At 42.4% G+C, this 121,896-nt stretch overlaps 5 protein-coding genes across 5 annotated transcripts in view; 3 read left to right on the top strand and 2 right to left on the bottom strand.

The window, feature by feature from the left end:
* Positions 1 to 678: 678 nt before the first annotated feature.
* LOC120913972 (endonuclease domain-containing 1 protein-like) lies at positions 679 to 10,111 on the bottom strand. Its single transcript, XM_040324356.1, has 2 exons — positions 9,720 to 10,111; positions 679 to 1,272 (listed from the first exon to the last, which is right to left on the bottom strand). Exons 1-2 carry the CDS (start codon positions 10,011 to 10,013, stop codon positions 712 to 714), a joined length of 855 nt encoding a protein of 284 aa, XP_040180290.1. The 5' UTR covers positions 10,014 to 10,111; the 3' UTR covers positions 679 to 711.
* Positions 10,112 to 21,339: 11,228 nt separating this feature from the next.
* On the bottom strand, positions 21,340 to 39,511 carry LOC120913971 (immunoglobulin lambda-1 light chain-like). Its single transcript, XM_040324355.1, has 4 exons — positions 39,409 to 39,511; positions 35,533 to 35,641; positions 33,239 to 33,592; positions 21,340 to 21,856 (listed from the first exon to the last, which is right to left on the bottom strand). Exons 2-4 carry the CDS (start codon positions 35,579 to 35,581, stop codon positions 21,531 to 21,533), a joined length of 729 nt encoding a protein of 242 aa, XP_040180289.1. The 5' UTR covers positions 35,582 to 35,641; positions 39,409 to 39,511; the 3' UTR covers positions 21,340 to 21,530.
* A 5,280-nt stretch (positions 39,512 to 44,791) lies between these two features.
* LOC120913970 (lysozyme C-1-like) lies at positions 44,792 to 55,843 on the top strand. Its single transcript, XM_040324354.1, has 4 exons — positions 44,792 to 45,047; positions 47,444 to 47,602; positions 51,209 to 51,287; positions 55,663 to 55,843. The coding sequence occupies exons 1-4, from the start codon at positions 44,807 to 44,809 to the stop codon at positions 55,727 to 55,729; spliced, it is 546 nt and encodes a 181-aa protein (XP_040180288.1). The 5' UTR covers positions 44,792 to 44,806; the 3' UTR covers positions 55,730 to 55,843.
* A 9,298-nt stretch (positions 55,844 to 65,141) lies between these two features.
* On the top strand, positions 65,142 to 90,662 carry LOC120914586 (extracellular calcium-sensing receptor-like). Its single transcript, XM_040325266.1, has 6 exons — positions 65,142 to 65,600; positions 71,135 to 71,423; positions 76,817 to 77,647; positions 79,983 to 80,207; positions 85,649 to 85,772; positions 89,704 to 90,662. Exons 1-6 carry the CDS (start codon positions 65,392 to 65,394, stop codon positions 90,603 to 90,605), a joined length of 2,580 nt encoding a protein of 859 aa, XP_040181200.1. The 5' UTR covers positions 65,142 to 65,391; the 3' UTR covers positions 90,606 to 90,662.
* A 29,370-nt stretch (positions 90,663 to 120,032) lies between these two features.
* LOC120914585 (extracellular calcium-sensing receptor-like) overlaps positions 120,033 to 121,896 on the top strand; it is a gene marked incomplete at its 5' end in the record, with an annotated part of 12,828 nt that continues 10,964 nt past the window's right edge. The window contains one exon of the mRNA XM_040325265.1: positions 120,033 to 120,408. Within this exon, the coding sequence (XP_040181199.1) occupies positions 120,033 to 120,408 (376 nt within the window). The remainder of the gene's footprint in view (positions 120,409 to 121,896) is intronic.

The raw sequence follows: 121,896 nt of genomic DNA, 5'->3' as shown, positions 1-121,896 counted from the left end.
ACACTTAAATGCAATAAAAGTAAATAAATGTATTTTTTCCCCTTTAGGACAATTGGGCGGAAGTGATGTCTGACGTTGCTTCTGTCATCCAATGTTATGGAGCCGAGTGGGGGCCATCTTTCCCTCACTCGGCTCCATGCTACTGAGAAGCTTTTGGAAGTGGCGAAGACGACCGGAGCGTGGCAGGAGGGGGCACCTCTCCTGCCGCCGATAAAAGTGATCTTGCGGTTAATCCGCCGTGGAGACCACTTTTATCTAAAAGAGGATTGCCCGCCGTTGAAGAAAATACCGTGGTTATGGGAGCTATCTGCTGCCATAACCCCAGTATTATACGTCAAAATACAGACTTATAACGGTGACGGCTGGTCTGTAATTGGTTAAAGGGGTTAAAGTGGTACACGTAATGTCAGAACCTAGAGTGTCAGAAGGGCTGGCAGGTTGCCAGGGTCAGCGCAGCATTAGAGGAAAATCAGTATCTAGCGGCCCTTTCGGGGGTTGCACTACATACAATAATATTTCAAGTAATGATTGTGCTTTGTGTATATATGATCTACGGTGGACTAGGGTTGTCCTTGTTTTTATTTGAAACCAATAAAGTTGATTTATTGCTCTGGTCTATTACTGAATTATGCTTGTTGCCTTTTTGGTAAACTTAGAAGTAACTAAACAGTCACATAATGGAAGTTTAGAATATTTATTATTGTGCACTGATTAACTGCAGTTGTTCTGGAACAGGGTGACAGTGACACCAAGCAGTGATTTCAGCTGGCTTTGCAGGCTTGCAATGCTAATCACCTGCACTGAGTTGGCGTTGTTTGGCGCCAGGGCACCCTCAGCTCTTATGGGCTGGTTGTTGTTGTTCAGGCAGCAATAGCCACTCCATACGTGGCTGGGAATGTTGATCCTGTTCACACCATTGACAGAGATCCAGTTGTTTCCGGGCACCACGCCAGTCACCACGTACATCTTACCACAAGTAGCTGCAATATCCCGTACTCTGTTTTCATTGTTTCTCCAGGCACCGCTGTTAAGGGACCCAAACATGGGAGCCACATTGGTCAGAGTGTAGGTGGCTTTCTGGTTAGGCCCATCAGGATGGTCGGCATTGGGGTTCAGGTGTCCTTTGTGGTAGTTGCTTCCCGTGTAATCAGAGTTGATGGCCTGATTTGTTTTGATGAGGTCTGTGGCAACACCAGAGAGGCCGAGGTTGCGAATTGCAGTTTCGGTTGCAGGCTGGAGCATTATTTCTTTGGGAAGCCTGGTGTCCACCAGCTGAAAGAAAAATGGAAAAGTATGTAGGAAACTGGAGTAGTTAGTCTTAAATCTTAATTCCACCCTGTTTTTTTTTTGTTTTTTTTTGGTACTGTGGAGTAAGGTTAACATTTCATTCAGGTTTATATTTATTTATGTCATCTTTTCTCTCATTGCCTATCCCTTTATACCTATAGGTAGATTCAGGTAGGGGCGCGCTAATTTGCGGCGGCGTAGCCTAGCGTGTTTACACTACGCCGCCTTAAGTAAGAGAGGCAAGTACATGATTCTCAAAGCACTTACCTCCTTACTTAGGGCGGCGTAGTGTAAACGCGGCGGGCGTAAGGGCGCCTAATTCAAATGGGTTGGAGGGGGGCGTGTTTAATGGCAATGAGGCTTGACCTCACGTTTTTGACGTTTTTTGGCTACTGCGCATGTGCCGGGCGCCCACATTTCCAAGTGCGCATTGCGGCTAAGTACGCCGTACGGGCCTATTGATTTTGACGTGGACGTAAACGACGTAAATCCCGATTCGCGGACGACTCACGCAAACGACGTAAAAATTTCTAATTTCGCGGCGGGAACTGCGGCCATACTTGACATTACTATTCCACTAGGGCCTAGCTCTAACTTTACGAGGCCTATCTCTTACGTAAACGGCGTAAAAGTACTGCGTCGGCCTGGCGTACGTTCGTGAATCGGCGTATCCCCTCATTTACCTATTCTATGCCGACCGCAATGGAAGCGCCACCTAGCGGCCATCCAAAATATTGCAATCTAAGATAGGACGGCGCAAGCCGTCGTATCTTAGATATGTTTAAGCGTATCTCTGTTTGAGCATACGCTTAAACATAGGTCGGCTTAGATTCTGAGTTAGGTCGGCTTATCTACTGATAAGCCGGCCTAACTCTACCTGAATCTACCTACTAGTTCCTACAGTGGGAGAGAAATAAATATAGGGTGGTTTCTAGATTCCCCCTATTTAAATTATAATAATGTTTTTTCTGTTTCTATAGTTAGCTAGTCTATTGAAGCTCTGTGGGCGTTCCTGCGGGGGCATGCCCGCGGGTCCTACAGACTCGATGTCCGCCGGCGACCCACGATTGCAGTACACAGAGGCAGAACTGGCATCTGCCAGTGTAAACAAAGCGGATCCCCGTTCTAACAGGAGACATCATGGAGAGCTGCTGTTCCCAGTGTTTGGGAACAGCGATCTCTGTGGTGTTCCTGTGAGCCCAGCCCCCACACAGTTAGAACACACCCAGGGAACACAGTTAACCCCTTGATCGCCCCCTAGTGTCAACCCCTTCCCTGCCAAGTGTTATTTATACATTGATCCGTGCATTTATTTTAGCACTGATCAATGTAATAATGTCACTGGTCCCCAAAAAGTGTCACTCAAGGTCAGATTTGTCCACTGCAATGTCCCAGTTCCGCTAAAAATTGCAGATGGCCGCCATTACGAGTAAAAACGTAAAAAAAATAATAAAAGACCATAAATCTTTCCCATAGTTTGCAGGCGATAACTTTTGCCAATCAATATACACTTATTGTGATTTTTTTTTTTTTTTTTACCAAAAATATGTAGAAGAATATATATTGGCCTGAACTGATGAATAAATTATATGTATATATAAATTATATACATAGTGGGCTAGATTCAGATAGGTGAGCAGATCTTTAGATCCGCGTAACCTATCTGATTTACGTAACGCCGCTGCAAGTTTTTCAGGCAAGTGCTTTATTCACAAAGCACTTGCCTGTAAAGTTGCGGCGGCGTATCGTAAATCCCCCAGGGGAATTCAAATTCGGCGGGTAGGGGACGTGTATCATTTAAATGAAGCGCACCCCGCGCCGACCGAACTGCGCATGCGCAGGTCCCAAAAAACCCCCAGAGTGCATTGCTCTAAATGACGTCGCAAGGACGTCATTGGTATCGACGGGAACGTAAATTACGTCCATCCGTATTCGCGAATGACTTACGCAAACAACGTAAAATTTCAAAACTCAGAGCGGGAACGACAGTCATACTTAACATTAGCTACGCCTCATATAGCAGGGGTAAATATAAGCCGGAAAAAGCCAAACGCAAACGACGTAAAAAAAAAGTGCCGGGCGGTCGTTCGTTTCTGAATCGGCGGAACTCCTCATTTGCATATTCCTCGCGTAATAATACGTAAGCGCCCCCTAGCGGCCGGCCTGGAATTGCAGCCTAAGATCTGACAGTGTAAGTCACTTACACCTGTCGGATCTTAGGGGTATCTATGCGTAACCTGATTCTATGAATCAGGCGCATAGATACGACGGCCGGACTCAGAGATACGCCGTCGAATCTTCTTTCTGAATCCGGGCCATTATATACATATATATATATATATATATATATATATATATATATATATATATATATATATTATATGTATTATAGCAGAAAGTAAAAAATATTGTTTTTTTTTTCAATTTTTTTTGTTTATAGAGCAAAAAATAAATACTGCAGAGGTGATCAAATACCACCAAAAGAAAGCTCTATTTGTTGAAAAAAAAAGGACATACATTTTGTCTGGGTACAGCATTGCACGCCTGCGCAACTGTCAGTTAAATCGACGCAGTGACCTATTGCAAAAAATGGCCTGATCATTAAGGGGGTGTGCGCCCACAAGGTAACCCCCCGGGAGAGTGATTCTCTTAGGGGGTTATACGATGCGGGGAGGAGCCACGAGAGCCGCAGAGAAACCCCAGAATTCGAGGATCGGGGCCCCTCAATGCAAAACGAACTGCACAGTGGAGGTAATTATGATATGTTTTTTTATTTAAAAAAACTTAGCTTTACAATCACTTTAAACGCAGGTGTACCAATTTTCAAACATAAAACATGTAAACACATGAATATTGTTATTAGATTAAAAAAAGACAGTTATTCCATCGAACAGGTAGTAATCCATGATAGATGAGTGAGTATACAGCAGGGCAAAAGTATCCAATAGAGTGAACCTTCACCAATGGAAAGAATGCAAACTTGCCGAATAAAGCAGCTGCCTTTACAGCAGCACGAAAGCCTTAAACGCACATAGAGGTACCTCTGGATGTCACGCAGTGGATCGCTTCCCCCAATAGATCACGTCGGGATCCCACTGGGAAAAAAATAAGCTCACCAAGAGCCCAGAAGAGTTCTCATAGTATAGTGAGGTGTATTCCAAATGTAAAATACACAGTAAGCACAAATAAGTTAAACAATAAAAACTCACATAGATTGCAGCTGGCGACCTGGAATCGCACAGCAGCGAAATATCAGCAAGACGTCAGTGCCAAATGCCGCACCCAGCTGCTGTGCGATTCTGGGTCACCAGCAGCAATCTATGTGAGTTTTTAGACCCCTTTCACACTGGAGCATTTTTACAGTGTTTTAGCGTTAAAAATAGCGCTAATTTAAACGCTCATAAAACGCTCTCCATGCATCTCAATGGACCCTTTCACACTGAGGCGTTGTGCTGGTGGGTCGTTGAGAAAAGTCCTGCAAGCAGCATCTTTGGAGCAGCTTTTGGGCGCTGAAAAAAATGCTCCAAAAACTCTTCTGGGCTCTTGGTGAGCTTATTTTATTCCCAGTGGGATCCCGATATGATCTATTTGCGGAAGCAATCCACTAGGTGGCATCCAGAGGGACCTCTATGTGCGTTTAAGGCTTTCGTGCTGCTGTAATGGCAGCTACTTTATTTGGCGAGTTTGCATTCTTTCCATTGGTGGTGATTCACTCTATTGGACACTTTCGCCCTGCTGTATACTCACTTGTTTGGTGGCTCTATCATGAACTACTACCTATTTAATGAAATTATTAAACATGGATTGTCTTTTTTAGCCCAAGTTCACACTGGGTACGATTTGGTACAATTTGAGATGCGATTTCACATATCAAATCGCATCTCAAATCTGCGGCATTTGCCGGCAATTGTCGGCAATGACACCGTCCTAATCAGTGCGACGCCGCATCTGCGGCGCTGCACTGATTTCATAAAGTAGTTTCTGTACTACTTTTTGCGATTTCGGGCCGCGATTTACATTGACATCTGTGCAGAAACCTCCACAGATGTCTCTTAAATCGCGGCAGAAATCGGGACTGCCAGCGGGAGTGAAATCGTGCGAGTTCAGCTGAACTCGCACGGCTTCACTCCCGCAACCCAGTGTGAACCTGGGCTTAATCTAACAACATTACTCATGTGTTTACATGTTTTAACTTTTGGTACACCTGTGTTTAAAGGTGCTGCACTTCTACTATTATTTATGCTGTGAGATTTTAGACATTGTTTTACCACATTTTATTAATGAATTTAAAGCTGACTAGCTGGATTAAGTTCAGGTTATTTTTTGTGTTTCTCATTAGATACTCCAGCATGGTTTTCAATCTGATTATCGTTGATTCAACTTGTGTGAAATGTTTATTTATTATATAAAAAAATTTACTTCAGAAATAAAATAAAAAAAATAAAGCTGAAAAATTATATTCTGGTTTCCTGCCCTGATATATGACCTACAGTATATGATCTGCAAGAGCAGGGACAGTAATAATAATGGGGGATTTTAACTACCTGGAAATTGACTGAAGTGTTGGCACTGCTAGGACAGTTAAAGGGCAAAAATTTATAAACCTAGTATAAGACAATTTTATAATCCAGTTTAATGAGGCCCCGACTAGGAATGGCACTCTGCTGGACCTGGTAATCTTAAACCATGTAAAGCTTATTACTAATGTTCATATAAAAGAACATCTGGGTAGCAGTGACCATAACATGATTTCATTTAATGTTAGCTGTAAGCAACAAACACATACGGGTAAGATAAAAACACTTAACTTTAAGAGAGCAAATTTTCCAAGGATGAGGGCTGCTCTCCAGGACTTAGATTGGGGGGAATTATTGGCATCAATGGACACAGAACAGAAATGGTAATTCTTCAAAGTGATATTCCCATGGGCAATAAGTTTAAACGGCTAAAAATAAAACCTATGTGGCTCACAACTAAAGTTAAAATGGCTATAAATAATGAAAAAATACATTAAAAAATGTATAAAAATTAAGAAATGCTATCATCGTTTAAATGTTACAAAGAATATAAGAGAATATGTAAAAAATAAATCAAGGACGCAAAAATTCAAAACGAATGACAGATTGCAAAAGTTTGGGACTGGGATTGGTACAGATTGGGGCAAACCCCAAATAATTATTCAAATATATTAATAGTAAAAAGGTCAGGTCTGAGCATGTAGGCCCTTTGCAAAATAATCTAGCGTGGGTGACTGGGGACAAAAGAAAAACCAAATGTATAAAATGTTTTCGAAGCTCTGTCTGGGGGAGCTCATGTCCATAATGGGGGTGGTGGTGACACAGCCCCAAATGATCCACAATGGCTCAAAAGTGATATAGTCCAGAAATATTTAGACAGAATAAAGGTGGATAAAGCACCTGGACCAGATGGCATCCACCCACAGATCCTAAAAGAATTGAGCTCTGTCATTTCAAGGCCATTGTTTCTAATATTTAGGGACTCGTTAATGACTGGCATGGTACCACTGGATTGGCGCAGGGCCAATATGGTGCCCATATTTAAAAAGGGATCAAAGTCTTTATCAAGTAACTATAGACCTATTAGTTTAACTTCTATAGTTGGGAAGATACTGTAGAGATTATTAAAAGACCACATAGACGGGTTCTGGCTGGAGACAGAAGTTGTCAAACAAATCTGATTACTTTTTATGAGTCGATCAAAGATTGTATGGCTCAGAACAGTGGAAAACAAAGTCTTACTTTGGAAGTTTGCAGTCAGGGTGTCCTAGCCGAGGTGCCCTCCCACACACCAATATACAAACGGTCATCAAGAAAAAGAAGCAGCCGGCAACACCATAACATCAAGCGTATTTATTGTAGAGCCTTCACAGTGAGTACAGTCAGCAACAGACTAGTTTGGTGATAAGCCTTGTTCACAGCACACATATACTGTATGTTGAAAAGCATTACCATATATACATGAGAGACTATCACATGACTACTGTTCCTCTCCAATCAACAATTTGTTCAATTGAATTCAGGTGATTGGTTACAAATTGTCAACAGATGTGAAGATGACAAGTGAGAAGCAAAGAGTCTAGCTATAATACAACACATACAATACAAAACATACAGAAACTATCTTGACATGTGAGAAAAAACTATTTAATGAAAAAATATATAAATACATTTTTTTTGTAAGATGGGAAATATAAAGACTATACATAAAAGATAGTACACATTCAATGTGTATCACAAGCGATGGGCATAATACAATGCCCATATCTCCAGGACATTTTAAACTTATTTCATAAAAAGGTTTACATCATAGCGGTGGTTCGTTCGCGCAGGTACCCTTGTCTGGAGGTAGGAAAATCCACCAGAGTTCACGTGAAAGAAGTGCACAGTGGATGCCCCCCCCCCCTCCTCCCACATGAGGATAATTTAACTCTCTCCAAGCCTGAGTACGAGAAGGATGCCATATTGCCGTTATGTTCATACTTAAAGTGCTTAGACACATTGGATACTTTTTACGAGGAGGTAAGTAAAGCCTTGGACAGAGTGGTGACTGTGGACGTGATATACTTGGATTTTGCAAAAGCATTTGACACAGTTCCCCACACACGGCTCCTCATGTGCAAGGTAAAGTCTACAGGCATGGAAAGATCAATTTGTAAATGGATAGAAAACTGGCTAAAAGACAGAATTCAGAGAGCAGTGGCTAATGATTCTTACTCTGAATGGTCTAAGGTTATCAGTGGTGTACCCCAAGGTTTAGTGTTGGGACCCTTGCTATTTAATATCTTTATAAATGATATTGGGTCTGGAATTAAAAGTTACATTTTTGCAGATGACACTCGACCGTTTTTCGGGTTCTAAAAAATGAAGTTTTTTTTTTTATGTCATTAAAAACTATCATGTGTGGGTTTCAGAGCATTTTTTGAGTTCTAAAAAATGGCCAATTTTTTTTTTCGAACATGCTCTAATATTTTCACAACGTTTTTAACGTTGTCGTTTATCAGGTTGTAAAAAATGGTTGTGTGTGGGCTTTAACGACGTGAAAAATCTGCGCATGCTCAGAAGCAAGTTATGAGACGGAGCGCTCGTTCTGGTAAAACTACCGTTCGTAATGGAGTAAGCACATTCATCACGCTGTAACAGACAGAAAAGCGTGAATCGTCTTTTACTAACACAAAATCAGCTAAAGCAGCGCAAAGGGTGGCATCACCCAAATGGAACTTCCCCTTTATAGTGCCGTTGTACGTGTTATACGTCACCGAGCTTTGCTAGAGCATTTTTTTTCCATGATCGTGTGTAGGCAAGGCCGTTTTAATGATCGGGTTGAAAAAAACGTTTTTTCTAGACCCTTAAAAACGTCATTTTTTAGAACCCCAAAAAACGGTTGTGTGTACGCGGCAGTGGAATAACATCCTTAAAGGATGTCTCCAATTTAAAAGCCGCCCTAAACGTCTAATTGGGCAACTAAGTGCTAAATGAGGTTTAATGTTGATAAATGTAAAGTTATGCACTTGGGGGCTAAGACTATGCACGCACCATTCATACTAGAGAGAGTACATCTGGGGGAATCAATGGGAGAAGGATCTGGGGTTTTTTGTAGATCATAAGCTCAATAATAGCATGCAATGCCAAGCTGCAGTTTCCAAAGCGAGCAAAGTCCTTTCTTGTATTAAGAGAGGTATGGACTCCAGAGAGAGAGATATAATTTTGCCCCTGAACAAATCATTAGTAAGACCTCATCTGGAATATGGAGTTCAGTTTTGGGCACCAGAACTCAAAAAGGATATCAGGGAACTGGAGAAAGTACAGAGAAGGGCAACCAAACTAATAAGAGGCATTGAGGAGCTCAGCTATGAGGAAAGATTAGAGGAACTGAATCTATTCCATCTTGAGCAGAGGAGATTAAGAGGGATATGATCAACATGTACAAATACATAAGTGGTCCATATAGTGAACTTGGTGTTGAGTTATTCACTTTAAGGTCATCACAGAGGACAAGGGGGCACTCTTTAAGTCTAGAGGAAGAAAGATTTAATCTCCAAACACTGAAAGGTTTCTTCACAGTAAAAGCTTTGAAAATGTGTAATAGACTCCCTCCAGAGGTGGTTCTGGCAAGCTAAGTAGATTGCTTTAATAAGACATGGATTCTACCCCAAATGCACATAATATAACTGGGTACTAACATTTATAGGCAAAGTTAATCCAGGGAAAATCTGATGGCCTGTCTGGGATCAGGAAGGAATTTTTTCCCCTGTTGTATCAAATTGGATCGTGCTTTGCTGTTTTTTTTCCCTTCCTCTGGATCAACTGTGGGTGAAGAATTGTGTATATGGGATTGTATATATTTTTTTGGTTAAACTAAATGGACTTGTGTCTTTTTTCAACCCGACTAACTATGTAAATAAACTATCTCACCTGTGGCTCCAGTCGGAAAGTCTGGTCACCTCCTGTGACATCTCCAGGTCTTCTGTCCAAGATATAAGCAGAATACAGACCATACCGGTTTCCCTTGTGATACAGGGAGGCGAAGAAGGGATTGTTGTAGGTCTCATACATCTGGCAGATGGGGGTCATGGTACCTGAGAGACTGGTAAACCCAACAGGAGGTTTGCTGGCATAGAACTGGCCCAGACAGTCACTAAAGTTTGGGCTTACTTTGGCCAAGCCTGCATGAGCCAGAGCCAAAACCACAAAGAGTTGGAACACCATGGTAGGACCTTCAGAAATTCTCAACTGTCCACAAACCTGGTGTGTACTCCCTCAACTACAAAACTGTGTTGTGATCCACACAACTAGACTCCCAATGTTTATAGGTCCCATATGACTTTGTGAACCTATTGGCATTTCCATTTGATTACAATCAACTGAGTAAAGTTGGCCTTCTGAGGGTCAGGCTTCTACCAACATCTGGAGAGTTCTCAGCATATAAAGTGGAATCAAAACAACTACCAATTCAGAGATGGAAAACAAATGTTTATTTTCTCATAGCACCTTTTCAGGCATTTAAAACAAAGTGTTGTAAATTATCGAGCTATTGTTGTGTTACTTTTAGCATGCATTTAAATCTGAGCACAGCGATTTAATTTTTTTTTTATTTGAGAATTTTGCAAGCTTTTCCAAGCATTTTAGAAGTATATTATGTGCGTTGCACATGTGTATTCAAGCTTTAGATGTTTTGGTTTTAACCAATAGAAAGCGCTAGGGCAGAGAGCTGCAGTTTGACCGGAAAATGTGTGACAAACTGCTAGTAAAATGTTCATGTCATGTGTTTTTAGGCTTTCCCATTTATGTCTATGCGGCCAAATACACTCCAATCTGCCTAAAAGAAGCTGATGTACTTTTTTGAGTGATAGACCTTTTTCTACAGAGGACAAAATGCTAATGTATACAGGGCCATTGAAATTAATGGGATTTGGCTTGATGAGCATCTTAGAACGTTAAGCTTTAACCACTTGCTTACTGGGCACATATACCCCCCTCCTGCCCAGGTGAAATTTCAGCTTCCGGCACTGCGTTGCTTTAACTGACAATTGCGTGGTCGTGCGATGTGGCTCCCAAACAAAATTGATGTCCTTTTTTCCCCACAAGTTCGCCTACCAAACGGCCACTCCGATTGGCCGTTCACGACGATCTGTGATTGGCTGTGTCCAAGAGACACGGCCAGCACAGAGTTTCCCCGCTGCGCGCTCGGGAGCGCGCGGGGAACGAGGAAAGGGGCGGATGTCAATTGACATCCTGTTGGATTTTCAGGTCCGCGCTGTAGCCGTCATTCGGCTATAGCGCGGGCCTCAGGTGGTTAAACTACAAAACCCTCAGGTGTGAATGGAGCCTTAAAGCTTCAGACATTACCATTAGGAACTGGTCAGCTTCAGCTAAATATTTAGTGAAGTTGTCTTTAAATACTTCCCCCCCGAATAATTCTGACATAGTTATATACCAACCATCATAGTTACATAGTAGGTGAGGTTGAAAAAGACCATCAAATCCAACCTATGTGTGTGATTATATGTCAGTTTTACATTGTATATCCCTGTATGTTGTGATCGTTCAGGTGCTTATCTAATAGTTTTTTGAAACTATCGATGCTCCACTCTGATATCTGCTTCTGAGTTCTTTACTGTGCCTGCCTGACCATTCCCAGCCTGTGCATTCACAATATCCTGGTCAAGCCCTCTGGCTATTGCACACAAAGGCCACAAGTAATTTTTATGGATCGTCAAAACCTTGCTGGATGGCAGAGGCAGGGCCTCCATCAGGGGGGTACAGGCATTACACCCGTAAGGGGTCCGAATGTTTCCAGGGGCCCGGCCGCCCCCCCTTCTCAGCTCGCGGCTGAGAGGAGAAGAGAAAACTCTCAGTTCTGTAGTCCCCCCTCCCCCTCTCATGTCACGGTGAGAGGAGAGACACTTTCACTTTCAGTTTGTGGCTGGAGGAAGAGGTGAGTAAGATGCCAGAGTCAATTTCGGCAACCCAGCCCCCTCCCCCGGGTTCTCAATTTGCGGCAGAACCCCCCTGGTTCTCAATTTGCGCCAGCACCCCAGGTTCTCTGATGGCTGCCCTTGGCAGAGGACACCATGAGTTTGGCCCTCTGCCATCCAGTGAGTATGGACCATCCATAGGAATAAATGGGGCCTGTGGCACACATGCACACTAGGCAGAAGATGTGGGCGGGTGGTATGTAGTCAGCTGGAAAGACACATTTTCTTGGTACTACTGTAGCGCCTGTGTACTTTTCAGTACAGGTGCTATGTCAAATTTAGTTGGGGGATGAGAGAGTTACCTTGCTCTCATCCGTGCTGATCTATTAAATTGGGTTTCTGTCAGCCCTGGGCTGTCCTGTGGTGTCAGAGTGTGTTCCAAAGATACCTTCCCATCTTTGGATAGCAGGTGGCGCCAGAGGGGACCAGGCGGAGCGCTTTTCTCCAGCAGCCAATTAGAGGAGTGTTTCCCTCGCGGGGCATGCTGGGGGAGGGTATTTCTGTGACAGACGCCATTGTGTGGGGTTCTTCGCCCGTTCCTGGTTCCAGGTGCGGCACCCACCTTTAGGGTGTGCGCACATCACGGGCCCCGGCGAGATGGCCTACCAGGCCGGGGGCGCACGTGCTACGCGGAGTTCCTGACTCTGGGCCCTCATGGCCCGGATTTACTGATGCTGTCAAGGGGCCCCAGTGACTTACTGGGTCCCCCATCTCCTATTGAGAAGATCCCAAGCGAGTTGTGCTGTTCGGTGGGGAGTCTGTCTGAGGTAACCCGGAGGCAGGTGATCCAATAGGGCTTAGACAATCCATCGGGGATCTGGGTGACCGGACACTGACAGGTTGTATGCTGCAAACTGTCAGTCAGTGACCGCAAGCTAACAAGTCTACCTGAGGAAGATTCAGGCGAATTGTGTTCACTGGGAAGATCCGCTCTAATATCCATGTTCCTGAGTACTAGGCCTGTGGCAGAGGTCTCATTACTAATCTTAAATTTACTAGAGTCAAGTCGGTGGCAGAGACTTGTTCCTTCCCAGAAGTTCTAAGTGACACTCTGGCTGCCAGGCCTGTGAGAGGGACCTGTCCAGTGGCACTACACCCACTCAGGCTGGAGTGGCGACGAAGCAAGAGCTATTATCCTGAAGCAGGACTGGTTCGCTTATCTAGAGGCCTGAATCTGCAAGTTCTCTCCTTTCACCAATCTATTCTATCTACCTCGAGTTGACTGTTGGTCATGTTGGACCAGTAATAAAAGCACAGAAAACGTCACCCTGTTGTCTGGACATTTCGTCATTTGCTCTCATCATCATCCTATCCATCATCGTCATCCATAGACACATCACAGAGGTAACATAATCATGCCGTCCCAAATCTAACTAGCGGCTCCTCCGGTGGTAGCGCTAAACTACTTTAATCTAGAAAGATAAATATGCAACTATGTGGTTGGCAAACATTGCCTTGCATTAGGTTTATCAAGTTCAGACTTGTCTAAATATGTATTGATAAGATGTGAAAAGCCTTACTGAACTGTGTTAGAGTTTCTTTTTTTTCAATACGTCATTCTTCAAATTGTAGTAATATTATATCTGGAAAAGACAGAGGATTCAGGGATGTATTGTATCATGCAAAATACTTCCTCTATAGCAGTTAGATGATTAAATAATAAAACTGTTAATTCATTCAGAAAGGTCTAAGTAAACCTGGTTAAAATTTGAGCAAATAAAATAAGCATGTGGACGCAGTCACTTAGTCAATGCCTGGGACCAGACGGAGATTGCGGTCATGTTTTTCATGAGTTGCAAGAGTAGGCCTTTGACCACCTGGAACAGAGTAAAACACTGTTGTGATACATTTGCCTATATGTCTCAGTTTAATTCTCCCTGCTTGCCATTGTGATTACCATCCGGTTATTGAAGTGCTAATGTCCCCTCACTATTTCTAAAGGTTAATTGATCTATTGTGTTGTGTGAAGGAGATCTGTGTTTAAGTGGCTTGTGTTAATTATGCTGATTGCTTCATTGTGGTAATTATCTCTCTATATGCGGTGCCGAACCAGCTAGATACTGATTAGTTCAAAGAAATATCTTTATTTCAAAGGAGCTGTATTGAAGACCCCCCACTGTGTAAGAGGGGGGGCGGAGATTTGTCATTGTAACAGTTTTGGAAATGACATATAAGCTGTGTGTGTTATAACATTAAACTCGGTGTTGTTCCAGCAGTAAGCTTGGCATGTGTGGCTTTCTGGGCGACTCCAGGGATATTCCTTCTCGTGGAATATTGGGGTGATTTTCGTTATGGGAAGAAGGGAACGTTGACGGGGATATCATACCAATACCGTCACAATTGGTTGGCAGCAGTGGGATTTTTCCCTTCTATTCCCCTTCACACCCGGATTCCAAGCAGACACTGGAAGAACTACTGGAAGTTCGTGGAAGGATTGCTAGCAACAAAACCAAGCGGGTCATCATAGCAGAATCAATGGAGATAGACCAGGAGGACGGGATTGCAGCAACGCCAGCAGTACAAGAGATGGAGAAGCTCAAAGAGGAGAACCGGCGGCTGCAGAGGGAGCAGGGGGTGGCTGACCTTATGGGGCTCTGAGTCCCCTCCCCCCCCCCCCCGGACTCTGAGCACCAGTGCTACAGCATTTCAACAAATATAACTTTTCCTTTTTATGAATCTCCTGTGACTGTCACTTCAGAGCCATAACCTGCCCCTCCCATAGCGGGACACCTAGATGGCGGCGCACAGACCCATTCACCGTCTTCACACTGACTTCTGGTGACTTTGCAGATCGCACAAAGGCTTGGGGACTGACCGGCGTGTGATCTGACGACCCGGTGGCATACCTGAGTCTGAAGCAGTTGCCAAGGGAGGTCAGTCATGCCAAACGGAGTTAACCTCGGACTAAAAGCTCTAAACCCATCAACCCTACTGGACCAGGGAAGGTCCAACCGGGTTTTCCGGAGCAGGGAGAAAAAGGGGGGCCATTGTGATACATTTGCCTATATGTCTCAGTTTAATTCTCCCTGCTTGCCATTGTGATTACCATCCGGTTATTGAAGTGCTAATGTCCCCTCACTATTTCTAAAGGTTAATTGATCTATTGTGTTGTGTGAAGGAGATCTGTGTTTAAGTGGCTTGTGTTAATTATGCTGATTGCTTCATTGTGGTAATTATCTCTCTATATGTGGTGCCGAACCGGCTAGATACTGATTAGTTCAAAGAAATATCTTTATTTCAAAGGAGCTGTATTGAAGACCCCCCACTGTGTAAGAGGGGGGGCGGAGATTTGTCATTGTAACAGTTTTGGAAATGACATATAAGCTGTGTGTGTTATAACATTAAACTCTGTGTTGTTCCAGCAGTAAGCTTGGCATGTGTGGCTTTCTGGGCGACTCCAGGGATATTCCTTCTCGTGGAATATTGGGGTGATTTTCGTTATGGGAAGAAGGGAACGTTGACGGGGATATCATACCAATACCGTCACAACTGTAATTACAGACGTTGTGTTTCTCAGCCCTGACACTAGGGGAAGCAGAACTTAAACTTAGTTTCAGCCCCAACATTTTAAAATGTCATTGGGCTAGATTCAGGTAGAAGCGCGCATAGTTACGGCGGTGCAGCGTATTGTATTTACGCTACGCCGACGCAACTTACAGGAGCTAGTGCAGTATTCACAAAGCACTTGCTCCATAAGTTGCGGCGGCGTAGCGTAAATGGGGCCGGCGTAAGCGCGCGTAATTCAAATGTGGAAGGGGGGCGTGTTTTATGTAAATCTATGATGACCTGACGTGATTGACGTTTTGTACGCCGTCCATGTACATATCCCAGTGTGCATTGCTCCCAAGTACGGCGCAACGACGTATTGGTTTAGACGTGAACGTAAATTACGTCCAGCCCTATTCGTGAACGACTTACGCAAACGGACGTAAAAAATTCAAATTTCGAAGCGGGAATGACGTCCATACTTAACATTGGCTGCGCCTCCTAATAGCAGGAACAACCTTACGCCGAAAAAGCCTAACGTAAACAACGTAAATAAATTGCGCCTGCCGTACGTACGTTTGTGAATCGGCTTATCTAGGTAATTTGCATATTCTACGCCGACGCCAACGTAATATTGCACACAATTATACGCCGCCGCATTCAAGTTACGTCGGTGGAGGAAGCCTATTTTTGGAGCGTATCTGCCTTTGAGAATCGGCGTAACGATACGCCAGCGCAGATTTGAAATTACGGCGGCGTATCTGGAGATACGCCGCCGTAAATGCTACATGAATCTAGCCCGTTGTATTTGAAGCTGTGGAAGGAAAAGGATAGGGAAAGCTGGCAAACTGCATAGGAAAGGACAAGGGTCAGGTAGGGAACTGTACTGTACTTTAATTCTGACTGTTAGCTCTTTGGGATCAACCCCTTTGCTGCCAGTTTCTGTTTTGAAGTCAGCAGTCTCTTTTAATCGCTGTCCTGTCCCTAGCAACCTTTTTTTTCTTTTTTTTTTTTCAGCAAGGCTTTCCCCCCCAAAAAGTGGCTGGTGCTCAGGCAGTGGACTGTCCCTCGGCGTTCTCACATCCAATGCAGGGCTACTGCTTCAGCTTGGTACCTGATGATGTCAGAGGACCTGTGAATGCCGGAGGAGAGAAGAGAAAGGGCTGTGGGAAACAATTAAGCAGCATGGAGGGAGCTAGCAGGAATGGAGGATCAGATAAACAAGTGCTTTTTCTGCCCCCTAAGAATATTTAAAGGCGTTGTAAAGGCAGAAGTTTTTTTTATCTTAATGCATTCTAACCCTCTGTGTGTAGCAGCCCCCCTTATACTTACCCTGAGCCCCATCTCTATCCAATGATGTCCACAATTTCCTCGGTCATCTGGGACTCTCCTCCTGATTGGCTGGGGCACAGCTGTGGTGCCAGGGCTGTCAATCAAAGTTAGTTAGCCAATCAGGGGAGAGAGAGGGCGGGGCAGAATGGCAGCTGCATGTCTGAATGGACACACAGAGCTGCAGATCGGCTCGGGTGCCCCCATAGGAAGCTGCTGGGCTGTGGGGGCACTAATCAGAGGACAGAAGAGGGACCCGAGAAGAGGAGAATCCAGGCTGCTCTATGCAAATCCACTGCACAAAGGAGGTAAGTATAACATGTTTGTGATTTAACCACTTCCATACAGGGCACTTATACACCTTCCTGCCCAGACCAACTTTCAGCTTTCAGCGCTGTTGCACTTTGAATGACAATTGCGCGGTCGTGCTACACTGAACCCAAACAAACTTATTTATATTTAGAAAGCTGTGACTTTCACCAAACATTCACTGGGGCAGATTCAGGTACCTGCGCGCCTAGTTACGGCGGCGCAGCGTATTGTATTTACGCTACGCCGACGCAACTTACAGGAGCAAGTGCAGTATTCACAAAGCACTTGCTCCGTAAGTTGCGGCGGCGTAGTGTAAATGGGGCCAGCGTAAGCCCTCGTGGAAGGGGGGGCGTGTTTTATGCTAATGTGTGATGACCTGATGTGATTGACGTGTTTTACGAATGGCGCATGCGCCGTCCGTGTACATATCCCAGTGTGCATTGCTTTCAAGTACGCCGCAACAATGTATTGGTTTCGACGTGAAAGTAAATTACGTCCAGCCCTATTCGCGAACAACTTACGCAAACGACGTAAAAAATTCAAATTTCGAAGCGGGAACGATGTCCATACTTAACATTGGCTGCGCCTCCTAATAGCAGGAGCAACGTTACGCCGAAAAAGCCTTACGCAAACGACGTAAAAAACTACCGCCGGGCGCACGTACGTTTGTGAATCGGCGTAACTAGGTAATTTGCATACTCTATGCTGAAAACGACGGGAGCCCCACCTAGCGGCCAGCGTGAGAATGCACCCTAAGATACGACGGCGTAAGAGACTTATGCCAGTCGTATCTTAGACTAATATCGGCGTATCTTGCTTTCTGAATCTGCTCTTTTTTACTGAAAATTTTACTGCATTGCGGCAAATGACGTCGCAAGGACGTCATTTGCTTCAAAGTGAACGTGAATGGCGTCCAGCGCCATTCACGATTCACTTACGCAAACGACGTAAAATTTAAACTTTGCGACGCGGGAACGACGGGTATACATAACATTGGCTGCCCCTGCTATTAGCAGGAGAAGCCTTCCGCGAAACCCGACTTACGCAAACGACGTAAACTGCGTACGCAGGGCTCGCGTAGGGTTGTGAATCGGCGTTAGTATGCAATTTGCATACTATACGCTGACCACAATGGGAACGCCCCCTAGCGGCCAAAGTAAGAATGCAGCCTACGATATGACTGGCATAAGAGCCTTATGCTAGTCATATCTTAGGCTGCCGTCGGCGTAACGAGGTTCCTGAATCAGGAGCATTCGTAACGCCGGCGCAAGTAAGCAATTGCGCTGCTTAACAATGGTTACGCAGGCGCAATTGCTCTTTGAATCTACCCCAGTGATGACATCATGGGGTCTGAAATAAAAAGCCTAATAAAAAAATAAAAATAAATATATTTTTTTTCAATAATTTCCTTAACATGTTGACGAGGAAGGGAAAGAATAAACAGGAAGGCAAAATTAAAAGCAAATTAAACCTCAGCTTTAAAACAATATTTATTGATATCACTGTACAGATCGGTTGTCACAAAGAATATTTAAAAAAAATCCAGGTTTCCTGGCACTTTATACAATTTGTTTGGGCCAGCTTAGACCAAACAAATCATATGCATGCCAGAGGAGATTGGCAACACTTCTCAGGCTGTCATATACTGTAGTAGCTTGTGTTAGGGTAGCTGTACCATCAATGGCCCACCGCTACTGACGAACATAGGGTACATTGCCTGTACTGCATCTCCACTTTGGGTGAAGCCTTGTATTATTATCAATTTATACAACGCTTCCTCTGACTGGCTGAGGTGGATCAATGATGTCACAATCTCCACCTCGGCCAATCAGAGGAAGCCTTTTATTCACTGATCCTAAATGGCAAAGATTCCGTATGAGAGACTCTCTCTAATTCTGGCAGTAGAGGCTGGTTGTGCTGTACACAACACAAGCTACTACACAGTATACAGCTATGGCATGCAAATGATTTGCTTGGCAAAGGCTTAAACTAAAAATCTACAATGCCATGAAACTTGTAATTCTCTTCTGTTCCCCTTTGTTGTCTTTGCTTTTAGCTATATTTTTCCATTAATTTAATGAACAATATTACTATGCAATGCCACAATTTTGAACCTGTAGAAGAACTCAAAGTGTATATACAGTACTGTATATGAAAACCTTTTTTGTTTCGGATAGAGCAGGGAATGATTGAAACCCCTGTCTGGGTCTCATTGCTATCTGTGTCCCTGTTGGGGAGATTACCCTGCAGTGGCGGTTCGTCCATAGAGGACGCTGGAGCACCGCCCCCTCTGGCTCTCGCCCGCCACTGGGTCTAATAACATACATACATTCATGCATTGCATGAATGTATGTTATTGTTGCCAGCTGCCGCTGGTCTATTCAGAGATGGCCGGAACTTGAGCGCCGGCCACCTGAATAACGGCAGCTGGTTGGCTGTGCGGAAGTGCCTATCAGAGCCAGCGGCTCTGATAGGCTTTCCGAGTACAGCCCTCGGCTCCCGGATGTCTTATCCTCGGAACGTACAGGGGGTGCGTTCCTTGGATAAGACTGGCGGCCGTCTCAGCCAATCAGGTTCCCCGATTCTGGTTATCGGTAACCTGATTGGCTGAAGTGTCATCAAGGCGGGAGAAGACATCGAGGGACGTGGAAGGAGTAAGGTAAGTGCATTTTACAGGGCACAGAGGCGACAATGGGCACAGAGGCGACAAAGGGCACAGTGGCATCAATGGGCACAGTGGCATAAATGGGCACAGTGGTGACAAAGGGCACAGTGGTGATAATGGGCACAGTGGTGACAATGTGCACAGTGGCAACAATTAAAGGGCACAGTGACATGCACAGTGGCAACATTGGGCACAGTGGAGACAATTAAAGGGCACAGTGGTGACAATTGGCACAGTGGTGACAATTGGCACAGTGGCGACAATTGAGGGGCACAGTGGCTGCATTTGATGGCATGGCACAGTGACTGCGTTTGATGGCATGGCACAGTGACTGCGTTTGATGGCATGGCACAGTGGTGCGAATTGATGGCATAGTGACTGCATTTGATGGCATGGCACAGTGGTGATAATTGATGGCACAGTGGCTGCGTTTGATGGCATGGCACAGTGGTGACAATTGATGGCACAGTGGCTGCGTTTGATGGCATAGCACAGTGGTGACAATTGATGGCACAGTGGCTGCGTTTGGTGGCATGGCACAGTGGCTGCGTTTGATGGCATTGCACAGTGGTGACAATTGATGGCACAGTGGCTGCATTTGATGGGCACAGTGAGGCTGCAATTTTTTTCTTTTCGTTTGCGCCCCCCCAAAAATTTTGAGCACCAGCCGTCACTGTTACCCTGTGTCCCTACTGGGGAGATGAACCCTCTCTCCTCGATCTGGTGATCATTGTTAGAGTGACAGAAAGTGATAGTAAATTCTAAATATTACATTTGTTAATGAAGCAGGAGGTGGGGGAAAATTCCTCAACTGGCGACACCTGTTCCAGTTACAACTTTCTAAGGCAGTGGGTTGAATGAAAAAAACTGATCCGGTTTCCACATCCACACACTCAAAATGGATGGGGAAATCATCCCTGCTGAGCTATTGTAAACATTCCCACTGTCAGAATACACTGTTCAGCCCTGCAGTCTATAGCCTGGGGAGCAGATCAAGTAGGGAAAATCTGAAAGGGTGGTTGTACAGAAGTCGATTGGTAGATCGGCTTCTGTAGGACCACAGTGCCCATACATGGATCAAAATTGTGAATTTCAATCCATGCAGGGCGAGCTTAAAGTGATTGTAAAGGCTTGTTTTAAAAAAAAGAACAAATATGTTATTCTTACCTGCCCTATGCAGTTGTTTTTGCACAGAGTAGCCTCTTCTCAGGTCCCTATTCACTGCTACTGGCTCCTCCCTCTTGTTCAGTGCCCACACAGCAAGCAGCTTGCTATGGGGGCACCTGAGCCGAGTCACAGCTCCGTGTCTCGGCCAATCAGAAAGCAGAACCTTGGATGGCTAAGACATTCGTGGACATTGCTGGACAGACAGGGACCTCAGGTAAATGTGAGGGGGGCTGCTGCACACAGAAGGATTTTTATCTTAATGCATAGAGTTTCCTGGAACTTCCTGTTGTGTCTCTAGGATTAGGAGCTGTAGGATTTGTTTGTAAAAGACAAAAAAAGAAACCAAAAGTTTTTTTTTAACCCATCCCTACTGTATCCCTACTAAGTATAAACTTTAAGTCTGTCTCAAACAAAATAGTCTGTGGGTTTACAAACACTGTGCATCTTCCACACCCAAGGTCTTTTGGACCCATTACAGCACCCAAAGTTCACATTATATTCTTTGATTAGTTGATTCTTTAATCCTAGAGAATATACCTGTACTTTTATTTAAGATCTGGACATGTCATTTACTGGACCCAAAATGTACACACTCTTCTTTTCATATGTAACAGTTTATTCACTGAGATTAGTCTTTAAAATTTAGTTGAGGTGTGGACGTGCCCTTTACTGTACCCACAATATACACAATCTTTTTTTATTTTATTTTGTAATTTACATACTCCGTGTGTGGCAAAATCAGCTTCAGGATAAAAAATTTATCTTCTAGAGTGTTTTCCATGACAGTTTCTATTGATCCTTGTAACAGCCAAGGAAGTCTTTTGTGATCAGAGTTCTTGAGGAATCGTGACGCACCTCACATGAAACTGAGATGTTCTTTCTGTGGTGCATTGGAAGCTCCAGGATGCTAATCAATGCATAAGAATGGTCTTCTTCTGACAGGTAGTGGTCTGAAGTAATTATTCCTGGAGCAGACTGACCATCTAACTTCCATGTAACCTCAATGACTGGTGGATAAAAACCACTTACAGAACATGCAAGATAGAGTGGGTGGGAGCTGGTTGGAGACAATGAACTGGTCATAATGGATACAGAAGGTGCCTGGACATCTTCTCCTGAAAAATATGTAAAATATAAATTATAAACATAACACTACACTATGCCTCTGGTGATGATGACACGAACAAGTAAATAAACATGCAAAAATTTGATATCTGTCGTCTTCAACATTTTCAACAATTGGTCATTTAACATTGTCGGCATGGTGCGAATGTAAAAAATTGTAGCAAGAGTGACAACACTGGTAAAACGCAATCATCTGTCCTGTCAACAAGGGGGTTCACATGGAACATTTGTAGTGCAGAGGTTGGACTTGGACAGTTAACGTGTCTTTTTATGTTAATACAGTTGTGTTAGGTTCAGTCTGTTATGAATTTATCAGCTTTACGTTTGCACCATCCTTTTTAAATCACACTGTATTATATATACAGTATACATGTATATACAGTACATACCAAATCAAAGTGTAACTTTAGGTAAATAAAAAATTACATATACAGTCTGAACAGCATTAACACAGAAGTGTCTATTTGTTTTTTTGAGTCCCTCATAACACAGATTTATTACCTGCCGATCCTGCCATTAGATCCATTATTTTTATTTTACTATTACTGTTACAACGCAAACTGTCCAACAAAACTGGTAAAGTAGTTACAATTACAGAAGGCCTGAGCCTCAGCTTCTAAATGATCAGAGCAGCTGTCAATCGACCAGCAAAAGTGTGCGTATACACATAAAATACCGAACAGAAACAGAGATTTGTGTATAAATATATAGCGGTAGATTCAGATAGAAGTTACGCTGGCATATCTATTGATACGCCGCGTAACTTCTAGGATGCTCCGGCGTTTCTTTTTTCTGTATTCAGAAAACAAGATACACCGGAATTTGGCTAAGATCCGACTGGCGTGAGTCTCTTACGCCGTCAAATCTTAGTCGCATATTTACCCTGGCCGCTAGGTGGCGCTTCCTTCGATTTACGCGAGGAATATGCAAATTAGGTAGATACGCCAATTCAGAAACGTACATCCGCCCGGCGCATTTTTTTACGTCGTTTGGCTTTTTCCGGTCTAAAGTTACCCCTGCTATATGAGGCGTATCCTATGTTAAGTATGGACGTCGGGCCAGCGTCGAATTTTCCGTCGATTACGTCGTTTGCGTTAGTCGTTCGCGAATAGGGCTGTGCGTAATTTACGTTCACGTCAAAAGCATTGGCTTTTTGCGGGTTAGTTTGGAGAATGCGCACTGGGTTACGTTCTCGGACGGCGCATGCGCCGTTAGTCAGAAACTTCATTTACGTGGGGTCATGTTTTATTTACATAAAACACGCCCACCTCTTCACAATTTATATTAGGTGCGCTTACGCCGGCAGATTTACGCTACGCCGCCGTAACTTAGGGCGCAGGTTCTTGGTGAATACAGAACCTGCCTCACAAAGTTACGGCAGCGTAGTGTATCTGAGATACGCTACGCCCGCACAAAGTTACGGTGGGCTATCTGAATCTAGCCCATATTTTTTACTGATCCATACGCAGCGAATGTTTACGTGCCTGTGTAAGGCACTTTGAAAACAATAGTCTGCATTTACAGCAGAACAAAAAAAAACACTGCATTTTTAGATATCAGTTTGCAAAAGGCTTTAACTGAAGCTGACTGGATGAAAGCACAGGGTGACCACCATCCTGCATGATTGGACACACTGCGAGGGGTCTTCAAAAAAGTTTCCACACTTTTATACATATAACTTAGTTAAAAAAAAGTGCAGAAATGTTTTAAGAACCCTTGTATTAAATGAGGGCCTCTGAGAGAGCGAATATTTGCAGAATTAACAGGAATTTATAAAACATTTAAACCAATATGCGAAAACTTCCCACAACTTCATTTAAAATGCAAAAATTTAGCCATTTACATAAATGTAGCATTTAGATACACTTTAAATATTTGACACTTGTATAACGTTGCTGTGCTGCTATTTCTCGCCTATGTTAGCTTCCCGGTTCAGCTACTGGAGGCTTATCAGTGACACCCAGCAGTATCCTTTATGTTTGATAACTGAACAGAAAGCCAGCTGTGAAATAGCTTACTATTCCACCTTCTTTTTTCTTTATTTACATAGTATATAGTATTAAAAACCAGGGATGGAAAGGTTGGTGGGAATTAATTAAATTGATTTGGAGTTCATTAGCTGAACAACCCGGACTGCTTTTTTTTAAATAATTTATTAATTGCAATTAGTTAGACAGAAACATAATAAGGAGTGTACATCAGAAGAAGATTATAACAAGTTTTCCCAACATGTTTCGCCAAGTCGTTGGCTTCTTTAAAATAACAGAAAAAAAACCAGTTCTTCGGCTCCTAAATGATATGCATGCATGGCCCTTTTGCTACGGGCACACTAGTTTGTAAGTTTAGTTCGCTGGGCTGTTATCTGCAGGGAAAATAGGTTCTTGTTAACACCATTTTTAGCTACTATCTATGGCTAACACAATACAGCACTGTACTGTTAAAAACCCTAATACACAAACAATGTGTGAAAAACTGTACGAACAGACGTGAACTCTTCAAACCGGAAATGTAGGAGTAAACAAGTAATAACACTTATTTTATCTTCTATTCTTATGTGTTTTTTTAGTTGTTCTGGACATTCTGTAGAATGTATCATAACAGTTTAAAGCGGTTCTCCACCCTAAAGTGGAGTCCCGCTGATCGGAACCCTCCCCCCTCCGGTGTCACATTTGACACCTTTCAGGGGGGAGGGGGGTGCAGATACCTGTCCAAAGACAGGTATTTGCACCCACTTCCGGCCCGGCATTCACGGGCAAAAGACGGGCATTCCGTCACATCCCGTCGCCCCCCCGTTGTGTGCTGGGAACACTCAGCTCCCAGCACACAGCGGGAGCCAATCGGCGGGCGCGGCGCCGTAGGGAACCGGGCAGTGAAGCCGCAGCGCTTCACTTCCTGGTTCCCTCAGCGTGGATGGCGGGGGGAGCAGCAGAGAGACGAGCAATCGCTCGTCCTCTGCTGCGATCGGCGCTGGACTCCAGGACAGGTAAGTGTCCTAATATTAAAAGTCAGCAGCTGCAGTATTTGTAGCTGCTGGCTTTTAATATTTTTTTCCCATGGCACATCCGCTTTAAGAACCTTACTCCCCTGAAGAAGCCAAAGACTTGGCGAAACATGTCGGGAAAACTTGTTATAATCTTCTTCTAATGTACACTCCTTATTATGTTTCTGTCTAACTACCGTATTTGGCGGTGTATAAGGCGACCGGGCGTATAAGACGACCCCCTAATTTTACAGTTTTTTAAAGATTTTTTGCCTGTACTCACTGTATAAGACAACCCCCCTTCCGAGGCTTCCGACACTTCATATTTCTTCTTTCTGGAGCCATATTCTTCTTCCTTCTTGCTGGAGCTGGAGCCAATCCCGGTGAGCGATGTATTCTATTAATGAATACAAAGCCTGCTTGGATTGGCAGAGGCTGTAACATCATCAGCCCACTCCTCTCCGACTCTCAAAGCCAATCCGAGCAGGCTACTGTATGTAGCCTGCTCGGATTGGCAGAGGTTGTTACTCCAATCCGAGCAGGCTCTGTATTAATTTGAATACATCGCTCACCGGGATTGGCTAAGCGGTATATAATGTATATAGCCAAAGCTGCATACAGTATTACCGCACATCCAGCAGGCATCCAAGCAGTTGACCCGGCGTATAAGACGACCCCTGCCTTTTGGCCATTTTTTTTAAGTGTAAAAGATAGTCTTATACGCCAGCAAATACAGTAATTGCAATTAATAAATTATTGTCTTCTTTTATATTGTTTCTATCGTGTAATTTGCCTGGCACCGTTATAATCCCTCTATAAACCTTCCCTACTTTGTAACTACTGTATGGAATGAGGTGCCGTATCTCCTAGAGGACACACCAAACACTTCCACTATAATTGTTCAAATATATTTTTTTGATTGTAACAGGAAAGGGGCTGTTTTGGGTTAACTCCCCATTCCCTACAATGATTAGTGGAGTTTGCAATGATAAGTAGAACTAGCAACTGCCCATGGTCTCATCATATATTTTGATAATGAGAACCAATCACAACTGGTGCAAGATTATTAATATTCAGTATTAAATCGCTGTGCATTTATTTTTTTAATGAAAGATTTATATTTGACCTGTTTTTAAAGCTTACCTTTAGGGGAAAATATAAAAAAAAATCAGCACAAGGGATGTATGCATTTACCTGCATGTAATCTGAAGTGTACCTTGTGCTGGTGCAGAGTGTAATAGTGGAAATCCAAGTCCTCTTCCCCTCTCCCATATTTGGCAGCTTTATTTGTCTGGTGCTGCCGGGGAGGGGCTTATTACCAGCCAGGTATCCAATTTACGTTACGCCGCCGCAACTTACACGGGCAAGTGCTGTATTCTCAAAGCACTTGCTCCGTAAGTTGCGGCGGCGTAGCGTAAATCGGCCGGCATAAGCCCGCCTAATTCAAATGTGGAAGGGGGGGGCATGTTTTATGTTAAACTACTATGACCCGACGTGATTGACGTTTTTCACGAACGGCACATGCGCCGTCCGTAGAAATCTCCCAGTGTGCATTGCTCCTAATACGCTGCAAGGACGTATTGGTTTTGACGTGGACGTAAATTACGTCCAGCCCCATTCACGGACGAGTTCCGCAAACGACGTAACTTTTTTAAATTTCGACGCGGGAACGACGGCCATACTTAACATTGGCTGCGTCTCATAGACCCAGGGGCAACTTTACGCCGGGAAAAGCCTAACGTAAACGTCATAACTTTACTGCGTCGGACGCGCGTACGTTCGGGAATTTGCGTATCTAGCTAATTTGCATACTCGAAGCGGATTTCGACGGAAGCGCCACCTAGCGGGCCAAAAAAAATGCAGTTAAGATCCGACGGCGTAAGAGACTTACGCCTGTCGGATCTAATGGATATCTATTCGTAACTGATTCTAAGAATCAAGCGCATAGATACGACGGCTCAACTCAGAGATACGACGGCGTATCTGGAGATACGCCGTCGTATCTCTTTTGTGAATCTGGGCCTCAGTGTATTGTCAGTGTTTTTATATTGTGTTTATACTGTTTAAATATTGATTGTCTTCGTTTTTAAAAGGTGTTCTGTCTTTTTTCAGGTTGTCAGTAAAAAAATGTGTCCCGTCAGTATATTTCCCATGTTTTATCAGTATAAATGCCACTAGAGGTTGGCAACACTGTTACCAGTACTGGACCTGTGACAGGCACTCATCGAGAGTGACAACTATACCTGTCCCTTTTGTCCCCTCCTCCATTCATAGAAGCCATACTATAGCTTCCATGAATGAAAAGCGATCTATAAATGGAGGATGGGCAGATGAATGAGAGGTCCGCTTCTCAAATGTGTGCAGCGCTTTTAATTAAAGTTGTTAACCCAAACAAATATATAGATCCTGGTCCCATAAAGCAGATTACACAGCACAGTGCTTGTTCTGTGTAGTCTGCCCCCCACTCTAAACTGTAAAAAAAACTCCCTGAACCTGCCACTTCCTGTATGTCCTCTCTATACTGACCATTAAAATCATGGCTGCTGAGCCCTGACCACCGTGGTCAGAGTGTGTCCCTCCGTCATAAGCTGCCCTGCTCTCAGCTCTCCTCCTTCCCCCCTTACCTCCGCCTTCCTGCCAGTCATCTCCCTCTCTGTTTCTGTCTTCTGCCCACCCTCGCCCCCCACGCTATTGTAAAAGAAAAAACTAAAATTGTAACTGCCAGCCCCTCTATGAGAGGCTGGCATAGCACACTATGTAAATCGTTTTAAAAAACGAGTGTTCTAAATAACGATTTTGAGCTGTCTTCAGGCCGGTCACATGACTCGCAGCTTCTTTACAGCTCTGATGGATGGTTTCTGTGGGGGGAGACGAGCGGCCACATGATCAGAGGGAGATCACGGCTCCTCCCGCAGAAACCATCCATCAGAGATCAGTAAGCAGGACCCAGGTCCCCAAACACTTTTTAGGACAATAACTTGCATATACAGTAAGCCTTTAAAATGAGCACTTTAGATTTCTCCCATAGACTTTTAAAGGGTGTTCAATGCAAAAAAAGTTTTAAAAACTGCAATTTTTTCGGGAACAGTGATTTTAATAATGCTTAAAGTGAAACAATAAAAGTGAAATATTCCTTTAATTTTTTTACCTGGGGGGTGTGTATAGTATGCCTGTAAAGTAGCGCATGTTTCCCGTGTTTATAACAGTCTCTGCACAAAATTACATCTCTAAAGGAAAAAAAGTAATTTAAAACTACTGGCGCGTGTGAAGCCCCATACACACTATCAGTTTTCCTGCAGGTTTTCTCTTCAGGTTTACCAAAACCATGTAGTTCAGGGGCGTAGCGTATATGGGCCGGCGTAAGCCCGCCTAATTTAAAATAGGCTGGTAGGGGGCGTTTTGTATGCAAAATAGTCGTGACCCCACGTAATCGACGCTTTTAACGAACGGTGCATGCGCCGTCCGTGAAAGTATCCCAGTGCGCATGCTCGAAATCACGCCGCAAATAGTCAATGTTTTTGACGTGAACGTAACTTACGCACAGCCCTATTCGCGTACGACTTACACAAACAACGTAAACGACGCAAAATTTTTACGCTGTCCTGACGTCCATACTTAACATTGGCTACGCCTCATATAGCAGGGGTAACTTTACGCTGGAAAAAGCCTTACGTAAACGACTTAAAAAAATGCGCCGGGCGCACGTACGTTTCTGAATCGGCGTATCTAGCTCATTTGCATATTCTACGTGGAAATCAATGGAAGCGCCACCTAGCGGCCAGCATAAATATGCACCCTAAGATACGACGGCGTAGGAGACTCGTACGCCGCTCGTATCTAGGCAACATTGAGGCGTATCTGATTCTATGAATCAGGCGCCGAGATGCAACGGCCCGCATTCGGAGTTACGATGGCGTATCTGGAGATACGCTGCCGTAACTCCTTTCTGAATCTAGCCCATAGTTTTTGGTAAAAAAAATAAAAAATGTACTCATAAAAAAATGTACTTCTAAATGTTGCCATTGTATGTACAAACACATTAAGAGAACTCTCTATTGTAAACCATTCTAAATTGTATATACAGTAAACCCTTACCTCTCAAATGTGTAAATTGATATTTTTCTCATTACTGTAATTGTCCTACTGCATTTACTAGAACACTAACCAAGTATAAATGAGCTTGCTTCTTATGCTATTATAAATGTTTTTACAGAGGATTTGCACAACTTTCACCCAGGACTTAAGAAAATGCATAAATCCCGAGTAAAGGTTTGCAAATATGTGAAAATAATTTTAATGAAAGCCCTAACTGTAGATACACTTTCAGTGAACATATTAGAATTGTATCAATTCTGCCTTTGGAAATTCATCAAAAATATTTGGTGCCATCTAGTGGCAAATAATGTGTAGTTTCATTAAGATCATTTATGATGATAAACTAGTAGGATGATGATGAATATAATCCAGTTTTGAGGGAAGAGACAGGGAAGAGAGGGGAGAAAGAGAGAAGGATATATACAGTACTGTATAGCAGTGTGGCGTATAGAACGTATAATGCAGCATACAGCATGGGGCAGTGCTAGCTATAGAATGTGCAGCACAGCATTCAAGGTAGGATGGCACGGATTATGAATTGTACAGCACCAGGGCTGGACTGGGACAGAAATTTGGCCCTGGACTTCATCCAGACTGGCCCACTTTGACAGATCTCTCCCATGGTGGCCGACAACTCCTTCACCCCCCTGGCCACCCGAGCCCCCTCTCCCCCTTTACTAGCCACTAGCCGTTCTACTTTATTAGAGTAGAACGGCTGGTACTGGTACTCTTATAGGCAGTACCAGTGGGGAAGCTAGACATTATTTCACCTGGGCAAAGAATCAGTTCGTGCCCCCCCTTATGGGACAGGATTAGGCAGAAGTGAGAAACTCCCAGGCCATAGCTGTTGAGTCAGCTGTCTGTCCCCTCCCCCATGCTCCTCTGTCGTCCCCCTGCTCCTCTGGTCCTCCCCCTGCTTCTTTGTTCCCCCCAGGTGAGCGCTGTGGGGAGGGAGAGACAGAGGAGCAGAGGAGGGCGGCAGTCCGCTGTCATTGAAGCCAGCCCACTGAGCCATCGGCCCACCGGGAAACTCCCTGTAGTCCCAATGGCCAGTCCATCCCTGTACAGTACCAAGTTCATGGTAGTGCATTATAGGGTATTATAATGATATGCAATGCAGAGTAGGTCAGTGTAGGATATAGTGCAACAACAGTTTGGTGAGGATCACAGACTGTAAACCACTACATATTAGAGTTGGGTGGCATAGAGTATGAAATGTACAGCTCAAAAGAGTGGGAAAGTGTGTCATTTGTACTGTACAGCACAGCATACACTTTGAGATGGCGGAAAAAATGCACAACCCTGCGAAAACAAAGGAGAGGTGTGAAATAAAGATACTATAGTTCAGCATGTTGAGTAGGTTTTTGGGGGATATAGAATGTACAACCTAGAGTGGTGGTTCTCAACCCTATCCTCAATCACCCCAACAGGCCATGTTTGCAGGTTTTCCTTTAACTTGCACAGGTGCTTTAAATCAGAGTCAATGTCTTGGTATTTTGGACAGCTATTTTATCTAAGAGAAATTACCAAAACATGGACTGTTGGGGGTACTTGAGGACAGGGTTGAGAAGCACTGGCCTAGAGTACAGAATGGGACAGCACAGAGGCGTAACTAGAAACTTCAGGGCCCCGGTGCAAGAAATCACGAAGGCCCCCTCCACCCCCAAAAAGATTTTGATATATATTTTTTTAGGGAAGCTGGAACAGCGGTAGTTGAGGGGGGTGGCAGTAGTGATGTTGAGGGGGTGGCAGTGGTGATAATTGAGGGGGGGTGGTAGCGGTGGTACTTGAGGGGGTGGCAACAGTGATGTTGAGGTGGTGGCAGTGGTGGTACTTGGGGGGTGGCAGCGGTGGTACTTGGGGGGTGGCAGCGGTGGTACTTAGGGGGTGGCAGCGGTGGTATGTGGGGGGGGTGACAGCGGTGGTATGTGGGGGGTGACAGCGGTGGTACGTGGGGGGGTGGCAGCGGTAGTACTTGGGGGGGTGGCAGCGGTGGTACTTGGGGGGTCGGCAGCTGTGGTACATGGGGGGTGGCAGCGGTGGTATGTGGGGGGTGACAACTGTGGTGCCATCCTCTCCCACCACCACCTTTACCTCTTACTGATCCCATCCCCCTCCACTGATCTCATCCCTAACCCCCCCACTGATCTCATCCCTATCCCCCCATCACCTCTGTTGTAGAAGTGATGGGGGTAGGGATGGGATCAGTAAGAAGAAGAGGTGGTGGAGGTTTGGATGGATCGATTGCACTGCAATCCATCACTTACTTCCGTCATCGTGCCTTTCCTCATGGGTAGAGTACCTCCCCTCCACTCGATTGGTGTCAGCTGACTTAATTTTTCAGTGTCCGCCCTGCCTCCCTACAGTCTCTCTCTCTGGATAGGCGGGCGGGACGGTGCAGAGTCTCTCACAACCAGTGTTCTCTCCGCTAAGCAGGCGAAAGCCACCCTTCCCGTGGCGGAATGAACGGGCAGGCGGCGCGGCTGCGGCGGGCCTCCCAGTAGTCAGCAAAGCCACATTAACGGCCCCTCGCACTGGCACACGGGTGGGCCCCCCTGAAGTGGCCGATCTGCAGGGCCCAGTCGCAGGTGCGACTGTGGCGACCCCAATAATTCCGCCACTGGGACAGCATCAAGTGAAGAAAGTACAGCAAAGAATCAGAGCGCGGTGGAATTAAGTGGACCAAGTTCACAAAATGGGATAATGTCAAGTAGCACGCCCACAGCATTTTTTACATTTTTTTTTTTTTACATGCCCACAGCATAGCCATATAGAGAAACAACAGCACAGATAAATAAATAGGACAATGTGGAGCAGAGAACACGTAGCACACAACGCAGGGCAAAGCAGAACATGGCCAGCAGGCACGCAGGAAAACCTTTCAAGCTGTAAAGACTGTTTGCACAATCCCATACCTCCCAACTTTCTGAGATGGGAATGAGGGACACCTATCAGCAAAAGTATGCAGGCATAGAACACACCCCTTTCCACGCACCCTTAAAGGAGAATTGTACAAAAAAACAAGATTTGTTAAACCCACGAGTGCTTTTTTTTACCACTACTATTCCTTTATATTGGCTTTTGGAATTTACAGATGCAGCAATTTAGAAATCGGATGAAGGGTTTAGCGCTGGAAAACACTTTTGGATAGATAACGTTTTATATACAGCTATATAGATCAGACCAAAATGAGGGACAAATGAGGAGGAATGAGGGACAGAGGGACATTGCTCCAAATCCGGGACAGTCCCTCAAAATCAGGGAGCTATGCAATCCAGCAAATCCTCTATGACAGTCCCCATCCAGCCTTGAAAGACACCACCACTCTTTATGGGACTGTTCCTGATTTGGAATAAAGTCCCTCTTTCCTCCTCATTTGTCCCTGTTTTTTGCTCTGATCTATATAGTTGTATAAAAAATGTACTACTTCTCTATCAAAAAGTGTGTAATGGTAAAATTAAAAGCACTCGTGGCTTTAAGGGGGCGTGGCACGGGGTGTGTCCCATGCCTACATACTTTAGCTAATAGGTTTGCCTCCTTCCCATCTCAAAAAGTTGGAAGGTATGTAGTAGGGGTATCTCCTCCTGTGGATTTTGGTCACCATTTTTAGGGGACCAAAATGAAAGACTTTGGTCCCCCTATTAGTAGGGCCGGTGCTACTACTAGGCAAACTAGGGCGCACTGCTGCCTAAGGGCACCCGACCACTGGTGTTCCTACTCTCTTCTCTCTGCAGCAAGCAACTAAGTCTCAGCATCAGCAGGCAGCCGCTGCTCCTTTTGCACATAGTGTCAGAGGCGCAGCGGCGGCGGAGAACTGTGTCTTTGTCCCGACTCCCAAATGAATGGAAGCAAGCAAACATTCATTGATGGCCACTGGTAGGCTTTATTGATGGGCGCTGGTGAAGCGGCATTTGATGGGCACTTCATTAAAAAAGGTGGGGTATACATGGGCAGGGCAAATGAGGTGGAGTTAGGGGTGGAGCCAAGGGGGGGAGGTGGCAAAATAAGTTTTCGCCTAGGGTGTAAAAAATTCTTGCACCAGCTCTGCCCATCAGTGCTGCATGTGTCTGCCTATCATGAGATATTGCCTCATACACACTACTACCATTACTTTTTCTTGCATGTTCTTTTGTTTAAACCACTTCACTTGAATGTGCTGCCCTTAGTGCTCTCTGCACGACAAACACCCCCAAAAACGACGAAACCTTTTTTGGAGTGAAGTGTGATGCGTGGTCCACTAAATTGTTTTTAGTAAGCCTGGCTTGCAAAACCATTTCAACAATTTTATTTCACTTACCACCATAAACGCTGAGGTGGGTCCCATCTCCCCAGATGTGAAGAGAGGGACTCTTAGTCATCAAGCACCAGTACAGAGCGCTGTCATTTGTGGTGACGTTAGCGATGTGCAGAAAGTGAGTATTGCTGTTGTTTCTGATTGGCCGGTAGCGCTCCAGGGAGGTGTCACCCCAGTGGATGGTGGTGTCATTGGCATGGTGGAGGATATAAGTGGGTGGACTCCCAGGCAGCTGTTTAAACCACTGAACGCTTAAATGCCGAATCTCCTCGCCTTCCACAAAGCAGCCCAGAATAGCTGAATTTCCTTTGGCGACTGAAATGTGTTTATACTGGTTGACTGTCAACTGGGAGGTGCCTTTAATGCAAAAAAAATTACATTTATTATATAAAGAATGCTAATTAAAGAGGAAATGCAGTCTGCTCACATAATTTGTAATAAAAACATCTTGAAGCTTCCATCCAACCACTTTGCATATTATTTTATATACAGTAAAACCTTGGATTGCGAGCATAATTCGTTCGGGAAGCATGCTTGTAATCCAAAGCACTTGTATATAAAAGCAAATTTTCCAATAATAAATAATGGAAACTCAAATGATTCGTTCCACAACCATTTATTCAGTCCTTCAGTTTATAGTTCATATAAAAAGATTATAGCAATGTGACAGGTTGTGTAACCATAAAATGTCCATCCACAAATGGACAAATTAGAAAATCCAGCAGGAGCTACAGAGTATAAAAGAGAGATACATCTAAAGGTAGCAATATGGTTACATTTAATGAGGAGAGTCAATTCTAGGCATGTGCAATTTTTTAAGTTACGAATACGTTTTCCGTCAATTTTCGTTATTTTAGTTGATTCGTTAACATACGAATGAACGAATGGTTTAGCGCAATTGATAACGAATAACGATATTTTCAAAATAACGAATATGAAAAACAACGAAGATACGAAAGATGAAACAACGAAAATACCGAACCCAAAAAAAAAAAAAAAATTACGAAAAACAAAATGAACGAAAATGCAAACTTACTAATATTCGAAGACCGAAAAGAAAACGAAATGCCGAACAAAGACTAAAAAACGAAAATCAAAACTAACGAAAAATGAATTACGAATCTTCGGAAAACTTAAATGAAAACAACGAAAATACAAAATAATGTAAATTAGCTTTCGTTAGTACTGAAATATTTCTGGACATTGACCAATAGCCACTGAGCGCTGTCCCTTTCCTCTGAAGAGGTTTGTTCCTTCCCCCAATGAGCTTCTTTCTCATTACCTCCTGGCTCATTGTGTCTTTTTCTGTGTTAGACTGCAGTGCATCTAATTTCTAGATTTGTATTTGTAATATCTGACATATTTTAGTTTTCTTCTACGTCAGACTTCATTCTAGACAGGGTGTGTGTGCTAACTAAGACAGTCAAGTCAATCACAGTAAAATCCGAATTACAAAATTACGACGAGTAGTGTGTCGAATAAACGTAAAATGTATTCTAACAGAATTACGAATGCAATAAAATCTACAAAAGTACGTTTTTACAATCAAAGGAAATTAGACATGAAAATACGAATGATCATAAAGCAACGAAAATATATTTCTTTACGAAAATACGAATGCGGCATGATGGAAAATATAATGTAAATACGAATAACAAAACAACGAAAATTAAACTAACGTAAAAACGAAGGAACGAATAAAATCATTTTAAAAATACGAACGCGGCAGAATACAAAATATAACGAAAATACGAATCTCGATTCAACGAAAAATAAACTAACAGAAAAAAACGGAAACGGAAAAAAGAGTGTTACGAAAATACTAAAGAGTACGAATACGATAACTAACGTCTTACGAAATTACGACTCGTTACGAATCACGATAAACGAACAGAAACGAAACAGAAATAAACGAAATTTTTTGCTGTGCACATGTCTAGTCAATTCACTAGCACAGCCTTCTCCCTCCTTGTATGTCTGTCATAGCCCTCTCCTCTTTTAGGAGTGTCTAATTACTGTCTGTGCTGGCCCAACTCCCCTGCCCCTCCTCTCTCATATTCCTACATCTTGGGTATATTTTAGTTGAAATTAATTGCCTGATGACAGGTTCTCTTTAAAAAAAAAGGGAGCAGGAATTTGGATGATAAAGAACAATCAGGGGATCAAAGCTTTCCCCACCCCAAAAACAAAACAAAACCTGTTTTAGGTAGTGCTCCACTTTAAAACATACAGATATTTCAAGCCTCATAAAATGCATTTGTACCATGAATTCTGAATATACATTTGAGTCTACTTACTAGAAATAGATATGATCAGCAGGAAACAAGTGACAGATGGGATCGCCATGGCTGGAGGATGTCTTGGAAATGACAGCTGTGCTCGTCGGCCCTGAAATATTCTGGTTTCCTGTAAATAACTACCAGTTACTACAAATAAAATCAGGACTTTACCATAGCTGAATGCACTATAGGTTCTGTTGATCAATGTTTTCACCCATGATTCACACAGCCCTCATCACCCAAGATTCACCCAACTCACATACGTTTTAGGTAAAAAATAAGTGACATTTGTGTACATTTTAGGTGAAAACATTGATAAAAAGACCCCAATGTTTACATATTCATTTTTTACAGTTAATCAGCTGTTCTTATTTTCTCCCTTTGGACCATTTAAAGTCTTTTGTTATATCTGTTTAGTAAATACCAAAAAATACCTGTGGATCCTGCCAGAAATCCAGTGCTGTGCACTGTCGTTTTATCTCTAGCAGCCTTATCAGGAAGTATCCTAGGACTACAGAACACTTCTCACTATGGTATTAAAGAGTTTGAGAACCATCACCTTTAAAAACAACCCATTCAGTTTAAAATAGAAATAAAAGGCATAACGTTTATGTATACAAATCAAAAAACCTTATAAATACCTTTTTCCCCTTTGATTCTCTCTTTCTCAGCAGCACAAGGAGCTAAAATGCTCGGAGAAGTGGGGGAGGAAAAACAGCAGCACAGTGGTTTTCCCAGTGAATGATTGTGCATGGGGGGGGGGGGGTGTCAGCACAAGTCTGATCATTGGGTAGAGCAAGCTGAGTTTCCTAGGGAACTTACCAGGAAAGCAGGGGGACTGGCAGGATCACCGAGTACCTCACTCAAAGGAAGCAATACAAAGAGAGCAGGATACTTTTATATACAATTACATGATACAGCAGGCACAAAATAAGAAATATGAAATATTGGGTTAACATCAGTGGAGGCTGGTGGTTTGGGGGGGGGGGGTAGCTAACAAACCGCAAACACCCCCCCTCGCTGTCTGCCGGTCCACTGACACTTTCCCCATCGGGGGTGGGGATCGGCGGGCACATCAGGGATCGGCGGGCACACAGAGGCGGGGATCGGCGGGCATGTCGGGGATTGGCGGGCACACATCGGAGGGGATCGGCGGGCAGCTGGCAGCGTCACCTGTGTCCTCTCCTCTTTTGCGATAACAGCGGCTTCCGCCATTCGTCTCCTTCCCTCCTCCTAGGCATCCAATAGGATAGCCTGTCCTTTCGGCCTATCGAGTGACGGGTATCAGCCCCCCTCCTGATTGGCTGGGAGGAGGATCAGTGTTGAAACAGTGAATATTCAGTCGCTGTTGCAACACAACCAGGTGGGCTCTGGACGCAATGCTCTGCTCCCTGTGCCCACCCTATTTTGAAGCCTATTAGAGCCTCAATCATATGTTCATAGTCAAGAAGAACCCCCCCCCCCCCCATCCCTGTCATAGGAATTAATGCACCCGGCATCCTGAAATGGGGCCAGGCGCATGGATAGGGAGGGCGGCGGTGGGGTTTAGGAGAAGCGACTCCCATGCACCCACAATGAAAGGGGCCGCCATTGGTTAACATATTCTTAAGGAAGGGAAGGTGTTCTGTAACCCTAACCTATTCCTGTCTCAGAAAGGGGAAGCTGCTCCTCCATAGATACTGAAGAGTGAGCTTTTTCAGCCTACAACAGAAAGGGCCAGTTCACACCACATGCAGTCCACTGTGGTTTTTTTCTGCATAAAAAAAAAAAAAACGCATGGAAATTAGGTTATATGGTTTCCAATGGCATAGTTTACAATGCAGTCAGTTCCAGTAGAAACATTTTTCCTGCACTGTGCTGTACTGGAACGCTGTAGAATGCATAAAAACTGCACTAGAATGCACTGGAATGCATAAAAACCCTCCAGACCCCAATGTTTCTTTATTCTTTTATCAAGATGTGTCATTATAATGCCTTTGGTGCCACTGTTTGAATGTTTTTTTTTTTGCTTGCATTACTTGTGTATTACAGTATTAATACCTGCTATTTGTTGAATATGATTAGTACTGTGAAACTCTGTATTTTCTTTTGTTGGCACAATAAACAATTTTTTCTGATTTAAAAAAGAAATGCATCAAAAACGCTCCTGAGCATGTCAAAAATGTGCATGCAGAAACGCATCCGAAACGGATCTGGAGTGCGTTAAAGTGGTGTGAACCAGGCCTTTAGATAGAAGCTGAATCTATTTAATTGTTGTTCCACTAAAAGAAAAAAAACATGGAAATATAGGGGCTGCTATTAGCTGCTTCCTTCTAAGTTTGGCTGTCTTTGGCTTTGCTAGGTTAATGGCTAGAAACATGGTGGCTACTCCTCTATGGGCACTCCTAATTTGGCCAAACACGTGGCAACTTTCCAGCAATTTGTATCACTTTTTATTGTACTGGACTCTAAACAAAAACCCAGGTGAGCTAATGTGGAAATGATTTTGTTCCACCTAAAGGAGATGGCTAATTGAACCCGGGAAAAAATCAGATCACTTTCCAAGAAAATGCAGTAGTTTTTTGGTTCGAATTGATTTTAATAACTGGGATGGAAGTTGTCAATTTGTCCAGTTTGATCAATCAAATCCCAGTGGTCAGTTTTATGGGTGGTAGATTGCTGGTTTTGGCGCCCAATTTAAGGCTAGGTTCATATTACTACAGGTCCAGAACGCATAAATAATCACACGCATTCCTGACCCGCAGGCAAATGTGCTGCTCTATAGCAGATGTGCAGGAGTGCCATTATTTTGCCATTATTTTGTAATGGCACCCCCACGAATCAGCAAAAGCAGCTTTCGCACATGCCAATCCATGTGGCACATTGTGGCGTAATAAAAAAAAGGGGGGTCAGGGACTTCTTTCCCTATGTTTCTGTGTGAAGGGCAGGCCATTGAAATGAATGGGCTACCTACATGCAGAACGCAGGTCGCAATAGTGTCAATCTAGCCTCAATCGTATGTTCATAGTCAATCAAAGTGGTAAAATTGCCTTAAAATTTGAATGATAAACTTCTGTCGACTAGGGGTGGCCACACATGGGTTGAAATTCAGCCGGCCACCTCTGTAACATTTCCAAAATATGCCCCTTTTTAACCATCCACAACTCCTTCCATCTTTGCTTACCTTTCCACAGTCTATCCCCTCTTTAGTCTACCATAAATGCTCCTGCGAGACCCATCCACCTCACCAACCACTCACTGTATGCCACTCTTCTCTGCCAATCTCTCTATTGGCCCAGCTTGCCCTACATATAACATTCTAAATACTAACAACATACAGAGTCATCCACAACTCAGCTCCCAGATAAATCACCAACCTCATCTGCAGATATCACCCAAATTGTCCTCTCCACTCCACCCAAAACCTCCTGCTCTCTAGCTCCCTTCTTTTCCCCTCCCATACTCCTCCAGAGCCCCTCCCATTCTCTGGAACTCCTTACCCCAATCTATCTCCCACTCAGTCTGCCTTTAGGTGATCCCCTAAATTTCATCTCTTCAGAAAGAGAAATAAAATGTAGCTTTCTGCTAAAGAACTGAATATTCACAAAGAGCACAAAGGGATGTTTTTCTACTGCTGATTAGACATCAAAGGCAGCATGATTTTTAAAATGAAAAATTAATTAAAATAAAAATTAAAAAAATTGGATACATTTTTTTTTTTACTAACACTGTGCAAAAACTAAACTTTAACCCTGAAGCAGATATGCTTTTTCCAAAACGTTTCAAAAAATTCCTTTTTTAAAAAAAAAAAAATGGTAAAAGCTATTTCATTCTTTGTCAGTCATTTAATAGCAGCAAGGCAGGGGTTAAGCTTACGCCACAAATAGTAGGGTGCATCGATTTGTCACGACTCACCTGATAGTTGCGTCAATCGTCACCTTGCCCAGTAATAGAAACAGTCAAGGCTGTCCTTGGCAGACAAATGCCAGATTCTCATGCTGCTCTAACGGTAGGAAAGGAGGGGGGCGGGACGCACCCAGCTGCACTGAGATGACAGTTACTTGTTTTTGTTCCTTGTTTTTGTAATGGGAGATTTAGTCCCAAAATAACAAACAATATCAAAAACATGATGGTTGAGAACAACCTATGCAAGCCGGGTTATTATTATCTGTGATGGCAATTTTTGTGCAACTGAAAATATGTTTTTTATTCTTGTTCTATTCGAAATAAAGAGCGAGTGCAGACAGTGATTAAAATGCAGACCTGGAAACAAAAGTGACATTTTAATTATAGGTGGAGTGCACTACTGGCTTCTTATAAGTTCAATAAGTCATTAAATAAATAGAAAAAATCTCTTGCGCTACTAGTGAGTATATAAAAAATACGAGGGAACCAAAAAAACAAAAGCTGCTAAATCTAGTGGTGTTCACTAAACACATAAAACAAGAATGAATAAATAATTGATTTTGCGCTAAAGTAAATAAATGAATACAAACAATCCTGTCAGACCCGGTTCACACTGGGGTGACACGTCAGGCGGCTCAGCCTGACGAGTCGGGTCCCATTGAATGCAATGGAACCGTTCTAATAGGAGCGACACAAGTCGCTCCGACTTAGAAAAAGGTTTCTGTACGACTTCGGGGGCGGCTCGGGGCGACCTGCATTGACTTCTATACAGGAGTCATTTTGCAAATCACCTCTGAAGTCGTCCTCAGGACGCCTTGCCGAGTCGCCCCCGAAGTCGTGCTGCTGCAGTGTGAACCGACTCTCACCGTGCAATGTAGTGATACAGTGTTGTATGATAAATAACAAACAGTTACTATATAGTACACACGTGTAAAAAGTCAAATCTAAACAAGTGATCTAAAAAATATATATATTATATAAAGTGCTACTGTGCAAATAAAATGACTCTGAGTGATATAAGTGAACTGCATTTGGTACAAAACTGCATAAAAAATGCTGGTGGTTCCCACAAAGTTGCACCAATATCCACAATAATAGATGGTTCAATAATGCAATGATAATATAAGCAGAAGATGAGTAAAGTGTCCCATGTGTTTGATGAGATGGTAGATCCTCCAATGTTTCAAAATTCCTGATGAAAAAAGTTCTATTTGTAGTATTGAACCATGGTGATTCTCCTCCACCAGTCTCCCAGAACTCTCACCTTACAAATGAATAATATGGGCACATCAATGTAGTATCTTCCACCATATAGGCGTAAAGTACCCAGATAGATAATGCACTGTAATCCACGATCGTTCAACCTACGACTGATCAAGTTCTGAAGGCAGCATCTCGTTCCTCTCTCCAGTAATCATGTAGTCATTAAATATCCACTTGCTGACCAAGCTTTTTCTGACACTTTTTGTTTACAAGTTTAAAATAGTAAGCAGCAAAATTACTTAGAACCCTCAAACATTAAATACATTTTTAGCGAAGACCCTATAGAATAAAATGGCAATCGTTGCAATTTTTTTATGTCACACGATATTTGCGCAGCGGTTTTCAAAACAATTTTGAAATAAAATACAATACATAACCCATTTTTTTTTTTAAATATCAAAAAGATGAAGAAGATAGATACGATTTAAAAGATCGAAACGCGTTGGAGATTCGTATGTGGCAGCCAGACGGTTAACTACATATGGTCATTGTGAGATATAGATATGTACATGTGAATATCATATAATATAATTTGTATATCAGAGCTCTTAATGTTGTCCTTGTATGTAATTGGATTCATCCTTTCATAATTTATATGTATAATTATTTTTGATACCTATTAATAAATAAATCATAAATATTTCTTTCAAGAGTTTACAACAATTTTTTTCAGCTGCATACAAGCCCCTGAGAGCTTCTGTCCTCCTTTTTTCCAATATTATTGGGCTAGCAGCAACAGTTTAGACACTAGGGGCAGCGTAACGTATCCCATTTACATTACACCGCCGCAAGTTTTCAGCGCAAGTGCTTGATTCACAAAGCACTTGCCTGTAAACTTGCGGCGGCGTAACGAAAATCCGTCCGGCGCAAGCCCGCCTAATTCAGATGGGGCGTGTATCATTTAAATTAGGCGCGTTCCCGCGCCGAACGTACTGCGCATGCTCCGTTTTGTAATTTCCCGCCGTGCTTTGCGCAAAATGACGTCGCACCGACGTAATTTTTTGAACGGCGACGTCCTTTCCTATTCCCGTACGACTTACGCAAAAAAAAAATTCAAAATTCGACGCGGGAACGACGGCCATACTTTAACATGGCTAGTCTAAATATAAGCCATTGAAATAGCATGCGTAACTTTACGACGGGAAAATCCGACGTAAGAGAATGCGACGAGCGCGCGTAGCTTCGTGGATCGCCGTAAACAGCTAATTAGCATACCCGACGCTGAAAACGACGAACTCCACCCAGCGGGCGCCGAAGTATTGCATCCTAAGATCCGAAGGCATACGAAGCCGTACGACTGTCGGATCTTAGACAAATGCCGTCGTATCTTTGTTTGAGAATTCAAAATAAAGATACGACGCGGCAAATTTGAAAGTACGCCGGCGTATCAGTAGATACGCTGGCGTACTCTCACTGTGAATCTGGCCCCAGAAGTTGGGTACCCCACTTTAGTTACTTACTACATTGGTTTCCGTGTTTGTAAAATGTCTGCATTTTGCGATCGAGGCCTTAACATGGAGCTCGCGAGAGACTGTTTATGGACCACTTTCTGTCTATGAATATCTGACAACAATGTATATGGTTGCTTGGTCTGAGTTTTTTTTACTTTGTGATCCTAGCTTTATTAGGGTTCCTCTAATGTACACTTTATGAGCCTCCCAGAGGATCATAAGGTCACAGTCTGGGGAATCATTCGTAGTGAAAAAGGTGCATAGGTCCTGTAAGACTTCTGCCTGCACTTGCAAGTCTTGCAGGAAAATTTCATTAAGCCTCCAGTTCCAGGGCCCTCTCAGTGTGGTGGTCATAGTCAGAGACCGTGATGATTCCTTTGGACTCGTGCCTGACCCAAGGGAGAGAGGCATGGGAAATTAGGAAGAAATCAATACTTAAAGTTATGAGGCTGAGAGTAAAATGTGTCTTTTTGTTCTGGATAAAAGATACGCCATATCAACCATCTGAAAATTGTGAAGGTCTTTCAAAATATGAAGGCCATGCACAATAGGGGAGGTATCCATGATTAGGTATCCATGATTTCAACGCAAAGTTGATAACTCATTCCATGATGATAGTGCCCTTCGAAAATTACTGCAGTTTGCCCATAGTGTAATCCAGTTGGACTGGAGAGCCGATTGAGTCTTTTAGGAATAGAGCCTGGACTTCTCTGTCCCACCAAGTATCATTTATTTCCCATTGAGTTGTACATAAGAATACTGGGGAGCTGCTATGGAAGATTTTATAATTTGAGGATTCTATCGGCCCTAAAGTGGGTTTCCTGTAGAAAGCATTTCTGGGCCTTCATATGCTTCCGGTCTGTTAGGATTTTGGAGTATTTTTAAGGCATGTTGATGCCCTTTACATTCAGGAATATATCTGTTTTGATGTAGAGAGCTTGTATTAGATTCGACAGGTCCTCATCTTCACTGCCTGATTGCCAGTTCAATGCAGCAGGCCTGGAGGGGTGAGCAAGGAGTCAGGTAGGGAGGCATGAAGGTGAAGCCAGCAGTCCTGTAACCTGTCATGTGTGTCTGCCATTGCTGGTCTGGAGTCGATGGTCTGAGGATGAGCAGAGCTGCCAAAGAAACATTTGATTTTATCTCTATGGTAGGGCTTCTGTGTGTCTTAAGCCTTTCCCCTTCTTGTGGCTTGGTATTTAGCTGAAGGGAAGTGTAAGACTCAGCAGGTGAGGGTCGGGAGCTCAAGCTACAGAGGTCTTCACTCTGCCATGTCCAAACCATGCCCCCCCCCCCAAGCAGTTTTCTTTTTATTATATGTGAAATGTTTTGTATCTTTTGTATTAATAAATCACGCTTTTTTTTAACTTTGCTTGGTTTCATTAACATATTGCTGCAGCTACAGGCATCATTCAGATATCATTGTTTGCTGACGGCTATCCTGCGCACCATAAGAATGATCATAGCGGCGGTTCTGCCGATTGATCGTTCTTATAAGTGGCGGGAGGGGACATCCCCCCCTCACGCCGTCATCCATGCTTCTCCGGGAGCCCGGAGAAAGAATCTTCCAGCTCCGGATGGGAAGCATAGAGATGACTGGTGACCAGATGGTCACCGGTTATCTCTATGACTGTCGGAGGCCCGCGCGTGATGACGTCACGCCCGGGTACCCGGAAGTAAACAAAGCCGCGATTGCGGCCAGTAAGCATGAGATCGGTAAAAAAAAATTACGATCTCATGCTTTCCAGCCTGAAGGAGAGATGAGGGGTCTTATTGACCGCGCATCTTTATATAAAGAGGACCTGTCACACACTATTCCTATTACAAGGGATGTTTACATTCCTTGTAATAGGAATAAAAGTAAACAAAAAAAAAATAAATGTAAAAAATAAATAAATAAGTAAAAAAAAATATTATAATAATTAGTTTTTTTTAAAACGCCCCTGTCCCCGGTAGCTCACGTTTAGAAGCGAACTGACACGTAAGCTCCGCTCACGTATATAAACGCCATTAAAACCACATATGTGAGGTATCGCCGCATGCGTTAGAGTGTGTGCAACAATTCTAGCACTAGACCTTCTCTGTAACTCTAAACTGGTAACCTGTAAACATTGTCAAAGCGTCACCTATGGAGATTTTTAGGTAACAAAGTTTGGAGCCATTCCATGAGTGTGCGCAATTTTAAAACGTGGCATGTTAGGTATCTATTTACTCGGCGTAACATCATTTTCATATTTTACAAAAATTGGGCTAACTTTACTGTTTTGTTATTTTTTAATTCATGAAGCCATTTTTTTCCCCAAAAAAGGCATTAAAAAAATTATTGTGCAAATATTGTGCAAGATACAAAGTTGCAATGACCACCATTTTATTTCCTAGGGTGTCTGCTAAAAAAAAATATATAATGTTTGGGGGTTCTGAGTAATTTTCTAGCAAAAGAATGATGATTTGTACATGTAGGAGAGAAGTGCCAGAATAGGCCTGGTATGGAGGTGGGTATAAAAGCCTTGTATTAAAGGGGTTAAAGATGGCCCTGAGTGCTGAAGCCAAGAGGCTGGCTGAATGAAAAAATAAATAAAAAATTGCAACATGTATAGCCTACATTTTATTCTGACCCAAGGCCAAGCTTACATAACCAGCAAATCCAATCAGTCTCCACAATGTGTTTATATAATGTTGGTTAATGGTTAATTATGTCTGATGATTATATCTGTATGCCTGCAGACATATATAGCTTGGCTGTGCCAGTCAACGTTGCTCCTGTTCAGACTAAAAACACGAGTCCAGAAACCATCAGAATGAAGACTGTCTTCTGTCTCCTCTTAATTGCTCTCTTCGCTGCCAGTGAGGCCAAAGTGTTCACAAAATGTGAGCTGGCGCAGGTCCTGAAGAATGGTGGTTTGGATGGATACTATGGCTACAGCTTGGCTAACTGTACGTATGGACCAGCTACTATTTATCTTCACCATCCTCAACCTTCCATATGAATAGTTTTGGCTTTCCCCCATTTAATGCAGTCATTAGATTTACAATTACAGCAAATTTGAAATCCATTTGGAGGCTTCATTATTGCATGCATGTAGTTTAGGAATGGTTCCGTTTTTGTCAGGCTTGGAGCATGCATCCAGGCGGCTCCAGCTGATTAAAAACAAGGCACTCATTCACACTGTATGGATCTTATATTCTAGTTACATGCAAACCTTCTCCTACCTTTTTATCATATGGTGTGCCTGCTCTGTCTACCTGGAAGACCTGAAATTAAAGAGAACCAGCTACAGATGAATCTGAATATACAGCCACAATTACTGTATTCTAAGGCCTCATGCACATTAGGCGTTTTAAATGCCGCTTCTAGCAGTGTCCTGTTTTTTTCTGCTTGTAAACACATGTTATGGGGTAAACACCCCTCAATGAAAGGTGGTCATGCACACAGAGGGGCTGATTTACCAAGCCTTTGCGCCATGATTCATGGAGCAAAGGCAGGAGTTAAAGCCTTTTTGACATTTACTAAAGAAATACGCTGGCAGAGCAGCGTATTTCTTTATTTACTATAATTCCTAGTGCGCCCAGGAGAGGGCGCATGGTGCGCCTCTATAGACCTGGCGCACGGCATTTAGAAATGTAAATAGAAGGTGTGTGGGTGGGAGTTTATTAGGGGGGGATGTGGGGTGATGTGGGGGAAGTACATGTGTTTGTTTAAGTTTTACGGGCCGAATTGAAAGTGAACGTGATTTTTCTGAAAACGAGCGCCGTACGCCGCAAGTACGCCTAAACCTCCGGGAGGTTTATTTGTGTACTGCGCTGGCGTGCACGGCAATTTCGGAGTTTCATGCACGCCGTCTTACTACGCCGGCAAAATCTTGATGAATATCAAGCGGCGTAGCAGCCTTTGCGCGGCTTGAGGCGGCGCACGTGAAAGCCCAAACCGTTTTCAGCTTGCGCTCACCAAAAAAAAGTGTAAAAAATGTAAAAAATGACAATAGCCGGTTTTTGACAATTCCTTTATTAATGTCTTCTTTCCGCGCTTCTTCTTCTTCCATCTTCTTCTTTTCTGCTTTCATTCGGGTTTCTTCCTCCATCTTCTTCTTCCTCTGCTTCTTTCTTGGGTCTTCTTGTCCGCATCTTGACCGGCTTCTTCTTCCATCTTCTTCTCCTTCTGTCGGCCTTCTCATCCGCATCTTGCTTCTTCTTCCCCGGACGCTGCGCTTGAAATTGAAGTCCCCGCCGTGTGACGCTCCTGTGACCCCGCCAACCTCTGATCTGATTTTGACACGGTTACTGTATAGCCTCTGTGGAGTTTGCAGACAATGTGTCAGGCAGTGTCAGACCGGGGCACCTAGGGCACCTAGGGCCCACCAAAGGTAGCTCATCACATCAATGTATGGCAGTCAATAGTGGATGTGGCTTGCTGTTAAGCCCTGTACACACGATCGGTTCGTCTGATGAAAACAGACCGATGGACCATTTTCATCGGACGAACCGATCGTGTGTGGGTCCCATCGTTTTTTTATTCTTCGGTGAAAAAAAATAGAACCTGTTTTAAATTTTTCCTATGGATAAAAAAACGATTGAAAAAAACGATCGTCACGTGACCACGTCCTCTTTGCGACAAAACTTTGGGCAGGCGACGTTCTGACGTCACAGCGTTACCAGCTGAACCCGGAAGATGGGCAGGCATATCGAGGAGCCGGTCGGCTCGATTATTACATGCTTCACACTTTCATCTGCATTGTAAGTGTGTTTTTTTTATACCTTCATTAACCACTTAAGACCCGGACCAAAATGCAGCTAAAGGACCTTGCCCCTTTTTGCAATTTGGCACTGCGTCGCTTTAACTGACAATTGCGCGGTCGTGCGACGTGGCTCCCAAACAAAATTGGCGTCCTTTTTTCCCCACAAATAGAGCTTTCTTTTGGTGGTATTTGGTGGTATTTGATCACCTCTGCGGTTTTTATTTTTTGCTCTATAAACAAAAATAGAGCGTCAAAAAACCAAAGTTCAATGCTTCCAAGCATGCGTCGACTTGATTCTGAGCAAGCGCAGGTTTTTAACAGATGGTTTTGCATGCTAACGATCGGTTTTGACCTATCGGTTACCAATCCATAGGTTAAATTTTAAAGCAAGTTTTCATTTTTTTAACCTAAGGTTAAATAACCTATGGGGCCTACACACGATCGGTTTGGACTGATGAAAACGGTCCTTCAGACCTATCGTGTCTACGTGGCCTTATGATTATACTTGTCACCGATCTTTACTTTATTCACTTGGGGTTAGATTTACTTATCTTTGTTCACTTAGTTTGATTCAGTTTTTTTCCTTTTTTCTCCTAGGGATGTGCTTGGCTTACTATGAGAGCCGCTACACCACCAACGCTGTGAACGACAATGGCTGGAGCACTGACTATGGAATCTTCCAGATCAACAGCTACTGGTGGTGCAATGACGGCAACACTTCTGGAGCCATAGGCGGTTGTAACATCAGCTGCAATAGTGAGTAACTCCTTGAGAAATTTTGCATAACTAGTGTTTATTTGTCCCTTTTGCCAAGGTAAAAAAACTGACTTTATATACAGTACTGTATGAGAAAGCGAACCTACTAATATTTACAGCAATGCACCATATGTAAAAGTACATTGTATCTGTTACAAACAAAACGGTTGATTGGTAGAGATGGTGTGAGTGGAGGAATAACCCTTACTTACTCCACTATACTACACTGTCCACTACACTACACTGTCCACTACACTATACTGTCCACTATACTACACTGTCCACTACACTACACTGTCACATTTTTGGTTGGCGGCGGTGGAGGAGGAGGCAGCGGTGGAGGAGGAGGCGGCTCACATTTTTGGTTGTCTCCTGCAGTGGAGGAGGCGAAGTCGGCGGCGGAGGCAGCAGCGCTGGCAGCAGCAGCGGAGGCGGCTCACATTTTTGCTTGTCTCCTCGCCTTGTTTAGTGTCCGGCGCACTGTAAATGGGCGTATGGGGGTCATGTCCGGAGGCGGGACTTCAGCAGCAACCGCTGTTGCAGACAGGCCAGCCCTACACATGACCGCCATACGCCCAATCACAGGGTGCCAGGGTGCGGAGGCAGCAGCGGTGGCAGCAGCAGCGGAGGCGGCTCACATTTTTGCTTGTCTCCTCACCTTGTTTAGTGTCCGGCGCACTCTAAATGGGCGTATGGGGGTCATGTCCGGAGGCGGGACTTCAGCAGCAACCGCTGTTGCAGACAGGCCAGCCCTACACATGACCGCCATACGCCCAATCACAGGGTGCCGGACACTCAACATGGCGGCCGGAGTGCTGGGGACACACGGAACCTAAAATTAGGTTCCCCCCACGCTACGCCACTGCCCACTGGTGGCAGGGGGGCAGGGCTGGCATCAAATCTAAGTGCCACTGCCCATGCTGGCATCCTAACTATGAAGAACTATAGTAGGCATCTACACTGCCCATCAATCCAAGTGGTCTTGGGCCTAACCCATTCTACCTGCTCTGGTGTTATCTAGTAGCCAGAAGGGGGGACTATATTAGACACATTGATGCTCTTATCCTACAGCATGTTAGTTCTCCCAAAACTTGTATTGTCTGGGTTTTGGTCTGGGCCTTTGACTTCTTGGAACCTTGCCAGATTCCCACTGCTGACCAACTATCTAATAACAAGCCTAGGCAGCCAATAGGATAGTGGAGTGTACCTAAGTTAAAGCCCCTATTGAAATTACAGCCTGGACTACACAGAACAATTTTGAAAGCCAAAGGCACAGGACCCATGCAATGCCTGCATTTTAGCCATGCTGTTCTATTTATGTTCTTCTTTCTAGACATAAATTCAGCTTTGTGCTAAAACTGCCTCAATTTTTTACATGACCAGTGAAAATAATCTCCTACATCACCTTTATGTAGCGGTACCCCTCGTAGGGGCTGCTGAATGTAGTAGTTCGTCTGTGTCCCTGCCCAGCCAGGCACACACTTTTCACTCGCTCAGAGTCAGGAAAGCAGTCCTTGCACTTGTTTTTACATTTTATTGAGGTGAATTAAACTTGGATAGGTATGGGGAACTTATGAGATGTCCAGGTGATTAAAGTCAAAGTTGGGACTACTATATATGTCACAGTATATACACTCCTCTTCTCCTCCTGCAAATTGCTTCCTTTCAGATCATCACTCCTCTCTCCTCCTGCACTTTGCTTCCTTTCGTTTTCCAGACTAGCTAGCACTGTAGGCCTGACACTGGCTCAGCCAGGCCTAAAGCAGATGCCCTTTACAGGTAGGGACCACAGGCCCCTATGGTGTTGGAAAAATTGTAGAACAGTCCCAGTGCTAGTTGTCCCTGTTGCTCCTGCTCCCAGTACCACCTCTTCAGGCACTATTAGCCCACCTGGCTGCAGCAGCCCCTTTAAAATGCCTGTGCCACCACCATCCTCCAGACTGGCTTTGCACCCATCCCAGACTGCTGCATCTCAGTCCTCTCATGCATGCCTCCCACTCCTCCCAATGGTGTGAACACTCACCAGCCCTCTTGGCTGCCTCTGTGGAACTCCTGAAGACTTGCCCGGCAGTGTCCTCCTGCTGTCCTCTCTTGCTCTTCCTGTGCCTCCTGTGCATGACACCTCTGTGGGTTGTAAGAGGGTCCCGTCTGCACCTGAGCCCAGGCCCAAGGTCACCCCCTCAGACTGGGGAGCTCCCTCAATGGCCCAGACAGCCTAACACTCCATCTCCATCTTCCACCCGATCAACTCCTCCCCAGCTGTGCTGACACTGGGTATTTAAGGAGGCCTGCCCCCTGCCAATCCAGATTGGGAATTGGTCAGGGCTCCTTAGTGCACCTAATGTGGTTCCACCGCCAAAGTACCAGAATATACTGGAAAGAAGTAGGAGGTCCAGGTAAAACCAACAAAAAAAACACAAAACAACAGCGCTCAATGGAACTAGTGTAAAACTTTATAGTAATGTAATAAATAAAAATTTATTAATATTGCACTGAAAACAATGTGGCTAAATGAACAATAAAATACAATCCATTGTAATGCATACAATCATAAAGCATCCGGCTGGATAATAAAGTATAAACGTTTTTGAACGATACTACTGCAGAGTCCAAGAAGAGAAGGGTTAAAGTCAGACCCTCGGCAGACATAAATCACTTAGAAGAACTGTCACGAATCCAAATAACTTGGATGGATCAGAAAAAGTGCAGTGTGATAAATCAAGGGTACCTCTGTTGTAAGAAGTCCTCTAGTCGCTGAGTGTCTGAGCACGTATGTATATTCCCAAAGATGGATACAGCAATGCAGCACTGATAGAAGACCGCTAAGGGACCCAAGCTGTGTGGGAGGCAATGGAAGTAACTGCGCTGGGCAGAAGCCTCTGCGATGGATGTGCTGCAATTGCCGGGACAAGCCGACAGAGAGCCGGGCGCACTCTTGCTACTTCAGCCCGGAGAGTGGGTGTTGCTGTGGTGACAGAAAAGGGCGGAAGGAGACAGGTACAGTAGTAATCGCTGGCTTGCGGGATGGCCGTAACTTACATGTTTCGTACTGCGGCGCTTTTTCAAAGTTTTACACTAGTTCCATTGAGCGCTGTTGTTTTGTGTTTTTTTGTTGAGTTATCCATTTTCCAGTGGTTGGCGGCTGCACTGGTCATTTGTTTTTTGTATTTTCCAAGTCACATATATCACGCTCAAGACTGGTAGTTTGTAGCGCTAACAGGAATTTTGTGTAGATGTGGTCCTGGTAAAACCACCTGTGAGTCACCCAGCACTAAACCTACACTATTCTTTTAGCACTCTGAAAATTTAAAATGTTATTGCAAAAAAATCCACTGTTTTCATCCAAGCATTGGAGACCTAATGAAAACCTGCTAACATTTTAGACTTTGTTGGATGCAGCATACTGTATGTGGAAGGTAAATATCACTATCAAGGTGCTTCTGCAAGGCAGGTCTACCTCCAATCTATGGGAATGCAAGCAGTGAGACATTTACAGTAATGACCAAACTGAGTGTATATCTAGCCTTCCATACTATTCCTGTACTATATTTTTGGAATTACTCTTTAACTAACTTTATAACACATTTTCATGATATTATTTTCAAGGTTTGATGAATGATGACATTACTGATGACATTACCTGTGCCAAGAGAGTTGTTCGGGACCCCAATGGCATGGGAGCCTGGTACGTACCTTGCTAAATATACTTTTATACTGATAATAAGCAATATCATAGATGTATTCACCTAATACATATACATATTTTCTTGTGGATTTTGTTGGGGGTGTATTTAATAGATGGTGGGATTTTTTTCTTTGCTTGCCTATAAACTGTAAAATTTAGTAAGCAGCTCATGCCATTTGTATTTTCACGTAATATGCTCCACTAATTTAGGATTGTCTATGTAGGTTTAATGATGCGTCCTGTGTCCTTATCCATACATTGTAATGTACACCTTCCAGACTGCTATGACTATAAACCTTAAAAGCCCTATAGTTTTAGGGATGTTCAATTCTTCCTTTCTAGTAACCACCCTGTTTTCAAAGTCTGCCTGGTCATGTTTGAAGCTTATTCCCAGTCATTGGTGTACCAAAAAGTCAAATGTAAAAATGGAGTTCCTGTTAGATACTGTGGGGTAGATTCAGATAGAAGATATCGTATCTATGCGCCTGATTCATAGAATCAGTTACGCATAGATTTCCCTAAGATCCGGCCGGCGTAAGTGTTTTACACCTTCGTATCTTAGGCTGCTTATTTACGCTGCCCGCTAGGTAGCGCTTCCATAGATTTATGCAAGGAATATGCAAATGAGCAAGATACGCCGATTCAGAAACGTACGTCCGGCCGGCGCATTTTTTTACGTTGTTTACGTTAGGCTTTTTTCGGCGTATAGTTACCCCTGCTATAGGAGGCGTATCCTATGTTAAGTATGGCCGTCGTTCCCGTGTCGAGTTTTGAAAATGTTACATCGTTTGCGTAAGTCGTTCTCGAATAGGGCTGGACGTAATTTCCGTTCACGTCGAAAGCAATGACGATTTGCGGCGGAATTTCGAGCATGCGCACTGGGATTTTTTTCACGAACGGCGCATGCGCCGTTCGTAAAAACCGGCAAATACGCGGGGTCACAGTTAACCACTTCCCGACGGCCGTACGAATATGTGCGGCCGCAGGGTGGTTCTAAATCTCTAACAGGACGCATATATGCGTCCTCCGCTCTTCCAGGCCGCTAGAGGGCGCGCGAGCGCCGCCGGCGGCGCGCGCGTGCCCGCCGCATTCCTGAGATGCCGATGCGCGTGCCTGGCGGCCGCGATGTCCGCCAGGCACTCGCGATCGGCGGCTACAGGGACAAGACGTGGAGCTCTGTGTGTAAACACAGAGCTCCACGTCCTGTCAGGGAGAGAGGAGACCGATCTGTGTCTCTTGTACAGAGGGACACAGCATCGGTCACCTCCCCCAGTCACCCCCCTCCCCCCACAGTTAGAACACACCCAGGGAATACATTTAACCCCTTCCATGCCCCCTAGTGTTAACCCCTTCACTGCCAGTCACATTTATACAGTAATCGGTGCATTTTTATAGCACTGATCACAGTATAAATGTGAATGGCGCCAAAAATGTGTCAAAAGTGTCCGATGTGTCCGCCATAACGTCGCAGTCCCAATAAAAAAATCGCAGATCGCCGCCATTACTAGTAAAAAAAAATTATAATAAAAATGAATAATAATTCTGTCCCCTATTTTGTAAGCGCTATAACTTTTGCGCAAACCAGTCGCTTATTGCGATTTTTTTTTTTTACCAAAAATATGTAGAAGAATTCGTATCGGCCTAAACTGAGAAAAAAATATATTTTTTTTTTTAAAAAATGGGATATTTATTATAGTAACAAGTAAAAAATATTGACTTTTTTTAAAAATTGTCGCTCTTTTTTTGTTTATGGCGCAAAAAATAAAAACCGCAGAGGTGATCAAATACTACCAAAAGAAAGCTCTATTTGTGGGGAAAAAAGGACGCCAATTTTGTTTGGGAGCCACGTCGCACGACCCCGCAATTGTCAGTTAAAGCGACGCAGTGCCAGAAGCTGAAATTTCACCTGGTCAGGAAGGGGTATACGTGCCCAGTAAGGAAGTGGTTAATATACATAAAACACGCCCACAACATCCACATTTGAATTAGGCGGGCTTACGCCGACACAGATACGTTACGCCGCCGTAACTAAGGGCGCAAGTTGTTTCTGAATACAGAACTTGCGCCCTAAATTACGGTGGCGTAACATATCTGAGATACGTTACGCCGGGCGGACAGATAGACGATTCTATCTGAATCTACCCCTGTATGTGCAGAATGGAAAAAAAAAAGTTGTTTCCTTTTAGATTCGTTATGTTACTAATGTTACTAATTTCATTTTGTTGATTCGTTTCGGAATTCGATTAGTAATTTTCTAACAAATTCCAAATTTTTGGAGCAAATCAAGTTCTGTGTGAAGAATAGCTGGTTGTTAAAGAGCGGGCCAGCTGACGCATTCTTAACAGCCGATGACTCATTAGCTGTCAGCGGGCTTCCCCCTGACAGTTGAGTGTAAACAAAAGAATGCCATACCAGGCTCTTATCTGGACATGAAGCCTGGCAGGCCAGGAAAGAGGGGGGGGGGGGGACAGGTAAGTACATTTTTTGACTGATGCAAATTCAAATGGCTCAGAAAATTTGGCATTAGTTAGAAAACAAACAAATCTAACTTAAATGAAATTTGTTACTATTCGTTACATCCGAATCTCTGAATAACCCAAAGATTGTCTGAATTTACATTTAAACCGAAACAATTTGAACATGTCTAGTTCCTGTCTTGTGTGTCTGTTTATGTAGATTCCTATATGTATTGGTGAACCTACAGTATCTCACAAAAGTGAGTACACCCCTCACATTTTCGTAAATTGTTTATTATATCTTTTCATGTGACAACACTGAAGAAATTACATTTTACTACAATGTAAAGTGAGTGTACAGCTTGTATAACAGTGTAAAATTTCTGTCCCCTCAAAATAACTCAACACACAGGACAGGTTCCACTCAGAACAGGCCACGCCATGGTCGACCAAAAAAGTTGAGTGCACGTGCTCAGCGTCATATCCAGAGGTTGTCTTTGGGAAATAGACATATGAGTGCTGCCAGCATTGCTGCAGAAGTTGAAGGGGGCGGGAGGTCAGCCTGTCAGTGCTCAGACCATACGCCGCACACTGCATGAACTTGGTCTGCATGGCTATCATCCCAGAAGGAAGCCTCTTCTAAAGATAATGCACAAGAAAGTCTGCAAACAGTTTTCTTAAGAAAGGCAGACTAAGGACATGGATTACTGGAACCATGTCCTGTGGTCTGATGAGACCAAGATAAACTTATTTGGTTCAGGTGGTGTCAAACGTGTGTGGCGGCAACCAGGTGAGGAATGCAAAGACAAGTGTGTCTTACCTACAGTCAAGCATGGTGGTGGGAGTGGTATGGTCTGGTTCTGCATAAGTGCTGCCGGCACTGGGGAGCTACAGTTCATTGAGGGAACCATGAATGCCAATATGTACTGTGACATACTGAAGCAGAGCATGATCCCCTCCCTTCGGAGACTGGGCTGCAGGGCAGTATTTTTAACATGATAACCCCAAACACCTCCAAGACAACCACTGCCTTGCTAAAGAAGCTGAGGGTAAAGGTTATGTACTGGCCAAGCATGTCTCCAGACCTAAACCCTATTGAGCATCTGTGGGGCATCCTCAAATGGAAGATGGAGGAGTGCAAGATCTCTAACATCCACCAATTCTATGATGTTGTCATGGAGGAGTGGAAGAGGACTCCAGAGGCAACCTGTGAAGCTCTGGTGAACTCCATGTCCAAGAGGGTTAAGGCAGTGCTGGAAAATAATGGTGGCCACACAAAATATTGACACTTTGTGCCCAATTTGAACATTTTCACTTAGGGGTGTACTCACTTTTGTTGCCAGCGGTTTAGACATTAATGGCTATGAGTTATTTTGAGGGGGCAGCAAATATACACTGTTATACAAGCTGTACACTCACTACTTTACATTGTAGCAAAGTGTCATTTCTTCAGTGTTGTCACATATATAATAAAATATTTTCAAAAATGTGAGGGGTGCACTCACTTTTGTGAGATACTGTACAACATGGGCAGAGCTACTTTGTTTGCAACCACTAAGTGCATTACTTTTAGTCTGTGGTTGTATGGTCCCAGAAACTTTTGTATGTACATTTTCTTTATTCGAGAAGTGACTGTAAACAGCGTGTTCAGTTTTAATCTATGAATAAAAGTTTCTACAAAAAATTACACAATTAATGAATGTACATATAAAATGTGAAATTAAAAAATGGAAAGTCTTCTGTTTATGACATTGCATTTCAAAGAAATATATTTTAGAGAAATCAAAATGTTGTCCAAAGTTTTTATTGTGTCACAATTATGGCTGAAAAAACAATTATCAGAGCAGTTTTCCAATTTCTGATTTGTGTAGCAGTATCACAAAATAATTGTACATTATCTTACTTATTAATCTTCAAAGGGTGGCCTGGAACAATTACTGTAAGAACAAGGATTTAAGCAGCTTCGTCAGCGGATGTGCTTTGTGAGAAGATGATGTAGAATCAATCCTTCGTCTTCCACTCCCAGTGCCAGAAGTACATCAGATGGCTCTTGAATGTGTGTAGAAAATGACTGGATGGAATAAATTATGTTCAAAATAATTCATGTATTGTCTATTTTCTGTACATAATAATGTGATCAGCCCCATGCCTAGGTCAGGAACTATAGTGGGCTTATGGAAGAAAGGTATGGAAAGGATCAGCAAAGGTATTATTTAAATGAGTATGGCACTAATATCCCTATAGTGCTAGAGGCGTAGAAATGGGTTGGAGATGTGGGACTTTATGAGGTGCATCACAGCCATGTTTATATATATATATATATATATATATATATATATATATATATATATATATATATATATATATATACAGTGCCTTGCGAAAGTATTCGGCCCCCTTGAACTTTGCGACCTTTTGTCACATTTCAGGCTTCAAACATAAAGATATAAAACTGTAATTTTTTTGAAGAATCAACAACAAGTGGGACAATGAATACCAGTACAGTGCCCTGTGCCAAACTATAACATATGAATTCCTCAATCCATCAAAAAAAATGTGAAATAAATCCAAAAAGATCCACAGCTTGAATGTGCCCCAGGATAGCAATAAAAAATATATATATATGTATATGTGCTATGAAAGTCCTTAATAGATGATTTCTTGCAGTGATGCCCAGCTATGTTTCCACCTTCACCGCAAATAGTGCCTACACCGTCACCGGATAAAATGGCCACTCACCAGATGGACCCAGAAATCTGCCTTTGGTTCATATGGATAACTACTCCCTCTCTCAGGTTTATCAGCAATCACTCCCAATGCTTTGGCTGTAGTCTTGTTCTATATCCACTCATGTAATATAAAAGACTATCATGGTGTAGTATATCAAAGAATTTATTATGATTAAAACATATAGTTATTCCACTCACATGTAAAAGTGCCTGAGAGCCGGCACTGAGCTAATCCAGCCGTAAATAGGAGTATTTGGTGTACGAGTGTGTCCTGGTCCGCACGTGTGATGCCTCACTTTGTCGCCTGCGTTCCCAGCCTCGTTATACTCAGACTGGACATGACAAACTGGCAATGGTCCCGCAGCCTCATTTTTTATTGCTATCCTGGGGCACATTCAAGCTGTGGATCTTTTTGGATTTATTTCACATTTTTTTGATGGATTGAGGAATTCATATGTTATAGTTTGGCACAGGGCACTGTACTGGTATTCATTGCACATTATTTGTTAATTGTTTGCACATTAACTAATAATCATAGACACATGCACACACTTTTTGTTTTTTGAGTAACAAGTTCACAGGATCAGTTGTGGTAAAATGTTTATATAAGTTAGCGCAATACACTTCACAAATACACAAATATAAATCCAACCTTTTGAGGTTGCACTTTTTATTGCAGCAAGACTTAATTAGAATATTGATATTATCTTGGCGCCGGTAACACAAATTTTTTCTAACAAGTGGGACACAATCATGAAGTGGAACGAAATTTATTGGATATTTCAAACTTTTTTAACAAATAAAAAACTGAAAAATTGGGGCGTGCAAAATTATTCAGCCCCTTTACTTTCAGTGCAGCAAACTCTCTCCAGAAGTTCAGTCAGGATCTCTGAATGATCCAATGTTGACCTAAATGACTAATGATGATAAATAGAATCCACCTGTGTAATCAAGTCTCCGTATAAATGCACCTGCACTGTGATAGTCTCAGAGGTCCGTTTAAAGCGCAGAGAGCATCATGAATAACAAGGAACACACCAGGCAGGTCCGAGATACTGTTGTGGAGAAGTTTAAAGCCGGATTTGGATACAAAAAGATTTCCCAAGCTTTAAACATCCCAAGGAGCACTGTGCAAGCGATAATATTGAAATGGAAGGAGTATCAGACCACTGTAAATCTACAAAGACCTGGCCGTCCCTCTAAACTTTTAGCTCATACAAGGAGAAGACTGATCAGAGATGCAGCCAAGAGGCCCATGATCACTCTGGATGAACTGCAGAGATCTACAGCTGAGGTGGGAGACTCAGTCCATAGGACAACAATCAGTCGTATATTGCACAAATCTGGCCTTTATGGAAGAGTGGCAAGAAGAAAGCCATTTCTTAAAGATATCCATAAAAAGTGTCGTTTAAAGTTTGCCACAAGTCACCTGGGAGACACACCAAACAAATCGAACTTTTTGGCAACAATGCAAAACGTTATGTTTGGCGTAAAAGCAACACAGCTCATCACCCTGAACACAATATCCCCACTGTGAAACATGGTGGTGGCAGCATCATGGTTTGGGCCTGCTTTTCTTCAGCAGGGACAGGGAAGATGGTTAAAATTGATGGGAAGATGGATGGAGCCAAATACAGGACCATTCTGGAAGAAAACCTGATGGAGTCTGCAAAAGACCTGAGACTGGGACGGAGATTTGTCTTCCAACAAGACAATGATCCAAAACATAAAGCAAAATCTACAATGGAATGCTTCACAAATAAACATATCCAGGTGTTAGAATGGCCAAGTCAAAGTCCAGACCTGAATCCAATCGAGAATCTGTGGAAAGAACTGAAAACTGCTGTTCACAAACGCTCTCCATCCAACCTCACTGAGCTTGAGCTGTTTTGCAAGGAGGAATGGGCAAAAATGTCAGTCTCTCGATGTGCAAAACTGATAGAGACATACCCCAAGCGACTTACAGCTGTAATCACAGCAAAAGGTGACGCTACAAAGTATTAACTTAAGGGGGCTGAATAATTTTGCACGCCCAATTTTTCAGTTTTTTATTTGTTAAAAAAGTTTGAAATATCCAATAAATTTCGTTCCACTTCATGATTATGTCCCACTTGTTGTTGATTCTTCTAAACAAATTACAGTTTTATATCTTTATGTTGGAAGCCTGAAATGTGGCAAAAGGTCGCAAAGTTCAAGGGGGCTGAATACTTTCGCAAGGCACTGTATATATATATATATATATATGTAGGTATATTGGATTGTACGATATATATATATTTTTTTATGGTTGAACTGGATGGACTTGTGTCTTTTTTCAACCTGACTAACTATGTAACTATGTAACTATGTACAACACTACGACGACCCATGAAAAATTAAGTTCCATGCTTCTGAGCATGCGTCGACTTGATTCCGAGCATGCGTGGTTTTTAGTGCGTCGGAATTCCATACAGACGAACAGATTTTCCGAAAAATAGAGAACCTGCTCTCTATCCAAGTCCGTTGGAAATTCCGACGGAAATAAAATATCCGATGAAAAGCTCCCATCGGACTTTTTCCATCAGAAATTCCGACCGTGTATAAATAGCTAATAGATGACCTGTGTATGAGGGACATTGAAAAAGTCTCACACATGTAGTATCCCCAGCATCGGGAGAAGTATCATAATGTATTTTGGGGTATAACTCTAATGGGCCGTACACACGACCGAACATGTCTGCTGAAACTGGTCCGCGGACCAGTTTCAGCAGACATGTTCGGTCGTGTGTAGGTCCCAGCGGGCAGGATACCAGCAAACATTTGCCCGCCGGGCCTTTTCCCAGCGGGCAAATATTTCTGGACTTGTTTTAAAACAGCCCGCTGAAATCCTGCCCGCTCGGACATGTTCGGTCGTCTGTACAGACCTACTGTACATGTCCGAGCGCCCGCCATCCCTCGCATGCGTCGAATGACTTTGACGCATGCGTGGAAGCATTTAACTGGCAGGGCCGCCCACGTCGTTGCGTCATCGTCGCGGCGACGGCGCGGACACGCCCCGCGTATTGTTTACGCGCGGATTTCTGTATGATGGTGAGTACAGCCACCATACAGAAATCCCCGGGCAGACATGTACGGTGAAAACGGTCCGGCACCAAGATCCTAAATTCTTACAGGATGATTTGTTTGGCAAGCCCAATTATTCCTAAAATAGCCATTGCCCAGTAGGCCGCACCTAGATTTAGGCTATAAGTAGAAGTGTGAATGCAGCCCAAAAGACAACCTTACACATACATGTGATGATACGTAAAGGAAAATAACTTTATTTAATGTTTACTGATCTGTTAACTGTCCTTGATCAAGATAAGATAATATGCAATTCTGACTTGATAAAGTGATGAATTGCTCTTTTGCTGTAAATAAATTTCCTATGGAACATATTAGTAATATCAGTATTTTGTTCTGCACCTGATGTCGGCCACTGGGATAAAGATTTTAATACCTTTCGTTATTGCATGTGTGCCATCCGGCCCTAGTGTATTTATAATAATTAAAATTTTACCTCGTAGTCAGGGGCTCTGGGAATAATAACTCTGTATGAAATAATTATAGGTCAGTAATTATAATGATTACCTTTAAATGCATGTTTGAAGAACATAGCTGTTGATAATGGAAGTGTTGAATCATCCCAAGAGGTATTGCAGAAAATCTCAATGGAGCTGAGCCATAAATATCCTAGGTGACCATCCAAAATATAAATGTAACTCTGAACAGGGCCCTGGATAGCTCACACTTACTATACTGGGGGGGTTGTGCTTCCCATGGGCACGTGTTCCACAAGGCAAGTACTTTGTGTTCATTGTTTTTTAAATTTCGTTTCTAATGTCCAGCAATTGTATAATAGATAACAGCAGCAAAAGGCATTTCTTATAAGGAATTTCAATTTTTACAACCTGTTTTGTTTTCCTAATTAATGTCTCTTCTAATAAGCTCTGTCCAGACTGCAAGTATGCTCTAAGTTTCACTCCTAACTTTTTTTTTTCCTCCACAAACTGAAAATACAAGCCTATGCTTTTGCCAGATCATTGACTATTAACATTTTTGTAAGAACTGAAAACAATTTATGGTCAAGCTTAGCCATTGTCCTCTACAGAAACTTCTACAACTATATGTTCATTGGTGTGCTGTGCATACTTTACAGAAATCGTAAAGAGAGGTATCTGTTTAGGTTGTCTTTATTCCTCTGACAAGTCCTAGTTGTTTGTCTCTCATGCTGATCCAGTGCCTTTAGCCCCTTCTAAAAACTCTCAATTGGAACACATATGCAGATCCAGATAATGACTACACTGAGAGTTTACTTTTTTTAAACCAGGAACAGTTAGAAAACTAGAAAGGGGTCAGCAAGGACAGTACCCCATATTTCTAAAGAAAACAATATTGGGACAATGGGAATTCTTTAACTTAAAATTCAAGCTTTTTTTTTTATAGCTATAATGGGAAAGAGTTACAAGCTACGCCAGGCTTTTGGTGCAATGTCCCTATTGGGGAGATCTACTTAAGGTAGTAATAAATTCTAAATGAAGGTCATTTTTTTGTGAAAGCCCTAAGTTGTTTTAAAAATGTATTTTTGCTGTAAATGCAATACTTGTTTTTAGAGCACAGTAGGCAGAAAGTAATAGGGGGGTGCAAATAGAATTTGCATGAACAAGGACCTTCGTGACAGGATCAGCAAGTATAATTTTAATGGAAGCTGTAGAATTCAAAATATAAAAAATTCTATGTCAAACTACTTTAACATGATAAAGCCTATATGTTTTTTTGTGTGTTTGAGTTTACAAGTAAAGGCAGTCCCCGGGTTACAAACAAGATCGGGTATGTAGGTTTGTTCTTAAGTTGAATCTGTTTGTAAGTCAGGACAGGTACATTATTTAAGTGTAGCTCTAGTCCAAAAAACGATTTTAAGCTTTTTGGATAGCATAGGGAAGGGTTATCACACCTGTAACATTTGTTTTGTTGTCTCTTGTCTCTGTTCAGAAGATTTCACCTCACTTTCTGTCGCAATGACAAATGAATTTTGAAAATTTTGGGATGTTGTGGAAACAAACCTTAGTGATAAAGCATCAGTGGAGGTACCTTTTTCCCCATATTAACTTTTACAGGAGTGAATCTCCCCTCCTAGGGGTAGGTTTTCTCTTACTTCCTGTTGTCTCCCTTTATTTGTAAGTAGGAGTCGTTTGTAAGTCGGGTGTTTGTAAGTAGGGGACCTCCTGTACTTTAATTTTGGTTATTTCACCGGGACAGGAAGTGAGGGTGACCTCACCAGTTCTCGAAACAGCACTCTATCCAGAGCTATACAAATTATTAGTTAGGAGCTAGACTTCAACTGTGGAGCTGTCTAGAGTAGAGCACATAAAACTAACAAACAAAGCTGGTGATAAATAATTTAGCCATAGATTAGGGGGGTTTAAACTTTAGTAAAGGTACAGCAATTCTGAACCACATAGTATATAAATAACGAGCAGTAAATTGTACATATCCAATGTACATATTCAGGTTTAGTGATGACTTTGTGTGTAGTTTTATGTTGACTAGGTTGACAAATTAATAAATTCTAATATGTGGAATATACAGAATTGTAGCACACCTCCATGCAAGATCTTACTTGCTGTTATTTACTAATTATAGGCACAGACTAGTATACTTGCTGACAGTGCATGCACTAATTACTTGAAGTATATAATGCCAGCACACAGATGGATCATCAAGATGAAAATATTTATTTGAAAAGATCACATGCATGACAAAGGGGTTCTGCGTGGCCCTGAAACGTTGCACCCTTTTGCTGTGACATGATCATTCAAAAAAAAAAGTTTGGACGTTAAATTTGATGATCCAGAGTGTGCTTTGATCTATGGTGTCACCAGTTTTGAGCTGGTCTCTGTTTCAGCAATTGCTTACTCTACAGCCTTTTCCAGGAATGTGTGCCATTGGAACATTGCATGTTGACTGTACTGTTATAAAAAAATCTATTGCTTCCATGGCCCTCCAACAAAAAATGCCAAAGATGAGTGCAGTAAATCTATGGATGTTGCTAGGAATTCTTTAAATTTTAGCTCAAGCTCTGGGCAGACTCCTGGGAAAATAATGAGCCAATCTCAAGAGCATAAGGAAGGGAAATCTGGGAAGTTCTTTTTATGAACAGAGCAACCTTGACATGTTTATAGGTAAGATACTGCTGTTTATTTTTACAGCTTTAGAAAGTCACTCTGTGTCTCTAGCCCATTTTTTTTCTAGTCAAGGTACCCTTTAAAAATGATGGACAATTTTTAGGCCCCCTTTTAAAAACATGGACCCTCACTAGGAACCCTTTAAAAATGATGGACAATCTTGAGGCACCCCATTCTGAAATGTAAAAATTATTTTAATTGTTTTACATGATACAGCAACATCCACATAAATAGGACACCCATCATTGGAGGTGATTTATTCTTCCAACTCAAATACACTTTTTCAAACTGGTACCGACTAGTATTGCAATGTTTTGCTTCTCCCTCAGTTTTTATCACTCAGCTAATTTGACACCAACAGTGATGGAGAGGGGCAGGGGAGGGTCAAACAAGGATGTTGTGCGGGCAACTGACATCCTCCACATCAACTGATAATGCTATTGGTCGTTAGGATGCCGGCAGCTAGAAGGTTGTAATGGTGTACAATGAAAACCTGTGGCTTTGCGTAACTAAAAGGCAGCCTTCATCCACACGCCAGCTTGTATACAATTTTGGGGATTTTTTGGGGCATTTTGCCAAAGCGCCCCTGAAGAAGCCTCAAGGTATCCTGTTTGAAAAGGGCTGCTCTAACACACTCTGTTTCTGAACACTCAACCTTGAGGGTTCCCTGCATCCAATTTGCAATAGCAGGAGATTTTGACCGGCTCTCTATGGAGCCGGTTCACATATCTCCGCTGTGGCTCCGATGCGAATTTGTACAGGAGTCCTATGTGTCTTTTGGTCCGATTCAGGTCCAAATTCATCCAAAAATTCTGTCTGAAATCAGACCTAAAATGGTGAACTGGGATGCACCAGACCCTTGCTGTGGGCCGCATGCGAAGATAGTGTGAAGCCACCCTTAAAATAATGCCTAAGAAATACAGGATATGGTGTGAAGCCCAACACGGATGACCCATTTTATAATTATGATATGCATTGATGACAGGTAGACTACCCAGAAAGTGTTCTTCTCCCTCTTCTGAGGGGGAAGTGGTTTCTCTGTGATTGCAATGTATGCCTCTCTGCTTATTGACACCAGTTACTGTTAAAGTCAGTGCCATGGTCCTTACTTTGTAATGTGAAAAACTTGAATAAAAACCATTGAAAATTAAAATAATGCCTAAGCTCTTATTCTTCCTTGGCACCCAACACTTGAACTCGTAATGTAAACCTTAACCTTAAAATTAAAGTTAAACCTTAAAATCGTAACCCCCAACATTTAACTTTCACAATAACCCTGATGCCACGTACACACGATAATTTTTAGGCTTGTAAAAAATTAATTTTTTTTAAAATGTCATTTAAAATGATCGTGTGTGGGCTTCACAGCATTTTTTGGGTTCTGAAAACGACAAAAAAAAAATTTGAACATGCTCTATTTTTTAACAACGTTTTAAACTATGTCATTTTTCGGGTTGTAAAAAATGATCATGTGTGGGCTTTAACAACGTGAAAAACCTGCGCATGCTCAGCCTGATCTGGCTGTTATGCTGAACCATAGGATTCAGTTGAAAATGTTATTTCTCCATGTCACAAGACAGTTGGAGTGAACTCTGAAGTACACCATTACATATATTTTTCAACCTATTATTTTAGGACAATGTGAGGGGAAGACATTGCCACTTTTTTTTCTACAAGATCGACAAGGATAGAAAAATAATTTTGCCATTGTAACCTGAAAGATAGAACACATTGAAGGGTAACTAGTCATTTTAAAACTTTTAATATATTTATTTAAAGGAAATCTGCTTAATGTAACATGTATCCATGAGTGTTAATATTTTAAAATCCATGTTTTTATGTAAAATTTGTATTTATATACAGAAATACAGGTACAATTTTGAATAAACCTCAGCTATTTAATAAGCAATGGGACAGAATAAAACCTTTTATAATTATACATCTGCTAAGAGGCCCATCTTCAGTGATAAACCTACCTATATGTTTAGGAATCTGTCCCATTTGACTGTCCAGTACGACAGGCACAGGAATTTCAATACTTTTAAATACTTTGTTGAACAATTTCAACAAATTGTTGTAGAGGCTTTGCCGAAGGAGATGCAATTTGATTTGTGTCTAATTGTGTTGCTTGTTTTCTTAAAAAAAATGCTTCCCTGTGGTCTATTCCCTGGTGGAACTCAGTTTATGTTTTTTTTAAATGTATTTCAAGAGAAAGGTACAAAATAATTTTGTGATTTGACGTGTGCTCAGGTAAATTTATTTTTTACTTTTTTTTTATAAATACTTTGGGAAAATTATGAAATCCCATTGTGGTTTCTGCCCAAAACGATAGTAACCTATTAGTAATCTATATCAATCAATTTTAATCTTATTTGTGAACACACTGTATTTTTTGAAAGTTGTAATGTAAATGTATGAAATATTATATTTTACTCCTCTGTTAGAGCTCTGGGGGGAAAAGAGTGATAGCTATTTGTCAGCCAGCATACCAATAGACTTCATCTGAAGCTGGCTGCACACTTAAAACTGCCAGAAAAATATTTATGTCAGTTCAGCCTCAAGACAAAAGATTTATGCTTCTGAGCACAGACACAAAGTGTGAGAGGGTGTCACTCACTTAGCTGCAGAACAGCTTCTCTCTATAATAAGGAAAGGGGGTGGAATTTTTTTTTTTTTATTATTTTATTTTATCTTGTTTGTTTCTGACAGGTTTATAATGGGACTATGGCTTGGGATGGTAACAATGGCTGCTCTTTTGTGTCGTGTGGGGGTCCGGTCTTCTGGCTGTCTCTTGTCTTCCTCTTCCATGTTAAATTATACTGAAGAAGGTCACATCTTATTAGGAATGATTGGCCCTGTAAATTCAGTTTCCACTAAGTCTGTCATTACCTTCACTGCTGAGCCGCCTCCTTATACCTGTGACTCGTGAGTACCGATAATACTTTTTCTTTCGTTTCCATTATGTGTGAGTGGACAAATGGCTGGCCCCCTACCGAAGGCTAGCCATTAGGGATGGACTGACATTTTGTTGCAAATGTACTGATATTGTACAATGAGCTTTTTTGGCTGAAGATTCTTTTTTGCCTTTATTTAAAGTGTATTTTTTCAGTAGCTTGGTTTACATTATTTGGTGTTCTTTGTATTTGTGTTTTTTTTTTCGTGTGGAGATCTAAAGGCTCATGTATCACTGTCTAAACATGTTCCAAATGCTGTTACTATGTGCAATCCTCAAAAAGTAATACAAAAAAACTTTGCTACCTGACCTTTCTGAGCCAAATCCTCCTTCATTTGTGTCTCACATGCTCTCCCTCCCAGACACTGCAGATCACAGTGGGAGGGTTTCAACAACAGAGGCAGTGATGTTGATCCAGAAAGCAGTGGGAAGGATGAGGAGTGGCCAGATGTTGACAAGCTACAATGTTGTGTTTTAGCAGTGACAATGTTTTATTAATTTTATTATTTTTCATCTGTTTTCAGACGGTCTGACCACCTCAATTTTTTCTAGATAATTCTATCACTTTTCTTACTCTCTATCTCATTTTATAATGTTTCACTTTTTATTCATTTAGTTTTAATCACTACACTCTTTTTCACACATACTTTTGAATAGAACACTTCGCACAGACCTGTCAGCCCTCTTCACACCTGCTGAGTGACTGCTGATTTTGCCTAAATACCACTCCCCATGCACCTGGGATCTTCATCCCCATGACTAAGCTCTGAGGGGCAGAGCGAAACACATTGGGTGCATGGCCTGGCTGGAGTCCAGGCTGAGGTTGCCACTCTTATATCGATCCTAGGGACTACATGGATGTGCGGCTATAGGGATCCTTTAGTTTTGTACAAGCCATAGCAGGAGCTGGGACAAGTGCCAGCACTCCTAGGGGTGGTTGCTTAAGAATCCACACACACCCTGCTTCAACAGAACCTGAGCGGCACACCAAGATGCATTGGGTCGCAGTGACAATGGTAATAGCCAGGCCCTCTGCAACATCTACATATCCCATTATAATGCAAGCAAGCCTGTGTAAGAGAGGCAACTATGTATGAATTCTGGAGCAGTGCAGCATTGTTGTCACACCATCACAGATTGCTGTATTAGGTGGTCAGTATCAACAGATACAGTATCTGTGAAACTACATAGGGGGACTGGAGCAGAACGTAAATTTGCTCACCGTGTTCAGATGCAAGCATGAGCCCCTTTAACTCCTTATCCTGCAACTCTTGGTTCTTGAACATGCACAGGGGAGGTAAGTTTCTTTGCCTACCTTCTCCAGCAGCTCAAAGAAACCACACCTGTTGAGGAAGAGGTAGCTGGGCAAGTGATTGGCAGCCATGTGAAAGGCCCTCAACTGTCAGAACCTGTGTGTCAGCAGCTATACCAGAGCCTAATATAACAGCTACTAAGGGGAGCCCCTCCCCAATTGTTACCAGTGTACTGTAGTTCCAGTGGGGTGGTAATTCTTCCTTGTGCCTTGGATCCTGCCAGTTGTTCATCTTTGTTACCAGAGCTGCCCTGGACTGTAATCTAAGGGATGCTTTTTATGAGGATAAGCACAAGTAAATGTGTTCTGAACCATTTAATTCAGGGGGTGGGCATTTAAGGAGCCACATGAAAAACTGGGACTGTTGTGTATTTCTGAACCTAATTCTGTTCAATATTAATTTTGGACCTGGAAAGGTCCATAACTACATAAACATAAAGAAAACAAACACCTGTCACTAAGAATAATAACTACAACTGCTCTCTTTCAGACAGGTGGTAAGGAGGTGGTATATATAGGTGGCTGAGCTAGGGTTTTACCTCCTCTGGCTGCCCACCCACACTGTAAATTAACAGCCGGATGGGGCTGTTTACACGTCACAGAAGCGATGCTTTGCAGCCATGGAATTTTTAACTAGGGGTGCAGAGTTTGACAAGTGGCAGCAGTGTTTTCATAGACAGGAGGGGGGACATTGCACTGCTAGAGCTGGCTGATGATGTAAGCGGGAACCGCTGCAGAAATTACGGGAGACCTGAGTTGTCAGATGTGAGGACTGTCACTGTGTATGTACAGCACACATGGAGGGGTTATGATAGAGGGGGGGAGAGGATTTGTGCTGGGGGGGTGGGGGATTTTAGGTCCCTTACCTCCCAAAGCACCCCCCAGCACAAATCCTCTTACCCCTCCAAATCAAAGAAATACCGCCTGCCACAGAGGACTTGTGTCCTCCCCCCACGGTGTCCCCCTGTGTCCTCCCCCCATGGCACCCCCTGTGTTCACTCCTCATGGTATCCCCCTGTGTCATCCCTCCCCAAGGCATCCCCCCTGTGTCATCCCTCTCCCCCACGGCTTCCATCTGTGTCCTCCCCTCATGGCGTGCCCCTGTGTCCTCCCCCCACAGCATCACTCTGTGTCAGTCACCACCCCACAGTGTCCCCCTGTGCCATCCCTCCCCCCCCACGGCGTCCCCCTGTGTCCCTCTGTGTCCTACTGTGTGTCCTGTGCCCCGTGATAAGCCCTGCTGTGTGCTCTGTGATGCACCATTCTGTGTTCAATAATGCGCCCTGCTTTGTACACCACAATAAGCCCTGCTGTGTGCTCTGTAATATGCTTTGCTGTGCCCCATAATGTGCACACCTCCCCCCATGTGCCCTGTTGTTTCCTTCAATGTGCACTCCTATGTGTCCCTTACTGTGTCCTACACTGTGCCCTATGATCTGCCCTGCTGTGTGTCCCATAAGATGACAATTCCCCCCCCCCATGTAATATGCCCTGCTGTGCCCCATAATTTGCCCTGTCCCCCCTTACCTGTAATGTGTTCTGCTGTCCCCATAATGTGCCCTCATGCCCCCTTATAATATGCATTGATGTGCCCCATAATGTGCCCTCCTGCCCCATGTAATGTTTCCTGCTGTGTCCTATAATGTGCCCTACTAGCCCCCTGTAATGTGCCCTGCTGCCCCCTCATGTAATGTGTCCTACTGTGCCCCATAAAGTGCCCTGCTTCCCCCACATATAATGTGCCCTGGTGTTTCCCATGATGTGACCTGCTTTGCCGCCCCCCTGTAATGTGCCCTGGCATGTCCCATAATTTGCCCTGTTCACCCTCCCCTGTAATGTGTTCTGCTGTGCCCCATAATGTGCTCTCATGCCCCTTGTAATATGCCTTGCTGTGTCCCATAATGTGACCCATGTAATGTTCCCCACTGTGCTCCATAATGTGCAATACTACCCCCCTGTAATGTGCTCTGCTGTGCCCCATAACGTGCTCTGCTGCCCCCTCATGTAATGTGTCCTATTGTGCCCCATAAAGTGCCCTGCTTCCCCCTCTCCCCCATATAATGTGCCCTGTCCTCAGGCTCTCTCCTTCCAGTTCTTACCTCTTACCTCTCTCCACATAGACATCTGTCAGCATGTCTTCCTGAGCCTTTCCGTTTCCTCAGTGAGGAAACTGGCAGGCTCAGAGAGGTATGCTAACCGCGCAGGCATTACGGGTGTGAGAGGGACAGCCAAAGGCCCAGACGTGGCCCTGGGGCGCAATTTGCCCAGGTCTGGTTTAATTGAATTAAAAATGTATATCTAAACTCTCTGTTGTTATAGAGTCTTATGGAGACTATGCTTTGCAGTGACATATTACCCTAACTGAGCCACAGAGACATCGATTTGAAGAGTCTATGTAACTCTGCAGTGTATGCATACTATTTGCCATTTTGACCCTGTTTTGCATTATTGGTTCTACTTTGCACCTGTTTAGTAAACTGCAAGTTATAGTTATTCCCTATCTTAGCATTTGGACCATTACACATCAACATTCTTTGATGGGAGACTAAGAGAAATCAAGGGAGGGTGCTTGTAAAAGGAAGTTGGTGTCTGATGGGAAGGAGCCATACCGGTACAGACATTGCAAATGGGGGGTGATGCTGCATCTATTGCATTCCTTATCAATGTCAGTGGAGGGCATTGCTGCTCCCACAGCTGCTAACTTGTCTCAGGCCCATTCTGCCTTAATCTGTCTCTGGAAAAGTGATTGTCACCGGCGCAAAAATAAGTTCTAAATAATACTATATTGACCTGCTGCAGTGCTGTATAAACCTTCTATGAGGTTTAGGTGAAAAAATTAAAAAGGTGTTGGTACTGCGCTGGTATAATAATGTGATATCAAAAAAAATTTTTTTTTAGAAAAAAATTTTTTTAGTTTACCCCAATTTTTTTTTTTCTATTTGACCCCTATAGTGATATAGTGCTAGATCCAGTACAGTGATGTACGTGATGGGTCACTATAGAAACAGCTCTTGTGAACATATGTACTAGCGTGATGCTATGTGCATATGCTGTGCCATCAAAAATAAATAAATGAATAAATAAATAAATAAATATGGCTACCCCAAATGATGTGCTTGTGAAACAATATTCCAAAGTGCTATAAGTGAGTCTATAAACTATTATGAATATACATGCACAAGTGTGCGAACATATAAATAATGAATAATATTATTAATATATAAAAATAATAATGAGGTGCGTTGGTGCCAAAAATTAGTTTTTCACAATTCATGTGCATTCATGCTGCAACACGTCCCCAATTATGGGTAAGCGCCAGTTCACAAATTCCAATCCAAACAGAAAGTGTTGCTGAGTTTAAATCCTGGTGCTATATTTCATGCATACAGGGTGCTGTCACTTCTTCCACCCGACAAAGATAAGTGCTACCACCACCAACTGCTGAAATGCAAACTCACCAGGCCCCAGCTGGTAATGTGCCTCAAAAACTTATTCCGTTAAAGTTGGTGAGTCCTCTCAGGATGTTCCTCAATGCCTCAAAGAAACCAAGGGGCTCATCATGGTGAAATACGTTTAAAAATATATTTATTTAAAATTCATAATAAAAAACTACTCACAAGAGAGGTGCTTTAAAACCAGCACCTGGTGTCTTTGGCAGTGTCAGTCTTTTAGACAGCCGCTGACCAGCTTATCGTATGGGTGCGTTCCTGGCTCCTGCTGTACCTGTGGTCTCACTGGTTAAAATTACACTCCCCCTTGCGCTGTCCACATAGCTTCTGCATAGCTTCTGTCTCTGAGCTATTTAACATTCACTATACCCTTAAAACCACCAAAACCCACAATGGAAAGGCAATACAGTACCAAACCTCTTCAAACTGAAAAAAAAGGTTCTTGTTTGTAGAAGGGAGCCAACAATTATACAGCACTTTACCAATTTAAAAGGGACAGTTTTTGGACAGAAGATGGTGGATAGAAGATTTTGATTGGGTGATGAAACCAATATGCCTAGTTTAGGGCCATGTAAACAAGGGGATTACATGCAAATTCAGATAGTGTCTTTTGTGGGAACTGAGCTCAGAAATCCATTGTTTCCAGACAACCATGCTATACATTGCATCTCAGTGTTATTGGCAATGAGTAGTTTTTGTTGCATTGTACCTATTTCATTTCCCTGACACATTTAATTTTCTGCAGGTTCAAGAGAGACCAGTACAAGTCCATTCTTGCTTTGCTTTTTGCAACAAAGGAGATTAATCAAAATAATTTCCTGCCGAATATTACCCTGGGATTCTACATGTATGATTCCTGTTTCTCTGAGGCAACTTCTCTTAAGTCAACACTGCAAGTTGTGACAGGAGGTGGGAATCCTGTACCTAACTACAAGTGTGGCCTCCTACGTAGGGTGCCTGCTATCATTGGGGATCCCTTATCTAGCTCTATTGTGTCCATGTCAAGGGTGCTTGGACTGTGGAGGATACCACAGGTGAGCTTGTTTTCTCTGTCTAATGCATTAGACAATACAAAAGAAAGTAATGAACATAACACAAACACTTACCTAAAAGATACAATGTTACAAATAAATTGATTGCTACACCTAGACACATGGATGAAACAGATAAAAGATGGTTGAAGATTTCCTTTCAATCTCTACTATAATTTTTCAGTATATACATTGTTCCACAAAGACCTTTTGTGTCTGTGCCTTCAACGTTGCTTCATGGTGGTGCTGGCTGGTTAATGGTAGGGTCTGCATTAGGGTTGCCACCTCATCCCTTTAAACCCGAACACATATGAATTCCACAGGTTCTGAGGCTAATTTATTGCAGGTAAGGCACCAAGTGAGTTTAATTACCACCTTAATCAGCCACAGAACCTGTGTAATTAGTATGTGTTCGGGTTTAAAGGGATGATGTGGCAACCCTAGTCTGCATTCATCGGTACCATCTGAATCTTAAAGTGGTGCAATGGTTTTGCACAGAGCAGCCTCGACTATCCTCCTCTGGGGTCCCTTGTCAGTGGTCTTGTCTCCTCCCTTTCTCAGAGTGCCATGGGTTCACCCGTGTGGGCTTGAGCCATGCTGTATGTGTTTATCGACACACACACATGGTGTGGCTCAGCCCCCGCTCTCTGCTCATGGGGTTTGATTGAAAGCAGCAGGAGTCAATGGCTCAGACTGCTGCCAAGCCTCCTGTGAGAGAGGGGCTGCTGAACGTGTGCACCGCACTGGATCATGATAGGGCTCACATAATTATCTGGGGGGGGGGGGGTCTGGGGGGAGCTGGCATTGAAAGATTGTTACCTTAATGCAGAGAACCTTTGCAACCACTTTAATTAAGGATAAAGAATAAAAAAGGTGAAGTATGGGATTTAATTAATTTTTTTAATCATACTTACCTATGTGGAAGCAGCATCAGAGAACCGAGTGATCAAGCACTGCCGATCGCCCGTGTCATGGACCTTGAGATATTAAAATGTTTCTACTTGACATCTGTTACACAGGAGAGGGACATTCAATGCAAGGACATCGGTTATTGAAATGCTAAGTGGAACCAGCTAGAGAAATACCTTTTATTGTGTTCTGCAGGTTAAGAGCGGGTGTCGGAGACGCTCCGTCTGGCTAAAAACTATGGATTGAAGGTTAATTGAATCTAGATGTATGTGTTTATTGTTCTAAAGGTCAGAAGCCTCCTGTCAGCTGTATTGAATTAGCATTCTATTGTCTAAAGCAATGTAACCTCTCAGAGGTAGTAATTAAGTAGACCGGGTTATTGTGTATATTGATTACCCCCTGGGGCTTCTGTCTCAATACACAAGTCTTTCTATCCAAGCTATTGGACCAATCCCTGTTGACAATTTCAAGTCCTCATTTGCATGGTCAAGGGGGACCTGAGTGAAGACTGCATATACTTTACAATTGACCAATAGGAAAGCGGTTGTTGGGAGTGGGATGTTCCAAATTCTGTATAAAAGTGTGCTGTGTAATTGAAAATAGAGGGTCCTGTTGGAACTTACATACAGCCTGCCTGGTGTTTGTTCTTAATGGGTCCGAATGGCACATAGCTGTAATTCGGATCCCGGAACCTTGGATGACTGGACCATCAGACGTTGCAATCTGCAAGCTGACTCACTGGTAGCAGAGGAGTGTCGGGAGAGCAGGACCTGGGCGAGGAAGGATCTCGTCACATTGGTTGGCAGCGGTGGGATTTGCTCTCCAGTTACTGGGACAACTCCAAACCACCACCATGAATGACCAGCTATGCAGCCTGGAGGAGAACCATGCTAAAAGACTTGCTTGAGAGCCGTGGAGGGACCGGTGGGAAGAACAAGGCCACCCTGATCATTGCGCCAGCCGAGATGGATCAGAGGGATGGTGATGCAGGACCCCGGTCAGTTGAAGACTTGTTCCAGCAGCGAGTTCAACAGCGGTTGGCATTATATGGTGCGAACCCATCAGAGACCGCCATACAGAATACCATTAGAGACCTCCAGTGGCAGGATGAGAGAGAACGAGAGCGACAACAGAGAGAACGAGAGCGGCAACAGGAGCTGAGAATTGCAGAAATACGGCGATCGGTAACAACGCCTAAAGAAGCAGCACCAAATGAAAGAAGAGGAGAGGTACAGATATCAGTAACCATGGAAGAGGAATTCAGAAGGAGGTTGCGAGAGAAGCAGATACAGCGCAGAGGACCAGTATCAGAGGAGGTCCTGCTTGGATGGTCTGATTCGATCCGCTGCGAACTCTGGAAAGAAGCGTTAGCCCGCGAGCAGCGACACCAGGGAAAAGCTCTCCCCTCCATCCATGTAAGGTACTGGTCACAGTATGAAGTACGGATGCTGTTATTGGGGGAACAACCAAAGCAGGAGTGGACAGCAGAGTTAAGCAGGCTGATCCGGGAAGAGATGCGGTTGGACGAGAGCTACAGAGCCCTCCGGTGGTATGTAGTCCAAGAGTGCCCGTGGTCAGCGGATGACAGCCCCACGGAAGGCTTTGACTATGATGGCCTGGGATTGTTGTATTGGAGGATGTCCAGGGATCCCAACTTTGGGAGCGATCGGGAGTGGCGTTGGGAGGAAATAATGGAGCACAGAGAGCGAAGACTGAATGTTCCGGAAGTGCACTGGTTACAGGAAGATTTGGAATTCCTGGCCGCTCAGGAATGGGAACTGGAAATCGCCTACAAACAGCTGCTAGACTCCGCTCAGCAGCAGGGTGAGGTTCCCTTTACCTGGGACTATGAGGAAATATCAGCTGACAGTGATGAAATCCTGGCTGATGAATCAGCAGTGGAAAATCGGGAGCTTGCCATTCCCAAAGCTGAAGTGCTGACCGCAGGGCCGAGCTCTGCTAACCTCTGCTCAGTACCCATAGCATCTTCTGGGTTCCATGGACAGGAGATGGTGAACCTCTATCCCCAGACACCAGTTGTAGAGACAGGGGATTTGATAGACTTTTCTGCTGAGGAAGAACAACCTGGGGAGCCTCCAACAGAAGAGCTGGTATCAGGGCCAAACTTCACTGTGCTCTGCCCAGCACCAAGGACAGTATTTGTGGAGTTACAAGGAACTTCCCCAGCTGAAGCGCTGGTCACCGGACAGAGGGATCAAGACCTCTGCCCCACCCCTGTGGCAGTTCCGGAGGCTCAGGGTGAGAAGATGGCGATCACTCCCCAGCCACAGATTACAGAGTGTATGGACTGTTCAGAGGATGTTATGGATTATGCACCCCCAGCAGAAGTGCTGGCAACAGGGCAGAATGCTAGCCATCTCTGCCCAGCACTGGGACCAACTGTGGAGTTCCAGGGAGCCGGGGCGGTTGGCCCCCCTCCCCAGCAACAAGCTGAGGTGGTAAAGCTCGTACTCCCAGCTGAATCACTGGCAGCAGGACAGGATGCTACTGGCGGCTGCACCCCACTACAGCTTGAGCGGATATCGGTGGATGGGACTGTGGTCTCCACTCACAGCAACCCAGCGGAAGAGCTGGCAACAGAGCAGAGTGCCCCAGGCCTCTGCTCTCAACTAACAGGAGAGGGGGTTCCTGTGGTAGTGGATGGGACTGCGATCTCCACGGACACAACCCCAGAACATGGTGCGGCACTGAGACAGGAGGATGTCGGCTTTGCTTTGCAAGCACCGGGGGATTTTTACCTAGCATCAGTGGATGGGACTGCAGTCTCCACTGGTATACCCCAGGAATGGTGGCCAGTTGGCCCAGATTCCCAACGGCATGATGAACTGAGCCCAGCCACCCTGTCTTCTCTCCAGCGGCTGAAAGGACTCCAGGGAGAAGGGCCAGTCCAGGCCTCTCCCCAGCGGCAGGCGTGTTCTCTGAGAGAGGCAGAGATTGGCTGGGTGAGTAATGCTCTGTTTGGGACAAGTTATCTGGGGTACTGGGTGGGTACCGGAATTGGGGTCTCTCCCAGTGTTAGTCTCCTGCCAAAGGGGGAGATGTGTGACAGACCTAGCCGGGACAGGGGCTTTTGGAGAGGACTGAATGTGAGCCTCTTGCCGTCCGATTATGGGCCAGGACCTCAAAACAGGAAGGCAGATGGGTCATCCCAGCAGACAGTCCTGGAACTTTAAGACTATTTTTCCAACATCCTCGAGTTGACCCGTTTGGGTCCCACTGCGGCTGTTGGACTGTTTCCCAGGGGAAGTAATGTCATGGACCTTGAGATATTAAAATGTTTCTACTTGACATCTGTTACACAGGAGAGGGACATTCAATGCAAGGACATCGGTTATTGAAATGCTAAGTGGAACCAGCTAGAGAAATACCTTTTATTGTGTTCTGCAGGTTAAGAGCGGGTGTCGGAGACGCTCCGTCTGGCTAAAAACTATGGATTGAAGGTTAATTGAATCTAGATGTATGTGTTTATTGTTCTAAAGGTCAGAAGCCTCCTGTCAGCTGTATTGAATTAGCATTCTATTGTCTAAAGCAATGTAACCTCTCAGAGGTAGTAATTAAGTAGACCGGGTTATTGTGTATATTGATTACCCCCTGGGGCTTCTGTCTCAATACACAAGTCTTTCTATCCAAGCTATTGGACCAATCCCTGTTGACAATTTCAAGTCCTCATTTGCATGGTCAAGGGGGACCTGAGTGAAGACTGCATATACTTTACAATTGACCAATAGGAAAGCGGTTGTTGGGAGTGGGATGTTCCAAATTCTGTATAAAAGTGTGCTGTGTAATTGAAAATAGAGGGTCCTGTTGGAACTTACATACAGCCTGCCTGGTGTTTGTTCTTAATGGGTCCGAATGGCACATAGCTGTAATTCGGATCCCGGAACCTTGGATGACTGGACCATCAGACGTTGCAATCTGCAAGCTGACTCACTGGTAGCAGAGGAGTGTCGGGAGAGCAGGACCTGGGCGAGGAAGGATCTCGTCACAGCCCGGTTCTCACAGCTCCCTGAAAAGAGAGTTGGTGACTGTTAGTCACCAGCTCTCTGTTCTGCCCCCCTGCGCTCACTGGATTTCTGGGCTGTGGATGGGGCAGGAGCTGTTGGCTCAGCCTCTCTGAGCCAGGTGCTGGTATAGGCATCTGGGCTGATCCCGACCATATGGTCACAATTTTTCCTGAGCCTAGACTGGCTCAGTGACGTCAGCCGACAGTGGGCTTCAGCCCGCTATCTACTGAAAACCAGGCACAGGAGTGCAAAACCATCTGCACTCCTGTGATCCACAGAAGTACAGCCAAACAAGCTTTGGTTGTACTTCTCCTTTAAGTTATCAAGTTTAGATTATACAGGGGCAGATTTACTGTAGGCACAACATTAGGCTAAATATAATACATTCATTCCACCATGCTAGACACAAATCACCAAAGAAAATTTATGAGGAGTGCTATCAACCCTGGTATTTTTCTGCAGGTGAGCTATGCTGCGACTCTTCCAAATCTGAGCAACAAACAAGAGTTTCCATCTTTCTTGAGGACAACAGTCAGTGTAAACAGTCAACCACAGGCCCTCATTGACTTGTGTCATACATTTGGGTGGACTTGGATAGGTATACTTATTTCTTCAACAGACTATGGTACACAAGGTGGGGTCTCCCTTAAAAAAGAGGCTGCTAAGAATGAGGTTTGTATCGCCTTTTATGAAACCATTGCCTTGGATTCCAGCACAAAAAGGATGCCAAAAATTATAGAGAATGTTCGAAAGTCAACAGCCTCAGCAGTATTTCTATTTGTCTCTCCTCCAGAGGCCAATGCTATATTTATCGAGGTTCTTCTTCAAAACGTTACTGGAAAAGTGTGGGTTGGCATCGAAGCCTGGTTCACATCCCCTGTATTTTTGCAGACTGATTTTTGGAACATACTAAACAATACTATCGGGATAGCAAAAAGCAGAAAGATTCTACCACAATTTTCAGACTTTCTCCAAAACCTTAATCCATCTGTTTATCCTAGAATGTTGTCTATCCAACAGTTCTGGGAGAGGACTTTTAACTGTAAATGGCCCCTGTATAACAGCAGTTTATCTAATGCAGGCTCCAGCACAGGAGCTTGTACTGGTTTTGAGAAGATAGTAACTGATGACATCACAGAACTCAATGACCCAACCTCCCAGGTTGTGTACATGGCCCACAGTGCCCTCTATGTGGTTGCACATGCTCTCCAAACATTGCTATCCTGTAAGCCTGGAGAAGGTCCTTTCAGTGGAAAATCTTGTGCTGACAAGCAAGCTATCCAGCCTTGGCAGGTAAGAGACCAAACCTGAAGCCCAGACCTTAACTGTAAATGTAGTTAGATTGTGAATTGTTTATGGTAAGCTTGGATAAGTGACTGGAGAGTGATTTATGTAAGTATAGTAATGCACACACGGTCAGAATTTCCGACAAAAAATGTTCGATGTGAGCTGTTGTCGGAAAATCCGACCGTATGTATGCTCCATCGGACATTTGCTGTCGGAATTTCCGACAGCAAATGTTTGAGAGCTGGTTCTCAATTTTTCCGACAACAAAAGTTCTTGTCAGAAATTTGGATCGTCTGTAGCCAATTCCGATGCACAAAAATCCTACGCATGCTCTGAATCATTGAACTTCATTTTTCTTGGCTCGTCGTAGTGTTGTACGTGACCGCATTCTTGACGTTTGGAATTTCCGACAACATTTGTGTTACCGTGCAAGACAAGTTTGAGTGAACAATATGTCGTAAAAAAATCCATGGTTTTGATGTCAGAATGTCCGATCGTGTGTACGCGGCATTAGAGTATTCTTTTCTATGACTCTGTCCTGTAGAAATGTAGTCAGAGCAGAAATTGTGTACCAACTGAGTTGTCAAACTGCGGACTACTTTCCCAAAACAAACAGCCAGACTGTAAGTTCCTGGGATGATGTGGACTAATGCCACGTACACACGACCGTTTTTAATGTCATGGAAAAACAACGTTTTTCTCAACGTGATTCTTGTCAAGCCTGCCTTGCATACACACGATCGTGAAAAAAAAATGCTCGAGCAAAGCGGGGTGACGTACAACACGTACGACGGCACTATAAAGGGGAAGTTCCATTCGGATGGTGCCACCATTCGGGCTTCTTTTGCTGATTTTGTGTTAGTAAAAGTTTGGTGAGAGACGATTCGCTCTTTTCAGTCTTCGTGCTTTTCAGTCTGTTACAGCGTGACGAATGTGTTATATCCATTACAAACGCTAGTTTCACCAGAATGAGTGCTCCCGTCTCATAACTTGCTTCTGAGGATGCACGTTTTTTTCCTGTCGTTAAAGCCTACACACAACCGTTTTTCACGACGTGAAAAACTACGAGAAAAATTAGAACAAAATTTTTAATGCCCATTTTTCACGTCAAGAAAAATGCTCTGAGAAAAAGGAAGAGGTGCTCACTGACTCATATGCAGCATTTGTATTGGCCATATCCCTCAATCGTTAGACAAAAAGAGAGTGTCTCCCCCTGGGTGGGATTTTAGAGGCCAAACAAAGTATCAAGGTAAAAAATAGGTCTTTTATTGGGAATTAGTACATATACTGGCACTTGAAGATAATGCACGCAGCAAGCACCCAAGGTGCATGTAAAAACAACAAATATACAAGTACAAAACAATAGCAATAAAACAGTACGTGTGCCACAAATAAATGGCAAATAGACAGAAAACTCTCCTAGTAGATGATGTGTGTATGCCCGAAGCGTTTCTGGTTGTAGACTGTCATCAGGGGTCACGAGTGAAGAGTAGTACAAATCGTAGTTCTATTTACACGAACCAAGTAATATTCTGGATCTGGACCACTACTGGTTATGGGATTATATGGGAATAGGGTTGCGTCTGAGCGCTCCTCAAGCCCAGAGGGATGGGAAGTGAATGGGCCCAGGGTCTTCCGGTGCGGTAACAACAGGGTCACATCCTGCCCAAATCTGAATCCCGATTATATACCTGAATCCCCGTTGGAGTCTTAATAGACCCACTGGCTCTGTACTTTTTGTAAAAATTGTAGAGATGGCGTTTCCCCAAGTGTGTAGGTGCCTGAACACTTGGGGAAACGCCATCTCTTTCCCCATATAATCCCATAACCAGAAGTGGTCCAGATCCAGAAAATTACGTGGTTCGTGTAAATAGAACTACGATTTGTACTACTCTTCACTCGTGGCCCCTGATGACAGTCTACAACCAGAAACGCGTCGGGCATACACATATCATCTACTAGGAGAGTTTTCTGTCTATTTGCCATTTATTTGTGGCACACGTACTGTTTTATTGCTATTGTATGGACTTGTACATTTGCTGTTTTTACATGCACCATGGGTGCTTGCTGCGTGCATTATCTTCAAGTGAAAGTATATGTACTAATTCTCAATAAAAGACCTATTTTTTACCTTGATACTTTGTTTGGCCTCTAAAATCCCACCCAGGGGGAGACACTCTCTTTTTGTCAGAAAAATGCTCTGGAGCCTACACCATTCGTTTTTAATGACCAATTAAATTTGCGTCATGAAAAACAGTTGTGTGTACGCGGCATAAGAGTTATTTACTGTAAAACATAACGAGAAATGAAAATAATATATATTTTTTCTTTACCCTGCTAGCTTTTGCATTACATGAAGAAAGTTCATTTTGTTAACACTGCAGGAGAGGAGGTGTCATTTGATGCTAAAGGAGATATCCACGGGTACTTTGACATCTTGAACTGGAAACTGATTGGAAACAAAGCTCAATATATACAAGTTGGAACCTACAATGAGTACGTTAGCAGCGGCCCAAAACTTTTCATTAACACCACTGCCATCCGGTGGCCAGGTGGACTAAGAAAGGTAAATATTTTTTATTGTGAGAGCATCCCATAATTTAGAACATAATATTACATTAAATGACAAAACACTACAGTCCCATTAAGAATCTCTGATCTTCAATGTGGAATTTCAATCTCTCAATCAACATTGACTATTTTTAAAACAAATGTTTTCTGCATCTGAGCCCAGAAACCAAAAACACCCCCTGGTTCGGTTTGCAGCAGAACATGCGAACAGGCAAAAAATGTGTGCGAACACAATTAAAGTCTATGGGACACAAACATGAAAAATCTAAAGTGCTAATTTTAAAGGCTTATATGCAAGTTATTGCCATAAAAAGTGTATGGGGGCCCAGGTAGTGCCCCAGGGGACAGGTATCAATGCAAAAATATTGATACACTTCCTGCACTGACTGAAAATAGAGTATACACTGAATATATAGTCTATGCTAAATGTAGAGTATATATATATATATATATATATATATATATATACTGCTCAAAAAAATTAAAGGAACACTTTGAAAACATATCAGATCTCAACGGGCAAAAATCTCATGCTGGATATCTATACTGATATGGACTGGGTAATGTGTTAGGAATCAAAGGATGGCAAATCCTTTGATGGAAATGAAAACCAATCACAGGAGTGCAAAACGATCTGCACAGAGAGGCTGAATTCAAAGATACCCCGAAAATCAAAGTGAAAAAATTATGCAGCAAGCTAGTCCATTTTGCTGAAATTTCATTGCAACAACAAGTGAGAAGGAATTGGAGAAACCAGGAAGGAACCAAAAAGTGGTAAGAATCTTGAAACTTGTGCATGGATAAACAATAAACAAGATGATGGAAATTAATTATAAATGCATATCTAGGTGGTATAGAACTCTTAATACTCTAGGGAAGTACCAAATAGGACAAACAACGGAGTGTTGGCGGAGGTGTGGACAGGTGGGAACTTTGGCCCACATATGGTGGGGATGCCCCAAGATAGCGATCTATTGGAAGGAAGTACTAAGCTATATCAAAGAGCTCACCAAGACAGACCTGCCTGAGGAACCTTGAACATGTCTATTTCATGGAGTAGATATTTCCGATAAAGGAATATAAAAACTCAATGATAATACACATGATTAATGCCGCAAAAAGTCTGATACCGAAAAATTGGAAAGAAGTAGAAAGTCCAAAGATAGGCGAATGGTTTGATAAAATAGAAGAGATACGGAACAAGGAATAACTCAGACATTGCTACGAAGACACAAGACAGAGGTTCTCAAAGATGAGAAGAGTGAAAAAAGTTTAAGTGAACAAAGAAATAAGGTGAAATTAAGAGTATGTGGTGAGGTGGAAGGGGGTTTAATGGGGAGGGTAAAATAGAGAGATGGGGGGTGTAGAATGGAGGGGGGTTGGGGGGAGGTGGAGTAGAAATAGTTAGGGGTAAATATGGTAAAGTATATTTTTATTTGCCAATCCGGAAGTGAGCACAGAGCACACTAGAGGATGTCGGGCCCTCAGGGCACCCCATGAAGTCTGTTTCTGATTGTTTGGTCAGAGACATTCACACCAGTGGCCTGCTGGAGGTCATTTTGTAGGGCCCTGGCAGTGCTCATCCTGTTCCTCCTTGCACAAAGGAGCAGATACCGGTCCTGCTGATGGGTAAATGACCTTCTATGGCTCTGTCCAGCTCTCCTAGAGTAACTGCCTGTCTCCTGGAATCTCCTCCATGCTCTTGAGACTGTGCTGGGAGACACGGCAAACCTTCTGGCAAAGACACGTATTGATGTACCATCCTGGAGGAGTTGGACTGCCTGTGCAACCTTTATAGGGTCCAAGTATCGCCTTGTGCTACCAGTAGTGACACTGACCCTAGCCAAATGCAAAACTAGTGAAAAACAGTCAGAAAAGATGAGTAGGGAAAAAAATGGCAGACACCTCCACCTGAAAAAAACATTTCTGTTTTGAAGGTCATCTCATTGTTGCCCATCTAGTGCAACAATTTCCAGCAAAGCAGCTGAAACTGATTAACAACCCCCTCTGTATTCACCCCCCTCCCCCCTCTGCTACTTAACTGACCAGATCAATATCCCAGGAGTTCCGATTCAAAAGTGTTCCTTTAATTTTTTTGAGCAGTGTATATATATATATTTTTTTTTCTTTCTTCTTTTGGTCTAATGAGAACCTCCAAGGCCAAAGATAACTGACATCCTTCAGTATGTGATGGGTTGTGAGGCATAATGGGGCCAAAGATGGTGAAAGTCATTGGGTGCTAGGCACTTCTTGGATGTAAAAGATGTTTTATTTATTTTGACAGTCCTTATATATTTTGGGGGGAAGAGGGTTAGGGCCAGGAAACACCCTTAGATAGTTATAAACTCAATTGGCAGACTCTGAGACTTCAATAGGAGAACACCAATACAGGGAAAGGCCCTACAAGGCGCCACTTCTGCACGTGCAGGAATCCTGTCTCCTATGGTCCTTTAACATTTCCTAACTCAAACGTATCAGTTCTTTAAGCTTCACTACAACTGCTCCGTGTAGTTCTTCAATACTGAGCTCCTACAGTGCCCTGTAGGAAAGTGGTTAAATAACCCAATTTTCCATATTGTGATGAAAGTCCATAAAACGTTTTACTATATCACCAATGTAAAAAAATCTAGCCCTAAAGTAATGTGTCCAAATGTGTGTTTAAACAGTTATGTAAATCCACACCGTCATGCAAGTGTATCCCGCAACCTTCACTTCAATGTGTTCACCTTGTGGCATAGACCTAAGAACGTACATTGTTAGGTCTAATGCGATTTTACCCTCTTAGGATATGACTATGGTGGTCTCTCTCTTACTAGATGTCCTTAAGGGATAATAGCTTCCTCTGTGGTGATACTTGGTTGGTGTCTCTTTAAGAGGCTGTCTCCTCTGCTCCCAGTAAACTCAAAAGAACACAGGGTGGTCTCTCATTGTGTAGTACATCACAAGTTTATTTTTATTTTATTTTAAAAAAAAATTGTGGTTGGACTGGATTGACTTGTGTCTTTTTTCAACCTGACTAACTATGTAAGTTGCAAATTTATAAAAAGAATTGCACTTACAGAAAAACTAAGTAAATGTGCCTTTAAAACTCAATGTGCATGCTCATTCCAACACTCAGTGGCTTCTGCCTCACCCAGCTCCTTCCACGTGTTATGTCACTGCCCTATTTATTCAATTAATTATTTAAAATATCACAATATATTTTTTTCAGTGGTTTAGAGGTAGTGTGGAAGTTCTCACGATTGTTGCCAAATTAAAGCGGTATTAAACTCAAAACCAAAAATTTTTTATTTTGCAGCTTTCTAATCATTAAATGCGGTGGCTGTATCAGTTTTCTTTTCTTTTCCTTTTTTCCCCTCTGTTTTCCCCTGGTGATCTAGCCAATAACACAGCTCCTGCATTAGTGAGACACAACTCAGGATGAATGAGGCCCCGTACACACGAGTTTCTCGTCAGAATTCAGCCAGAAACTCAATCGGAGCCGTATTCTGCCGAGAAACCCGGTCATGTGTACACTTTTGGCCGAGGAAACCGTCAAGGATTTTGTCGGGCCAAATAGAGAACATGTTCTCTATTTCCTCGTTAGTCAATGAGGAAACTTGGCTCGCCGAGATCCTCGGCAGCTTCACAAGGAACTCGATGAGCAAAACGATGTGTTTTGCTCGTCGAGTTTCTCAGACGTGTGTACGGAGCCTGAGAATAGGAGGCACAACAGATAGCAGCATTGTCAGTCTGGAGGTGGGGGTAGTGTTAAATGTATTAGCAGATTTAGATACACACACAAACGGAAGCCAAACTCCAGCTCACACTTTATAATATTTTTGAGATAAAGGTTTTGCATGAATACATAAAAGCTGATCAATATAATCACGCGTGCCAGTGTTACTTGATTTTTCATATTTATTTATCTGATTCATTCTGCTGGAGAGCTTGTGCTTTTGAAAAACAACAGAACTGCTGGCTGGATCACCAGATGAAAATAGAAGAAAGAACGCCTAGAAAGGAAACACATGCAGCCATTACATCTGATGCCTCGTACACATGTGCGGGATTTCTGACGGGAAAAGTTCCCGTCGGAAATCCCGAGGGGAAAGCCGAGAACCTGCTCGGGCAGTCTTTCCCCCTACACATGGATGGTTTTCCCGACAGGAATCCTGGCCGTGTGTATGCTCCATCGCAGTTTTTTCCATAGGAAAACTGGCAAAAAACGCTGGGCAAAAGTCCACTGGTTTTCCGCTTCGGAAAAAAAGAGAGCTGATTCTCTTTTTTTGTCCGGTGTTTTTTGGGCGAGGAGTATACCCACGACCGGGATTCCCGCCAAAAGCTCTCCTCACAGTTTTCCTGTTAGGAAAACCGGTCGTGTGTACGAGGCATAAGAATTGGTAAGCTGCAATATAAAAAATGTTTGCTATTTTCAGATAGTCCACTAGCAAATAAACAATATGTTCACTGGATGTTCTTGTCTGTGACTTGAATGAAAAGAGAATTGAAATTCTAGTACTTTAGTAGCACTGAAGATCAAAGCATTGTCACTGCCTCAAAACTAGAAATTAACAGATCACCAGGCATTTTTTTCTCAGAGTATAGGTGCAGGAACTCCCCCTTTCTGAGTCGCCCCATTTTTCCTCCCCTACCCACCTCCAAAGGACCGTTACTTGGCTCCACCCCCTGCCCACCTTCCAGTAGGGCCCTTTATAGAGAATACAGAACCAAGTATAATTTTTTGGTGCCAAGTAATTTTTATGGAATTAGTTAATAATAACAAGAAAAGCAGTAAAATAGATCCCTTGCAGCCAGCAACACCAATAGAACCTCCAGCAACAATGGATCTTCCTACAACAATAATGCCAAATATCCCCCAGGCAAAAATAGACCCCCAGTAACAATAGACTCCCCAGCAACTAGCGACCCCCTGGCAACAACAACAGATATCCCCACAGCCAGCATCAAGAGACCCTCCAGCAGCCAGCAACTATAGACCCCTCCCTCAACAGTGCATCCCTTCCAGCGACAACTAACCCCCCCCCCTAGCAACATAAGACCCACCCCCACCAGTAACAGACTTCCTCAGCAACAACTGACCCTCCCATGCTGAAATAGACCCCCCCCAGGCTACAATAGATCCCCCAGCAGCCAGCATCAGCAGACAATTCAGCACACCCCAGCACCCCTTGCACACATTCAGTCCTGGAGGTGCCGGAACTGCGTTCCCCCCCGTTCCTGCAGAAAAAAAGCCCTGCAGATCACTATTGTAAAAGATGATTTGTTGCTGCAAAGTTTGGATAGATAATTTTTTTCCCCTCCTGAATCTTATCCAAACCTCAGAAGGTATTACATAGATTTTATTGTACGATCACCTTTGGCCTTCTGTCATTGAGCTGCTGCTACCCATTTCATTTTATTCTCTGGTGTTGAGTCTTTTATGTAACCCCAAAGGTGCCACGTTCTGTGTGCAGTGATGACTGTCCACCTGGCTACAGGAAGGCACCACAGAGAGGACAACCTGTTTGCTGCTTTGACTGCGTGCCATGTCCAGAAGGTATGATTTCCAATGAGACAAGTAAGTTACAGAGATGAAAATGTATGTCAATTCAGCTGAGCTAAAACGAATTACATATATGTAAACTGTCTTATCTGCCAAAAGATTTGTAGTTCTGTCCAGCTACTTTTGTGATTTCCAAATTATTTGTTAGAGTTAATGCATATTGAAACCCAAAAATAAAAATGTTGTAAAAAATAATATATATATATATATATATATATATATATATATATATATATATATATATACACACACACATGTATATACAGTACAGTGCCTTAAAAAAGTATTCATACCCCTTGAAATTTTCCACATTCATATCATGTTACAACGTTAAACCAAGAATATAAATGTATTTTATTGGGATTTTATGTAATAGACCAACACAAAGTGGCACATACTTGTGAGGTGAAAGGAAAAGGATAAATGTTTTTTTTTTTTTTTTCTTACAAATAAATATCTGAAAAGTGTGGCGTGCATTTGTATTCAGCCCCCTTTACTCTGATACCCTCTGATAAATCTAGTGGAACCGATTGCCTTCAGAAGTCACCTGATTAGTAAATAGAGCCCACCTGTGTGCCATTTATTCTCAGTATAAATACAATTGTTTTGTGAAGCACTCAGAGGTGAGCAAACAGCATCATGAAGGCTAAGGAACACAGCAGACAGGTCAGGGATAAAGTTGTGTAGACGTTTAAAGCATGGTTAGGTTATAAAAAAAATATCCCAAGCTTAGAACATCTCACAGAGCACTGTTCAATCCATCATCCCAAATGCTAACCTACCAAGATATGAACGACCACCTAAACTGACAGGCCGGGCAAGTAGAGCATTAATCAGAGAAGCAGCCAAGAGGTCCATGGTAACTCTGGAGGAGCTGAAGAGATCCACAGCTTAGGTGGGAGAATCTGTCAACAGGACAACTATTAGTTATGCACTCCACAAATCTGGCCTTTATGGAAAAGTGGCAAGAAAGCCATTGTTGAAAGAAAGCCATACAATTTGCAGCTTGTGAGAAGCCATATGGGGGACACAGCAAACACGTGAAAGAACATGCTCTGGTCAGATAAGCTGAAAATGTTACTTTTTGGCCTAAAAGCAAAACGCTATTTGTGGAAAAAAACGAACACTGCACATCACCTTAAATACACCATCCTCACTGTGAAACATGGTGGTGGTCGCATCATGTTGTGGGGATGCTTTTCTTCAGCAGGGACAGGGAAGCTGGTCAGAGTTGATCGGAAGATGGATTGAGCTACAATGAAATGATTTAGATCAAAACATATTCATGTGTTAGAAGAATGGCCCAGTCAAAGTCCAGAAATAAATCCAATGGAGAATCTGTGGCAAGACCTGAAAATTGCTGTTCACAGATGTTCTCCATCCAATCTGACAGAGCTTGAGCTATTTCGCAAAGAAGAATGGGCAAAAACGTCCCTCTCAAGATGTGTAAACCTGGTAGAGACATCCCCAAAAAGACTTAAAGCTGTAATTTCAGCGAAAGGTGGTTCTACAAAGTATTGGCTCAAGGGGGTTGAATAATACTCCCCTAGGTGGATGCTGCATCTGTCCCCCTGTCCCCTCTAGACTGATAATTGAGCAATTAAAGACTGCTAATCGCTCGGTTCACGGTCTTCAGTGAGCAGAGAACTAGTGACTGTCAATCAGAGGCTAAGCCAGCTGTCGATCAGACATCTGGGCGGATCCCAAAAAATAAACTCAGGATCCCTCCAGGGCCTGGACCGGCTCAGTGACATCAACTGACAGTAGACTTTAGCCCGCTGTCATCTGAATACAGGTCACAGGACTGTTGAACTAGGGCACTCCTATGACCCATAGGAGAAATAGGACCAAAAGAGCTTTGGCCCTACATTTCCTTTAAAGTCAAAATTAAGGTTTTTCTATTACATAAATGATTACTTGTAAAGGGATGGAGAACCTGATTAGGTAATTACTCTAAACGTGAAAAAAAAAAAAATTGTTATGTCTGTTTTTGTGACTTGCAACAGCTTGTAAAATATAGATTTAACCTGTGAGTCAGGTGACCCATGTGATTCCACAATCTCAGTAAGTGGGATGTTAGGGGAAAGATTGGAGAGTATGCAAAGAAGGGGACCCCGAGGAGAGAACCAGATAGAGTTTGTGAGAAAAATAAAAGGGAAGGTATAAGCATGGAGAGGAAAAGGGGGAAAGTGGGGCAAAAGAAGAAAGAGGAAAACACAGTTTCTCTGAAGCACCCCCTGTGATCTTCTTTCCCTCCACAGAGCTGCCAGGGTTGGAAAAACAGTGGATTCCATGTACACATTAATGGTGTATTGGTGTATCCAGCCAGGGCCAGCGCTCCCGCTAGGCGAACTAGGCAGCTGCCTAGCGTGCACTGCCCTCTGACTTCCCCATTAGCCTGGCCAGGGAACACCAGGGGCCTTACACTGGGGCGCTGACTGACTACAGAGAAAGCAGCAGCCGTGGAAGACATCTATCTCTACTGCTGCATAAGAGGTCAGCAGCAGCTCAGCCTGTGAGGAGGGCACGGCGGAGGAGGCGGGTTCAGCTGGGGAGGCGGAGGAAGCAGGCATGAAGTCAGAGGAGGTGACGGGCACAGCTGGGGAGACAGAGGAAGTGGGGCTTTAAACGTAGCTCTGCTCTCCGATCCTGTGACCTGTGCAGCCCTAGGCAAGACAAACAATGACACCCTGGCCGCACTACCCCCCCAGGCCGGGGGTGCCGGGAGTGTCAGTCTTGCCTAGGGTGTGAATCACAATCTAACAAGACAATATATCTATAAATATCTGTGACAGCTGCACTCATGGTATATCCACATACAGTATGTAATATATAAACCATAAAAGTAAGTATTGTGTTGCGCTATCATTAGAAAGTGCATAGGAGGAGGGGCAGCAATAATATTGTTCTATTAATAATAATTAAATCAAATATATATCTCTATGTTTCATGATTTTCTTGATATACAGTATATATAGTATTAGACTATTTTTTAATTGATTAATGTATCTTATCATGAACGGTTGCCGGTATATTTTTATTCTTAACCTTTTGTTTTATGAGTATTTACATACACTATTTGTTATTAAATAGTTGTATTCCTGCTTTGGACATGGGACTTCAGTAATATGGCCGTCCCTTCATCACTAGTGAGCTTGGCGCTCTGGCGGATGGGCTTCGGCAACATGGCCGCAGTCCTTTTTCCCTATGGGGGTTACTGATTGGCCTCTAGTGCCTGTACCACGGCAACATGGCCCATGTTTCTTTTGGTCAATGCACGCCATTCTGCTGGATTTTTGTATTTAAATGAATTGGTTGCCAAAGGATTACAACTTTTATCAGTTTGAATGCCTAAAGTCTCTGACCACATTGGGGAAAGTTCCCCTCACTTGTAGTGTCCCAGGGGATTCAGCAGGACAGGAAGTGAGGAAAATGTCTTTGGTGGAAAATAAGACAAAAATAAAAGCACTTGGAATTTGGAACAGAAAGGCATGGCATGGACTGCAGGTCTATTTCTTCCTTGACAATATTTTACTTTTACAGTGGAACCTTGGATTACGAGCATAATCCGTTCCAGGAGAAGTCTTGTAAACCAAAGTACTTGCATATCAAAGCAAGTTTCCCCATAGAAGGCTTGGAAACACTCCGGAATTGAGTATTTCCGAATGGCTCCGGCGCCCCCACACCTCTGGCCAAATGCGGTAATGCACACCACAGAGGCAAGTTTTGCAAGACAACATTCGCAAACCAAGTCAGGATTAAAAAAAAATTGCTTGTATTGCGAAACGCTCGTTAACCGCGTTACTCGCAATCTGAGGTTCCACTGTATAAACTCACCATCCACTGAAATATTTTAAATAAGAATTTGTTAACATATTGGTTCTATGAATGAGGTGCTCGGTAGACAACTTGGTTGAAATGATCATTGGTTTTAATTACTTTACAGATTCGGTTAACTGTCAAGCATGTCCAGGAGACGAGTGGCCAAACAGCAGAAGAAACAAATGTGTTGCTAAAGTCATTGAATTCCTCTCTTATGAGGAACCACTTGGTCTAGTGATGACTTTATTCTCTGTCTTGTTCTTTGTCATCACTGTGATGGTGCTGTGCATATTTCTTATTTTTCGGAACACAGCCATGGTAAAAGCCAACAATAGGAACCTCGGCTATCTTCTCCTTTTGTCCCTAAAGTTTTGCTTTCTTTGCTCACTGATGTTCATTGGCTACCCCACCAGACTGAATTGTACTGTCAGACAATCTCTTTTTGGAATCACATTCTCATTTTGTGTTTCTTGTATCCTGGCAAAAACGATCATAGTTGTCATCGCCTTTAAAGCCACCAAACCGGGGAGCAATCTGAGGGTGTGGGTCGGTTTCAAGACAGCCATCTTTGTTGTTACTATCTCCACCTCCTTCCAGATGGTCATTATTTTGGTATGGATGGCAAAATTTCCACCTTTCCTGGAACATAATCACCAAGTCTTGGTTGGTACCATCCTTGTAGAATGTAATGAGGGTTCAGTAGTTATGTTTTACTGCACAATAGGGTATTTGGGTGTCTTGGCTGCCATAAGTTTTGTGGTTGCTTTCCTAGCCAGGAACTTACCAGACAGCTTTAATGAAGCGAAATACATTACTTTCAGCATGTTCACCTTCCTGAGTGTTTGGTCAACTTTTATTCCAGCTTATCTTAGCACAAAGGGTAAATATATTGTTGCAGTTGAGATTTTTGCCATTTTGTTGTCAAGTCTTGGACTTTTGTGTTGTATATTTGCTCCAAAATGTTATATAATGCTTTTAAAACCTATGATGAATACAAGAGGGTATTTAATGTCTAAAAACAATTAAAATTTGAACATGCTTTGACACTAGAACTGATCATCTTTTTATTTCATATTTTGTAGCATGTCCAGTTTCTATAGTTTCTTTAAAATGTTATACTTCTGTATGAAAGATAAAAACTATCAATTTTATTCTTAGTAAACCAAATATATTTCCTTACTTGTGTCAGGTAAATGACAATAGGGATGTGCCCATCTTTTATATTCATATCTACATGAAACATGTTGGATTTTTATACAATTTACACTGGTTATACTATTAAAAGTAAATTGGAGATGATTGTTTTGTCAGTTGACAAGCTTCACATAAAGAATGACATTACATAAGCATACAGGGAATGCTGATAAAGGAGTTGATTTACTAAAACTGGAAAATGCAAAACCTGGTGAAGCTTTTCATGGTAGCCAGCTTCTAACTTCAGCTTGTTTGATTAACCTTTGACCAAAAAAAAATGGAAGCTGATTGGATTCTGTGCAGAGCTGCACCATATCTTATGCTCTCCAGTTTTAGTAAATCAACCCCGTAGTGCAGTGGTCTCCAAACTGTGGCCCAGGGACCACATGCGACCCTATGCTTGCCTTTATCTTGCCCTTGGGGAACTACTGACACCAGCAATAGGACTTAAAGCGGGGGTTCACCCTAAAAAAAAATTCTAATAATTACATTCAGCATACTAAGCATACTAAGGACATTTACTGTATGCACGTCTTTTTTTTTTTTTTATCCGTACATACCGTTATATTGTCATTTTGTCCAGGACTTCCGGGTTCTGATGACTGCGGGACTGGGCGTTTCTATCCTTCGGTTAGATGATTGACGGCTTGTGAAACAGTTCCCCTGTCGCACAACGTGCGTCACCAGATTTCCGGAAATAGTCAAGCTGCGAGTCGGCACTATACGGCGCCTGCGCAGTCAGCTCTACACGGCGGGCGCAGGCGCCGTATAGTGCCGACTCGCAGCTCGGCTATTTCCGAAAATCTGATGACGCGCGTTGTGAGACAGGGGAACTTTTTCACAAGCCGTCAATCATCTACTCCAAGTATAGGAACGCCCAGTCCCACAGTCATCAAAAACCTGAGGCAGGGAATAGGAACGCCCAGTCCCGCAGTCATCAGAAGGCGGAAGCCCTGGACAAAATCAGAATATAACGGTATGTACGGATAAAAAAAAAAAGACCTGCATACAGTAAATGTCCTTAGTATGCTGGCTCTAATGTTAGAAATTGTTTTTTAGGGTGAGCCCCCGCTTTAATTCCTGTTACTGACACTGGGTACTATTCCTCCCACTGGTACTAACGGTAGGGCCCCATCATTGGTGTCAAAGAAAGGAATTGTGCCCAATTGTTGGTGTCATTGGGAGCAATAAAATCAATGATTGGGCACAATTCCTTCCACCAATGATAGGGCACTATGTATTGCAATGACACGAAACATGGGGCCTTGTTTATTCCCACTGATGCCAGGACATTTTCTATTCCACTGACCCTCCTCAAGTCTGAAGCACAGTAAACTGTCTCTTTCTATAGAAAGTTTGGAGACCCCTGCCATAGTGTATGGGTTAAAGCGGAGTTCCACCAGAAAATGGAACTTCTGCTTTAAGTAAAGGTGACCCACTGACATGCCACATTTGGCATGTCATTTTTTTTTGTGGGAGGGGTGGGAGAGCAGATACACTCTTTTTATGGGCATCTAGCTCCCACTTCCTCACGGGGCTCCACGGCGCCAGAAGCAAGTTCACCTTTCCTCCCTACCAACCTGCAATCTTCTGGGACACTTCACAGGTCCCAGAAAATTGCCCGGGCAATCACAGCTTGCAGAGTGGCTCGCGCATGCGCAGTACATGCCTGGCTGTGAAGCCACACCTGAGCGCCCACAATCAGAATTCCGGTGCCGAGGAGAGGAGGTGGAGAGGAGCAAGGCTTTGTTCGCCCGCATCGCTGGAAAGTGGGACAGGTGAGTGTTTGATTATTAAAAGTCAGCAGCTACACTTTTTGTAGCTGCTGATTTTTATATGGGTGGAACTTCACTTTAAGTAAAAAAAATGCAGTGTAAACCTCTAATAAACAAAAAAGTAAAGAACATCATTTCACCATAAACCAGCCATGACCAGGTGCTCCTTGCAAGATTTCTGACAGAGGAATAAAAATAATTATCAGAAGAGTTGTCCAAAAGCCAAGGATCACTTGTGGAGAGTTTCAGAAAGACCTGAAATTAGCAGGTACAATTGTTTCAAAGAAACCATGCAAGACTCCATTGCTGAAGAAAAATCATGTTGAAGCTTGTTTAAAGCGGAGGTCCACCCAAATTTTTTAGCCAGCAGCTACAAATACTGCAGCTGCTGACTTTAAAAAAATGGACACTTACCTGTCCAGCGCCCCTGCGATGTCGGCAGACAAGGCTGAGCAATCGCTCGGTCCCCAGATGCTGCCGCCGCCATGCTCGGTGAGGTATCCTACTGCAAATGCGCGAGTAGCGCGGCGCCCTGTCACTGGTCCCCGCTTTCTCCTGGTTACAGTGTGTTTCCCAGGAGACAGCGGGGGGACGGCAAGTGGCGTAGACTCCCACGGGAGTCTATGCCCGGAAGTTGGTGCAAATACCTGACTTAGACAGGTATCTTCACCCCCCTGAAAGGTGCAAAAAGTGTAACCGGAGGGGGCGGAGGGTTCCGAAAAGCGGAAGTTCCATTTTTGGGTAAAACTCCGCTTTAAAGTTTGCTGCACAACATTTAGACAAGCCTGTGAAATACTGGAAGAATATAGTCTGGTCAGAAGAGACCAAAATATATCTCTTTTTATGATATTACGCAACATGTTTGGAGGTCAAATGGCACTGCAACATGTTTGGAGGTGGAAACTTCATGGTGTGGGGCTGTTTTTCAGCATACAGTACTGGAAAACTTCATGTCTTTGAAGGAAGGTTGAATAGAAAAATGTACCAAGACATTCTTCATAAAAATCTGCCGCCATCAACAGACAATGATCCCAAACATAAAGCCAAGGAAACTCTCAATTGGTTTCAAAGAAAGAAAATAAATTTGCTTGAATGGCCCAGCCAATCACCTGACTTGAATCCAATAGAGAATCTATGGAAAGAACTAAAGATCAGAGTACATAGAAGAGGCCCACCGAACCTTCAAGATTCAAAATCACACCTGAGCAATGCATGTGACTATTTTCTCCATACAGGAGGCGTCTTGAAGCTGTCATTACCAACAAAGGATTTTGTATGAAGTATTAACTACATTTCAGTTACTGTGTTCAATACTTTTTCCCTGTGTCATTCCATTTTATTACACATAACTTATTTTTTGAACGTATTTGTTTTGGTTTATTTGTATGTTTGGATTGCATGGGTTGTTACAAACATGGGGTGAACATTTCATGTCACCTTTAGAAATATATCGGTATGGGTGAAGAAAGAGGAACACTCTCGTAGTGAGATAAAGTTTTAAAAAGAATTATATAAAATACTGCAAACAGCATAAACACACATTTAAAAGCTGACAGGTGGCGAAAATCCACGAGTGACGAACTCGTTCCTATGTGGCATCACTTCTGGTTTTCCTCCACTCACGCCCTACGCGTTACGTCACGTGACTTCATCAGGAGATAATAGAGGGTAAAGGAAGTGTGTTTGGTGTGCTGTGGTCAATGATTGCGGACATTTTTCTGTAGATCTATATAGCGGCCATTTTCTAGTGGATCAGATGAGATCTATCCGTCTGCCATGATTCTGGTGGCTAATAATCACCTGTCTCCATTTTTCTTGAAGACTAGACATAGCAATCAACAGATAGACAGAGTGCCCATTATAGTGGACTACAACATTCGATATAGACAAATAGAATGAATTATACAATGCCACTGGCATATATTATGAGTGGACAAGCACCTTCATAACATATTACCAGATCACCCAAAATTTGTGTATAAAAAAAAACAACAATTAGAGATAAAATAGTAAAAAGTGTTTTAGATCCACTGAAGAAACCCTTTACCCTTTTCACAGGAAAAGATTTCTACCCCTGCAAGAGGTGCTATGCATGCACCCACACCAAGCGTCGAATGAAAGAAAGTTCCAATTAACATCAACCAGCACAGGAACCACTGTAAAATTAATTTATAGGATGCAATACAGAAGGAGCAGTTTATGTTTTAGCGTGAAGCTGTGGGCTATATTACATATGACGCACAAATAGGCCACTGAGAGTGAAAATTAGAGAACATGTACAGAACATTAATAAAGCCTTTGATAAATATAGTGTGTCCAAACACTTCACCAAAGTACACCAAAAAGACCCAACGCATCTGAAATTTTGGGGGTATAGAAGCTTATATAAGACACTGGAGGGGTAGCCACAAGGTCAGGACCCTAAGACAGAATCAAAATGGATATTCCCCACGAACACATTCACGCCACATGGTCTAAATATAGAGTTCGATCAGTTTCATCAGTGATGTTTAAATAGTAGCTAATATTTCAGTTTGTATTTAAATATTTATCCCGCTATCATGTATGTATTGAATACATCCTTACATTTACCACAGAGCAACTTAACACTTTTCCTTGGTGACAATCATCTATTTAGTGTCATTGGAATTATGTAATTGTCAGTTCCATGCCTTATTAGGTCATTAAATCCTTGTTTTTTCCTTTACGATGTTATCACCGCTATTCAGTTTAGAGACTGTACCAATATTTTACTGTTTGTCTATAATTATTATGATGAATGCTTCTGTTTAATGTCAATTTCGGTATTCCTAGACTCCAATTTTATACTTTTGCATATCACGGTATATGGTTTTACCTGTACTAATACAATTACAAAAGATATGTCTAGTCTTCAAGAAAATTGCCTAAAGGTGATTATTAGCCACCAGAATCATGACATCTGATCCACTAGAAAATGGCCGTCGTATAGAGCTAAAATAAAATGGCTGCAATCGTTGACCACACCACACTATATAAACGCACTTTCTTTACCCTCTATTATCCCCTGATGAAGTCACGTAACCGTGACGTAATGCATAGGGCGTGAGTGAGTGAAGTGATGCAGCATAGGAACGAGTTCTGTACTCGTAGATTTTCGCCGGCACTGGGCTTTTAAATGTGAGTTCATACTGTTTGCAGTATTTTAAATAAATAAATAAATAACTTTATCACACTACGAGAGTGTTCCTCTTTATTCATCCATACCTATCTAGGAGCCCATTGGAAAGGATCGTTCCTGTAGGAATATTAGAGACCCAGCACCCTTAACAATATACAGAGCACTGGAAAACATCTAACAGAGGATTCCTAGAGGCAAGCCCAAGCCAATACGTAATATTCTGTTAAGCATACATAAGGTGAGAGGCCAGAGAGCACAGAGGTAACACGGGAAGAAAGGGATTCAGTCACCTAATTACATGCCTTTTTTATACACTGGTGAAGGGATAGATCATGCCCACCCATCCAGATCACCAAGGACCTTTCTCAGATTAACTATGTTTGTCAAGATTTGTTTATACTTTATGATTATATAACTTCAATGTGTATAAGATACAGTGTCTAGCCTTAAGGAACATGTTCACAGTATTTATTAATGCACTATTAGTACTTTATTCATTGTATAAAATATACTGTATTAGAATTAAACAGTCACTGACTTTCAAAGTATACACATCATTTATTGTGCAACACTAATATCACTTTTTTATTGAAGCAACTTTATTTTAACACAATCACTCATTTTGTTTACATATGTGGATCACTTTGGAACACATTTTGGAATACATGCTATATCTATAGGAGTCACTTTATTTATATTTACTATCTTATGGACAATGCAACACTACCTTATTTTCTCTTTATTACACAGTGTAAATGTTTGTGTAAAATTCTGCCTCTAAATACCTTATTTCAGATCATTTATGTGCGGTCACGTGCCCTCCGACCGATCTCCTCCCCCAATCTAAGGGCTACAGCGAGAGGGGCTGAGATCCTCCCTCAGACGTCAGCCATGAGGTCACATGACCAATGTGCTGTCCGCTCAGCCCCTCCCATTGTAGCCCTTAGATCGGGGAGAAAAGCGACCGGATGTCACGTGACCAAACAGAAAGTATAGCTTGGTAGAGGGACTGGCAGTTATCCTTCTTTGACTTCACTGCCAGCTACTATGTCACTTCCATGACATCTTCAAATGAAAGAAACACTTGCATTTTTAATATTGCATGCATTTATAATATTGTTTTTTTTTTGTTTTTTTTTTAGAGGATTGCGCTGCATTTTATTGAATACATTAATTTACATACACACATAAATACTAGCAGCAATCAATTAAGTAATCCATTTACTCACTGAGGTATTATATATTAATCATTGCGCTGTGTTTTTGTATATTATTATTCTGCCTATAATATATGGGGTTTCAATTTTGAATACTATAAAAATTATATTTTAAAATATTCTAAAATTGTTTTATACAGTACATTTAGTTAAAAAAAAGTACAGTGTATTTTCCCTGAGCACATCTGTAAATGATTTTTGCAGCTTTTACACATAGATGATTTTGATTACTATTTAGTTATATTTGTTAATACATTTAGGGATCTCTAGGCTGGACACTAGAGGGAGTTTTAATTATCCCACCAAAGAGATTTCCCATCAGTTCCTTGTTCTGACAGGATTCTTAAGGAATCTCTCCAACTACAGACCATAAAATGAAAACCATCCAAAGGTCCTCTTTCTTACCCATTCTGAAAGTATCCAGAATGTTGACTACATTCACAAGGTGCAAGATTACAACTTGCGATTAACTCTTGCTTAGGGCTAGCATCATGGTGGTCCTGTGGATAGATTTTTTCTCTGAGTCCCTTAATGTATTAAAGCCTACCCATTCCTTATCTTTGTTCATTCCTTATAGGAATTGAAGGTGCTTGAATTAGGAGACACGAATGAAATTATAATTCCATTAAATATTTGAGGAAAACCATATTTTAACCATAGCTTGCCATATCCATATTTTAACCATGTTTTCCAAATCTGGCCATGCATTACTAGAATTTTATAGGAAATGTTTGTACAAAGTATTTGTTCAATAGTCTAATCGTTAGTGGGATCAAGTCGATGTTCTTTTTTGACCATAATGACAATTTTTTTTAAAGGAACAGGATAGAAATTGTCCTCCAACTAACGCAATTCTTACTTTAAATGTAGCTTTTGCATGTTAAAAATCATACATAATTTAATGAAAAATGCTTAATACAGCTTGAAGAAATTTTAATGCTTTTCAAACAAAATGAATTGACTTATTGATGGCAAGAAAGAACATTCTAAGAATGTTCTGATATAGGAATGTTTGTATGAAATTCTACCAGTGTGAGGCCAGCTTAGGTCTGCCAAGACATCCTATTTTACAGTTGCTGTTTTTCTTCTCTTGTTTTAGTAGCTGGGCTAAAGATGGAAGCAAATTAAAAAGACTGAGACGTGGTTCTTATTTTTGTTTTAAACAAAGAAACAGTTAGATCTTCCTTTTGATATTTTGGGATGTGGTTGCCAGGTGGAAAAAAACACTTAGCTTCAAAACCCCAGGAGGAACCAACTGCCTGGTTAGGATCTATAGTTCGCCAAAAATTAGTGAACTGCGCACACACACACACACACACACATACACATACACACAAATTAAAGTGTATGTGAATCTTAAAAAAATTACTTCAATTCATTGTAAACTTCTTTTAAACCTTCATTATGTGCATGTTTTATCCAATGTAGATGTCAAAGGTTTAAAATACCTGTTGGTCCAGCAAGTCTCTGATATTCTGCCCAGCTTCCTATTTTTTACTGACCAAGCTGGTAGCGTTGACATTCATTTGCAATAAACCCTTTACAACCACTTTTTGCTACAGGTAAGCCTATAATAAGGCTTACGTGTAGCTACCATGGACGGTTTAGGAGATATCCCCTGTATCAGCATGTGTTGACGTCATTGGCACATGCGCACTGAAGCAATTGCTTCAACTAGTATGCTGTTACCGGCGGTTCCCGCGCACATGCGTGGCAGTGACGTCATTGTGGCTCCGGCCAATCACAGCGCTGGAGCCCGCGATACCCGGAACTAACTCCGGGAGCGATGTCGCCAGCCGAATCGGTGTACGAGGACCGCTGCAGGGGCTTCGATCTAAGATAAGTAATTCATAATGAGGTAGTATGCTATGCCAGATGTGACCCCTGCTGATGGAACATCCCGATTGTTGCTCATCGCCTATTGTCTGTGAGAGAGTTGTTTGATTGTGATACTCATATAGTGGTTCTCCCTGTTGGACCACTGATATTCCTCTGTTGGTTTTGATATTAAAAATGACCTGTTATTGTTTATAATTCTTATATACCACTCTTGGAGCCCATCACTGATTGTGCATTTCCCTGCCATGCTCTATTGCTCCTGGTAGTCTCAAGCACATGCTGGTGCTCTTATGATTTACTTGCCTTCATGTAAGGTATGCCTGAGCTATTGTTTTCTGTTGTTACTGGTTTTGTATTCTGAGCCATGGCATGCCTCAAAGCTCTGTTTTGCACCTTATTTTTTGAAACCTTAATAAAAACAATTAAAAAACACAAAAAAAAACAAGCAGAATTGTTTTGTTCATGAATGATTTTATCTTAAATTTTTGTTAAAAATATAAAAAAAATAAAACAAAGAACAGCATTCATACAAAAGTTCACATGACATCTCAATTACAAGTTCTGGTGGCTTTTCTAAAATCTAGGTAGCATGATAAATTCAGCACAGGTTATTGTTAAAGGGTAATTCCACATTCGTGGGGGAAAAAATAAAGCAAAGCAAATAAAGAAAAAAAAATATTATAGCGTATATAATTCCTAAGTCATATTGTAATTGAATTTTAATACAAATTACCTTTCCTTTTCAATCTGAAGCTCTGTAATTTTCTGAAAATGCAATGCAATATGGCTACCTGGAGGTGCTCTGTACACAGAATGGGCCAGATTCACGTACAGCGGCGTATCTTTAGTCGGGCGTAGCGCATCTCATATGCGCTATGCCGACGTAACTTAGTGAGGCAAGTACTGTATTCACAAAGCACTTGCTCCCTAAGTTACGGTGGCGTAGCGTAAATGGGCCGGCGTAAGCCTGCGTAATTTAAAGTAGGCTGGTAGTGGGCGTGTAATATGGAAATCAATCGTGACCCCATGTAAATGAAGCGCCGAACGAACGGCGCATGCGCGCGCATGCTCAGTATCACGTCAAATCTACGCCCTAAGATACGCCAGCTCAATGCCTGTGACGTGAACGTAACCTACATACAGCCCCATTCACGTACGACTTACGTAAACAACGTAAAAATATACGCTTGTTCCGACGTCCATACTTTGCATTACCTGCGCCTCATATAGCAGGGGTAACTTTACGCCGGACGTAATACCTTACGTAAACGGCGTAGCGGGCGCAAGTACGTTCGTGAATCGGGGTATCTAGGTAATTTGCATGTTCGACGCGTAAATCTACGGAAGCGCCCCTTGCGGCCAGCATAAATATGCACCCAAGATACGACGGCGTACGGAAACTTACGTCGGTCGGCTGAAGCCATATTTCAGGCGTATCTAGTTTTGTGAATAAGGGGCATAGATACGACGGCGCATCTTTGAACTTACGCCGCGTATCAATAGATACGTCGGCGTAAGCCGTCTCTGAATCCGGGCCAATGTGTACAGAATACCCACCAGAAACATAATTTCCTGCTTGTTTGATTGGCTCACTATTTTCCCCAGAAAATAAAGCCTCATACACACAATCAGACTTCCATCTGACTTTTCTGTGGATTTTTGTCCGTAGGGACGTTGGCCGTGAACTTGTTATGCATACACATGGCAGAACATTTTCAGCCAACATTTGCCAAATCACGTGGTTTTTCAGCTCTTTACCGCCACCCTATGGGCAACTTCTGCTATTGTTGTCTGATGTTTAGCATTGGTTCTGAGCATGCGTGTTTGTACTTATTTTAGTCCGATGATCCGACGTAACACATTTGTTGTTGGAAAGTTTGAGAGCATGCACAGCCAACATTTGTTGTCGGAAATTCCAACAACAATTGTCCGATGGAGCATACAGATTGTCATAAACCACGTCCGTCAGACCATTGTTGTTGGAAAATCCGATTGTGTGTATGAGGCTTAGGATACAATTCAGATTTCAGGCATCCCCTGCAACAAAATGTCATTTTGGTGAGATATTCCCAATAGGAAATCACATCTAAAGGGATGCAGGACCAGCAGTTTTCCTTATCAGAGCCCTGCAGGTTCACAGCTGATTGATAATTATGAAACCACTCCTATTAAGCCCTGTACACACAATCGGATATCTGATGGAATCTAATCCGATGGATTTTTTCGTCGGATATCCGATGAAGCTGACTTTCATCAGTCTAGCCTACACACCATCAGTCAAAAATCTGATCGTGCCAAAACGCGGTGACGTACAACACTACGACAAGTTTAATGCTTCCAAGCATGCGTTGACTTGATTCTGAGCATGCATGGATTTTTGACTGATGGAGTTCCATACAGACGATCGGATTTTTCTATCGTTTTTTTTATCGATAGGAAAAATTTTATATTTTTTTACACCGATGGAAATAAAACCGATAAGGCCCACACTCGATCGTTTTTTTTCAGCGGACAAACCAATAGTGTGTACGCGGCTTTAGACTCACTTTCCCACATGGATATGAAAAAACACACAGGGATTCCTCAGAATAACAAAAGGTAGAAATCTGCAACAAATTTTGTTAAAATCCCTGCAATGTACAGAGATCACCCAGAGGGGAATGTTTTTTTTCTCAATAAAAGTGGAGTTACGCTTTAAAGGGAAACTATAATGTGAGTAATGTGAGTACATTTTATATACATTTTTCTTAAAGTTTATATGAGTTAAAACTATTTTTTTTTCTTCTTCTTCTATCTTGTTTTTTACTTATTATTTAAAAATAAAGTAAACATTTAAAAAGACACTGTCAGAGCAAAGTCACAGTGCCTCCTGATAAGCCCCCCCCCCCCCCCCGCTGCAGGAGTCCACCCAGTATTGGAACTTACCCATGTGAATGATGTCTTCCCACATGTTCAGGCTTGGTGATTAGCCACTTAGGCCTTATGCCGCGTACACACCATCACTTTATGTGATGAAAAAAAACACTGTTTAAATCATGAAATAAAACAACGTTTTTGAAACTTCATTTTCAAAAACGACGTTGCCTACACACCATCGTTTTTTCAAAATGCTCTAGCAAAGCGTGGTTACGTTCAGCACTCTTTTCCATTGAAGCTAGCTTCATAACTTGCTTCTGAGCATGCGCGGGTTTAAACGACGTTTTGAAAAACGACACAAAAAATTGAAGACGAGATGAATAAGTGATAAGCGCTCCAGGTATGTGATAAATCACAACCAAGGTGTGTGAGTAAATGAATGAACCACAAACAAGAAAAAATTGAGTGACCAAACTCAAAATGTGCAGTATGTATCAAAAATTATATAGGAGTATATATTAAGATACTGTGAAACCCTTTGGGGATGTCTAGTCCCCTATGTGTCTAAAAAACACTGTGATGTGCACACATGTAAAAAATATATATAAAAAATATATGAAAAAATATGTATATATGAAAATATATAAATATATGGATGTATAAAAATACAACAATAATAATGATGAAACAGTCTATTAATGGGGATGATGAGATGTTCCCATATTCAGATTTCTGTGTATAAGGCAGCAGTTTGAAAATCCACATAGGTGTTGTAGTGCCCTTACCATGAAGGTGCTATATGTGTGCATATAGTGATATCCCTCCAGGTCTCCGATCACCTTTCTCCTGGGGTCACTCAGTTCAAGTTGTTCCAGTTGCTGTGTGCCTCCAAAATAGTCCAAATATTGATGGTCCAATAGGAGAAGCAGTGGGGAGGGGTGAAAAAAGATTGCCTCCAATGGTGTAGTAGGTTAGGTATCCAAAAGGTTTATTGCATCAAAAAGCAAGGTAGCACAGAGAGCAGTTTAAAATTACAAACAACGTTTGTGTGTAAGAAACAGACGTGGTGTTTAAAATTGCCGCCTTACGTCTGATGGCCTCCGGCTTGTGCGAGTGTTTCCTCGGTCTCGACTCCCTACGGCGTTACGTCACGTACCTCGTGACTTCATCAGGGTATTTCTATTGGCTGTCGGGCCGCCGGCTAAATACGCCCAAACCGGAAGTAAACAAACTTCCATTTTCTTGAAGTCCATGTTAGTGGACATAATGTAATTCAATGAAGGCTGCTATTAGGACGTAACTAAAGTGAAGATAGATGCCTAAACATGTAATAGGCATCCCGTTTCATGTATATACTAAGTGCAACCACTGCTAAACTTAGAATTAATATTTACAGAGGAAACTTGATATAAAATGGGTGAAATCTCATCACAGTTAGTGAGAGAAAATAAAAGGGTCGGTCATATGTATATATGGATGATTACTATTTTAATGCAAACAAACATACAATATTTTATTATGCTTCAATTTTTTTTGTCGTTTTTCACAAGACATAAAACGACGTTTTCCCCCACACACGGTCATTTTAATTGACGTTTTTCATCACATAAAGTGATGGTGTGTACGCGGCATTAGCCTTGTCACCTAAGTGAGGTTATAGACTCCCTTATACACAGAAGCCATGCTAGGTTGGAGCAACATAGTTACTGGGGGAATGAGTTATCCCCTTTCCCATTTAATTCAGGCTAACCCATGACCCAGGATTCACAGAGCTTTATAAGTTTTTAAAGTGACTGCATAGCAGAAGCTGTTTGCTTTCAGACTCTTTGTTTCTAAATTAAACCTCTACAGAGTCATCTGAAAAGGGGAGTTTTCTTCTTGACAGAGGAGCTGACATGAGCGTGGAAAATATTTGAAAAGGAAAATAGAGCTTTGCTTTCTAAGTATAAAATAAATAAAAAAAATTCAAGCTTGCCTGTGTATAAGAGGGGTCCAGAAAAAGTAAAACGCTGTATTTGTTTCGTCAGGAAATGAGGATAGCATTGAGTTTTTGGGAAACAAAGAGGTGACTGAACTAACTAATATCTGCTTTTTGTAAACTGACCCCTTAATCAAAGCCCTTTTTTTGGAAGAGGAGTAGGATGTTCTTCATTGCTCCAATAATCTGTTGGTTCCTAAGGCTATATATGAAGGGATTGAGCATGGGAGTGAAGATGGCATACACCATGGAAATTATGGAGTCTATCTTCTAGGAAGATGTCTTATGTGGCAGAACATACATAAAGGAGAGTGCTCCAAAATACAGAGCCACTATTGTCATGTGAGAAGTACAGGTGGAGAAGGTCTTCTGCCTGCTTGTCTTGGAGGGGATCCTGAAAATGGCCAACAGGATAAAAACGTAGGATGTGAGGATGAAGATCAGACAGCCAACTCCAAACACAGTTCCCCCAATTGAGTTAAGAACATCAATGATATATGTATTGGAACATGCAAGATGTATTATGGGCTGGGTTTCACACCACATGCTCTCTATGGTGTTGGGTCCACAAAAATAAAGATCAGAAGCAGCAGTGGTATTAAAGGCTGAGTTTAAAGACCCACTCAACCAAGCAAAAAATGCCAGATAAAGACACAGTGTCCTACTGACAATGGCCCTGTAACGTAACGGATGACAGATGGCCACATAACGATCATAAGCCATAACAGCCAATAACATACATTCTGTACTGGCACATACAGTGAACAGTCCAAGCTGAACAAAGCAACCAGTGAAAGATATGGTGTTCCTGTTATTGACAATAGCAGACAGTATATTAGGTATTGTAATCGAAGTATAGCATATGTCCAAAAAGGCCAAATTTGATAAAAAGAAATACATAGGTGTGTGGAGCTGAATGCTGATTCTAATGGTTGAAATAATAAAACTGTTCCCTAAGATGGTCAGAAGAAACATCATCAAAAACACAGAAAACATGACTGCTCTACAGTTGGAGAAGGAAGCAATACTAAGAAGTATGACTTCTGTTATTGTTGTCAAGTTGGTTATTGTCAAGGAATTAACAGTCTCTTCCATTGTGTAGACTAGTATGCTATAGACAATTCTAAAATAGGTAACTACACCAAGAGACTAATTTCAAGAGCTTTCAATGCATCAACAAGTAGTGTCTTTTTCATGAAATAATTATGAAAGATTGTAATAAATATTGTAACATGAAAAATATAAATATAGTTAGCATATAAAAAATATTTTAGGAGTGTAAATTCTATTTGAAAAGTGAGCATGCTTTACTCCTTTAGTAAACCATCCATTTTATGGTCTATTGTCATTATTTAAAAATAACCAAATGCATTCAGTTCCTTACTTTCGGGCTAAACAAACAATTAAAAAGGCATCTGTTACTTTATTGGACAAGATTTAAGCTTTTACTTTGTTACAAAAGAAAAACAAAGAATATTAGTTCATACAATGAGGGAAAAAAAGTATTTGATCCCCTGATGATTTTCTACTTTTGCCCACTGACAAAGAAATGATCAGTCATTTTAATGGTAGGTTTATTTTAACAGTGAGAGACAGAATAACAGCCAAAATATCCTGAAAAACACAAAATAAAAAACGTGAAATAATTAATTGATTCACCATCAATCCGCAAGATTTCTGGCTCCCAGGTGTCTTCTATACAGATAACAAGCTAAGATTATGAGCACTCTCTTTAAGGGAGTGCTCCTAATCTCAGCTTGTTAACTGTATAAAAGGCACCTGTCCACAGAAGCAATCAATCAATCAATCAGATTCCAATCTCTCCACCATGGCCAAGCCCAAAGAGCTGTCCAAGGATGTCAGGGACAAGATTGTAGACCTACGCAAGGCTGGAATGGACTACAAGACCATCGTCAAGCAGCTTGGTGAGAGGGTGACAACAGTTGGTGTGATTATTCGCAAATAGAAGAAACATAAAATGACTGTCAGTCTCCCTCGAATTGGGGCTCCATACAAGATCTCACCTCTTGGAGTTTCAATGATCATGAGAACGGTGACGAATCAATGACCCAAAACACAATCAACCAAAACACAAGGCCAAGACAACAAAGGAGTGGCTCAAGAAGAAACGTATTAAGGTCCTGGAGTGACCTAGCCAGTCTCCAGACCTTAATCCCATAGAAAGTATGTGGAGGGAGCTGAAGGTTCCAGTTACTAAACATCAGCCTCAAAACCTTTAATGACTTGGAGAGGATCTGCAAAGAGGAGTGGGACAAAATCCCTCCTGAGATGTGTGCAAACCTGGTGGCCAACTACAAGAAATGTCTGCAAAGGTGTCAAATACTTTTTTCACTCATTAAAATGCATATCAATTTATAACTTTTTTGAAATGCGTTTTTCTGGATTTTATTGTTGTTATTTTGTCTCTCACTGTTACAATAACCCTACCTCTCAGCTAGATCATTGATGGGTGCAAGTGGACATCGAGTCCATGGTACCCGCCACTGGGCTCCCACTGTGTGTGATGACAGTGGGAGCGAGTCGCAGGTGGCACGCATGATCCCCCCCTACCCTGAAAGAGCTGGATCATGTACTGTATATACGTGATCTGGCGCACAGGTGCCACCGTGTAGCAGTAAAACTACAGGGCGGACCTTAAGTGGTTAAACTAACTAAAGGCAAAACTTTTTTTAACTTTAGATTGTGGAGATGGATTAGAACACCTGTCAGTTATTACTGCTGTCTGTTCCCCCTTTTAAAAGATTAATCTTATTTGTTCTGTTTACCATTATCATTGAACGTGAAAATAGAAGAAAATATTTGGGTTGTCCCCAGAAATGTAATAGAGGGAAAATCTTTCAATAGGAACGCTAGTTCTGGTGAGCTGGGGGTCCCCAAGAAATTCCCTTAATTTTCCAGGATTTACTCTTACTTCCTGTTTGGCTATGGGACAGGAAATGAAGGGAAATCTCCAAAATGGGATAAAGATGGTGAAAACAAATCTGACAGGGGTTATAACCTTCACTTGCTCTATCCAAAATAAAAAAATAAAAAAAATGTGCATATAGTTCTACTTTAAAGTGGAGGTTCACCCGCAAAAAATTTTTTAACATTAGATTGATGCTCATTTTGTCTAGGGGAATCGGCTATTTTTTTTAAAAACAAAGCTGTACTTACTGTTTTAGAGAGCGATCTTCTCCGCCGCTTCTGGGTATGGTCTTCGGGTCTGGGCGTTCCTTCTTGATTGACAGTCTTCCGACAGGCTTCCGACGGTCGCATCTATCGTGTCACGATTTTCCGAAAGTAGCCGAACGTCGGTGCGCAGGCGCCGTATAGAGCCGCACCGATGTTCGGCTTCTTTCGGCTACTCGTGACGCGATAGATGCGACCGTCGGAAGCCTGTCAGAAGCCTGTCAATCAAGAAGGAACGCCCAGACCCGAAGACCATACCCGGAAGCGGCGGAGAAGATCGCTCTCTAAAACGGTAAGTACTGCTTCGTTTTTAAAAAAAACTAGCTGATTCCCCTAGACAAAATGAGCATGAATCTAATCTTAAAAAAAATTTTGCGGGTGAACTCCCGCTTTAAGTAATAATCAGTTCTAATTTTAAGGAATATAACCCAAGTATTTAGTCCACAATGTTTATTAAAACTTCTACAAAGGTAACTGCTGATAGTTATGATAATAAGGAATTAGCTCCCCTTAAAAAAAAAAATACACAACACAATTGGGTTGATTTAGTAGAGTAGAGGTTGTTGTGAACTTATCAGAGGGAATTTTTTTTTTTTTTGACAGTAAAAGGGAATTTTTACTTAGCTTAGTGAATAAGGTTAAACTTTGCTGACTTCAAACATCTAATCTTTTACAAGCATAAATCATGTTTTTTTTCCTTGCATGAGTAGTCACAAAACTAAATGAAATATAATTTTTAAAGTGATAATCTCCTTAGTAAAATAAAAAATACTCTACTCCTTTAGTAATGTAACTAAGGACCCCAAACAGATGCTTTTATGCTTTTTTAAAAACAAAAATTATGCTACATTGAATATAGTGTTATTTTATGTTTTTTTCTAAAATTAATAAAGTGGCATTCCTAAATGAAATGTCTAAAATAACACAACAAAGATTTAAAGTCCGATGACTTGAAGCAACTTGGTCATTAAAATCCAGATGGTCTAAGGCCGCAACATGCGGAGGGTGAAAATCAATTTAAAGTGAGTGAAATTAAGCCGGCCATACATTTCCTGACACTTTCTGTCCTGGGGACAAAAAAAGAGAGTGGATTTCCCCAGCGTGGACACAGACAATAATAAAAATCTGACAAAGGTTTGTCCCTTTTACCTATTACCCAAAAACTAATAATAATAAAAAAAAGAGTTTGGGCTTTAAATTTACTTTAAAGCTGATCTCTAGGCAGATATAAGAGACACAAATTAATACAGCTCTGCAATCATTAATACATCATTAAAAGTATTTTTTAATGCAAGCAATGAAAGCACTTGAATTTGACCTGATCAGCTTTTGGCAGTCCCTGTTAAGCAGGACTGAAGCCTCGTACACACGACCGAGGAACTCGACGGGCGAAACACATCGTTTTCCTCGTCGAGTTCCTTGTTAGGCTGTCGAGGACCTCGACAAGCCAATTTTCTCCATTCCCGTAAAGGAAATAGAGAACATGCTCTCTTTTTGGCTCGTCGAGTTTCTCGACAGTTTTCTCAATGAAAATGTACACACGACCAGTTTCCTCGGCAAAAAAATATCTCCCAGCAAGTTTCTTGCTGGTTTTTGCAGAGAAACTCGGTCGTGTGTACGAGGCCTGAGGCTGGATTCAAACAAGAACACAGAGCGGCTCACAGCAGGTAGACCGATGCATCTCTATTCACCATTTTACATCCGATTTCAGTCTGAATTTTTGGCTGAATTCGGACCTGAATCAGCACTTTCACTGCCCAATCACAAGTGTGGATGAGTCCAGGATGACCTGGGAGGACCTGGGATCAGGGCAAGTGGGTTCAACTATGCTGGTTATGGAATGCATTGCAAAAGGGGAAATCTCTGTTTCAAAAAGTGAATATTGCAGCTATCTTTTAATGTGCTATACATTTTTATCTTGCGATATTGAGGGCTGAATTTCTGCTGGAAGCTTTCCCATCCTCTCCAGTTGTAAGGATAGCTGTGAAAATGTTGTTTCCGCTTTGGCAGTGGTGACCAGGAACCAGCCAAGATTCGAAACCGTTAGTGGGCAGGTTAGTGGATCGATCAACTTGGGTACAACAAGCCTGCCTGATTCTCTTGTGATTGTTGCTAGCGGCTGCTATAGCTGCTAGCGATAATCACTGTCTTCTCTCAGCGGAGACGGCTTTCCAGTCCAGTCCTTATATGTGGTGATTTTCTTTTTTTTTTTTTTCTTTTACTATCACATGGTGAGCCTGCAAGTAACACACAACCTGGGCTCGCAGTCAATGGGTTGAATGACAGTGGGTGTCTCTCAACCCAAAAGAGGACAGGGGGGGGGGCAGCACAGAGCAGTGTCTGCAGATAACAGCACTTGGTATAAAGTCAGTATTGCAGCCACATCTACATTATTGAATTTGAATTGAATTTGGGATTTGAACTTTATTTTTATTTGCAAAACCTTGAGTCAGGTTTGGCATCAATAGATCATTGGGAAGGATCATGAAAGCGTTTCAACCTTTTACTGTAACTTCAATCTAAAACTAAAATTCCAGCTTTAGAATACAGATTCTTGCAGGAGAAATTTACCTTTCTTTAATTTGTTAATATTATTTGTACAGTATATTATATGTAGTGAGGGCTGCTTGGCAATGTACATTTTAAAGACCCTGATTCACCACCAAACTGTTAATTTACCTGCAAGCAATATTATGTGTCCTGTGTATGAGAAAGGTAAAGTGAAAGGTTTATATAAAGAATTGTTTAGGCTATGCAGACTCCCAGCGGAGCCTATTGATCCCTTCTGAATATATTTGTAATAATACCACAATACCTAGTATAATTAACAATCCTTTTTTCAGAAAGACAATATAGATAGATAAATGATAGGTAGACAGATAGATAGATAGATAGATAGATAGATAGATAGATAGATAGATAGATAGATAGATAGATAGATAGACAGAAGACAGCGGGGGGGACTGAGGAGGGGCCGGACATGGCATAGATCATTGCAGAATATGTGGAGATCTATCACCGGAAGTGGGAGCAAATACCTGTATTATACAGGTATCTGCTCCCCCCTTCCCCCTGAAAGGTGCCAAATGTGACATCAGAAAATGATGTGAAGCCCACACACGATCATTTTAAATTACATTTTATTTAAAACAACGTTTTTTTAATGCCGAAAAATGATCGTGTGTACGCGGCATGGCACTTGCATACTGTACTTTGTACACTTTCACAAAACCATAGTGTCAGAAGTTTTTTCATAGGATGCATTAGGGTGAAAAAACACAAGGGTTTATTACAACCCCTTTAATGCAGCATATGAAAGACACATCATGCTTACTTCCCTTCAACATCGGAAATTGTCCAGCAGTGCCATCAGCACAGAAACCATGGGACCCAGGTACACCCATCTACTGTATGGCCAGTTCTTCATGGAAAAGTTGTGGCCAAAAATCCATACCTCCAACATGGTAAACAAGGCTAAGCTACTCAACTATGCATGAAAACATAGTAACTGAGGTGCAGAAAATGGCAGCAGGTGCTCTGGCCTGATGAGTCAAAATCTGAAATATTTGGCTGTAGCAGGAGGCAGTTTTTTTACTGAAGTTCGTTCTGGAGAGTGGTACAATAATGAGTGTCTGCGGGCAAAAGTGAAGCATGATGGAGGTTCAGTTTGGAATTTAATTTCTAAAAATGGAGTTGGAGATTTGGTCAGGATCAATAGTGTCCTCAATGAAAAAACAGGCAGATACTTATTCATCATGCCACACAATCAGGGGGGGTGTGTGATTGGCCCCAAATGTATTCCACAGCAGGATAATGACCCCAAACATACAGTCAGTCATCTTCAGCGTAAAGAAGAAAAAGGAGTCCTGGAAGACACACAGAGCGTTGATCTCAACATCATTGAGTCTGTCTGGAATTATATGAAGAGACAGAAGGATTTGAGGCAGCCTTCATCCACAGAAGATCTGTGGTTAGTTCTTCAAGATGTTTATAACAACCTACCTACCAAGTTCCTTTAAAAACTGTGTGCAAGTGTACCTAGAAAAATTGATGCTTCTTTAGAGGCAAAGGGTGGTCACACCAAATATTAATTTAATTTAGATTTCTCTTCTGATCATTTACGTTTAATTTTGTTTAGTGATAAAAAAAAAGTCTAACTAATTTGATAAAAACTTAACACTGTTTCTGAAAGCATTCTTAAGTTACAGCATTTTTTCACATCTCCCTAAAATGTTTGCACAGTAGTGTATGATTTTAGCTGTCAAGGGCTGGATTTGGGCATGGAGTTACACAATTAAGTTACCCTATGAACTACTTAAAGATAAACAACAGTAACTCAAATAGGTTCTCAATAAAAGAGAGTTTTGTTTGTTTGAAGGCAACTTTCACTTTTCATACCCTCTTAAAGTTCTCAAGACCACCATACTTTAACTTTATTTGGTTGGATGGCCACTTATTTGTATTGTGCAGAGTATTGATATATTGTAAGCGCTAGTAGCTTCTTGGATACAGCAAACAGCTTTACTTTTATGGAGAATATCTTACATCAGTGTTTCTCAACCTTTTTGCCTTAGGGGAACCCTTGGCAAAAAGTTTGAGATCCCGGGGAACTCCTGAAAAAAAAAATTCAGATCTAAAGCTCACGAATCATTGGATCTGATCAGCAATAAAGAAACAGTATCAAATAATAGAATAGATATTGTAAAAACGCTTACCTCCTTAATGTGAAACTTGGGCTTGCTTTTTACACAAGTCCCCCCATTAAATTGAAGCCTCTCCATTGCATCAGAGGCCCCCCATCACACAGAGCCCAATCCTAAACCCCCCAGTCATACATACCCCCTCTCCCAGAGCCCTCCAATCACACAGATCCCTTTTCACAAAGCCCACCTACCTTTTCATTTCAGCAGCGTGGCAGAGGGCTGGAGATAAAGGAGGTCTCAAGGAGAGATAGATCCTGCACCTTGGCTTTAGCCCTCCCAATCCAGCAATGTGCTCTCTGAGACAGACAGACACACACACACACTGCTCTGGCAGCTCTCACCTCACGATCCAGCCATGTGCTCTCTGAGACACACACACACACATCCAGCCACATGCTGTGTCCCTGCTGGCTCTGTGCCTCCTGCAGCTCCCATGTCCCAATGCAGCCATGTGCTCCTGCCAGCTCCATCCATCTACCTCACCCCCCCTTCTCAAACTCAGCCACATGCCCCTGTTGAGAAACGCCTTAGAAACACTGTAGTCCTGCCACATGCCCCTGCCAGCTCTGCCCCCCACCATCACTAACCTCCAGCCATGTGCTTCGATGGCTCTCTATCCCTCCTGCACTCTACATCGCTGCAGCTATAGCTGTGGTAATGCAGAGTGCAGGGGAAACAGAGAGCCATCGGAGCACAATGCAGGAGGGAGGCAGACAGAGCTCACCTTCCAATTTAGCCACGTGTATCTTCTCTGTCAGCGTTGCCATGTAAGACCTCCTCCTCCTCCTCCTTCTTCTTTGGCTCCCGTTCCCGTTCTCTGCACTGCTTCCCTGCACCGCCCCCTGACCTTATAGGAGCTGGAACTAGAAGAATCATTGGGTATTCATGCACGCCGTGTGTCAGCCAGCGTGCATGAAGGATAACATTTAAATGAAATTCAGTGTGGTATACATCCGCCACCATTATTTAGATTTCCCTCGGAACCCCGGTTGAGAAACATGCATGGAGAAACATGAACAGGAAGCAGGAATATGCACTGAGATAAAAAAATTACACATGTTTTGGGTGCCTTAGAGAAAGAATTTCCAATCACAGATGGGAGAATTGTCTGAGAAATATAATTAAAAAAAAACGAAAGGCACATGAGCTGTGACCTGGAAAGAAAAGAAGATTACCGGCCAGGAAAACATAAATCTGTAACAACATGAGGTGAAATTGAAGGCTTGGTTGGTCGAATTTAGAAATCAGTGGTGGCTCCATCGGATCAGAAAATGCAAAAAAATTCAGATTTTCGAAAGAAAATTTGTTCAGAATTCTACCCATTTTACAATTATAATCATTTTTCCCAATGTGATTATTGTTACATTTACTATAGTTGCAAAATATCTTTCAATGCTGAGCACCTGATGCATCAGCCTTATTACCCTGTATACCCCATGGGTAACTAATGTGTGTCTGCATCATCATCAAAAAATGTTTAGCCGATATGAACTTTCCAACAATTATATTACATGGTATAATTATGATGCAGAAATTATAGTGATCACATTTAAATATATGGTTAGTGAAGTTATAGTCACTGGAATATGGTAATACAATAGGAAGTGCTGGAGGAAATCCTCATGTGGCTCAAGGAAAGCTCTCCCTACTGACCAGACTAAACATATATATTCAGGGCCCCGTCCAGCTCTCCAGAAGACTTCATTATCATCCATGCTTTGTCGAAGAGAAGTTCAAAAAGGCAAGTTCTCTCTGTTTGTTTAAGTCTACACCTAGTCCAGGTCTATCTATCTATCTATCTATCTATCTATCTATCAATTTTTTTTATCTAACCTGATACTAATAAAAGTTTTAGGTACTTGTGAAAGCATTCTGTAAAGTAGAGTTATTTTCTTTCCAAAGAGCATAAACAGAAAAAAAGTAAAAGTCAATTAAATCATTATTTGGTGTATCCAATCTTTGCATTAAAATTGCATTAATTGAGTTGTAAGGTTTTATGCATATTTTGTCAAGCTAGATATTGCCTTTTTGTCTCCTACAGGTGGGCTTTGATCTCTAGGTAATTATTCTCCCATGGCATGTATACTTGCACACAGCTAAAGCTGAACTCCAGGATTTTTGTAAAAAAAAAAAAAACCCTTGCAGTGGGTTCCCCCTGCACTACAAGGGTTACCTACTTGTTAAGTCTACAAGTAGAGGAATAAGTTGTAATAATTAGCTTATTCCTCTCTCCAGTAGGCCTCCAGGCCCCGCCATTCTTTCCAGTGTTATCACTTATAATGCAGGACAGCTGGGCCCATATTGTACAAATGACCTCAGGGAGTCACTACTGCCTAGAGTGCTGAAAAGAAGCACAACATGGCGAAAGCCTGCCAGAGAGATGAATAAGGTATTACAGCTAATTTCTCAACCCCTAGGCTTTATGTGCATTTAATGCTTTGCTGTGTGGAGGGTGGCGGACTGCAAGGGTATTTTTTACAAAAATCCTAGCGTTCAGCTTTAAAGCGTAACTCCACTTTTGTTAAGAAAAAAACATTCCCCTCTGGGTGATCTACGTATATTGCAAGGATTTTAACAAACTTTGTTACCTTTTGTTATTCTGAAGAAATTCCTGTTTGTTCTTCTGTGCCCCTTTGCTGAGTGAGTCTAATGGCATACCTCCCAACTGTCCCCAATTTTGAGGGACTGTCCCTCATTTGGAACAATGTCCCTCTGTCCCTCTTTCCTCCTTATTTGTCCCTCATTTTGGTCTGATCTATATAGTTGTATATAAAATGCACTATTTATCTTTTAAAAAGTGTTTCACAGTACTAAACCTTTCACCCAATTTCTAAATTGTAAGTGTCAAAAGCCATTATAAAGCAATAATAGTGGTAAAAAAAGCAATTGTGGGTTTAACCAATCTCTTTTTATTGTATAATTCACCTTTTTAAGGGGGTGTGGCAGGGTGTGTGTCCTATGCCTACATATTTTTGCTAATTGGTGTCCCTCATTCCCAACTCAAAAAGTTGAGAGGTATGTAATGGGGGTAATTTTATCATTAGCAACCATCTGCTGCACAGGCAGGCCTCTAATACGGAAAGCTTCTGGGCCAGCTGTGATTTAATATTAAAAGTATCCCACCAAAAATGTAATTTTTGTTGCAGGGGATGCCTGAAATCTGACTTGTACCTTAGTGTAGACTTCTGGGAAAATCAGAGAGCCGATCACAGAAGCAGGAAATTATGTTTCTGGGGGACGTTCTGCACACACTTCCTGGAAGTGGTGGCTGCACTAATTTTCTTTATTTAGGCTTGCTTCCTTTATTTTGACCTGGTGATCCAGCCGGTACATCTGCTATTTTTCAAGTTACTTTAACAGACCAAGCTGTCCAGACAAAGTAGCAGGTAGGGAGTTTAGACAAATCATTTAACACTGACGGGGGTGCTTGCAATGGTCAGGTTTTATTCATTCACGTAAAATCTTTATTCCCCCAAAAAACTTGTTTGCTATAACTGCTTACAAAGTGTTAGCTGGATTTCAGTTTCAATTTGTTAGTCAAGTCCATCTAAATCGGCTAGTACATCTAACACTACCCTCTACCCAGACTAACAACGTTGCTACTTCATCTAGAATGCAGACATCCTAAGATAGGAAATGTGTTACTAGCTCAATCACCAAGTGATATAAAGAAAAAAAAAGCCAAAAATGCAGCCACCACACCTAAGGATTGATAAACTGTGACATATTACATTTTTGAAAGAACGGGGAAGTAGGTACGGCGCTGTTCTGTGTTATCTCATTGGGTTAATAAAGTGCAATTGAGGTGCGAGCAATTAAATACTACTGCTTCAATAAATACTTGTGATATTCCGTGAAAATTAATATATAAATATTAATAAGTGAACATGTGTATTGATATGCAAAACTGTTGTGAATAAAAACATAAATTGATAAAAGATCATCAAAAAAACACAGTGCTGAAAAATCCAAAAATTAATAATAATAGTGTAACTTGAATCCTTAAAAGTTCATCATAAGAAAAATATATGCCAGAACATTAACATTAAAATTAAAAATGAAAGCTCAAGTGCTTGATAAAAGTTTGTGAAGCGTGCCTTGTGCAAAAAACAATGTTGTATCTTTGTAAGTGGTCACAGCAAACGTGGCTATTCGTGCTCTTATATAAGCAGCACTCACCAGGTATTCCTTACCCACTAGGTGTATGAGACATTCACAGTGTCTGCCACTGTGGGGCACTCTGGCAGTTCACCTGTCCCTGTTGCGCTGGTGGTAGAACTCCAATGGTAACCAACGTAAAGGGAGAAAAAGGGGGACGCCCAATAGTGTATTACTGTTTAAACACAGCTTTATTGGTTAAAAAATGTGAAAGGTACTCACATTTCATACAAGATAAAAGTGCATATAATGCTGACAATCGGAAGTGATGCGAGCCTGTACTGCCTCCGCTCTACCGGTTTCGTCGTACTGACGTCATTTGGGTTTTTGGGTGTAATACTGCTTTAATTCTAATACGTTTCTAACTAAGATTTAACAGTATGTGGAAGTTCTACAGATTATTTAATTGTGGGGCACAGTAAGGCCTTCTTAAAACACAAGGTATTCCCATGTCTTATTTCATCACATATCCCAAATTTAATGTCATGCAAATGATTGCTTTTCACCCCTCTGGTGAAATGCACATCCAGAACCACTGGTGTAGAATGCAAATATAGTCTAATATTATAAAGCCATTTTTATTCCAAACTACATACAGCTGCTCAGGCTATTTAGCCATCATCAGTGAAGTGTATGGTAACAATGGCTTTTATGGATTAGGGCTTGGGGGTTATAAGTCAGTGATGTTTTATTCTATTGTGAAGATTTAAAAAAAGTGTCTAACAGAAACAGAAGTGTAACTCGTATTAATTGCCCCTTTCACTTTGCAGATCAAAAATGAGTTTTTGCATCCAGCTGGGTATTGTAATACTGCCCCTGTGTTGTATTAGGGCCCTGGCATCCAGATGTTTCCTCTCCAAGTCCCTTCTGGCAGATTACACAGAGGAAGGACACATCACTCTGGGGATGATTAATCCAATACGTGCAACTTTAAGTCAGGTGGTGCCAACCTTCTCCAGTTACCCTACTCCAAGGTTGTGTGACTTGTGAGTATTATGATAGGTAGCTGTAAATTTGATGGCAACCTACTGGAAGGGACAATGATGTCAATACAGCAAACATTGAATATTAATTACAATACTACTTATTGTTTAAAGAAGATGGTTTAGTTTAGTGATGCCCAACCACCAGTCCATGACCTGCTAATAGTTCACAGTTGACTCATGCTTACCTAACTTGGCAGATTTACAGCTTTAAATAAAATATAAGGTGGTCCTGCATGCTTTAGGAAAGCAACCAGGTGGTATTTCAAATTAAAACGGTTGGAAAGGATGATGATCAGAGAGTTCATTAACTTTTGTGAATGGGTAAAATCCAAAGCTTCTAGGGCCAGATTCCGGTAGAAATACGTTACGCTGCGGCGGCGTAACGTATCCCATTTACATTACACCGCCACAGGTTTACAGCGTAAGTGTCTGATTCACAAAGCTCTTACCTGTAAACTTGCGGCGGTATAACGTAAATCTGCTCGGCGCAAGCCCGCCTAATTCAAATCCCGCGCCGAACGTTCTGCGCATGCTCCATGTTAAAATTTCCCGATGTGCTTTGCGTGAAATTACGGCGCCCCAACGTTTTTTTGAACGGCGACGTGCATTACGGCGTTTCGTATTCCCGGACGTCTTACGCAAAAAACATTTTTTGAAATTCGACGCAGGAACGACGGCCATACTTTAACATGGCTGTTCTAAAGATAAGCCATGATAAGGCAGGCCTAACTTTGCGACGGGAAAAACCGACTAGCGACGACGTACGAGATTGCGATGAACGCGCATATCTTCGTGGATCGCCGTAACTAGTCATTTGCATATTCTACGCCGACCGCAATGGAATCGCCACCTAGCGGCCGGCCTAGAATTGCATCCTAAGATCCGACGGTGTAAGTCAATTACACCTGTTGGATCTTAGGGCTATCTATGCGTAACTGATTCTATGAATCAGTCGCATAGTTAGGACGGGCGGATCACAGAGATACGACGGCGTATCAGGAGATACGCCGTCGTATCTCTTTTGTAAATCTGGCCTCTAGTTTTTTCCTTCCAGTGTTGATAAACAGACGTTTTAAAAGCAAGCTGCCATGATTAAAATGTTTACATATAGGGGGAGATTTACTAAAACTGGTGCACTCAGAATCTGGTGCAGCTGTGCATAGTAACCAATCAGTAAGTACGGGGTAAAAGCCTCATGAACCCTACAATGGTGGACTATAATGATCATAAAGAGCAAACATATTAAAATGTTAATAGCTTTATTGTACAATTTTAAAATCAGACAAAGACTGTGCAGATGGCACTAGACCAATTTCTTTGAATACAGTATATTGTGCTAACCATTCATAAAGTTTTATTATGTGTATTGTCTAGTCCCCCCCCTATGTTGGGTGAGGGCATTTTTTTCTCTGATTTTAAAGTTGTACAATAAAATTATTAACATTTCAATACTGTATGTCTCCTCTTTATGGCGGTTATAATCTGCCATTGTAGGGTTCATGGCGTTTTTACCCTGGTATTTACCTATTTTTTGCCTAGACTTTCCTGGATGATGCCTAAGTCCAAGTATAATTTTTCAAATTTGTTAACCACTTAGCTTCTAATTTCAGCTTGTTCAGTTAAGTTTTGACAATAAAACCTGGAAGCGCCACCAGATTCTGTGTGCACCAGTTTTAGTAAATCTCCCCCAAAATGTAACACTTTTTTTAATGGTAAATGCAGCTTAAAAGCTCAAATTCTCCTACACCCTGCTAGACAGTGCTAAAAGGAAAATTGAGGGACTGAACAAGGTTCTTATATCATTTTCTAAGCTCCTGCAGGTAGAGCAATCTAAAGGGATGTTGGTTGAGCTAACAGCAGCAAGGGTGACAATTCTGCAGTGAGATGCCCTACTAAAGGAGTATTAACCCAAATGGTGCTGGCAAGATCAACAGGTATTTACAAAATGTTTCAGGGTCCACTTTAAAAAAAGAGAGCCCAATCTTACTGGTATGAGCTGCCTGTATTTCATTTTACAGTATGACCACAGAACTGCATCAACATTTTAACTACTGTACTTGCTGTTAGATTTACTGTGACCACATGGCAGCTGCAGGCTCAGCAACATAAACATTACTGGCTTGCTTCCAGGTTTGGGGCTGCTAACCCACACTGTGGTTGGACACAGCACGATTTTGTTAGCAGGTGTCATTCAATGATTTATAGCTGAGACCTGCTAATCAGCAATCACAGCACAGAATCTTGTGTTTACACACAGAGAAGTGATCTGGCTGTTTCTTCTCCCTGCAAAGCAGGGAGAAAAACAGGCAGATCTTTTTGTAAACGCAGCACATATTACACACAATACACTTGCTAGGCACACAGTTAACCCCTTGATTGCCTCTAGATGTTAATCCTTCCCAGGCAGTGTCATTAGTACAGTGACTGTGTACAGTATTATATCTGATCACTATATTAGTGTCACTATTGATGTCAATGTCAGCTAGTGTACCAATGTCTGTTAGTACCAAATTGGGTGCCACACTATCACCGTTCCACCATAAGTTGCTGATTGCCACCATTACCGATCACCACCATTACCAGTAAGCGACATAGCTGCATAAATTCCAGTATATATACCATAGTTTGTAGACAAACACACAAACCAATTAATATACATTTATTGGGATTTTTTCTAACCAAAGGTATGTTGCAGAATTTTGGCCTAAATTTATAAAGAGATTTAATTTTTTTGTATCAGATATGTTTTATAACAGAAAGCTTTTTTTCAAAATGTTTAGTCTTTATTTTTTATATTGCGAAAAATAAAAAAAACTCAGCGGTGATCAAATACTATCAAAAGAAAGCTTTATTCGTGTGAAAAAGTATATAAATTTCCGTACTGTTTTGCATGACCGTGAAATTGCCAGGTAAATTAGTGCAGTGCTGAAAAGCAGAAAATGCTCTGGTCATGAAGGGTATAAAATCTTCCCAGAGGTCAAGTGGTTGAATCAGGAGTTGTGTTTGTTTCTCTAGGAAAATATATGGGTAGCAAAAGTGTGCAAAGACAATGATAATATGAGTGTTTTGTAAAGTCCTTTCTATTTCTTACTTACATGTAAGTTAGGTCTTGTGTAGATAGGCACATGCAGTATACTTTAAAGTGTGCATGGCCTGCAATTTTCATGTTTGAGAAAGAGATTTTAAAAGCCTTTGAAGCTTCTTCTGACCTACCTTTGACTTTCTTCTCAACTGCTTTAAGCTATTTTGAGCTGCTCCTGTATTCCCAGTGCTTGTTGCAAACAACTGACCTTAAATCCACATCCACATATCCAGTTTATAAAAATAAGCCGGTAGAAAATTGGAACAGACCATAATTATTTACTGTACAATAAATTACTGAATTTCTGACATTTTTCTTCAGGTTCATTTCAGAGCTGTATAAGTCAGTCCTGGCTTTAATATTTGCCACCAAAGAAGTCAACAACAATCCAGATCTCCTGCCAAATATCACATTGGGGTTCCAGATGTATGATTCCTGTTTCTTTGATGCCACTTCCCTTCAAGCTACCATTCAGGTGACATCGGGGGGCAGAAAATGGATTCCAAATTACCACTGTGGGCCACAACCTATTGTCCCGGCTATCATTGGCGATATATCATCTTCCTCACTGGCAATCGCGAGAGTGCTGGGTCTATGGAGGTTACCTCAAGTAAGTGATTGTCTTACAACCTTGAGATTACAATATTTCCAAGTTATAGCACAAATTTCTGCTTATAAAATATTGAAAAGTAAATTGCAGGAAAACTTTCATGAGAAACATCATACCTGTATACTGTTTACCCACATACTCACTTACCAAAGCACATACCTTGCACACTTGGAATTTAGTTGCTTGTTTTAAAATTCTTTAGTATGAGATCGCACATTTAAAGTCTATGGAGTCTCATTAAATGCTGCCATCAATTTTTTTTAGTTCTTTAATCTGGTATCTCAGCACTCTATCCATCTCCACTGGGTTTAAAGAGGAAGTAAACCCCGGACGATTTTCCAATTTTTTCCCATTTTTAAATACTATATAGTATTGCAAGCTTATATGCATCAATATTGGCAAAAAATTAGGCAGGAAAATACCTTATTTTTTATATTTTGTATCTCTTCACTTCCGTGCATCGGCCGCGCCATTTCTACTGCTGTTCCTTGAATCTTGTATTGACGTCATTTGCGCCCCTACTACAAATCTTGTGCATGCTGCTCGGATTAACTCCCCTGTGTGACGTATTTTTCGGTCACAAGGGAGAGAAGCAGGAACGAGATAATAGCAGCATCGCGAGACTTCCCTCTGTGCTGTTCTTAGAGGAAGTGAATGAGTAATAATGACCGGCATCCAGAGGGGGACAGAAACAGAAGTGTGCCGTTAAATAATAAACATACTGCACAATCACGCCTGACGTCACCCACGCTTGCAGGGCGATTACTATGAAAACTACAGCTGTGTTTACAGTTTCACAGGCAGCGATCAGTTGCCTGTGCTATCTAGATTTGAAAAAGCACTATTTGTATTGGAAGATTTATGAGTGAGTGCAGTGGCGTCACTAGGGTTGGTGTCACCTGGTGCGGTAAAATATGGTGTCACCCCCCCCCCCATAACATTTTTCAAATATTTTTTACCCTACTGTTTGCTCTCTGTTCTCCTTTCTTCCCCTTTTCTCTCTCTCCCTATCCATCTTTCTTGTTTGTTCTATCCCTTCTTCTTTCTCTCCATTTTTCTTTGTCCCCTCCCCCCACCTCTCTTTCTCCAGAACCGGAATTCACATCTCAGGAGCCTATAGGCCAGGGGCCTACCTAGAGCATTTGGCACCCGGGGCGGATCCAATATCTGGCACCCCCCCCCACGTTAAAATGTAAAAACACCCCACTGTGCCCCCTGCATACCTCTGCATCCTTCAATATCTTTTTGTTACTACTGTGTACCCCTCTCCACAACTGCACCTCTGGACCACTTTACATTGCACAGCACCCTGCATCACTGGACCCCTTTACATTAAACAGCCCCCTGCATCACTGGACCCCTTTACATTACACAGCCCCCTACATCACTGGACCCCTTTAAAATTACACAGTACCCTGCATCACTGGACCCCTTTAAAATTACATAGCACCCTGTATCACTGGACCCCTTTACATCTCACAGCCCCCTTCACCTCTGGACCCTTTTACATTACACAGCACCCTGCACCTCTGGACCTCTTTACATTACACAGCCCCCTGCATCACTG

Source organism: Rana temporaria, chromosome 9 (assembly GCF_905171775.1).
Source record: "Rana temporaria chromosome 9, aRanTem1.1, whole genome shotgun sequence".
Taxonomy (NCBI): domain Eukaryota; kingdom Metazoa; phylum Chordata; class Amphibia; order Anura; family Ranidae; genus Rana; species Rana temporaria.
This window is presented reverse-complemented; position numbering and strand designations above follow the sequence as displayed.

Excerpts from the sequence above, each read along its gene's own strand:
- LOC120913972 (XM_040324356.1), bottom strand. The coding sequence starts at position 10,013 with ATGGTGTTCCAACTCTTTGTGGTTTTGGCTCTGGCTCATGCAGGCTTG. Across the intron at positions 1,273-9,719 it reads CTTTCCGACTGGAGCCACAG|CTGGTGGACACCAGGCTTCC; the intron begins GTGAGATAGTTT and ends TTTTTCTTTCAG.
- LOC120913971 (XM_040324355.1), bottom strand. The coding sequence starts at position 35,581 with ATGGCGATCCCATCTGTCACTTGTTTCCTGCTGATCATATCTATTTCT. Across the intron at positions 33,593-35,532 it reads GCTGATCATATCTATTTCTA|GCACCTCCCAGTTGACAGTC; the intron begins GTAAGTAGACTC and ends TTTGCATTAAAG. Across the intron at positions 21,857-33,238 it reads CCACCTCAGCGTTTATGGTG|GAGAAGATGTCCAGGCACCT; the intron begins GTAAGTGAAATA and ends CATATTTTTCAG.
- LOC120913970 (XM_040324354.1), top strand. The coding sequence starts at position 44,807 with ATGTCTGATGATTATATCTGTATGCCTGCAGACATATATAGCTTGGCT. Across the intron at positions 45,048-47,443 it reads TGGCTACAGCTTGGCTAACT|GGATGTGCTTGGCTTACTAT; the intron begins GTACGTATGGAC and ends TTTTTCTCCTAG. Across the intron at positions 51,288-55,662 it reads CCCAATGGCATGGGAGCCTG|GGTGGCCTGGAACAATTACT; the intron begins GTACGTACCTTG and ends TAATCTTCAAAG.
- LOC120914586 (XM_040325266.1), top strand. The coding sequence starts at position 65,392 with ATGGGACTATGGCTTGGGATGGTAACAATGGCTGCTCTTTTGTGTCGT. Across the intron at positions 77,648-79,982 it reads AAGCTATCCAGCCTTGGCAG|CTTTTGCATTACATGAAGAA; the intron begins GTAAGAGACCAA and ends TTACCCTGCTAG. Across the intron at positions 85,773-89,703 it reads TATGATTTCCAATGAGACAA|ATTCGGTTAACTGTCAAGCA; the intron begins GTAAGTTACAGA and ends ATTACTTTACAG.